The sequence below is a fragment of the Thamnophis sirtalis genome, unplaced genomic scaffold (assembly GCF_051295495.1).
Source record: "Thamnophis sirtalis isolate CommonGarterSnake01/CBP01778 unplaced genomic scaffold, rThaSir2_p1.2 scaffold_5, whole genome shotgun sequence".
NCBI lineage: Eukaryota > Metazoa > Chordata > Lepidosauria > Squamata > Natricidae > Thamnophis > Thamnophis sirtalis.
Genome location: NW_028261385.1, coordinates 127,830,140 through 127,959,610, shown reverse-complemented (window position 1 = coordinate 127,959,610; position 129,471 = coordinate 127,830,140). Strand labels below are relative to the sequence as shown.

Genomic DNA, 129,471 nt, shown 5'->3' with positions numbered 1-129,471 from the left:
GAGAGACAGAGACATAGAGGGAGGGAGGGAGGGAGGGAGGGAGAGAGAGAGAGAGAGAGAGAGAGAGAGAGAGAGAGAGAGAGAGAGAGAGAGAGAGAGAGAGAGAGAGCTCCTCAAGCAGAATGCCCTTTCTTGTATTATTGGCACAGAAAATAAGATTTTTTTTCTATTTCCCACAATACATAGTCAACATCTCACAGTCTATCTACTTAAAGTTCAGTTTAGGGTCAGGAAATATAGCCCAGGACTGTCCATTGATTAATTCAGTACAGGTTTGCTGTACTCTTTCAGCATTAAACTTGTACATTTTGAATGTACAATGCAGAATGTTTGGGGAGGATTTCATTCTTGGTACCTATGGATTTCCTGTATTGTGGCATGACATGTATGATTGTATAATACCACTGTCACTGAAAGAATTGATTGCAAAAGTACATTATCTTAATGAAAAGCAAATTCAGGAGCAATTCACCTTCAACCTATCGATATTTTAAAGGTATAGGAAGTTTCCTTGAAACCAGCCCATTGAAGCCACCACTTAACTTGAAGAGTAGAGACTAGAAATAAGCAATTTCTCTCATTTCAACTCTTGAGATCAAATGATTTACAAAGAGATATATATGTCTGTGCGTGTATGGAAGTGGCATAATATAAAAAGTACCATGGCTAAATGATGAAATAATCAATAAATCAGTTACTTCAGTTATGACTTACATCACCTAGAGAAGTCCAACCATTTCCATACCAATAAAATTGTAATGAGGAAAGGCTTAATACCACTTCAACAATGGCTGAGTGGTACTGCAAAGTCACTATAAGCTGCTAGTGAGGCAATGGCCAATACAGGTAGTCCTCGATTTATGACCAGAATGATCCTGAAATTCCTGTTGTTAAGTGAGACATGTCAGAAGGTCACAAAAAGTGGATCACATGACCTTGGGGCTAGCAACGGTTGTAAATATGAGTCAGCTGCCAAGCATCTGAATTTTGATCTCATGATCCTGGGAATGCTGCAAAGGTCGTAACTGTGAAAAGTGGTCATAAATCACTTTTTCAGGGCCATTGTAACTTTGAACGGTCACTAAACGAACTGTTGTAAGTAGAGGACGATCTGCATTTCACAACTCACCAACATGCCTAATGTAACACATGTTGCAGATGATATGAGAAAACTGACTTTATCGTCACGGATTGCTGAAAAATCCACGATGAATGCTTTCCCAACAAAAAATAAAATAAAATACAGAATCTTTATTCCTGAATATCTGCTAACAAGACTGATGTTTGATTTGGATCAGGGAAATCCAAGTTGAAATCCCTGATCAGTCCCAAAGCTTAATTGGTATCCTCTGCCAGCTTAACCTACTTTCCAAAGTTGCTGTGAGGATAAAAATGGAGGAGAGGCCGCATAACTACTCTCTGAGGACAAAAGGTGGGATGAGAACAAGAGCAACCACAATAATAATAACAACTTTCTGTCATCAGAGAAGTGGGCGCTCTTGTCTGAGGCAGGAGGCAGAGACAGAGACAGAGAATTGCTCTCTATAATCAGCAATAAATTGGTACTTTGTGCTTATGAAATTCCAGCATGACTTTGTAAGCCATTTGATTATGTGAAACTGTGTAAGAAAAGCAGATGTACGCCATGCGGTAAATATTAGTGTTGATATTAATGGTGCAATTGAATTAATGGTACAATTGAATTTTTTTTAAAAAGGGAATAAAGTAAAAAAGCCTAGGAAGTTATCTTGTATGTTAAACTATGCTAAGAAATTCCACCAGATTGCTCAAAAGTCCTCTTCCACGACTCTTCGTTGAACACTTAATTCAAACGTTGACAAACAACATCTATCAACCATCCACTGTTGCAAACGTTAGGCAGATATTTTTCCCCAGTCCCAGTTCTGCATAATAATTCTTTTGCTATTGACTTGCATGAATTCCACAGTTCTTGACATCTTGAAAATTCCCAATGAGCCAAGCAGAACACATGCAGCCTCAATCTGCAACTGTTTGTTAAAATGTCAGCAGTGATGAAAGATGGCATTGGATGATAATTCAAGGGCCTTATTGTATGAGGGGGAAAGGGAAATAAGGCTTAATGCAAGGGATCATATGTAGGACTGAAATCTAAAAAGCCATTATCAACTTGCCAGGACAAGATAATGACATCTGGAGGTCATGTTCCTAAGACGAGATAAAGACGTGTTCTTCTTCCTAAGAAGAAAAGGATGAACCTGTGGGAAGAAATATCCATCTGGTTCAGTTTGAAGCTGGGAGAAAGACACTGGAAACATGGAGGCTGATTGGAAAGATGGTTTATTGATGAACAGAACCACCAGGGTTTGTGGTTCTGGGCACCTGACAAAATGGAGTTGAGAGTGGGGAGGTTTTGTACCTTATCTTGGGCTTTGCACTTGAGCTTCCTATTCCTGTGCAAGAACATGTATTCTATTGGCTGTTGTCAGATTCCCATGGGGTCGTGTAGGGGTTATGTAGGGGTCATTTCTGGGTTTATAGGCAAAGTACAAATCCTAGGTGTTTGTCTGAGCTAAGTTTGGTTGAAGTTTGGATTGCTCTGAGGGTGATGCAATGAAGGGGCTTGTTTTCTGAAAGGTGTTGGGTAACTCCTATTGTGGCTTACTTTCGTCCTGTTTTGCCTCTTGGATAAGGGTATTTGCTTATGAATAGAGCTATCTAGCTATTTGTCTACTTTCAATAAGCTCTTTATCTCTTAAGTGCTGACATCTGCTGTGGCTATTAAGGAAAGTGGGGGTTGCTTTCTGCCTCTAAAAACATGTTTCTCCATTTCTATCTTTGGGAAATAAAATAATCTGCCTTTTAAAAATATTCCTCAAAATATTTCATTCTTCTAGGAGGAGGTTGGGTGCTAACTTTCTACAAACTTTTGGAAGTTTGTTAGTTAACATGTCTAATGGCAAAGGCAAGAGACCAAGATCCAGTACCCAGATCATCCCAGATAAAAACTCAGAAGTTTGGGGAAACAATAAACAATCCTAGCATTATCTCCTGTAGAATTATGAATCCCCTGATTTAGCTGCTCATTGCCAAATCTTTGTAATACTATTTAAAAATAAAAAAAGTTTTAGACATTTAAAATCTATTTTAAAAATATATGTTATAGTTTGGACAGAGAAATGAGTACATATATACTATATAAACACTGTATCGCTTTCATTATCAAAATAAAATAGTGCTTTCTGTCAAATAATTTTGTTTGGGGAAGATTCTGTTTTGTTCCTGGAATCCTTACAGTGCCATGATTTATGAGCTTAAAATGTGAAACTGCACATTACTGTCTTCTACTACATTGCCAGCATATTACAAGTTTTAACTAATTACAAAGCAAGAAATGGCAGATGAAGGGAAAATATTTTTAGATGCTTTACCATGGAAAGACCAGGATAATAATCTAAGTGTATGTGCAATGAATCAAATTTGGATTCTTAAATTACTAAATTACATATTTGGCTTTAGAAGAACATAATTATTTTCACTGGTGCTCTGCGGAGAAAAAATGGATAGAGAGACATTAGTAGCCCTTTTACTTGAACCTGCCCACTACAGAAACTCCATAGAGAGCACAAGGCCATGTACAGCTTTAGAAAAGCCATGGGTATGATTCAGTAGTGACATTCAATTTTTTTTACTATCAGTTCTGTGGGCGTGGCTTGGTGAGCATGGATACTGCAAAATCTCCATTCCCACCCCATTCCATGGGAAGGATACTGCAAAATCTCCTTTCCTACCCCACTCTGGGGCCAGCCAGAGGTAGCATTTGCCGAGTAATTCTCCGAACTACTCAAAATTTCCGCTACCGATTCTCCAGAACCTGTCAGAACCTGCTGGAATTCACCCCTGGTATGATTCCATATCCCAATTTTAATTTTTAAAAATGATAGAAAATTATTAAGCATATTGGAAGCGATCCTACTGATGTTTACTTTTAATTTTAATCAAGTCAAGTTTAATTCTAGCCTATCTCTTCCAGATGTCTTTATTTTGTGGTGGCCCCATTTCCTTCCTGGATTGTGGTTCTTCACAGGCAATCTGAAGGCCATGTACAGCTCTGGACTTACTAGACTTAATATGGAGAAGCTATTTCTCAATTTCACTTGTAGATGCAAGAGAGAAATGGACCACTTGCTTCTTACAGGTCTCTGCTGGAAATGGGGCACTGGAGCTAACAAACCTTTGATGAGATCTACCTCCCCTGTCCAGCATAGGAATTAAAATCTAACATATGGAAAATTGGGAAAATCTAGTTGAAACATATAAGATAATTGGAAGAAGACAGGAGAGATTGCCAAGCAAATGACCCTGACTAGTTTACAAAAGAATTTAATTAATACTCATAATTTGTATTGTGGCTAGCTGTCCTAGGGCTAGATGCTACTGAGTTTGTAGGCTATAAGAAGAAACACGATATAGAAGAATGGTTTAAATTACTGGTAAGATGTTTTCTCTCATTCTCTCTTCCTCCCTCCCTCCCTCACACATACACAGACACACTCACACTGTCTGTGATCATAATATATAATTTCTAAAAATAAATACATATGACAATAATAATAGTAATAATTCAGTTGACTGAGTTTCATGTTTAATGAATAAATAACAACAACAATGACAATAATAATAATAATAATAATAATAATAATAATAATAATAATAATCCCCTCCAAGGAGCTTTACCTTGTTGTGGTGGAGGGGCTTGCCCGCTCTAATGATCCTAAGGATATGCTGAACAGGTACAACCATATCTGACTGGTTTTAGGTGAAGGGCCAGACAAAATTTGCTCCACAACCCATTCAAATATGGTGAATACAAAAAAAAAAAAAAGAAAGAAATTTATGCCGTCTGAACTGTTGCCCAGATTAACAAGGGTTCCGTTGGATGCTATGGCTCCTGGGCATTCTGCACAAAATGAGCTACAGGGCTCAGCTCCCTCTGCTAGGCAACCAGGGCATGGAGCTGACAAGCTACTGGAAGAAAAAGTGAAAAAGCGAAAAATCTGGACTAGGGAAGAAAACATCTCCATTATGAAAGCTTATTATCAGTCTGAGCCAGCAAAATGTGGATTTCAAAAAAAATGTATCAGATTTGGAAGGTTAACCACACGGACTGTGATATCAGTGAACAAAGGCTAATGGACCAATGACGTGTAATTCTGAGCCACAAATTTTTCACTACAGCAGAATTAATAGGAATCGAAGAGAAATGGTCTGAGTATACCAACAGAGTAACATCAAGAATGATCTGCAAACTCAAAAGCAAACTGAGGAAGAATGAAGGAAGAGGATGCTGAAATGGATGAAGATAAAGAACAAGGAAGCACTGAAGAACAAACACCAACAGATATTGCTCAATTAGCTGAGAAAATAAAGCATCAAATAGAAGATGCTGAAAGAACACGTTTGCCAAAGCTGAACCAAGTGAACCGGAAAGAATTGAGAAAGGTACTAAAAAAGGTCAATGAGGCTGTGCAAACCATTCAAACCACTATATTAGCTGAAACAAACCAGCTGATGTATGCAGCAGCCTTCATAACTACCAAAGAATTGGGTTTGAAAATACAAAAGAACCAAAGAGGCAAGAAGAGGAAGCCTAAATGGAAAATTTGAATGGAACTGAAGATCAAAAAATTTCGTGGAGACTTGAGCAACTTGAAGAACCTAAGGCAAGGTCAGCTAAAGAACAAGCATGTCAAAAGCAGCCTGGAAGCAAGATACGATTTGGAGAATAAAGAGATTGCGATAGTAATTGAAGAGCTGAAGCAGAGGGTTGTTGCCATTGCTGAAAAGATTAAAAGATATGAAAACCGAGTAACTCAATACAAGGAAAACTCACAGTTCAGAGCAAATCAGCACCAGTTTTATAAGAGCTTAGAAAGTGGAGATGGAGTAACAACAAATCAAAAGCCTGATAAAGAGAAAGCTCTGAAATTCTGGAAGAATTTGTGGGAAAACAACAAGAAGCACAACAGAAATGCAAAATGGATCAAACAGATTGAGGATTCTATTAAGTGCATAAAATGGAAGATGTGAAAATAACAAAAGAAATGGTGCAAAGACAGTCAAGAAAAGTGAAGAACTGGAGTGCACCTGGACCAGATGAGTTACATGGCTTCTGGTTAAAGGCGCTTACAAGTGTGCACAAAAGATTGGCAGCCCAAATGAACCAGATCTTTAAAACACCTGAAAATGATGAATGGATAATAACTGGGAGGACATTTTTGATCCAAAAAGATAAAGAAAAAGGAAAGGATCCTGGAAACCATAGGCCAATCACCTGTTTGCCAACAACATACAAGCTCCTTACTGGTATCATTGCAAACCATATTTATGGATATTTGGAAAGAAATAACTTGCTTCCTGTAGAACAGAAAGGATGCTGCAAAAATTCAAGAGGAACAAAGGACCAACTGCTGATTGACAGACTAATCCTAAAGAATTCAAAGAAAAGACGAACCAACCTGTTCATGGCTTGGATAGACTATAAGAAAGCATTTGATTCAGTTCCCCATAGCTGGATCAAGAAATGCCTGAAAATCTTTGGCATCAGCAGCAACATACAAAAATTCATGGAAACTTCAATAAACCTCTGGAAAACGAAGCTTATAGCTAATGAAGAAATACTGGGTGAAGTTGAAATTAAACGAGGCATTTTCCAAGGCGATTCCCTTTCACCCCTACTTTTTATACTCTCAATGCTACCACTGACAATCATTTTAAAGAAGATGGAACTATGAACTTGCAAAGAAAGGACTGAAAATTTCGCACTTGGTGTACATGGATGATTTGAAGCTGTTTGGTAAAACAAAAGCTGGACTGAATTTATTAATTGAAAGCATAAAAGAATTTAGCCAAGACATTGGTATGCAGTTTGGAATTGGCAAATGTGCAAAAATGGCAACCAAAGCAGGCAAGGTCATAGAAGATGATGGAATAGAACTTGAGAATGAAGAAATGATAAAGGCAGTAAAACCAGAAGAAGGCTACAAGTACTTGGGGATTTTAGAGGACTCTGACTTAATGCATAATAAAGTCAAGGAATTAATAATAATCATATACAGTACTTGGAACAGTTTATATTCTGCAACGAAATCTTTAACACCATCCAACAACATCTCTCTATGCCAGGTCCTTCGGAAGGACATGATAGGTGGCCAAATCCTGGCCAAATCCTGTGAAAACATCTGGCTGACTGTATGATGAACCACAATAATATATTAAATCAATAATGAAGAGATAAAAACCCTGAAGAAAAAAAAGTCCATATAGCAACATTTTAGTTATATTTTAAATTTGGAGCCAGACATTCTACCCTAAAGATGTATTAACACAACATTAAGCTAAGGGATAATGTAGAATGCCTTAATGGGAAAATAAAGAACTCCAGCGCAATTGCTCATTGGTGGAATTGTGAGAAACTCGATGCTTGCAAGTTTGAAGCCATGGGGAAGGAATGTATAATGGTCTTTTCTCTTGGAAAATCCAACATACTCTGATGATCAAATACATTCTTTAGTTCTAACCCTGATGAACATAAACAAAAACCATCTACCCTCAAATCTGCATGAAGAGATAAACGTTATCCTTCTTTCTTGTGGTAAAATGTCATTGGTGTCATTTCTATGCCAATGGAGCTTTCCTATTCTCGGTCTGGCATTGGGTTTCATGCAAAAAAACCAAACCCCTATCATATTTGTTCTTTTTAAACTTAATTTTTTCCCAATTTTCAGGATTACATGGTTATTAATCTTAATTTTAACATCGTTATACAGTCGTACATACCCTGAAAGAAGTCCCATTGGATACAGCGTATGTATTAATTAAATCTGAACTTCAACAAGATCAAAATTAGACTACATAGCTCTTCTGTTTTGATTTCAAGGTTTTTTTTTCTTTACAGAATTGTTTACACTGCCTCTACATATGCAGGGAAGCTGGTGCTTATCTAATTTTAAAGAAACTGACAAAAATGATATCATCTAGCAAGCAGTTCTTAAAAGGATTTGAATGAATATGACAACAAATAATTGCCACACAGTGTGCTATTCAAAAATAATATGATTATATAATGTTTGGATGACTTGGATTATCTGAAAATAAAATAATTCTCCAAGTTGTGCAATTTTTAACATAAACACAGTGATGTAAAGAATCCAGGGGCCATTGTAAACAACAAAGCTGGAGGCCTTAATATTTTATGATCCAAATAATATTATAACTCCTAAATTCAAATTAGCAGAATTTTCTTTCTTTCTTGCAAAATGCTTTATAATTATTATGGCAATAACCCAGGTGAGTCCCCCTAGCAATTAATATGCTTGGGGCAAGGGAAATTTCTGACTATCTTTCTTCTTTCCTCATGATTCATTTCCCTTTTAGAAATAACCTACGAAACAGCATGGAGAAATGTTATTTTGAGTGACTAATGTTTATTAAAATAAAATCCGATTTGACATTATTACGCCATTCTCTAGGATTATGGCCTGTTTTACTAATCCACAATATAAAACTTCTGTGTGATTGACCAATAATATTGCAAAGGAATGTTGGAAGCACAGCAGAGATTTCCTGTGAATAGAGGTCTAGACTCGATCTTTTAAAACCTAAGTATTTTAAAGTAACAATAGCCAGCCAGAACAGATTGGATTTCTACTTTTAATATGGTGGGCCATATTAATCTCTGGCTAAATTTCTGTAAGTCTAATACCTCTTTTAGAGATGCATCCGGGCAAGTCACATTATTTTCAAGATGTTTCCATTGCTGTTGCAGAGGACTCAATTTGAACATTTGCAAATTGTTCATCGGAATGAGTAATCATCTGGGTTGTCCTATTGTATGGACTAATGTTGCAGAACTGAGCAATGAGTGTAAAATGTATGGGGCCAGGCTTCTCCCATTCAGTTTTCAGAGATACGGATTATATGTGATGTAGTTCAATATTAAGCATCTAGACGATGGCAGTAATCATGTGTATCTGAAGCTCAAATACACAGAGATTATAAGCACTGTACTGGAATGTAAATACCAGATTTTCTTTTTCTTTTATATGTTCTTCTTGGGGATCATCTCTGGCCTGATGAGACCTGGCCCCCAAATACTGTGCTCCAACCAACACCCACTTCCTGTTTCCTTTCTGATCAAATCTGTTTCCTGTTTCCTCTCAAGCTCCCCCAGAATTGCTATCTCTCACCGATCTTTGTTGCTTGGCAACAAAGCTAAATACACCCCCCCTTAGTTTCTTCTCCCCCGCACAGCTGCTAGGCATCCTCAGCCATATTTTGATGTAACAAATAGGAGACCAGATGGGATGATACATTTAATAACATTTATAAAAGAAAAAAAAAAGCATGTGCATGGGGCAAGCACTTGGGCGGAATAGAACCCTTACCCATGAAGAACGAGGAGCACAGGTTTGCAACATCCATGCTGCCAAAGGAACACTGTAAGGCACAGTTGTCCAACCTTGGCAACTCTAAGACTTGTGGGCTTCAACTCCCAGCGTGGTTGGCTGGAGAATTCTGGGAGTTGAAGTCACATGTCTTGAAATTGCCAAGATTGGATAGCCCTACAAAAGCCAAAGTGTAGAGGCATATGTTGGTGTGGGAGATGGGAAAATGGAAATAAATGGAATTCCCCAAGGACCTTAATAATTGCATATATCCTCAGCAATAATAAATATTGGCTTGGTTGCCTTGATTTTATTTATTAAATTTATATGCCGCCCATCTCACCATTGAACAACTCTATTCTACACCTTTCTGGGTTTGATTATGCTTGCCCTGATCTATCAGGAGTATCCTGAACAAAAGCATTTCCAGGCTCAGTACAGATTTCCCTTATTTTATGCTCTCTGAAAACCCTGCATAAAACAAACTCATATAAACGGAGTCATTGAACCAATGGAAAAACGGGGTTGAGAAATAGATTGTTACATTTTGTAACCCAAATGCATTGACAAATATGCTCATAAATTTGCAGAGTCTTATTCTTTGCTATTACATTATTCAAATGCATTTTCTTCCTTGCCTCATATTCTATGTACCTATGTTCTGTACAGGAGAAGCATTTCTCCCATCTTTTCTATTAATGCATGCGGTTATCATAACAGACAAAGAGTAGAATGCATTTCATCATAATAGTACAAATTTGATTAACATTCGTTGTTGTGTTGCTTGCAGTAGATTTGCCTGGTTGGTTAAAAGCTCATTCTAAGGTTGGGGGTTCTTCACCAACTTTGAAGCAATGTAACAATCTAAGTTTGTTTCTAATGTTAGAGGGGCTTTTCCTTTGCATTTTGGGAATGCTGATTGGACAAGATTTTGATGGTCACTTTGATCCTGCAATAACAGTATTAACTATTGAAGATATTGAAGGGGGATACAGAACCCACAACTAGAACAATTGTACAACATGATAGCAAATATATAGATATATTTGTTATTAAACTGCTGGTGACCTTCTTTCACTGCACTATAGCGAGTTTTTTTAACTTACTGCACCTGTGTATGGTTTGCCAATTGCACAGTGGCAGATAGGACAGCACTCCAGAGGGTCAACATCATTGCCCAGAAGATCATTGGTTGCCCTCTCTTCTCTTTTGAAGAGCTTTATAGCTCCTGTTGCTGCCTTAAGAAAGTTCAAAACATTCTTAAAGATCCATCTGGGCACACTTTTTTTTGAACTATTACCATCTGGCAGATGATACAGGGTAATAAAAACAAGGACAAATAAGTTGAAAAACAGCTTCTATCCCAGGGAAGTAACCAGAGGTGGGTTCCTACCAGTTCGCACCTATTCGGTAGAACCGGTTCATCAAATCTACCGAACCGGTTAGAAGAGGTTCTACCAGTGGACCCGGAAAGCAGGCCACACCTATAGAAGAGGTTCCAAAAATTTTTGAAACCCACCACTGGTCCTTGGATATGATTATTCTACACTATCATGCTCATATTTATAAAACTCAGTGCCTCTGTGAAAGGTAAGGATGACTACTGCGTTTGTGGTGCAATCAGAACATTGCGTGTGTTGAAGTTGTTTTAACGCAAACTAAAGATGCCTTTTAAAAAACAAGTTTACATCATATTCTTATGCATGCCAGTGCTGTGTGTGAGGTAATTTAAGGTGGTTCTGACAAGTGTCGTCGGCATCTTCATATCCGGTCACATGGGCGGCAAGCCACTCCCATCCGGTCACATGGGTGGTAAGCCACTCCCACAAAGGAAGCCACACCCACAGAGTAGATTCAAACAATTTTTGAAACCCACCACTGGAAGTAACTATATTGAATTCTAGTTGGTATAGTGCAATATTAATGTAATATCGGGTTTTCAATTTCAATTATATAGCATGTGAAGGATGTGTGGTTTTTTTATACTTGTAATGTACACTGAAGATGGCATTTAATTTCATTGTACAATGTGCAATGACAACAAAGTAAACTAAACTAAATGTATAGGTAAAGGCAGAATGAGGTTTTGGTGGGAAAATATTCAAATAATTTTAGTGGGAAGTAATTTTGGCAGGTTTTCGTGTGCAAATTCACTGTGCTGACAACAATTGCATAATAGCATTTTTCCACATAAAGTGAATTTTTGAATGAAAATTATAAATTACATGAAGTGAGGAGAACCTATTTTTGATAGTCTTATCATTATTTTACTTCTGTTCTGTTTATACTCATTTTATTTCCTTCCTTTTTCTAATTGTAAGCAGCCTTGAGTAGTTTAGGGTAGAGTGGCAAGATATGTGGTAAATAAATTTAGCAAATAAAATAATAATAAATAAGTTGTTCTTAAGCACAATTCCCCACTAATAATAAAGATAACTGGGCTATGTTGTGGTTGCTTAGTGTTTATATTCCTGTCTCATTGAATGGGAGCTTTGCTATTGTATTCATTATTACAGCTTGCCTTTAAAAAAATGTGCAATTAAGCCACAATTAGTGAAATGTTAATACCACTTTATAATGCCTTGGTAAAGCCACACTTGGAATACTGCATTCAGTTTTGGTCACCACAATGTAAAAAAGATGTTGAGACTCTAGAAAGAGTGCAGAGAAGAGCAACAAAGATGATTAGGGGACTGGAGGCTAAAACATATGAAGAACAGTTACAGGAACTGGGTATATCTAGTTTAATGAAAAGAAGGACTAGGGGAGACATGATAGCAGTGTTCCAATATCTCAGGGGTTGCCAAAAAGAAGAGGGAGTCAAACTACTCTCCAAAGCACCTGAGGGTAGAACAAGAAGCAATAGGTGGAAACTAATCAAGGAGAGAACCAACTTAGAACTGAGGAGAAATTTCCTGACAGTTAGAACAATTAATCAGTGGAACAGCTTGCCTCCAGAAGTTGTGAATGCCCCAACACTGGAAGTCTTTAAGAAGATGTTGGATAGCCATTTGTTTGGAATGGTATAGGGTTTCCTGCCTAGGCAGGGGTTTGGACCAAGGTCCCTTCCAACTCTGCTATTCTATTCTATTCTATTCTATTCTATTCTATTCTATTCTATTCTATTCTAGAGTGGTTGCCTCAATTCCAGCCCAGCATTTCCCCCCTCTCAATGCAAGTCCCATAAAGGAAAAAGCAGAGTTATACTGTTGATTTAGATTAGGGATGCTAGGGAGTTCTTGGAATTGAAGTCCACAAGTCTTAAAGTTACCAAAGTTGGACTCCCTTGATTGAGACCCATTAGTCTGAAGATTTGGGAATACAGGTTAGGCTATATGTGAATAGGTGAACTTTTAATAGGACCAGAACTCCATCCCATCCCTGTCCCTTTAACACCGAGCAATAGCCACATCAACTGTGGAATGTTGCATACACAACTCACACCTACCTCTGTGATCATCATTGTTTATTTCTCTTTTTTTACTTAGCAGATATCCTCTTCACCTCATTTCAGAACATTTACTGGTATTTTTGTGAGGACAGAGCTTTCTAAATATTCAGTGCAGAGCCAATAATCAAGTTTTAGTGGGGAAATAAGGACATGGAAACGCTAAAGAGGGACAAATAATACAATTTCTCCTTTCCTGCAGAACTCCCAAGACCACAATGCTTGATAAACTATTTTACTTTACTAAATATTTGATAATTGCTTTTCGCTCAGTTCTGCAACTCAGAATGGTCCTTTGTGAAAAATATGCCATTTCATGTCATCGGATTATTTGTTTACTTAGGGGTGAGACAGAACTGCTTCATTATGATGGTTCTATAGTAGAGGAAGATTTTGATTCGTGTGTTTGAAGTCCCCTTGTTTTAAATCATATTCTAGAAGCATTTTAGTTTTTAACAGCAAAGAAGACTTCCTTTTAAGAAATAGGTTTCTGTTAACAGTTTAGCTTGCACTTTCAAATTGAGTAAAATGAGTATAATTAGAGAGGATTAGATTTGTTCCATTGGTATGCTATTTTTTTAAAAAAAGGAATATATGTTTATGGAAAAGATTAGTTCTGAGAAAATCACATCTGGCCGAACTACATTGTAAAGTACAGATTAACTACTGTATTTACTGAAGCAGTTCGATTCCATTGCTGGATGCAGAAAAAGAGATCTTAAATTTTTGCACTATAACATGTTTAGAGTCTCTTCTCCACTCTATCAGAAAAGGTGATCTGTTGAAACATAGGAAACAATACAGAAGAAAAGCATACATAAAAATAGAAGCCCACGTCAACAGGCCATATATGGAGTTACTGGGGACTTCAGAGGGATACCCTTTCATTCTTTCTTTCAGCTTTTCTTTTTTGCACCACCCCTTTGGTGAAAACAAATCACTACCGCATTATTTCTCCTTCAATCAAACCTTCACAAAAAAATGCTCCACACGGATAAGCAAAATCTATTCATATTACAGAATGCAGTCCAGGCCACTTCAAACTAATGTTCTTTACACAATTTGAAACGAATTTATCCTATTTATTAACAAGTGGAGCAAAATGCAAAGGATTGCGGTACAGTGCAGCAACAGCAGCTTCTGATGAGTCAAGCTCCCACAGACGCCAGCCTGCCTCCGCCTCCCCCCCTCCGTCCTCTTTTCCTTTCCTCCCATCCCCCCCCTGCCTCTCAATAGATGTCTATTAAAAGCTGCTGACGTTGGGAGCGACGGCCATCTTTGATGAGGGCACAGCTCCCATTCCATTGAAGAAGGAGATTTGGGGAGGTCAGGAGCGGCTGTTCTTACTTCCCAACTGCAGCAGCACACCCCAGTCTCATAACCCTCCACAGAGGCAACCGAGCAGAACTCATCTGGAGCGAAGGTAAGGGAAAGCAGAGGATGAAAGCCCCCTGCTTGCCTTCGGAAGCTCTTCTAAGGCTAAAGCCGTGGAAGGAAGGGAGAACTATGGCAGGCTGGGAGAAACGGTGATATTTTTCCAACCATATTGTTGTTTCCGATAGAGCAAACGAGAGGGAAGGAGAAGAAAAGAAACATTCATTTCTGTGTCTGATTTGCTGTTATTTTGAAAAGAATCTGGTGGTGCATTCTTTACACGTAAGCGTTCTTCTGCAGTATTTGCCTGGTTTTGTGCCTGTCTGTGTGTAAAAGAGTGAGTGCGTGCGAGGGAGAAAGAAAGATAGGGTTCAACTAAGTGGTTGTGTTTTGCTGGCTGATATCACTTTTCTTCCTCCCGCGTTTTGGTGCAGAATCGGTGTGACTAGGTGTAAAAAGAGGTGGGGAGGGAAAATTGTATGTAGTGGAGGGTTTTCCTGTACGCTGGGCAACATTCTTCGATTACAGATTCCATTTCAGTACCCTGGACAGCGAATACCACTGCTGCGGACTCTGTCGCAACGGCCGCAGAAATCTATCCAAGGCAGAGTGCGCACCTAAAAGCCTCACTGCAGCAACGGGACTTTCATTTCAGCACCTCGGACAGCTAAGGGCCATTCTCATGGGATCCCCCTGCAGGCAAAAGTTGTGATGATGAAGGGAAATCCGACGCCTTGGAGATACTCGCCTTAAAGCAGGGAGACCGGTGACAATGCAAATACTGCAAAATGGTGGGGAGGGGGTGGTGGCAAGGAGGAACGCCGGAGGCAGAAAAGTGGGCAGAAGTTTTATATATGAAGAGGCTGCACTAAAGGGAGCGAGGGAATGGAGACTGGTGCATTAAAATCGCTCGCGATTGCAGCTCATTATTTAGTTTCCCTTCGTCCCTTTTGCCAATACTGATCTTCTCTGTTTCCACGCCATAGCCACCCTGCCTCACAACATCCGTATTCGTCGCCACGTAGGAAAGATGAAACCTTTCCTGACTTCTCCACTGCAGAGACCTGCTGTGAAGCAGTGGCACGCTTCCCTAGGCTGGGAACCCGTGTTTGTTTTGGAAAGTGGTGTTGCAACTAAACAGTTTGTTGTGGTTAGATTTGATTAAGAGGGAGGTTTCAAAGAAGGGAGATTGAGTCCAAATCTTTTAAATCTATTTTTAAGAGGTAAAAGCGACCGTTAAGAACAGACAAACAAAAATCTTCCATCCTTCCTCTCTTCATGATCCCCAAAGATCACACTGCGAAAGTTCTACTGAGTTTGGCGATCTCTCGTGAGCCCCAGCGATGTGCAATTTTTTTTCCTCCAGACGTGTTTCATTCATCTTTCCGTTTTTGCCGCCTACAACGACGTGTCAAACGGCCATTCCTAAATAGCACTGCGATAGGCGAGAACTCTCTTGAATGCGAGGAATGCTAGCCAGGTAGTTTGATCAGTATCGGGAGCGCTTCAGGTACCTTTTTCGTTTAGCGCGTTGATTGGAAAGGTGGCCAACCTTTGGTGCCAGGAAGCACAAAATAATTCGCTCTGTGAGCCTACCATTGTAAAACCCTTTCGCTGAAACGCCTATGGTTCAACCCGTGCTCCTCTAGATGAAGTGGGGTCCTTCAAAAGTCTCGCCGCCCTCTTTTAAGCTGGGGTTATTTTGGAAAGTGTGGAAGGAGCAGGTCATCCATGTGAAAGTGAACTTCTGGAGAGGCTCATGTAAGAAAAAGAAGAGGGGGGGGGGAGAAGCAAAGGGAACATTGATATAGGTTTTCTCCATGCTTCGAAAGCGCTCATCGGGAGCCAGTGCGTCAAGGAAAAAGCTCTGCGCGTTGGAGCTTCAATAATTATTCTGCTGTTTCCTCTCCCCTCCCTTCCCCTCCCCTCCCGGTTGTCTTCAGCTTTGCCAAAGGGGGAGGGGAAAAGAGGAGGAGGAAACCGAGACTGTTGACAAGGGAAGGCAGGAGATACAACGTGTGTTGTTTCCAAGAGATGGCTCTCGGATGGGGGGGCCCAAGGAGTTCTTTAGCGCCTCTTCGCAAACAACCCGGAAAGAGCGAAGCTGGGGGTGGGGTGGGGTGGGGGAGGGAAGTTGGCGGGGGAGGAGGAGAGAATTCAGGTGGCGTCCATTCATGAGTAAGGCGGGAGAAGCGCGTCAGCTCAACTGACGGATCAGAGCTAGGGTTGATTGTGATCAGCCCTGCAGATCAGGCGGTAAAGCTCCCCTGGCGAAAGGCTTTCTGTTTTTTCGCAGTCATGTTTCCCCGTCTCGCTGCGTCCATCTGCTGTCTTTAAGAGTTGCAGTCGGAAAAGCCACGTTAAGCGTCGAAGCCGATCGGGACTGTTTTAGATGGGATGGATTCATCCTTTCCCGTCCTACGGGCCTCTTCCGTCGCCCCTGTATCCGTTCCAGCTGGACGCCTTTAATCAGGAAACGCAGAATCCCTTTGGGAATTAACCGAAGCTAACATGGATCACTTGCTTCCTGCTGCTTCCGCCTCTTGGTTAATCATCAGGGGGGCGTTATGATTCAGGTTTGCGGCGGCTGCCTAGCCCAGCATAGGCCACGCATGTAGCAAAATCCGAGACGGGCATGGCCTCGCTCCACGTGACTAGCTAAATAGGCCGAGGCAGCTTTCTTATTTTAAATCTTTCCCTGGAAGTGGTGTCACGTTGGAGGAGGGTGACAGGCCGCCTGGTAAAAGCAGCAGGGGTGGGGGCAAGGTAGGGGCCTAGAGCTGTCCGATACCCTTGGAAATGTTCATGACTTGACCGAAGTCAGGGTCTGCATCCTGCGTGCTGCATAAAGCACCGTTCTTCGACTGCCTCGTGACAGAGGATGGAAATCAAAATTGTCTAGAGGAACAAGGAACAATCAAGGAATTGGACTTCATAGCAGCGGAAAAAGCGAGGGCGGGGGGGGGGGGAGAGGGAGAAAGAGCGTGCTGGACAATGCAGTGCTTACAGAGGACCTTGGTCTACAGCAACCTTTATCCCCCAGCACCAAATGTCAAGCCACGATCCCATTTCTTTGGGAAATAATGTAGGTATCTCTGAACAGATGCAAAATGCCCTTCTTGCAACGAGTTTTTTTTTTTTAAATCACAGGGGACAGAGTTTAGGCAAAGTCCCATGCAGGATCGAGTCCAAGGAATTAGTAATCGAACCCTTAGCAAGATGGAATGTAGAATGGTCAATAAGAGGAGAAGAGGCACCAGGGAAGGCGATATTTGCGGCCGTACAGAAGCAAACAGACACGCGGACATGTGGAGTTGGGGATGATTTCTCCAAAAGAGTCTGAAGGAATTTTCCATTCAAAGCCACCAAGGCAGTATTCCAAAGAGCTGGTTCGTTTGATTACCGAAAACTGCTGCAGGCATTAAGAAGTGATTGGCTGTTTCTTTGGCACAGTGTAGATTAAACCAGTAAATTATTTCAAGAGTGCAGGTGGAAGAATCTCAGGGTTCCCTTCCAGACATTGGAGATAAAATAAAGCAGGAGAAAACCACCATCCTGCAATCAGCATATGATGGAACTCCACCCTGGCTGAAGACAATGAAGAATCTCTTACTGTTAGTAAGAACACTGTATGGATGTTTCTATGAGGCCATCAGGGCTGGATTCTGTGTGAAGGAGACTTTACCTTTTACAGGACAATATAGCTTAATTCAGGTTTTCTCCCCACTAGTGACATTGTTTCTCTTCCAGAAGCCAGGAGAGTCCACAAAGAACTGTGTTTGAGTAGGAATGAGATTCTCTCTTTGTTTATCCCTTCAAATGAATGTTACTAAAGATGTAAACCAAGAACTTCAGTAAAATAAACAGGCAGCTAAAAATTGAATGTTGTATCTTGTGTATGCATGCAGAGCCTCTTATCCTCCCACCAGCAACAACTCTGATGTAAACAAAAGTCTACCCAAAGCTGGACTTGTAAGCCTTCCTAGTTCTCTCTTGGTCTGTACCCTATTGCTTTTAATTAAAAGCCATCTGAATATAGTATACTCATGGCTGTTAACGTAGCCAGAATGCCCCATTCAGTACTTGTGTGCGCCTGTGAGACCGTTTCCTTTATTTGTATGGATTGGGTGTGAGTGCCATTCCTTATGTAACCAAAACAGGCAGCTTCTCCAACCAGATAGTAGGGATGAGCAGAAGGGGTGGGGAGCACGGAGCTTTGCAGGTATCTTCTAGGGAGAAAGTCTATTTAGCTGCTGTAATTTTTAAGGAAAAACACAGGGGGCTGGTTAGAAATGCGTTTTTGCTATGAGTGAAAACAGCGAACAGAATTGCATTCATTATGCAGTCTTTTGTAGAAGGTCCCCTTTAAAGAGCCGCACTGTAAAAACAAAATATCCAAGTTTAACATTTACAATTTTATGTCCCTGTTCCTTTAATGTTTTACTTTGGACTCACTAAACTATTGTTTTTACAAAATGTTACTTACAAAGAAAGGTGATAGTAATGGGAAAGTATCTGTTAACACGTTTGCTGGGAAGTCAGGAATTGAAAATATTACAAGGCAAAGAATTTTGGGAGTGATTTAAAAGTCAAGGAATAACTTTTCAGACTTCTACTCTATTTCAATTCTATCCTTCTTTGAATTATACCTTGCTGTGTGATGCTGTTATTTTCCCAATCCATTTCCAGTCCAAAATAAGCATGCCCAACTCTTAACTAAAGTGTATTGTGAAGCTTTGCTTCTGAACTGGAGTGTAGTGTCACTCTGCCTAAGTGAGGTGGAGTGGCATCATGAGGGGAAGAGATTGATAAAATGTCTGAATTAGCTTAGTGTAGAAATTGTCATCAAAAGGACATGGGTGCCTTATGCTGCAGGATTGGATGTGCAGGGTTTTTATTCAGGATGGACAAGGTAGGGTAAACTGGATTGGAGCTTTAAAAACAGTTAGTCTTGCCCTAAGTAAACACTAATGTTTTGTCCTAGTATCCATTGCTTGTAAATAGGCCCCATTCATTTTTTGGTAGACTTAGGTTTCAATAATTTTCTGCAATGGGATAGTAAAATTGTTAATCGAATAACAGAGTTGGAGGGGACCTTATTATATACTTGGTCAAGAAGGAAAGCTTGAGTTGTTACGCAATAGCTTAAATTTATAGGAAAAACCAGCGTTGGTAGCTTTATGTGATTGATCTGTTGCTGGAATGTGTTACCTCGGTTTGCTGGTGCCCCTGCTGGCTATATCGACATTATCCAGGCATCAAAAATTTCCATATTCTTTTTGGAACTGAGATACTTTATCACCATCTTTAATTAAAGTAATTGGAGAACAGGGTATTTGCATATCTCACTATTTGCATAACTCACTTTTCTTCCTTCACTAGAGTAGCACAGTCCAATCATTGACATATCAGACAGGGCTGGCTGATTATGAAGCTTGGCTGGTTGATACATCTTACTGATATCATTGAATTTGGGCCACTAAAGACTTGGCATATCTCGGATACAGAATCTAGAAATGTCATTACCGATGTACATTGTTCAGCTAGAACATTTCTTTTTTCTTTTTGTCCTACTGTAAGGGATGTGTTTTCATCTTAAATCTGTCAAATTGTTTGAGCAAATTAAAATGCAGGCATTTAAATTCTCTGAAAGGGGTGAGCAGTATTTATATATAACCTCTGCTGATCTGCTGTTATATCGGTATCTCTATATCTCTATATCTATCTATCTATCTATCATCTATCTATCTATCTATCTATCTATCTATCTATCTATCTATCTATCTATCTATCTATCTATCTGCATTTTTGAATACAGGGTATATCAGTTACACAAAGACCAGAATAAAAAAAAATCATGGTAAATATTAACGCATGGACTCATAACAGTAACTATAATATGATAACACTTGTATTAATTATAATAGTATACAAATAGTTTAAACTGGGTTTTCTTACATCTTGGCCTATTTACATTTTATAGATTATCATAATTATAGTTGAAAACCATCTCTACTTTAATACAGATATTCATGGTCTTTTTTCTAATTCCTACCCATTGTCTCTAGCCATTCATAAAAACGGTTCCATATCAGATAATATTCTGAGTCTTCTTTATCCTTAATTTTAAAAGTTAATCTATCCATTTCAGCACATTCTAAAATTTTCCGAATTACTTCCACGTCTGGCAGAGTGCACCTGAAAAGATAGTCTGCAAATATGCTTCTGTGAAAAATCCTTGCTGTGCAAAATGTTTAGGTTTCCTTCAGTTGGATGTGAAGATGAGATTAGTACAATTTTACTTACTCTTTGCTGATTGGAAAGCCAGTTTGGTTAAACACTTGGTTTGGTGTAATGGTTAAGGCATCAGGCTAGAGATTAGGAGATCATGAGTTCTAGTCCTGCTATGGCATAACTGGGTGATCTTGGCCAAGTCACTCCCTTTTGCCAAGAAAACTGCAGAGGCTTGTCCAAACAGTCACCAGGAGTCAACACTGACTAGAAGGCACCAAAATGAATAAGAGCCGAATGGCACAAAATATTCTCTTTCATCATAAGCACGTAATATAAGTGGAGAGGGTATATACCGTGCCATCAGATCTCAGCGGCTTCAGTCTGTTGCAGAGTTAGAATCATAGGGCAATTTCCCTAATATGTTAAAAGTTCTTCCTTGATCAAATATACTATTGCTGTGCTATATCGCCGGGATATTGGTTGTGTCAGAACTTTATTATGTTCCTTCTTCGGTAATGATAGATACGGTGTTTCATCTTATGCAGTAGCAGAAGCTGAATATTAATCAAGGGAAGAGGACAGACTAGGAGCAATTTATCATGAGGGTTTCTATATGGCTGCAAGTGATGAATGCGCTTCTGGCATGGTTAATATTAAAATCACGTGTCTGCAACCATTGCGCACAGTTTGCTCTTCAGCTGGAACTCTAGCAACTCATGTATATTTTTTTATGTTTTAAAGAGACCACATTAAAATCCAATTGAATCCAAAATCCAACTTCAAACAATTGCCACCATGGCAATTCATGGGCAATGGATTTAATTTTCCTGGGCAAATTGACCTAAGCTAGTATTTGTTTCGCTTCAATATATGTTTATCTTTACATTCTCCCAAACTGATAAATACAGATCTGTTCAACTCTTAATTTTAACCAACTCTCGACTTATCTTCCCATGCTTTGTAGAGTTTAAAAGACAAGTTGACTTTTCCCAAAGTCAGGCCCTGTAGGTCCAATCGCAATATATTTTATTAAGTTAATCACATTCAAGGTTTTTTTCCAGAGGTGCCACATGCTAAATAATTTTTTTTCCAGAGAAAATGTTATTGTACTTGTTCAAAGGCCAGGCGTGAAACCAGAAATGAAGAAGACTTTAAAAGAAAATGACAACCTGTTCAAACTATAGGACATTGTCTATAGGGTACATTCTGTATAACCGATTCAGTATTGTTACCAGTGCATAGAACAGTGGGTTTTTTCCCTCTCCAGTGTGTTTAATTTAGATGGTGTTAAACAAGTATGAAGATGTTGTCGCTCCTTGAGTAGCAAAATAAAGGAAGGATGCAAAGCTGCAAATATATAACATGTTTGCACGTCAGTGTTTCTGCTTTTTTTCTGGGACTCTATGCCTTTTCCAGTTTTTGGAAGTTACCATGCATGGCCATACAGAGTCCTGCTACACATTTTCTTCCCATTAGGTTGAAACCTCCTCTTCTTGTGTTATATCCATAATCTGATGTTGGCGATCCTATTTTTGTCAACAGCCGCATGAAAAAGTGCTGCTGAGTTTTATACAAACCAGTCCCTTAGGTTTTGAAGCCATGATGTTCTTCTTCTACCTGGACATCATTTGCCTTCAATCTTTCCCTGGAGGATTAAGTGAAGGATGCAGTATTTTTCTGGGTGTCGCATCACATGTTCAAAATATTCAAAATATTTTGCTTTTTAATGGCTTGAAACGGGGGGGGGGGGGTCAGTGAGAAAGAAAAATCCATGACTTAATGTTTCTACATTGCGATCAAATGTGATTACAAAATTCTGGCACTTCTGAATTAGAAAAACCTCTACTTTTTATAAAAGGGTTGACATATTTAGGAATGATATAGCATTCCCATGAAAGTCAGCTGGGTGACATTCTCTCTCAGCCTAACCTATCTCACACGGTGGTTGTTGTGGGTAAAATAGGAGGAGGAAGGTGCATAGGATATGTTCGCTGCTTTGAGTTATTTGTAAAAATAATAAAAGCAGGATACAAACAAAATATATAGTTATATAGGAAATGAAGCAGTTAATAATCCTGGGTTTTGCAGCCAAAAAGGGTTTTTAAAAAAAGATTTTAAAGGTAGGGTTTAGCCAAATCAGGATTATATATGGTAATAAAGTTTTCATTTTATTATTTTGCTTGCTCATATTGAAATGGAGCTGAGCCACAAGTAAAAACACTTAGCTTCAAGGCTGCAAGGACAAATTTCATTATATGTCAGTAATGTTCATGGCGCTGTGCTTTAAGCCAGTGCACTGTGTCAAGTTGCAAGTGCTCAAATACAGGGAGTTCTTGGCTTGCAACCATAACTGAACCCAACATTTTCTGTTGCTAAGCAAAACAATTGTTAAGTGATTTTTGCCCCATTTCATGAACCTTTCTTGCCCCAATCGTTAAGTGAATCACTGCAGTTCTTAAGATAGTAACACAGTTGTTAAGTGAATCTGGCTTCCACATTGACTTCACTTTTCAGAAGGTGATCACATGATCACTGTAATTGTTATAAATATGAGTCAGTGGCCAAGTGTCTGGATTTTGATCAACTGCAATTGTTGTAAGTATGAACAACAGTTGTAAGTCACTTTTTTCAGTGCTGTTGTAACTTCAAACAGTCTCTATATGAACAGTTGTAAGTTGAGGACTACGTATATTTTGGTAACTCTTCCCACCCCTCCCCATTTATAGTAGGTTATTTGGAACCCAGAAATAATTTTGAAGCACGAAATGACAATCTGGGCAGGGAGGAGCCCTGAAATGTCAATTATTTGTCCCTTTATCTACTCTAAAATAATCCATGGGGGATGTTGGATTACCTGCAAGAAAAATGGCTTGGTACTACGAATTTAGGTTTTAAGAAATTCTTATGCCTTCGACTTGCAAAACTACAGTTAATCAGTTGAAAATATGGTGAGGTTGCTTCCCAAGAGTAGATTTTGAGTGTCATGAAAGGACAAAGAAGGCTATCAAGGTTATTTGGGAATGTATGTTAGAATCCAGCGTCTTTTACTGATTATCAATATATTCTACCAAATACTATATAGGTATTAGAGCTCCACCCTCTGGTTTTCTATTATGCCAAGAATGTACTGCAAGGCAATCTGATTGTATTATCTATCTGTAAATGAATGTTAGGGAAAACGTTTTCTGCTATGAAAAGACAATTAGTTGATTTACACTGCAATGACTAAAATAGTGTTTTGGGGGTCAATTCATTGTGCAGTTGTTAATCTTAAAACCCTGTTACGTTACTGATATGCAAAGGAATGTCTCTTTCTATCCTATTGAAATATTTTTTGTTGCTTCTGCTCTAAATAACTGAGGTCGGACATTGTCGGATTGCTTTTAAGCAATAACTCTTTAGTTACAGAACATTCTCCCCATAAAGACTCACTTGGGACCTTCATTCATCTTTTGGCATCAGGCAAGCACCTCTGTTCGTTTAGGATTTTAAAGGTGTCTAAAAAGTTTTGCTGTGACATTGAGTTTTTCTTTGGTGTTTTAAAAAAGAGCTTGATGTGGCCCCTGAATTAAAAGCAAAGTGGCTACTACTAGTGGCACAGTGGTTAGAGTGCAGTACTGCAGGCTACTTCTGCTGACTGCAGGCTGCCAGCAGTTCGGCAATTCAAATCTCATCAGGCTCAAGGTTGACTCAGCCTTCCATCCTTCTGAGGTCGGTAAAATGGGGACCCAGATTGTTGGGACAATACGCTGACTCTGTAAACCGCTTAGAGAAGCTGGAAAGCACTGTGAAGTGGTATATACATAACTTTAAGAGCAATTGCTATGGCTGTTGCTTCTCTTTCTAAATTTGAGAGAACTGGAAAATTTTGTGTCTTGTCTAATTAATGTAAGGTACTTTTCACAGTATCTCTCTTGATTTACCCTTCATGTTGTTTTAATGGACTGCAGATGGATCCAGGTGAGGATGTGCTTGCTGCATCTGTCGGCATCTCCATGAAGAAACTATGTGTTTTCCTGGGTTCCTGACTGCAGTGCAGTTTAAGGAAAATATGCATTTCAGTTAAGGAGGTTCCAGCAGGTACCACCTTCAATCAAGACCATTTCTTATTGTAAACCATGGCTTTTATGAATTCCATCATATCCTGATGGCAGGCCCATCTCCACATTCCCTGGCTGGCCCAAAGAATTGAGTGCTCAGGGAAATTATTGTTGCTGTCACTGAATCCATTACAGTTATAAATTCACTCTGGACTAGTGGGGTAATCCAGTTCTGGTAAAACAACTCTAAAACTAAGGTTGGATTCAAAGACTCTAGCAACCCCCAGGGGGAGAGCCTTCTCTGTGGGAGCGCCTTCCCTCTGGAATGAGCTGCCCCCGGAGCTTTGCATAATCCCCGACCTCCGGTCGTTCCGACGCACTCTAAAAAATTGGCTTTTCCAGCAAGCCGGACTGGCCTGAATAGAATAAAGAGCCGAGATGGCGCAGTGGTTAGAGTGCAGTACTGCAGGCCACTTCAGCTGACTGTTAGCTGCAGTTCGGCGGTTCAAATCTCACCGGCTCAAGGTTGACTCAGCCTTCCATCCTTCCGAGGTGGGTGAAATGAGGACCCAGACTGTGGGGGCAATATGCTGACTGTAAACCGCTTAGAGAGGGCTGAAAGCCCTATATAAGTCTAACTGCTATATAAGTCTAACTGCAATTGCTATTGCTATAAAATATAGGATTAATTTGGTTGTTAATTTTAATTTAATTTTTAAATTTTTATTGTAAATATCAATTGGGTTTTTTTTGGATACTTTATTTAATGTCTCTTTTAATTTTTGTATAATTTGTTTTCTTTTATGTTGTACGCCGCCCTGAGCTCTTGGGAGAAGGGTGGCATATAAATCCAATAAACCTACAACCTGCAAGTCCTCTCCAAATTTAACGAATTTTAATGTTTAACATGATAAAAGGGGGAAATTCTCTCTCCTCCTCCCCCTCCCTCCCTCTCTCTTTGTCAAAGGTAGTTGAAGTAATTTGCCCAAATTTTTATTAATCTATCTATATATGAAAGGCTGTGTGTGTGTATGTTCCAGCGTAACTCTGGAATGCCGCAAGCAATTCCAACCAAACTTGGTATACAGATGACTTACTCTCTGGAGAAAAATACTGTGGAGTAAGACACCCCTAACACCCCTCGGGCTGTGCGTTCTGTTAAGATGCAGCCCGTTGCACCATACTGGCTTCTACTGTACAGCGCAGTGGAGCTGTCATGGTAACGGCTTCACAGTACTCCACAAGGGGGCTCCTCCTGGTAAGGGGGAAAATCCAACATTAGAAATTACATTTGGTCTAGACATTTCCCCCCTATAAATAAATATCCAGGCAACGCCAGGTTATCAACTAGTTTTAAATGTAAATGCAATCAGATCACAAGTGCTCATTGTAAATATGGCCGGTATAATACTCATAGTCTAAGTCTTCCAGTCTGCTTCTTAAAAAATCTGGGGAAGTTGGCAGAGCAGCTCGGGAGGCTCTAGAAGCTGCAATAGGAAGAGAAGATTAAAAGAGTCTTTTAGATTAATGAAAATAATCTTGCATAATATTAGATGTTGCCTAAAAAGTCTCACTGTAGGAGATGTTGTTAGAAAATGCTTTATTATCATTTTATCTTGTTAGTTTGGGTTATGATTGCGTAAAGAATTGACTGCATCTGATTCTGCCTTTCTAATTATCAATTTTCTTTCAGTGAGTCATACTGGGTAGCTTGCTTTTCTCTGACTGATCAAACCTTCCATAATATTTGACTCCATTGGGGCTCTTTGTGTTAAGAGGAAAAGTTCGAGATTGTGCCCTACTCTGTTTCACTGGCTTTGGGCCCCATGCCAATTAAGAAGCCTTCTGCAGCATAAACCCTGCCCAACCCAACTCAGTTTTGCCAGGCCACATTGTTTTTGATTAAAATCATATCTCTTCAACAGCAGGAGTTGTTTCCAGTCAATACCTCCATCATTCTAGTTTCCCCCCCAGCTCCTGAGCCAATTAAAGACTGCCTCTAAAGCCAACAATTTTGTAATACCTCCTTTTCTCCCCAATGGGCATGCTTGCTATGAGAAATTAAATGAAACTGTATTCCCACTTTCTCCTATCAAAGAGCTAGCACAAAGGTCTCTGCAAAAGGTAGATGAAAAGCCAATAAGAAGCTATGGCTGAATGCAAGCTATGGTAGATCTTCTCTCTTTGGGAAAAAAATGCTGGGGAAGAATCCACTTCTCCAGGCCTTTCATGGGTGTTAGTATTTATGGCATAGACAGCAATTTCTGGGTCAGTTCCATATTTGTACTATGCAGTTTACTTTTCGGTAGAAGGTTGGCCAGAAGGTTGGCTGATGGATAGCTCTGAGTTGTGGCCAAGTACTTTGTGGATTAAATCATTAGCATTCCCTGAAAGTTGGAAGATTGCTGGACAAAGTCCAAATAGGGGTTGATATTTGTGGCATTACCAGCTAGGAAGAAGTTGAAGCTGTCGATCCTGAAGAATGAGCAGAATCCTTCGTTAAGATGAACTCTGTCACTTGCAGGTTGGACTTCTGCCCTTCCTCATTTCTATCTGCGGCTTGAGTCTGGGACTGGACCTTTGTGAAGGTTTTGCTGTCGAAGGGGAAATATCAATGTCCCTGAAGAGGATTGGTGTACAATCCTTAACAAGCTGCCTTCAGACCAGTGGTGGGATTCAAATTTTTTTTACTACTGGTTCTGTGGGCGTGGCTTGGTAGGCATGGTGTGACTTTGTGGGCGTGGCTTTGTGGGTATGGCAGGGGAAAGGATATCGCAAAATCCCCATTCCCTCCCCACCCTACTAACTTGCTTTCCAGCTCCATTCTCCTGTTCAGGGCAACAAAAGAAGATTAGCTGGGAGGCAATGGGGGTGGAGCCAGTTTATTTGTCGGTTCTCCGAACTACTCAAAATTTCCACTACTGGTTTTCCAGAACCTGTTAAAACTGGCCACTGCTTCAGACCCATCTTTTTAAAATAATTATCAATTATCAAATAGTTTCTAACCTTGGTTTTCAGAGAATGTTGTTGAGAAAGTAGTGGAATGGTAGCTGTAAAGAATTCTAGGAAAATCACATTATCTGGCCCCTTTTCATCGAGGGATCAGGTTCAGGCATGAGACAGAAACAACAATGGCATCTCATTGATGATCCACAGTATCAAATGGATAGAGGAAGCATGACTCTGTTAGCTCTGTTGAACTTGTCAGTAACCATCGGTACCATTGAGAATAGCATCCTTCTGGACATCTGCTAGGAGTATGAGTTACAGGCATAAATTTAAGATAGTTTCATGGTTTCCCCAAGCAGAGTTTTTAGTTGTTTTGTGTGGAGAAGGAAAGATTGAACCCTGGGGCACTCCAGTATAGGTTGTCACAATGTTAAATCCACATAGCTGTCTAGTCAAAGAAGCAAGAATTTTGGGAATTTCAGAAAGGCATCTTTAATGCTCAGTCGGGATAAAATATAATATTGAAAACCATAAGAGTGAATTCTCGGTCACATTTTGTGAGTTAATTAAGGTCACATGTCTTTCAAATGCTTTCTTTTCACAGCTCTTACTTCTGGGCTGTACTGCTTCTCCATACCTAATCTGCATTCCTCTGCACATTCCCACAGGCTCTCATACACTCTCATGCTCAGCTTTCTTCTACATTTTCTTTAACAACTATGCAAAACCACCAACATGTTATTTGATAGTTGGGCCCATTATCCTCAATACGCTGATAATGGCCAGCTCTGCATCTCTACCACAGACCAACTGGAAAATCTAGTAGAAGTTAAACAAAGTATCTGGAAGCTGTAAGGGTCTAGATAGGTCCGTACTTAACTGTTGTGGCCCAGCAGGTGCCGTTGGAGCTGCCACCAGACTCCAACAGTGAAGGGCCCTCTGAGTCGGCTCTGGAGGATGTGGAGGACCCTGGACAGGGTTCTGACTCTGAGCAGGGCGCAGAGAGGCTGGTTGGCCACCAGGAGGCACCTGAGGTTTGGACCAGTGGGGAGGAGACAAGAGAGAGTGAGCCGGAGGCCAGTAGTGAGTTGTTCCTGGATGCACGCCATCGAAGAGCTACTAGGTGCCAGGAACAATTACGCAATTACAGGAGGTGATTGTATTCAGCTAGTGGTCATTAGGCTCCTCTCCAGACTATAAAAAGCTACTGGTGCACACACCCCTCTTTGCAGAAGTCAACGCAGGATTGAATGTCGGAGGACAGTACTGTGAGCTTGGCAGGCTGGATTGCTGCCAAGCCTTATCTGTGTTTATTGCTGCCTGAGTTTGAGTTGCTGCCAAGATCCTTATCTGTTTGTTATACTTGGCTTTCAGCCACCGAGGTCTTGGTGTCTTGCTATTAAAGTACATTCCAGTTAAGCTTGTCTCGGCATTCGTTACTGGACGGAGGAGGGGGTCAGAACACTTAGCCATAGCAAGAGGGAGTAGCTATTGATTCAGAGACTGAGCATGGGATAATACCAATCTTAGCTTTTGGATGGTATGTACTCTCCAATAAAGAACGTATATAATTTGGGGATTTTCCTGGACTCGTGGCTCCTATTAGCCAATCTGCTCTAATAGTTAAAGCATCAGTCAGGAAACCAGGAGATTGTGAGTTCTAGTTCCACTTTAGCTGTGAAAACCAGCTGGGTATTTTGGGCCAGTCATTATCTCTCAGCCCAATTCACCTGACAGGGTTGTTTTTGTGGGGAAAATAGAAGAAAGAACATGTTTGCCACCTTGCGTTGTTTATTAAAAAAAATATTAAAGGCGGGATATAAAAAAAATAAACAAATAATAAATACTAGAAAAGCAGTTGTGAAAATGTCAGGAGGGTATTTGCCTAGATTTGTGGTCATTTCTGGAACCAAATTTGCTGGCAATAGCCATTCAAATCCTGCCCATGTTTGGTGAGATGTATGTAATGCACTCTACAAGGGAGCTTCCCTGAAGATCATCTAGAAATGGCACCTAGTTCAAAATGTAGAAACAAGAACTATAGAGTACAGACATAAAGCACCAGTATTATGAAAACTGCAGTTGGTTTCCAAGTGCAATTCAAACTGCCTGTTGTTACTTACATAAAGTTAGGATTGCTAACGTCAAATATAATCCGCCCATTGAATACATGATGGCAGAGAGTACTTGCTAAGGATCCCAAATGGGCTCCCAGGAGAGCATTTTGTGCAAAAACTCTTCTCCTACTGTGTTATTTTCTTTTGACTGCTGAAATGGCCTTATTTTGGGGGAGGTCCTATTATTTTTGAGGTGCAGGAAGCTGTGAACACGATCACCTTATGGCTGCTGCTGCGTTGCAATATTTTTGGGGACGACTTATTTGAGGGGGAAGGCTTATTTTAGTGCATGTGCTCAAAAGCCTGTTTGGGCTTATTATCCAGGGAGGTCTTATTTTGGGGAAAACAGGGTATATCTCCCACCAGATATAATGTTGGCACACTCCATCATCCTAATATTTAGAAACCTACTGAAAATCTGATGATTCCAAACAGCATTTGGGGTGATAGAGTGAGGAGTTGGCCCATTGATGAGTGTTATAATACTTTGTATGTGGATTATTCTTAGGATATTGGGCTCTTAACATTGGCCTGGCTGAAACTCAAAATACTTTTTTGTTCCTTCTACATCTAGCATTTGATGATGTGCTTTTAATGCAAAAAAAGTGCCTTTTTATCTATCATTTTATTAATTTGGTTCTTTCTACATAGCCTACAAGTTCAACAGCAGCGTCCAGTATTTTTCCTCCCTATGAAGTTTGACCTACCAAGACAATGAGATAGTTATGTAACTTACTGCTTTCTCATACTCTGTTTTTCCCCTCTGGTATTATCTTTTTTTTTTCATTTTTAATATTCTGTAAAGCAAGAAGAAACAAGAATACAAGATAATAGTCCAGAACAATACATCTCAACATTCAGTCAATTTCCCCATAACGCTAAATTTATTAAAAGAAGAGTTATTCTTAGCATCGCTTATGTAATCTTTCCAGATCTGATAAAAAAAAAAGATCATCTCTCCGAGAAATCAGTATTTGAATTTTACCATTTTCCCCCATTAAAAGCAATTGGCCTTACCTTCCTATACTAACCTTAAAATCTGATTATCAGTAAACAAGCCGTTATTATGTTAGTTTTTAGCACAGGTGCACCTGCTCTGATGCCTGTAAAAAAAACACCCTGTGCTATGAGCAACCATTGTATGGCTGCTTAGTTGGAGCCTTATCAGAGAAGGAGGCTTGTGAACACAGCCATAAATATTGCCATCCAAGTGGGCGTGGCATTTGAAATCCAAAGCGCTCTGTCAGAATATCACAGTAGCATACCAGCCTTCTGGCCTGACTCGGCATAAAACATCAGAACAAATGTGACAAGGGGTTTTATGAGATAGGATTAGTGTGCTTGTTGGGATGCTGAAACAATTCCATCTTGGCAAATATTCAAAAGTTATTTTTTTAAAAAAAAATCAAATAACAAAAATAAGACAATTTACCTTATACCAGTTTTGCTACATACTCTGTTTAGCTGTAGTAAGCCATTGCATTTGCCCAACAAATATTCAGTTCAGTTTTATGAGATTAAACACTGTCCCATGTCAGTTACAAGTAACATTGTATTTTCTCTGTACTTTTCCTATGATTGTGAAAAAAACACCACACCTTCAAATGAGGATTTCTAAGGTAACAAGAGAGGAAAGGATTGTGTTTGCCCATGCCTTGTTTATCTGTGCATGCTTTATATGTCCACAGATGTTGTAGATAAGCATTCAAGCAGGAAGAACGTAATAGGATTCTATATAAAATTATTGACATCTTTAAAAACTATGGGAAAGTGTACGGCACAAGACAACTTTGGCTTCTAATATTAATAACAACAACTCCAAGCAATTCTTGGTGGTTTTTACTTCCATGGTTAATGGAGATTAAAGGACTTATAGTTCAACAACATGTGGAGAGGCACAGATTTCCCAGTCCTTTGTTGGGTATTTTTTCTACCTTGGTCAAAAATATTTTAATTCCCTTTCTGAGAATGAGGCATCCACACCACTAACTTGAAATGATGAAAAATGAGCAAAAGCAGTGGGGCATTAGGAAATTGCTTTACGTCAGTTATGGTCTCCTTGATGAAGGCCAATATTTTCACTGCAATGTTTGGATGCTCTCCAGATGGAAAGATCTTATCATCTGATAAGTGGTTAGAGCACGAAGATATAAATTTTGCAACAAATACAACCTTTACTATTATTGAATCCTCTGTGAAATGCCTGGCAGACCTTTCTCAGTTAATGGGCTAGATGGGAACAGACTCAACTAACCACAAACGTCTACTGCAGGAGATTTGCAAAGCACTGTAAAGATAAAATGGTTCACACCTACTCCAAGTAGATGCCGTAATTAGCAAAAATGCTATTGTCTTTATGAAGCAGCATCTGGTATGTGTTTAGGGGATAAATTGCTTCTGTTTGTGGACTTCTACGGGTTCGGTTTTTTTGACTTCTCTGGAATATCTACATGGAATCACTGATTATCTATTTCTACCCCTCGCTAAATCAGGAAAAGCTGGATATGTGTCTGACTGTTGACAGGAAACAGTGATGGGCTACATAATCTGGAACAGGGGTATCAAACTTGATTTCGTTGAGGGCCGTTTAAGGGTTATGATTGACCTTAGAGGGCCAAGGAGAGCATGGCCAGGGTGGGTGTGACCAGCATGAAATCACTCATATCGGGGGGGGGGGGATGCCTATGGTGGCCTGAGTGCTCTGCCAGCAAAAATGGGCTTCCAAACTCAGCTTTCAGCTGGGATGGTCTCCTGCAACCTTCTGCCAGCGAAAATGGAGCTCGGGGTGGGGGTGGAGGAACATGCAGCCCTCATGAGCTCCGTTTTCAGCTGGATGGCCTCCTGAAGCCCTCTACCAGGGGAAACAGAGCTTGTGAGGGCTGTGTGCAGCCCTCCTGAGCTCCGCCTTCACTGGCAGAGGCAGGGTGGGCTGATCCTTCATTGTTTCGATTTTTTGATTTTATTGTATTTCTATGCCGCCCTATTCCCAGAGGGACTCAGGGCGGCTCACAAACCAAGTCAGGGGGTGGGGGGATACAGACAGGAGAAAAAAAGACACGGACAAAACAATACCACAATTTAAAAACAATCAACAGCCACACCATTCGAGTGGGGACAAGAAGTCATCAGCCCCAGGCCTGTCGGAACAGCCAGGTTTTAAGGGCTTTGCGGAAAGCCTGGAGGGTGGTGAGCATTTCCAGGGCAGCCCTGCAGGCCAGATCTAAGCACCCTGTGGGCCAAATCCGGCCCCCAGGCCTTGAATTTGGCACCCCTGATCTAGAAAGAAGGAAGGAAAACAAATCAGGAGGCCTTCTCTGTAGTTGGATAGTCAGCATAGCTTTTAATCATTCCGTTATTTATTTATTTATATTTTAAGAACTGCACTTCCTATTTTGGTACGTTAGAAGCTGCAAGTTCTACAAGAAGCCCATACGATCTCTTAGTTGTTGTCAATGATCAAACTACTTTGAGAAACACGTCCCTTACATCTGATTAGAATAAATTAAGAAATAAATGTTCAAGATACATTGGGTCCAAGTTTGGAAATACATTTTCAATGTCATATAGTGAGGTCATTCCATCCAGGCACACAGGATATATCTGAAGATTGTAAATGCCTACTTCATAACCATTTTTATATTCAAACTAGTGTATAGGACATTGATACCTGGATACCTAAGGACCCTTAGAAAATCCTACAATATACTGGGGGAAGGGATGGGTTCATAACTAAGCATCTAATATTACAGGTAAAATCAGAAACTTGATTTTAACCTCCCATAGCAAATATCATTTTTCTGTGTGTTGCCAAGCTGACATATTAGGTTTTGGAGAAATGCAAGAAAGAGCAAAGTTTGCTCAGCAGTTAACTTTGTTTTTCTAATCAAACCCAAACACCAGCAGGATCAGCAGTGTGAAATGATGTAAAATAAAGATTAAGAAAATAAAGGTTGAATTGAGGATAATTCACATGAGGGAATCAATACCAAGCATTACTTCTAGGGTGACTCCTTCCTCCCTCTGCTGCAGCTCCGCCACTGGTTGTCTCCACAATTGATAGGGCTATGACAGGTAGAGGAAAAAGTATGCCGCGCTAGGAGGAGACTCTATGGTGGGGGAACTGAACTTCCGGTCAGCTCCAGAATTGAACAGGGGGCTTCCGGTTAGGACCTTTGTGGCTCCCGGTGTTTTCTTTTCTGTGGGAAACGGGTCCAAATGGCTCTTTGTGTGTTTAAGTTTGCCAACCCCTGTTCTAGGGCAACTGAGAGACATTGATTCTTGTAGAAGCTCTGTAACAGTCAATAAATATTAAGACCCTGAAGCCAGTTATACCCTAAAACTGAACCACATCTTGTGTACATCCTGGTAAAGTGGGGCACAGAACGTTCATGGTTTAAGGACATTTGTGAAAGCTTTAAAAGGGATTTTGTGAAGAAATCTATTTTAAGGGTTTAACTGTATGTTTTGGTTATTAAGGAGCTCAGCTTGAAATAAAGAATGCAGACATGTTTTTCTACTTTAATCATTTTTAATACATAAAACAGGATCTCATAGAATATTTATCTGTGAAAAAATTGCCTTGGGAGAAGAATGCTGCTTTAAAGGCAGAATAGGGAAGAATGTAAATTGCCTTAACAGTGGCCTGATGATAAGATGAAGGCCACATCATGAGAACTTGTCCTCTGAAAATATTTCACAGGATAATCATCATGCTGCTGTTAGTGGGAAATGAGGATAAGTATGTATGTGTGAATGGCCTGGCCTTTCCTAACAGGATGCACATTAAGAGATTCAACACATCAAGATTGGGAGAGCTGGGTTCACATGACGTGGCTGGAAAAATAATCCTGAGGAAGAACAAGATGATGAGGCAATCAGACCGTCATGAATAGGGAGTCCCAGCTGTAGCAACAGAATCCCCTACTCCTGGCTCTTGTGAGTCAGCTCTTGAACTGGAGGCTCATCCCAGCCCATGGGAAGGCTGCCAGCTCTGTGTATAGAGTTTTAGAAAGAATGTTGAAAAAAATAATACTGTTGATTTCTCCTTTGGCATTTTATCCTGCAACAAAGGAGAGCCATCATGTTATAATATAAGACAAGAGAGAAGTTAGAACCTCAGTTGCAGATAAAACAACTTCATTAACTTCATTGAAGAAGTACAAACATTGCTGACAATAGTGGAACTTGTGTCAACTATACATTTAATGCTAAAAATCCAGAAATATTGCCTGAGCTATGCTTTGATGCAACCTATGGGGGGAGGGGTGTAGTATAATATGCCTTTCTGAATACAGTACTCATTACATACATTGAGGTGGGTGAGTATGTGAATAGAATCTGCTGTTTCATTTGATAATATAAGATTGAAAAATATTTTGAAGCTGTTATGTAATATTTAATGTTAGCCTTGAGGGGTCCTTAGTGCTCACAGAGCTTGCTTGTTTTCCTGCAGATGTTTCATTATCCAAAGTAGGTAAAATCACTGGTGATGTTACCTAGTTTGGGTAATGAAATGTCTACAAGAAAACAAGCAAGTTCAGAGAGCACCAAGAACCCCTCATGTCAACCCTGAGCAGGGGTGGGTTCCTGCCAGTTCTAACCTCTTCTATAGAAGAAGTTCCACAAATCTACAGTGCCGTTTACAACCGGTTCCAGCTCCCCCCTCCCGCCCGTCTGTACATCATCAAGAGGAATTCTGGGAGTTGAAGTCCACAAGTCTTAAAGCTGTCAAGTTTGAACACCCCTGGGGTTTTTTTCTAAAGGTTAGGGGTGCAAGGGTCTTGTAACTTGATAGCTTTAAGATTTGCGTGCTTCAAATGCCAGAGTTTCTGAGCCAATATTTTGGTTGCTAAGCAAGAGCATTGTTAAGTGAGTTTCACCATATTTTACAAGTTGGCCTCTCCCACCCAATCACATGGCTGGCAAGCCACTCCCACCCAGTCACGTGGTCGGCAAAGCCACTCCCACAAAGCAGGCCACACCTACAGAAGAGGTTCTAAATTTTTTTGAAACCCACCACTGACCCTGAGCTACAAATTTTCTCCTTTATTAATGTTAGCCTATTTTCTTCGACATGGATGTTATATGAACTTGCCATCTGCTGCATGATCTTTGCTTAAAAATTATAAATACTGCAGCCCCTTAGCACTACTTAAGAAAAGAAAAGGACACTGAAACTTTCCTCAGAAAACCAGAAACCTTTTACCACTTTGAAAGTTACGCAAGAATATGGTAGTTCTTCTGTTGTCACAAAACTTGCATAGACTCCATGGATGGCAGCCATTTTGTACAGCTTTGCCTTAACAGAAGAGTAGGAAATAGCTGTACTGTATGTGTCCCAGACTGTGTTTCCATCATGGTTTGATGGAACTGCAGTCCCCTTATTCTAGGGACTCTGAGGTCTTAATTTATGGAAAGTTGACCTGGTTTGTTTCAGCCTTTTCCCCCCAACAAAAATAGAAATTTGACTAAATCTGTGCAGTGTACATGCTATTCTTTGTCACCCATGGTACCAATCTGACTTATTAAGTACAAAGCAGACTGCGGCCAGGATTAGGACATCTGGTGTCCTCCAGATATTGCCATACTAGAACTAGCCCCATACTTCCTTATTGGTTACGACAAATGGTTGTTAGGAACTATAGTTCAACAACATCAGGTGGTGGGTCAGGGGTTTGTCTCTAGGGCCAATTTAGACCCTGACATATCTGAGTATTTGGAACAGCTCTGACTTACTTTTAGACAGAGCAATAGTCCTGAATAAAATCTGGGTTTAGCAATTTCATGCAAATTCTGAGTTAGGAACATTCTATTTATTTATGTAGTTACACATTAATAGATCATCATAATTCATATCTTGCTTTTTCTCCAGGAGGACAAAGAGCATTCATGGGGATTTTCCCCACTGAACTCCTGAAGTAGGTTAGACTGAGGATGGGGAGGTAGCTTAAATTAACTGAGTGAATTTCTATGGCTGAAAGTAGAAAGTAGAGTAGAGAATTTCTATGGTTGAAAGTCTGGGCTGCCCAAGTCTAGTTTAACAGTGGAGAGAGAAAGATGTTTTGGAACTTGACAATTCAATGGAGGTTTATTGAAAACTGCTCATTTATGTTTCATTTGTATTGGAAAGGTAAACTTCACTGCACTTATTTTTCCACCTTTCAACATGACTGTGAAATAATCACATACTCTGGATCACATTGCTATTCCTATTAGAAGATGAAACCATCAAGTTGAATTCCATACAGCGAGAGAACTATAGTTCAAATTTCCTCGACATGAGAATATTTTCCATTGGATTTGATGGCCTTTACATTTCTAAGTGGAGTTGTACCACTTTTCAACTAAAGCAGGAAAAAGTAATTTAGTAGTCTCTCTGCGTTTTGGATTACAAAGCCATGCATGGCAATGCTTGTTATGGCTGTTGGTGAGATGGGTGATGTAGAAATTTAACAAACAAACAAAATGATCTCAAAAGATATGCTTTATTAAAGAAAACGTGCTTAAATATCATTGATTATGAGATAAAAAGTATTTTCATAAGCCAAGGCTCAAATATAAACCATAAGTTGGTTTTGATTTCATATGACGTATAAAGCCAGCTAGTTTGGTGTGTAGACCACGGTTTTAGCAAGTTATTCCAACTATTTGTGATGGTGGATACATTTGGAATTTTGAGGACCTTCTCGAATGTAGGCATTTGTTGCAAAATGGTAGAGGAAGGGGTTGCTTGTTCACAAAAGGCTAGTCACACAGAACCCTAGAAGGGAATGGATTGCATGAAAAGAAGAAAACAGTGGAAAGGAAAATGTTGATGGATTAATGTTAGTCACCATTAATGCTATTACTTTCAGCCCTATTTCTGCCTACTTAACATCTGATCTCTTGGTCACATGTCTGTCAGGAATATTAGAGAGCTAAGAGAGCCGAGGTGGCACAGTGGTTAGGGTGCAGTACTGCAGGCCACTTCAGCTGACTATTATCTGCAGTTCAGCGGTTCAAATCTCACCGGCTCAAGGTTGACTCAGCCTTCCATCCTTCCAAGGTGGGTGAAATGAGGATCCAGACAGTGGGGGCAATGTGCTGACTCTGTAAACCGCTTAGAGAGGACTGAAAGTATATAAGTCTAACTGTTATTGCTATTGCTACTGCTATTAGCTCACCTTTTGAAAAATGGATGGGGTAGCAATCAATCAAAGGGGGTAATTGTTCTCTGTCTTTTACTCAATTTGCAGTCTGGTGTTCTCATTCTATCTGTGGTTACTTTGGGAAAAGAATTAGTCCATGGGCAACAGGCTACTTATTACTTTCCAGAAGTTCATAAGCAGAGCATGGAGATGCTATGGGCATCTCTTTTATGAGGTTTTATGTAAGCAGAGGCTACCATGGAATGTGGACTTTCGTTATTAACCCATTACACGTATTAATATGATAATATAATTGATTATTAATCAATTCCACGTATTAATCAATGGAGCTGCTTGCCTTCATTAATCAGTGGAATGGCTTGACTTCAGAAGTTGTGGATGCTCCATCACTGGAGGGTTTTAAGAAGAGTCATGTGTCTGAAATGGTATACGGTCTCCCTAGAGGGGGTTGGGCTAGAAGACCTCCAAGGTCCCTTCCAACTGTGTTATTCTGACTGTAATTTCAGTGGAGGCAGAAGAGGACATGGAAAGAGCTCAGCTGTGCTGCATGCAAAGGTTTGGAGTTGTTAGGAATAGCATTCCTGCTCTTTGGATGATCCTTGAATTTCTGTCTGACTGCTTCCCGAACAGGTCAATCAATTGGCAAGACAGAGGGGGGTCATGTATTATTATGGGGCCCTTCCAAAAGCACACCAGAAGGGCATAGCCCTCCTCTCAAATGCACATCTGTTGCCAGTAATGAGAAAACAAAGGGAGAATGCCTGCTCTTAGATTTGCCCTATGAGCAGAGCTAAAGAGCCCTAAGAAAGGATGATTGGCTGATACGTAATGTATGCCACTCCTGTTGGAGGACAGGCTGCCTCAGGGCAAAACAGAGCGGTGGGGGGCACGGGGACGGGGACTGGAGAGTATTGTTTGCTCAGAAACTCAGAGCAATCAGATTAGGTCTCACCTGCTGCCCACAAGAGGCAGAAGGTGCCTCTTTCCCACCTGGAGAAACCTGTTCTGCACTGTTCTTTGCATAGTCATCAGTAGCAGTGTTTGGCTTCCTGCTGTGTATACTGAAGTCGATGTCAAATGCAGCATTTGTCTTAGTCAGAGCGCTCCGGAAACGCAACCTACTTTTAGAAAGCGTTCTCCCTATAGCATTGTAATAGCTATTAGGATTTGTCAAATCTTCATCCTCTTCACAGCAGCTTGGTGACGCAGCTGGAATTATAAGCTCAGCCTTCTCAGCAGAGGACTGTGGTCAGCCTGACTCCAAAAGTTGTGTGACTCAGGCTGTCCTTTTGCTTTCCTTCCCAGGTAGCCTGCTGGTCCTGAGTCACGGCCCTTGGGTCTTGGGTGGTTGCTTCTATTTCTATTAATACCACTAAAGCCCTTCAAATGGAGCTCTAATGCCTCGTGACAAGAGTCTAATGCAACTCTGTTTTCTCTACTTTGGATGTTGATCTCTGTAAATAGGAACATCTCAACCTCCAAAGCATGTTGGGGCATGGTGGGTTGGTTGTTTGTATTTAAATTAGTTTATTTGCTCACAAATGGGACTGGCTCCAGGTTTTGCACATGCACACACACACACACACACACACACACACACATGTGCACGCATGTACACACACACACACACACACACACACACACACACACACGTCTGCTAATCGGTAGCCTTCAGTAGATTTGCAGGGATTTCTGAGTACTACCAAGTAGCTGAAGCAAGTAGCTGTTTTAATTGCTGACATTACCTTGATACTTCAAGATATCATGGGAAATTAAAATGGCACTGCTCAGAACATCAATGACACCCGGGTCTCTTCCTCAGGGTTTCTTCCCACCCACATCTGTTCCTCCTTGCAGTTGGAAGATGGTGTGTTTGTTTCCTGAGAGGCAAGTTTGTCTCTCACACCACTTCCCTAGACACAGAACAGGCTACGGTTTTGTCTCAAGCTAGATCTATGGCTTTCCCATTTCTCCTTCAATTTCTCTCCCAGCCTGGAGATCAGCTGCCTAAGCTGGGAAAAGTGTCATGTAGAGGGGATCCCAGATCTCCTGACACCCTCAGGTGATGAAGGGGTGCAAACCATCTTTCTAATCAAGCATGTTAAACCCATATTCAAAAGTAACCCAAATGGCAGCTAACAGGTATTGCGAGTATGGGAAGCAAGGGACGGTGGTAGAAGCTCTTTTCTCTCTTTTTCTGCTGTTTCAGGAAGCAGTGTCTCCCCTCGCCATAAACACACACACACACACACACATACACACACACATAGATGAGGAGGGGCATCTCCAAAGCTGGGAACAGGCGTAGACATTTGATAGGTCCAGGCATGAAATCCTCTTATCTTCGCTACCAGTTTGGAACCAAGAGCGCCCACACATATGCTTGCTTCGCTCATGCATGGCGCTTCTGCACATGCGCAGACCATCCGTGATGATGTCTGGGCAGGTGGTCGGAGCCTCCCGCTGCCACCACTACCCATTCGCATGAACCAGGGCGAACCCGCAGAATACTACCTCTCGATAGGTCCCAAAGAGAATCCAATTCAATGAACAGGATTCTCTTACTGCCCACAATAGAAAAGCCATGAAGGATGGGAGGGAGGGCAACCAATATCCCACCCCTTAGAGCAGTGGTTCTCAACCTTTGGGTCGGGACCGCTTTGGGGGTCAAATGACCCTTTCACAGGGGTCACCCAAGACCATCGGAAAACACATATTTTCAATGGTCTTAGGAACCGAGACACCAATTTTATGGTTGGAGGTCACCACAACATGAGGAACTGTATTATAAAGGGTCGCGGCATTGGGAAGTTTGAGAACCTTAGAGGCTCCTGACAACATCTGTGGCTTGGCAATGGTCAAAGTGTATCCTATTGTTAACCAAGGGCAAAAGTGATTCTTTAAAAGTAGGACTGCTAACAAGGATTTTACCTCAGGTTTCGGCTGGAAGCAAAATGAAGGCAACGTCATGGCAGGGAAATGTACCTGTGAGGAAAGTCCCATCCTCCCCCCAGTAGGCTCTGGAGGAGAATCAAAGGGAAATCAACAGCTGTGCACTGGGACCCTAGCTTGTGATGACATGTTCTGCTGTTAATCTTACCATAATAAAACAGTATTCCCCAGTTTTCCCTCAGGTCTGATTCCTAGTAAAGGGACCTGTGTGATGAGAGAGAGGTGCATACAGGCATGTTGCATCAATCAAGTGAGCCTATGTGTCCACTTGGAGAGAGAGTGGGGCCCATGAGTAACAGGTTGCAAACTCTGCCCCTTGTGTGCTTGCATTGTGATTTTACGTGCAAGTTCAAAAGTTGCTTTATGACATCACAATGCACATGTCATCATTTTGAGGAAAAATTTGGCTTGCTACAGATGCCCCTGAAAAAGAGTCATTATTTCCAATCTAGAGGCAACTAACTCAATTCAGTATTAGGCTTTGGATGGTCAACCTGTTGCAATATTGAATGCTAATGCATATTGCTGTTGTGGCTTGTCGGCCACCGGCCCCTCCAGCAGCCAAATCAGAGGAGGAGGGGGAGGAGCAACCTCAGAGCTCCGATGGGGAGGAGGGAATAGAGCTGGCAGAGAGAGAGAGAGAGAGAGAGAGAGAGAGAGAGGCGGAGCCTGGGCCATCCATCAGCCCTCAGATGGAGAGTCAGCAGCCCCCAGGTCTGGAGGTGGTGGATAAAGAAGAGGGGGAACAGCTGGGTCCAGTGTCTGACGCGTGGCTGTGCAGAAGGCAGAGAAGGGGGAGCAGTGGAAAGCCATGGGCCGATCCTGGGGAAGGAAGAGCCACCACTGCTAGTGAAGCCCCACTAGGTCTGGAGATAAAAGGCAGGGGGCAGAGATGAAAAGATGTGGCAGACAACTATTCATTTTCTGGCCAGACAGACTTGTTAGCTGGTGTTGAGAGAGAAACTTTGCTGCGGCTGCTGGCGGTCCTAATAAAGGAATCTTTGAGTTAACTTTAGAGGGTTTGTTGTGTTTGGAGAGCTGGGTCAGAACAATAGCCTTTCCTTGAGGTCTCAGATGTAAGTCAGAAATGAAACTCAGAGCTAGGATGTTCCAGCACTGTCAAGGAGCTCAGCTTGCCAACATAACTCCCTACAGAATAATCAGTGACCAGGTTGTTCCTGGAAGTTGAAAACACAAGACAATCAGCTCAATATACCAGTACTGTACTTCAGAAGACAGAATCGGCACATGTAGAAATATGCCATCAGAATGATAATGTGGGTTGGCGATGAGATAATTGATTCTCATGTATTATGTTAATTAAAAGGGGATTACTATACATTTTTCAGTCTGACAATAGGATAATGATCAAATTCTGCTGATAAAATCATGCAAATGTCTTTAAAATGAACCCTTTAAAATTTTGTGCTATTAAAAATTGCAGCAATTTTGCAGCATTTCGGTTAAATATAGATACCATTAAAACCTGTCTAATTTTAGTCACTAGTGTCAGCTCTTAGCCTTAGGCAGAACAATAAAAGATGAATCAAAGGAGGGTTTTATTCTGAAATGTGCCTTTTCTTTCTTTTACCCATCTATTCCTAGAAAGCCTGGGCTTTGGCACCTTAGTTATCTGGAAAAAAAAATTGGATTTGTGTTGCTCTTCACAAGATTTCACATATTTTCCTGATTCTAACAACAACCCTGTCATATAGGTCAACCTGCAGTTTTCATATCCATCATTATTATAAAAGAAACAAACCCAGAAATGTTGTAGACATCTTTTTCAATACAGTACTGAGAAAATTCCTAAATTTTGAGTTAAAAAGGACAGAAATTGTGGAAATCAGCCTTGATTTGATCAATCTTTTAGGAAAAGTAAGACCCAATAAACAAGGGTTTTTTGGTCTTTGAATGACTCCATAATCCCTTGCATCAGCATGGAGTCAGGGCAACTGAATGTTTACTGGCCGGATGCCCTTCCTGTCACTAATGCAGAGTTCGCAGCAGATATTTACTCATTTTGCCCAGAGAGAGAAATATCTGCCACTACCTAGGATCGAACTCACAGCCTCCTGATTGTAAGGAGGCTTGTAAGCCCACTTCTAGGCCACTGCACCACTTACCCAACAAACAGGTTTCAGCTCACCAAAATAAAAATAATAAAGATAGGTAAAATCCATTGGAGGATCTGCAATTAGAAGTAGTAAAAATAAATATGACTTCAGCTTAACTGTCTTTAGAATGATTAATAAGAATGGGATATCTTCCGGCTTCGTATCTACTGCCAAATTCATTGTGTTGCCCTAATTGCTTTAAAGGGTATATTTTTTGGCTCTATCTATTACCAGTCAATCCCAAGGAAAAATGTGTTTAATTGAAGGAGGTGCCGAGAGCAGCAGTCTCTGGACCTACGCATTCTCCAAATCATTTTTTTCTCATTCTAATCCAAACAGCTGCATGGCCTGAATATCCACCAATTGTGGTAGCTGCAACCCTGTTTTTTTTGTAAGACACAAGAGAAATCACAGTTATAGCAGGAATTATAGTGGAAAGAAGCAAAAAAATGTCTCATGCTGAATCAGACACAGAGCTGGTCCATGACACTTTGCCACCTCAGGCAAGGAACATTTCATGCCAAGAGAGAGAGAGAGAGAGAGAGAGAGAGAGAGAGAGAGAGAGAGAGAGAACCTGACTAGCTACGCAGCTGACATTTTCCGCGAAGTAGGCAAAGGAATAATGTTCAGCATCACTAAAGCAGGAAGCTAACTAGGGCACGCATGGTACATTTTGTACCCTGCTGCTTGTGATGGCACCTCAGGTTGATCGGAATCAGAAGGTCAAAGTGCCCACCCTGATATTATTTGCAGAAATTAGCAGTAAAGCTCCAAAAGATCACCACAGAGAATTTATCGGGGGATTTCTTCACGCAAGGTACATGACCTCCAAATGAAGAAAAGAAAGCATTTTTTGGGAATTCTGTAATGAATTGTCTGGTTCCGGGAATCACTGGGGGGAAGAAACAGTTCTGAGAAACAAATGACCCATTTTTAACCAAGGAAAGTTTGTGTTCTGCAATTTACAACATCTGAAGCAACGGAGGGTACAGCTTGGCAGATACTCTTATTGTTTTATGTAGCAAAAATTGTTACCTGGCTTATAATGGTAGAAGTCACCATCAGCATCCATCTTGTGCCAATTGCTCTAGTCACAACCCCAGGGTGTAGCAATAGGTAGTAGCACTGAAAGAAATAAAGAAAGTGAATGTGGCTTTGTCAGTTAGCTTAAGGATAACACCGCAGAGGGGAGTCAGTGAAATGGTTATATAACAGTTACGGGAATGCGTTCTCTATTTCAACCAAATCTGGAATACAAATCTAGAATACAGATGGTTAATAATTTTGAAAGCTAAAAAAAAACCCCATAAAATATAGAAAGTTAAAAAAAACTATTCGATATGTGTATAAAAACAAAAATTTAAAAAAAAATCCTATGAAGATGGATAAAAATTAAAATATGGCCAATTATGATGGTAATACAGAGAACTCAACTAACTAATCAGATGCTCATTAAGGCTGGTTTGAGGCACAGGTCATCATCTGAGATATTTTGATCACTGCTCTGCAAAACCTGGCAAGGAGGCTCTCTCACTGCTTGTTTTTCTGCCATTTCGGTTTTTCACTTGTTTTTCCTTTTTTTTTAATTTGCACAGATGGTTTTCAATGGTTTTTATGCACTCTTGATTAGTTTTATGTATACTGCCCAGAGTCACTAAGTGAGATGGGCGTCTGTACAAATGTGAGTAAGGAAATAAAATAAATTAAGATATCAAGAAATCAATAAACCCTCCTGCATGGGAAGCAGAAGGCTTCAATTGGTAAATGGAATGGATTTTGCTGTATCTTTCCACACATTTGCTGATCATGTGATTGAAATGAATTACTCCCTTCCTCCACAGCATGATCCATATCCATGCTGGGTGCAGAAGGGAGGGGGAAATAAGGTTATGTGTCTACATTAATAAAGGATCAATTTTTCCCTGCCAGTTTGTGATTTAATGGTTGGCTACACAAAGCAGGGTTTGTACGGAGTACAGCATGAGCTGGAAATGGAAGTTTCAACATCCTCTGCTTTATGGCTTGACCTGAGAATGTGTAATGCCAAATGGTATTATATCCTGTAGTGCATCCTTTGAGGAACTTCTTCATAATAAGATTCCTGAATAGAGTGCACCATAACCAAGAATTAAAACCCATGGAAGCAAATAAAGCACTATTCTCAGGAAATGAGCAAGTAAACATCGCACTTGGCTCCGGTCTATTGAAAAATCTTGGAGCTAATATAATTTTCTTTTTAGACCCCAGATGTCAAGTGCTAGAAATTGGCAAGGCTAAATATTTGATAGGATGAATCTACAATGTTGCAGGAACCTTCCATTGACCTCCAATGAATGGTTTGGGGAGAATGCTTTGATGATTTTGCCATTGAAATTGATGAATGGACCTGCTCCAGGGATAGTGATGTAGCTTAATTGAATCATTTGAATGCTTTAATGAATTGCTCCTAGGAATCTGGAAATGTTCTTTATTGTTTCTATTGGATGGTTATGTTTACAACCAGGTGAGCCTTTGTCTACTTTTTCAAGACTGGCATAGTAGCCAACACAATAGGCAAGATTTAGGATCCAAGAATCATTCCAGTCAAATTTCTGTCTTGTTGTTCTTTCCCCCAAGGCTGATTAACAAAAGCATGTAAGTGTAATTTATTTGGGGCTTAACTTTAAATAACCTTATAGAGAAATAACTCATTTTTTTGCCTTCAGTTTGGACCATACTGACAGTGTCTCCATTTTGTGAGTGCTATTATTTCAGAATTCGTAGAATAGAATCTCCAATTTCAAGAAAGCCAAAAACAAAGAACTAGAACAGGTTTTGAAAATTCTTGGGAAGAGCTGACTGATGAAATGTACTTGCCTTTCATGTACTCTTCCTGTATCAGTGCAATTAAAGATTCTTCAGGCTATTTTTTAAATTTTTTTGGGCTAGTTGTTTTTCTGATGTCTTCTTACCTTCGCAATTATTTTGTTTGTTCAAAAACTACTTTTTCAAGCACAGTTTCATAGGACAATTACTTTCATGATCTTATATTGGACTTTTTGTGATCAACTCAAAGACCATCAGAGATAGATAATACATACATACGATAGATAGATAGATAGATAGATAGATAGATAGATAGATAGATAGATAGATAGATGTAGACGATAGACGATAGACGATAGACGATAGACGATAGACGATAGACGATAGACGATAGATAAATATAGATGATAGACGATAGATAGATATAGATGATAGATGATAGACAATAGACAATAGACAATAGCTATAAATAGATAGATAGAGATAGATTGATAGATGAGGAGAGAGAGAGAGAGAGAGAGAGAGAGAGAGAGAGAGAGAGAGAATTTCAGACAAAAAGCTTAGATTTCTTTTCTTCAACAAAAAATAATATATTCCTCTCTTTATAGCCCCTGGTTGCCTGAATCATACCTTCCTAAATTGTTCATGCAAGGGATTGCAAGATTGTAGAAGCATCTTGAGAAGACTGACTTTACATCCGAGATATGCACTGGTTATGCAAAAGGTTTAGCATGACATTTTTGCACTCCCAAAGGCTTCTGAAAGAGGCAGGGAGTGAAAACTAATCTTTTGCTTTTCACAAGTCAAACAAATTATACAGGCACTGAGGAGGAGTAAGCTGTTTGTTCCTTCTCTTCCTCCCTCCCTCTTTGCTAACACATTTGCCTCGGTACTAGTCACCAACAATCATTATTCTGTTTAGTCATGATGCATACTTTACAGTTCCATTGGTTTTATGATAAAATCATGCTATTTTTTTTAATGGAATATTTTGGCAGAGGGTAAATAGAAAATAATAGAATAACAGAGTTGAAAGGGATAGTACTTAGAACTTAAAAGTATTCTAATTCAACCCCTTGCTCATACAGGAAACTCTATACCACTTCAGACAAATGATTGTTCAATCTCTTTTTTAAAAAACCTCCACAACTTCTGGAGGCAAGTCATTCCACTGATTAATTGTTCTACATACAGCAGAGAGTGAATCTATGCTTGTATTTTCTGTGTTCGAATTTTAAATACTGAAGACCTCCAGGATTCTTTCCACCCCTGTGATTCTATACAGGGGTGGGCTGCTGGGGGTTTTCACGGGTTCGGGTGAGCCTCTAGCTAGGATTCTGCCCAGTTTGGCGAACCCCCAAATGCCACCCCTGGCTGGCCACACCCATCCTACCCTTCCCACTCTGCTCCTCTCAGGAGTTTCCATGTGGCCTGTTCATCATGCCAGGTAAGGGTAGGACCCGCATGGAGGTTTGGGGAGGATGGGAAACAGGCCAACCGGAAGTTCCGGAAGTCCGGAAATGGGCCTGTTTCCAGCCTCTGGAGGGCCTCCTGAGCCTGGAGAAAGCTGTTTTTGCCCTCCTAGAGGCGTGCAGAAAGCCTCCGGAGCCTGGGGAGGGTGCTCCCTCCCCCATGAGACAGGAGGCTGACTAGGCCACGTCCACCATGGCCATGCCCACCCAGCGAATCTATTGCTGCAATTTTTGAAGCCCACCCCTGATTTTATGTATCCAGACAGGTCCACATGTGTCAAGGTGTGATATCAGAAGTGTCTGAAAAGCAGCTGATTTATCTGTCTTTCCCTGCTGACTCTCTCTGACTGACGACTGAAAACAATATTACCTTCTGCTTAAATCATTATGAAATTATTATAAAGTTTCTAGCCATTTTGTAGGGAAAAAAATAGAATAAACTTCTTTCCCTACTGTTTCTTTATGGTAGTTTCTCAACACTCAAACCAGGTTAACAATAAACTATGCACTATAACTCTCGTCTATCGCTTTTGGAGTGCAGGTCAAAACAATAACCTTTTTCAGATTTTTGCTGCTAAGCAGTTTATTATCCTGGAAACGATGCTGTTTTATTGTGAACCACTTGTGAATATTTGAGCTTCAGTATAAACTACATAGCAAACCTTTAATAACCCATTTTCTCCCAGCAGTAACACTTTCCAATTTGGAGTACACAGCGACTGAAGTGTATTTGCTTTGGAGTTCATATTATTTTTTACATGAAATGGAATTAGGAGAACCATTCCCAGCTCAAATGATTCAGATAATGAAACAATCCTCTCTATTCTTTTAAAATCTATGTATTCAGAATTGTCCTCCTGGGCAAATATCAGTTTGTTTGTTTTTCATGTGAGGGAGTGAGACCGTCACGAACTAGTTACATAAATGAATCAGAGACTTCAATAGAATTGATTGCTAATCCCTGCTTGCTCCCTCCCACCCCATGTTTGTGGGGCGGCAATTATTGTACGTCAACAATCCTTGCAGTTGCCTCTTGTTCATTTTTAATTAGCACAGATACATGCTTCACATGGAGAGTCCTGTCTCCCACAGAAATGACTTGTCAGCGAGGGAAACCAAACATTAGTGAGAGCTGAAAATAATGCTTGGGGTGAAATTCCATTTACTGTGGAGGCCCAAAGTTTTAAGAGGACTTTATTCCACAAGGTTTGACTGCCTGACATTGTGTATGTGTGTATGTGTGTGTGTGTGTGCGTGCGTGTGCGTGTGTATTGTGTAAATTTTACATATTTGGACTACACCATGTCTCTCTACTTCCCTTCTTCCTAATTACGGTATAAATTGTTAGTGGGAGAATGAAATTGAATGGATTACTGTATAATTCTGTTTCTTTACTTTCCAATCCTGATCTTATATAGGCAGGGCTTCAGTATGTCTTTGGTGGGCCCTTGGCACTTTTGCTCTGGGGGACCCTCCCTCCATAAAAATAACAGTATTAGAATTATAGGGAGCATGATAGCTCAGTGGTTAAAGAGGCTAAGCTTGTCAGCTGGAAAGCTGACAGCCCGGGTCTGAGATCCGAATGCTACATGATGGGATGAGCTCCTGTTATATGTCCCACCTCCTGCCCACCTCCTATTTGAAAGCATGCAAATGTGAGTAAATAAATAGGTACCACTTTGTGGGAAGACAACAGAGTTCCATGCGCCTCAGTATATAGTCATGCTGGCCACATATCCACAAATCATCTTTGGACAATGCTGGCTCCCTCAGCTAAGAAACAGAGAGAAGCACCGCCCCCTAGAGGCAGATACAAGGGGAAACCTTTATCTTTATTATATTTCATATGATTTTCAATGCTTTTTTCATATTTGTACAGAGAAACAGGGAATACTAAATCATAAAAGTTTCTTATAATACGTTTATAAAGTCAGTTTTGCTGATTAATTAGGAGATCTGTTGTGTATCACCATAGTTCCTAAATTTTAGAATTGACACTAAATTTTACTATTCACATTAAATTAAGTAATTGCACTAACTGTAGGGTATGGATAGGTTTGATGTTCAAAATCTGTCTGTTTCTTGTCTCTTTTTTTATGAAAGAGCATGAAAAGAAGTACATATTTATCCAAAGGCATGGTAATAACTTTTACTTCATTTTTATTATTTCTGATTCTTTTTAAAAATTCAAACATGTTTATACCTAATGATAAGTTAGTCCTATCCAGAGGTGGGTTCCTACCTGTTCGCACTTATTCGGTAGAACCGGTTCGTCAAATCTACCAAACCGGTTAGAAGAGGTTCCACCAGTGGACCCGGAAAGCAGGCCACACCTATAGAAGAGGTTCCAAAAAATTTCGAAACCCACCACTGGCAAGGATCTTGTAACTTGACAGCTTTAAGACTTGCATGCTTCAATGCCAGAGTTTCTGAATAGCTACTTGGACTGACCTAAGTACTAATTCATAATTTCATATCCGGTCACATGGGCGGCAAGCCACTCCCATCTGGTCACATGGGTGGCAAGCCATTCCCACAAAGGAGGCCACACCCACACAGTAGGTTCCAACAAATTTTGAAACCCCCACTGGTCCTAACTAAAGAGCACATCCAGACAGCCAGTGACCTTTCCTCTAGCCCAGGCAACCTTAAACACTCAAAGAGCCATTTGGACCCATTTCCAACAGAAAATAAAACACTGGGAGCCACAAAACTGTTCCCATGTCTGACTATTTCCTGAGCACCCACAAAACTAGCATATGTATTTGAATTAAAGGTTCTGTTTTCCTCTGAAACTTTTCTTTTCTTGGATTTATCCATGGTTGGCCTACTGGGGGTTGAAAAACTCAATAAGTCATGTGCTGTTGGGTGTCGCACATTGGCAGTTGTGACACATATTTTGAGCAACAAGGAGCAACAACAGAAGGATGAAAGAGTCACATGCAGCTCCAGAGCCACGGTTTGCTCTACTCCAGTGATGGCTAACCTTTTCTGGACTATGCCCCCCCCTTGGTCCCCATGCACACACGGGCCCCTGGCACACGCCACACACCCTGCAAATGCTCAGCACAGACCCGACGACCAACTGGCCGGCGGGAGGCTTATGCACATGTGCAGCAGAACTGAATTAGGGTGACATCTTGCAAACCCACAGAGCCGGCATTGCATGCCACCTGTGAAACACGTGCCATAGGTTCGCCATCATAGTGATAGACTTTCTCTAGGAGGAACCTGGCCAACGTTCGCCCTTCAGGTTTTCTAATGGTGCATCCATTGTTACTGTGACCAACTCCATCCATCTTGCTGCTAGGTGTCCTTTTTCCTTCCATTTCCCCCAGTATTAGAGACTTCCCAACAGATCTAGTTTTTTACATAATGTGTCCAAAGTTGAACCTGATCATTTGAGCCTGGGACAATAACCTGTTTTGATTTATTTGATGATCCATGGCAAGAGTCTTCTCCAACTTTAAATTTCAAAAGCATCACTACTCTTCCTGTCTTGCTTCTTTAAAGTCTAGCTTTCACTTTCATAGAATGTCACAGGGAAAATCATTTCCTGCACAATTACCTGCAGTTTTTCTTAGGAGAACTAAAGAATATTTATTATTATTTTATTATTATCAAAAAATAAAGAAGCAGAAAAACTCTAGTGGTTAGCCTCCTCTCATTTACATTTTAAGACCAATGCAGCAGAAGCTTTCAACCTTTGCGGTTATTAAAGAGAGTCAGTCTACTTATAATCAGAGAGGTCACAGATAAGCATGCTTCCCCTCTTGTGTGAGAAAAGTATTTTTCATGCAGGTCCTTCATACATTTGGGGGCCCTCATGTTCTTGTCTTCTGGTTTTTTTGCTCTATCTTGTCAACTTCAAAGTATTCTACTTTTGGACACATTCTGTGAAGACCCAGCTCTCTGCAGAAGGATCTAATGTTGGGAAAGGTGGAAAGGAAGAGGAGAAGAAGAGGACAACCAGCAGCAGATGGATGTGATGGATGCACAGTTGGATGACCAGGTTGGAGACAGATCGTCATGGAGAAAATCAATCTAAGGGGTCTCTGGAAATTGAAAACAACCTGATAGCACATAATCAAGGAGTCAACTTGCCTGCAGAAGATTTATGGAAGATTCAAAAGCTTACAGGCTATTTTGTGATGTTGATTACCTAACAATTATCCTATGGTGGAAGAGAGATTTTTCCCTCCAATGTGTGTGCATGCATCATAAAAAACATCCATTGTGTGGGAAATGTCAAGGTTGAAGTTAAAAGCATTTAGTTGCATAATGAATCCACAGTATCCAGGATTAAAACTTTTCCCTTGACAATAATTAGAAAGACACAGGGAATTTTTTTTTGTTCTTACCATTGTTTTTAAGAAACAGAAAAAGGAGAGATGGAGAGTTTACATAAAGCATAATGTGTAGTTTGGAGTGATGGCTGATTTCTTCTCGTAGTAAATCAGATTTTGAATACTGTTGAGAAATGTAAAGTTTTATTTTCTTTACAACCAGTTTTGATTTGGAAGCAGATTTCCAACCTGTTGCTTTTCTTACAGAATAAAACTTTCCCTATGTAATCCCATTGTGAGATTAATCTCCACTCAGAATTTGGAGTCTGTGGAATTGGAATAGTTGAGGGCCTGTGATTTTTCAGTTCCTTGCCAGAATTTCAACACTTATTTCAGTTCTGGAGAAATGTGTGGGATTTGGGACAAAACTAGTGCAGATACTTTTGCCTCGTATCCATTCTTTCCCTGGCCTTCTTGCTTTATGAAAGTTGATCAGAGTTTTTTATGAGACAGAAATGAATCAGTTCTGCTTCGTGATTGCACCAAACATACATTTGGGTTCCTATTCAGGAGAATGATTAATGGCCCAGGAATAGCACAATATCACCTTGGGAACAATTGATGAGAGCTTTCTCACTTACAAACATTGCCTGCCTCAGTTAAATAGCTTTATGAGGAAAGCCATAAGAGTATTTTTGAAAACACGGGTATTGACGCACGAGTAATCAAAACCATTTGTTTGGTGAGGTCACTAATCTGATGGTGTTTTTCCAAGTACTTGTTATGTAGGTATCTAGCTTGCAATATGTACAACTTCAGTTCAGTATTTATTCCTCCCTAATACCGTATTATGTATGTTCATCAAGGAATTGTTCCTCATAATTTATTGTAAGGTATTCCTTTTATTAAGAGAGCCAGTTTGGTATGCAGGTAGTCCTCCACTTACAAAAGTTTATTTAGTGACCGTTGAAAGTTATAAGGGTACTGAAAAAGTGATTTATGACCATTTTTCACACTTTTGTAGCATCCCCATGATCATGTGATCAATATTCAGCTGCTTGCCAACTGGTTCATACTTGTGACTGCTGCTGTTTCCCAAGGTCATGTGATCCTCTTTTGCAACCTTTTGACAAGCAAAGTCAATGGGGAAGCTTAACTTAACAACTGTGTTACAAACTTGTCAACTGCAGTGATTCACTTAACAACTGTGGCAAACAAAAGTCATAAAATGGGGTAAAACTCACTTAACAAATGTCTCAGAAAGCAACAGAAATTTTGGGCTCAATTGTGCTCGTAAGCTGAGGACTACCTCTAGTGGTTAAGACACCAGGCTAGAAACTGGGAAGCCATGAGTTCTGGTCCCATCTTTGGCACAAAGTCAACTGGATGATCTTGAGCCGGTCATTCTCTCTCAGCCCTAGGAAAGAGGCAATGGCAAACCACTTCCAAAGAAAACCTTGCCAAGGAAACTGCAGGGATTTATCCAGACAGCACCTAGGAGTCAACATTGACTGAAAAGCACAAGATGATGATGATGATGATGATGATAATAATAATAATGCACTTTTTTTAAATTTTTGCACTCTAGGCTTGCAGACGGCATAAAATTAACTGATTGATCTCGAAGTGAGAGCCACACACTTACAGCCACAATGGCAGAAGATGCTGATATGCGCAATGAGCTCGAAGAAATGCAGCAGCGGGCTGATCAGATGACTGATGAGGTAAGAAAAGGGCAGAAAAATATGTGCAGTACAAGGAATTGAGCACCTCCGAAGGACAGGAAGTTGGGGGTACTGCTTTGTTTATTTATAACTCATGTGTTGCCTTTGAACTGGACTAGGGATTAGAATTTGAAACTTCCCAAAGGTGCTTTTTCAAGAGGCAACTGGACATTCTGGGTTTTTTTAAAAAGACGTTTTGCTTCTTATCCAAGAAGCTGAAGAAGCTTCTTGGATGAGAAGTGAAACATCTTCAAAGAAAGTTCAGTTGCCTCTTGAAAAAGCTCCTTCAGGGCAACCATGACCTGGATGACTGAGAACCTCCATAGACAACTTGAAGCTTCCTTATTAAAGCTAATCTCTGCCCAAAGGGCAATGAAGGGAATTTCCCCCAGTTGCACCTGATGAAATGATGAACAGGCTTGGATCACCTGGTTTTTCTGCCATGTTGCTCTCATACTGCTGCCATTCTTACTTTAGGCAGCCTTAAATCATCCTTGGCTTTTTAGCTTTAAAGTAGCATTTCCCCCTTCAAGCTATCAAAAATGTGCAACAGTTTTATTCTTGCTGCAATTTCATAGGCTTCACCAACCAACTTAAGTTGGTGTTGCAGTCAGGGTGGGATTAAGGCGTGGGATCCAGAGGTGGGCTGTTGCCGGTTAGGACCGGTTCAGGTGAACCGGTAGTTCCAACCAATGATTGGGCCTGCCAACCCATCCCGGGGCTATCCCATCCTATATAATCACCGTGTTTTTGATGACGCGTGCATGCACACGCTCACATTTTTGGTTCAGGGCTAACCGGTTGTTACATTTATGTGATGCCCACCTCTGGTGGGATCAGACTAGCAACTATTGACCATCTTAGGCTGCAATGAACATTTTTCTTCTCCCTGCAGTCCATGGGCAGGGTCCTATGGGGCCATTCAGGCTTGTGCAGTGGGGAAAAAGTTCCAGCCTCTTCCCTATTTCCTATTTCTCTAAGCTGATCCCTCCTTTTGAAAGAAACATAAGCCCAACCAACAGATATCAGGTCTACCTATAATCAATTGGCTGGGTTAATTTAAACATGATTTTAATTCTTTTTCCAAAGAGTGCTAACCTTTTTTTTGAAAGCAGCCCAAGAAACAACTGATCGGGCTTTGATGATTGGGGGGGTGGGGGGGTGGAATGTGAAATGATATCTTCTTCATTTTAGTGTGGAAATCCTAACTATCCATAAGGGTAGTTAAGGGGATTCAGTGCCTGTCTGAACTGGCCCTTAGGCTGGGATAGGAGGCAGGTGAAGCTGAAGGCGCCAATCGTTGGCTTTCTTTAGCCAACCCTTTCAGATTTGGCATCTGATCAACTCCTTGAGATGTGAAACCTGATGTGTAGAGCTAATTTCCCTCTTTATTCCTGTGATCTATTTTGGGATAGAGCCATGCTGGCACAATGGTTAGAATGCAGTATTACAGGCTAATCCTGCGTCTGCCAGCAGTTTGATTCTCACTGGCTCAAACTTGACACAGTCTTCCATCCTTCTGAGGTTGGTAAAATGAGGACCCAGATTGTTGGGGGCAACATGCTGACTCTGTAAACTGCTTACAGAGGGCTGTAAAGCACCAAAGCGTTATATAAGTCCAAGTGCTATTGTTATTGTTATTGAGAGCTTGGGCAAAGCCTGGGACAGCTTTTGACAGATGGCTAAGCCAACGAATTTAACAATTCTTTTGTATCTTCTTTTCTATTCATCCAACTCTATCCCAATTAAGGAAGGTGATGGGTGGAAGTTCTTCTGCCAGCTGGGGATATTTGGAGAAAAAAGAAGGAAGCAAAACTGGGGGAATCTTCCATTCGCTTTCCTTAATTTGCCCTGCATACAAATAATAAGCAAAACACTAGTACATTTGGAGTGATGAATAGTACTTTGATCTACAAGAAATTTCTCATTGTAGCAAAGTAATTCTAGCAGGAATACTGTCCAAGAGAAAAGCATATCCATGTTCCACAACTGGATCACAAAGCTTTCACTGAAGATGAAAGAATGTCTTTTATTATTCATATATAGCCTTTTGTGCAGTGACAAATTGAATAAAAGTTCTATTATTTTTATAGGAGGTATCAGACATTTATATGCAGGAAACTAATATTTATCAACTTCCTCTAGGAATCTAACAGGATAAATTAAATTACATTAAATTAAAGACTAAAGAGACCTTTGATCTGATACAGCAAGGTTCTCCTTATGCTTCGGTTAGCTATAGATTTATCTGTACATATTTACAATATTATTTGGTACCTGGAACATTATTTCAAGTGAGAAAATTGAACAGCTTTCTACTAGAAATCAGATTGGCTTCTGCTGCATTATTGGTTTTCTGTATATTTTAAAGACAGAATTGGGCAGAGAGCATCTGGAGAATGAAATGACACCATCGTTATTACTGTATAACTTTATTTTACCCTGTTAAATTTCTTATGAATTTTATGCTGTTCTTCTACTCAAATCAAATCAAATCAAGCTTATTACAATCAAAGACCAGAGACCAGAACAAATAAAAACACTCAAGGAATATCCAGTTAAAAATTCTAGAATAAAATAATAAATAACAGATAAAATCTATATTCAAATCACAATTTGGCATCCAATCTGTCAGATACACATGGCCTGACTATCCTATAATATCAATCCTTAAACTGCGAGGTCCATCGTCATTAAATACTAAAATGCAAAAGAGGAGTCGTGCAAAAGGGTTTCCTATATTAGTTGTTTAAAATAGCTATGGTGAATTAATCATGTGTTTCCGATCAATCCCCAGTGCTGCTAGCCACCAGATTGTTCTTCTACTGTATTTTTTACTATTGATTGCCATATGTTTTTTGTTAGCTACTGAGAATCTGTGGATAGAAGCAGGTTTAAACAAAATAAACTCCTTCTAACCATCACTAAGATGAAATATAGATTCTTAAATAAATAAACGAGGCTGTAATGCAGCGTTTCTCCAAAATTGAAGAAATGCGATTTAAGTTTCTTTCTACTTTTCATACTTAACATTTGTCCAAGAATAATTTTTGACATTCAGCCACATGTGAAGCGATCATAGTTTATGCAGTCTTAGATCAACAATTCTTAGATCAATCTATATTATGTGGCTGCTCTGAGAATCCTAAATCTTAAACTCCTTGCAGGGAAGATACTATAATTTAAACATAATAAATTGAATCTTCTCTATAAACAGGAGATAAACAATACTATTGATTTTATCTTCTTTTCATTTTTTAATGTATTTAAGAAATGTATGGACTGCCCTCTTCTATAGTGATTCTGAAGGGCTTCTAATAAAAACGATCATAAAAGCAAAATAAAAGGATGTCAAAAAGAGGAATTTCTAAAATTAAAACATGAGTACTAAATACATTTTTAGACTCCTCCTAAATGATAACATGGATGGTCTTTGTTCCAAAACATGGATCCTGTCTCCGAAAAAGCAGAATTTATTGTCAGTGGCAAATGTTTTTGAGCCCAGATAGGAACAGTTGTTTTGGCAACTTGAGAAAACTGAGACTTAAATTGTGGCGAAAAGCCCGGGAACTTTAGTACTAGCTTTTCACCAGTTAGTGCCAATATTGTGTATCTAAATAACTTTGTACTTTGACAAAACGGAATGCCTTGGAGTTCAATTTGTGATGGATGCATTACTTGGTACCTGACATTCAGATTGAAAATGATCTGCGCAGGATGGAGTATTTGACCAACATGATTGGTCTTATCAATATATAATTTGAAACATTTTGTTAATCTCAACACTGTTTTGTTTCTTTTCTGCATTAGTCCCTCGAAAGCACCCGTCGTATGCTGCAGCTTGTTGAAGAGGTAAGACTGTTATGATTTATCTTGATTCTTCCTCCTGGCTAGCCGGAATTGAGGCTTCTCAGTACATGACAAAGCATATCCATCTTAGACTTACATAATGACTTTTCAGTCATTATGAGCCGGGCTGATGCAGTGGTTAGAGTGCAGTACTGCAGGCTACTTCTGCTGATCACTGGCTGCCAACAATTGGGCAGACTGAATCTCACCAGGCTCAAGGTTGACTCAGTCTTCCATCCTTCCAAGGTGGGTAGAATGAGAACCCAGATTGTTGGGGGCAATAGGCTGACTCTGTAAAATCACTTAAGAGAGGGCTGTAAAGCACTGTGAAGCAGTATATAAGTCTAAGTGCTATTGCTATTTTCCAAACACAATGAAAATGGTTGTTTTAAAGTGTTTTCTTTAGGTGAATATTTACACACACTGCTAACATAAAGCCAGAGGTTTTTATATGTATGTGCCTTCCTGTGAAACCATGACTGGTTTTCATAAGGAGCATCCCATGTAAATCCTTTGTCTGCTTTTGAGGGCGCAATACATGCATATAACATTTTCAATACTCTTCCACATCCTGTGAAATCAGAGGGAAAATTAGAGAACAGGGACCGCTCAAAAGGACCAGTATTTGCTTGGCCAATGAGAGTGGCTTTCACCAGTCTCATTTAACTCTGTTAGAAATATTTTGAGATTAGAACAAATAAATCCCCCAGAATTTGAAGAAGGAGCTGCAAAAGATATTGGATTGGACCTGGTCCCATTTAAAGTAGAATGATTAATGTCAATAGGATTTAAGTTAGCTACTTTAAGCCTCACTCATTTCAATGATTTATTTGATACATGATTGAAAACAACATGTATGTATGCACATCCATCCCACTGTTCCCTTTAATGGCCATCAGTCTTACGCAAAAAGCCCAAAATGAATAAAAAAATATTGGAAGGAAGAAAAATGAAGGTAGGAGATGGACGGGGGGAGAGAAAATGGAAACATAATTAAACCTTGTTTTTCACTACAAATCATACAGGTAGTCCTTGACTTATGACCACAACTGAGTCCCAAATTTCTGTTGTTAAGTGAATTTTGCCCCATTTTATGACCTTTCTTGCCACGGCTGTTAAGTGAAGCACTGCAGTTGAGAAGTTGGTAACATGGTTGTTAAGTGAATCTGCCTTGCCTATTGATTTTACTTGTCAAAAGATTGCAAAAGGGGATCACATGACCTTGGGTTAGAGTTGAATCAGTTGCTAAGCATCTGAATTTTGATCACATGATCCTGGGGATGCTACAAAGGTTGCGAGTATGAAAAATGGTCATAAGTCGCTTTTCTTCAGTGTCATTGTAACTTTGAAGGGTCACTAAATGAACTGTTGTAAATCGAGGACTACCTGTACTTTGCATACCCTAGTGAGGAGACGCTCGGAATAAAAATGATCTTGTGCAAATCACCTAAAACATGCTCAAGCATAATGTCCTTACTATATATAAGGTTTGCTGCATGTGACATGGGTGTGGCTAAGGCTAATGGGGAAGTCTGCCAGCAGTTTGGCAGATCGAATCTCACCAGGCTCAAGGTTGACTCAGCCTTCCCTCCTTCTGAGTTTGGTAAAATGAGGACCCAGATTATTGGGGGCAATATGCTGGCTCGGTAAACTGCTTAGAGAGGGCTGTAAAGCACTGTGAAGCAGTATATAAGTCTTAAGTGCTATTGCTATTTGGAAGTGCTGTGCTACATTGACAAGCCTATCTTAGCACCGTGACCCATCAAAAGCGCGGACGGCAAAAGCGCGATCGACAAAATTGCGCCTTTGACGTCATCACAGCGCGACGAAAAAGATCGAAAAATTCAAATAAAAATTAATAAAAATTAAATTAAAGCAAGCCGATTCACATAAAGGTAAGGGTTAGGGTTAGGGTTAGGGTTAGGGTTAGGGTTAGGGTTAGGGTTAGGTTAAGGGTTAGGGTTAGCTTTAGAGCGTTAGCGTTAGCGTTAGGGTTAGGATAAGGGTTAGCGTTAGGTTTTTCGTTACTTTAACGGTTAGGTTTAGGGTTAGGTTTAGGCTTAGGTTAAGAGTTAGGTTTAGGGTTAGGTTTAGGGTTAGGTTTGGGGGGCTTAGGGTAAGGTTTTCGCTTTATTTTTACATTTTTCGATCTTTTTCGTCGCGCTGTGATGACGTCACAGCGCACAACACAGATTACATGCATAATTTCTACATGCTAGCTCTCCACATGAGACAGTTTGGTCTAGTGGTTAAAGAAAGTGGGAGACTGTAGTTCTAGTCCCATCTTGGCCATGAAAGCTAGCTGGGTGACCTTGAGACAGTCAGTCACTCTCGGCGTCCTGCACATCACAGGGGTTGTTGTTGGGAAAATAAGAAGAGGAAGGTGTTTTTAGGTGTGTTCTCCACCTTGGTCCCCACCAAGACATGGATAGAAAATAATTCTATCTAAACATTTTTTTATCCTGTTTCTAAGGATAGAAAATAAATACATACACAAACAAAATCACGATGAAATGTCAATACTTTCAGAGTGGTGGCAAAGCTACACAAAACTCCAGCATTATCATTGGGATCTGGCATTCAAGCAGTTAACTTAATTAACTGACTTAGAAAACTATAAACTATAGTAATAGAGCAGAGGAAATAAACAGCATCTATTTATTTGGAGCTCAGATTGCCTAGAGACCAAACTGTGGCAACTGAGTTGTCAGATGATCAGTCATTTCAAAGCAGTTTGTTAGTAGATTAGGGTTAAATCCTTTTTATCAGCGCATGAAATGAAAAGATTCTGTGAAACAGGTTGTCCTGCAGGAGTGTTGAGCAGCAGTGGGTTTGTTTCCTGATTTAATAATAACACCATTTATTTGCAGTAATGAACTATGCAAACACACACAGAGAGAAAGGAACTGGAATACTGTAAAATGTTTTATATACATTACCCTTTTGTAACCCATACATTCACTCTGGAAGGTTCATCAGCATTATTAGCCTTGTATTGCCGATGGAGATGAGAATGCGGGGGAAAATGCTTAGCTCTTCGTTTGACCATGTAATGTTCTGGTCTTAAACTTTAGAGAAACAAAAGCAGCCACTTATTAAATATATAATTTAATTGTGTATTTTCTGGGTGAGCCGGTCCCCAATCGAATGGGAGAATTTTGTCTTCTGAAAGACAAAATTACCTTTTCTATACTTTTGGATCAACTAGAAAATTTGGAATTTGTATTTTCTCTCAGTCCCTGTGAAACGTTCAAGAACTAAGATTCAGATTCTACAGTCAGATTTCACTATGTTGACTTCTATGTTGACTTTAGAGCCGAGGTGGCGCAGTGGTTAAATGCAGCACTGCAGGCTACTTCAGCTGACTGCAGTTCTGCAGTTCGGCTGTTCAAATCTCACCGACTCAGGGTTGACTCAGCCTTCCATCCTTCCGAGGTGGGTAAAATGAGGACCCGGATTGTTGGGGGCAATATGCTGACTCTGTAAACCGCTTAGAGAGGGGCTGAAAGCCCTATGAAGCGGTATATAAGTCTAACTGCTATTGCTATTGCTATTGCTAAGTTTCTTCAGCCTTAACCTCTGTACATGACACTATGTACATTAGTGTGACTACACATTCAATTACACATGGACTCCTGACTGAAATAGGTTGATTCAGAAAAAAAATTAAGAAACATCACAATTAGAGAAAGATTTATCTGAAGTGAGGCACATCTGAAGCTTTCTTGGTAATCTGGAGATTCAGAGACATAAATGAGGTTCCCATATTTTTTTTTTAAAAAAAATCACAATACAGAGTAGAAAAATTCCATTTTTTGTGACTAGTCTGTAATCACAATAAACAGTTTTCACAGTGGTATATTGAAGAAAGACTTGAAGGACTGATATATTGCAAGACTGATCCAGTGTTCTGTTTGGTTCTGAGAACTTAAAAAAGTTTTGGTTGATTCAGAAGAGTGCAACATTGGATACTTCCTTTTAGTTGCTGCTTAAATAGAAAATGTGACAAATGGTACTTGCTTTTTATTCATTTTAAATTTGTAGTCCCTGCAGCTACTCTCCTGCAATTGTTCTAAGAAAGTACTACAATGAAATATGTCACTTTCATACAAATTTCCTGAAAAATAAGCATAGGAAAGGGGGGGGGGAATTACAAACATTTTATTTGTTTGTTTATTTATTTATTCATTCAATATCTATAGTTACCTGTTCTGACCCCCCTCGTCCCACACCAACACACACTCCGAGCCAAAAATAAATTATGGCATTTAATTAACAGACAGACAGGTCCTTGGCAGCAAACCGGCACAGAGAAGCTTGGGCAGCAATCCAGCATAGATAAGGCTTGGCAGCAATCCAGCCTGCCAAGCTCACAATAATGTTCTCCGACATTAGTTCCTGTGTTGACTTCTGCAAGAGGGGCGTGTGCACAAGTAGTCCTTTTATAGTCTGGAGAGGAGCCTAATGACCACCAGCTGAGTGCAATTACCTCCTGTAACTGCGCAACTGTTCCTGACGTCTATTAGCTCTTCAGTGCCGGGCATCCAGGAACAACTCACTGCTGACCTCAGGCTCACACTCCCTTGTCTCCTCCCCACTGGTCCAAGCTTCAGGTGCCTCCTGGTGGCCAACCAGCCTCTCTGTGCCCTGCTCAGAGTCGGAACCCTGGACAGGGTCCTCCAGAGCCAACTCATAGGGCCCCTCGCTGTCAGAGTCTGGTGGCAACTCCAACAGCTCCTGCTGGGCCACAACAGTTACCCATCTCAGTCAATGACTCTGGGCAGCTTACAATCAAAAATATATTACAATAAAAAGCACTGAAGACATTTTTAAATCAATTGTGGACCAGCAGTGGGGGGGGGGAGGATTGTTCTATGCGAATGGCAGGCTTGCCACTTATGCAAATGGAGCGCACTTACTCGCCTGCTTTTTGTATAAGTGGGAATGCATCTGGGTGTATGCACTCGCCTACCACTTCTGTGGCTCGGTTCAGAATGGCTCAAGGCCTGGTAGTCAGCCATGGCCCGGGGGTTGGGGAACCCTGCCTTAACACATTCAGCATCCCAGGCTTGAAAAAGTAGCCAAATCCCATTCATAATTTTAAGACTCTTTAACCTACCTACTTCATCTATCAACTATCCTTATGAAAGGTTTTCAAATGTTTTGTTTATTCATTATTATTATTATCTTATGGAGAGAAAAATAGAAACTAGTTTAGATGGGATTTTCACCCTTATGTATGGGTGTGTTTCCTGTCCTTTCATTCCTGATTCAACCATCTCCACTTATCATAGTCAAAATCCTAGCCTAATTCCATATTGGATAGTTTTCATGTTTTAGCTAAATATTTACACATATTACCTAAATAATATACAAAAAAGATTTTACTTATATATACTCTATTAAATGCACTCATATGGACACCAGTACCATGTGCATGTTGGCGATCTAGCTCCATTGTCAATTATTGAAAGAAAACAAACTAGAGCAAATAATAAGAATAATTTTGGAACAATAGGTTCCTAACTTGCAGAACCAAAATTGAGCCATCATTTTCTAATGACTCCTTCTTCCTTCTGAAATTATCTGGTGTTGCCATGAGTCCCAAGGTGAGTCATTCTAATCTGATGTCCTCCAAATAGCAACACTTATGTTGTTACTAACCAGTCAGGTCATTATTTAAACTACAGAATTACCCTCCAATAGTTCCACTATAGGGACTACAATTCTCAGAAGACCAGTAAGTATCCCCATAGAGCAAGACAGGGAACACTCTCCTAGTAGTACCAATGTGATATCTATTGCATTGTTTCTTTAATGCTATTGACTATAAACTTTACTCTTTCTTATTGCCTTTCTTTCACTGTTAACTTTGATTTGAACTTAACTATTAGTTCCTTCACTAATTTCTTTCTTTCTTTATCTATCTCTGTCTCTCTCCGTTCCATCTTGTTATCCTCACTGGAATATAGAGCAAGGATGCTGGTATCAGGACCTTGGTTATGTTGGATGAGCAAGGAGGTAAGTTCAGGTTGTTTACCCAAAAAAAACCTTTTAGGAACAGTAAACTTTAGACCAATTAATGGTCTTATACTAACACATGTATATACTTAGACAGGTGTTTGTTTATAGGTCTTGATCTGCAGCCATCTAAACTAGGAAGATGTTGCTAGCACATGCCTTTTTTACTTAAAATGAACATAAATCTTCTAATCAGAGCTACAGTATTTAACATTTTAACATTCCTTAAGGTTTCTTTGAAGCACATATTACTTTAGGGATCAGGTTCTCTGCATTCTGGAAGAGGAAGGAATTTTGATAGTGAAAGCTGAGCAAGCTAGATAATGGGATATTCAACACAAATGCATATAGGAAAGAGTCAGATCTCCCTATAAAACTTTCCAAAATTAATATTGGTGGTTCTTTTAAATGCAAGCTTGTAAGTCATTCAAAATATGGTAATGTTCCATATGCTTTAAAACAATTTTCGGTATACTTTAAACAATTGGGACAGGCTATACTTCCATTAGACCATGAATAACTCACAGATAATCTGATTCATCAAATGATGTGAATCTCAAAATTATGGAATTGGATTATTTAAATGCTCAGTTGACAGATCCCTTCCATTTCTTTTGGATCTTCTCCTGACTCTTTAAGTTTCCTAGATTGCTTGTTTATTTTGATGTTGAAGAAAATTTACAAGGCTCAGTTGTCCATTTCGGAATAATGAGAACATTAGAATGGCTTTACTAAATCAAGCCAAGGCCCAAAAGGCATTTTGTTTATAAGAGCAGAGAGGCAGATGCCTCTGCAATGCTTAGGTGGAGATGCACCCTCCATACCTTTTGTTCCTCTATGACTGGCATTTGGAGATAGCATAGTGCCTCCAGTATGTCTTCAAGATGAATTGCTTCTCATTGTTCTGTTGTCCATGAATTTATTCATTTCCCTTTAAAATCCTTCTGATTTAATGGCTATCAGTATATCTTGTGATAATAATTTCCACAGTTCAGTTATGAGCTGTGTTCTTTTTATCATCTGTTCCAAATCTCCTTCCAATCCATGTTCTTAAGGAGAAAGAAAACCTTCTGCACATCACACCTAATTTTATAAACTTTGATTATATTGTCCCCTTGGTGGTCTGTTCTCCAAACCAAATAATTAGCTTAGATTAAGAGTTTATTTCTGCCTTTAAAAAAATAATCATCAGTTCAATGTAAGAATGTTCAAGGTCCTGCCCACATGAAAAAAATAATAATACAGAACATTGTTGAACACAGGCTACTATTCACCAAAGAGAAACTATAAGTGGGTTTGAAATCTTCATGGATTTGAGGGAGGAATATGAGGGAAGGAACTGATACATTTTCAAGAGATATTGAGGTACCGTGTGGTAATAAATGATGTCTAAAGAGGCGGGCCTTTGCTCATTCAGCCCTGCCTTCCATTTTGATATTCTATCTTGACAGTCCTGTGGATACCCTCAATATAACAACTGTGTAACTTCTAGGCAAGTTTCTGCTTTTGAGTTTTGTGAGTTACCATTTGGCATTAGTAACGACGGGCCTTGTATTTCTTGATTCAGAAGAAGAAGCATAGATATCAAGAGGGGATTATTTGACCCATAGCCTAAAGTTTAACAGAAACTAAATGCTACTACTAATATCACATGAAAATTATCTGGTACAACATACAAAACTCAAGCACATGCTGATTTAAGGTATGCTAGGGGCCACAAGGCTGCCTTTTAAAGACACAAACTGTAGCTATAATCAGTTGGTGAATCCATGAATCACAGCTCCACAAATGCATCTCAGGTGTCTTAATTGTCTTGAATCCACAAATATATACTCCAAAATCAATGAAATTGAAAAATTTAAAATATCAGTATTTCCTTTGGTGAACAACCTGTGGCCCTTACATGGCATTTTTTGTCCAGCAGTGCTGCTGAAATTCAGTGATATATTGAATTATGTGGGGGCTATTTTAACATTTAAGCCAGGGGTCTCCAACCTTGGCAACTTTAAGACTTGTGGACTTGAACTCCCGGAATGGGAGTTGAAGTCCACAAGTCTTAAAGTTGCCACGGTTGTAGACTCCTGATAAGTCACAGCATGTTACCCATAAAATGTGTTCATTTTCCAGGTATGTGTGAACAACAGGGCCTTCTATGTAGAAATTAATTGTCCATTGCATCAGACATTTGCTCCTTATAGCCTTTCGTTTCCTAGCAATTGTCCCTGAACTGGTACTGAAATATAAACTGCAGCTGCTACTCGAAAGCCAACTGAACATCATCCTAGCTGACATCATCCTTTTACATCTGCATTAACTTTCTGCAATCATGTTTACTAAATATACACTTGCCAATTAAATAAAAAGCCATATCAAGTAGACAGAGTTAGGGCTACAGATTTTTTTTTTCTTTTTTTGAAGGAATTTTGCTTTTAAAATTCCACCACCTAGCAGTCATCTCAAGTACCCTTGTAACACACGCTGCTCTTTCAGGATGGATTATGATGGATGGATAGTAGTTCCTCCTTCATCTTCAACTTCCTCTACCAAATCCTTATCTCTTACCTGCCATAGAGAAATTGGAGGAATTAAGAAGAAAAAACCTCTGATACTACAACACTTTTTTTCCTCTAAACCTATTCTGTGATTTCAAAAGGCTGACCTTTGATTTAATGACTACAACTTATATTGTATTTTTCCCTCTTCTTTATATTTAGCCATACAAATACAAACATTTTCGTTTCTGTGCAGAAATGACAAATAGAACCTGCTTTGTGTTGCTAATATTTCTTCTTCTTTTCCTTGTGTTAAATAGAATTAGGTTTTTTTTTTCCCCTTTTAAAAGTGTTTCTTCATTATTTTGTTTCCTTAGGGCAGTGGTTCCCAAACTTGGCAACTTTAAGACTTGTGGACTTCAACTCCCAATTCTGGGAGTTGAAGTTGGGAGTTGAAGTCCACAAGTCTTAAAGTTGCCAAGTTTGGGAACCACTGCCTTAGGGTGAAGGGTGGGAAACAAGGTGACATGCCATTGAAATGAATATGTTTATGATAGTGGAAAATAACTGAGGTTCAGAAGGAGGCACCAAGGGGACAATTCTATGTGTACTTTGCCAGAAATAATTACTGCCAAACATGATGAGAATTTTTTTCTACCTAAATATTGACTGACTTGAGCTGTATGATTGTTTGTGCCATCTCAAATGTTTACTTTGTGCTATTCGGCATATCTTAATAAGAATAATGATTCTTAGCCACTTTTCAAAGGCAATCTGTAACTAATTCAAGTCTAAGTCAGCACAGGCTCGGTGGCATTTATAAAAGTCACATATTATTTGCATATAAATCCAAATAGTGGGCTTGATATTTATGTTATACTGTTCTAATGCAAATCAGGTGTAACTCCATTAAAGTGAAAGGAATTACATTGGCCTAATAATGTCCTGGAACCCATGGGGAGATCAGGTAAGCAAGAAATAATGCCCACCAATGGGGGGGAAAAAGATGGTCTTCTATTATATATTTTTTTCTAACTATCCATCTATTTATCTATATATTGCATCTGCTCTGAGTCTCCCTAATTCTATGGCAGTCTATCCATCTGCTTTTCTGGACATGGAACAAGGTCCTGCACTTTATGTAATTCTTTCTACTCCACTGGGGTCACTCCTAGCATATAATAATGTCACTGACAGAAGAATAAGACCCATGGTCTTCTCTTCTTTAGAGATGGACCTCGGCCCAAAATTCAGATCTGAAGAACCTCAGTCATTGAAAAAAGTTTGTATCTGGACATGGATTTTAACTCAGCTACTCATATCCATTCTAAAACCATTATTAACTGTATACACTTCCACCAAGCAAACCAATTACATTTTCAACCATCATCAAACTCAAAGACATTTGTAAGTGAAAGTATTGTAGATATTGTCCATGGAAGGCAATCATTTAAAACTGTTATCAATGTACACAAATGCATTGCAAGGTAATAATCCAATTTCTTTCTTTTTCTTGGATGTCACTGGTGTCATAGTAACTGGATGTATTGTATTATGTTTCTGGATTCTGAGGTATTTGACAGCACCTCCATTTTTTTATATATATATTTTTGTTCTAATTAGCACACATCAAGCACTTCTCCATTTCTTTTCTTTTTTCCTATATGGATGTATGTGTGCTTCATCATTTTAGTAAAAGGGACTATTTTTTTTTAGCTTCTAGGGTTGCTTCCATTTTTGCTTCAATGCATCAGCTGCAATTAATGCATTGAGATGCCATCGTAATAATTCTGTTTCTCCATACATCTTTTTTTTTTCATTTTCTGTTGACGACAAACAGCTACGACTAAAACAAAAAACAAAAAAACAATTCATTCCATACTGTCATCCCTTTGTCCTGACCAGAACAACTCGATCGTGTTGAAGAAGGCATGAACCATATCAACCAAGACATGAAGGAGGCCGAGAAAAATTTAAAAGATTTAGGGAAATGCTGTGGCCTTTTCATATGTCCTTGTAACAAGTAGGTACTTGGTGCCAGTGCTGCTCTGTAGTGTCCAGTTTCTTTGTCATGAGTGAATGTCTGAAGTTTTTTTTTCTTTGTCTTTTTTTTTTCTTTGTCCCTTTCCATCTGCTTCATACTATGGGGATAAAATGCTTGTGTTTAATCAGAACAACTGGAACGCATCGAAGAGGGAATGGACCAAATCAATAAGGACATGAAAGAAGCAGAAAAGAATTTGACGGACCTAGGAAAATTCTGTGGCCTTTGTGCCTGTCCATGTAACAAGTAGGTGCTGCCTGCCTGCCTGCCTGCCTGATTTTTAGAGCACTCAAGGCTGACCTCAACAGAGCCTTGTGACGCTCATCCTTGCTTAAGGCACCTGGGCAGGATGAGCATGTGGCATGCAGAGAGAACACTTCTAGTTCCAATGCATTCATCGTATAGTGTAGACCAGAGGTTCCCAAGCTTTCTGACTAACAAACCACTTTGGCCCTCTCTCTAAAAATCTCTCTTTGGCTACCTACGACTCCTGCTATCAGCTTTCAAATTTCCACCTTCCAGGGAATCAATGCAGTGGGCAGCCATCTGTCTCACCGTTTGTTCCCAAGACATGTCTAACTGCTATTTCCTGGAAACGTGAATGCTGACCCAGTGACACCTGGCTTCACATCAGTCCCAGTACAGAAGAGACAGTGGCAGTTCACATGTCCCTTCCCCTGGGCCACTGCTGTCACATGTTGGATAAGAGGAGAAGTTTGGTTGTGTGAACTAGTTGCTGCCGCCTCAGAGTTCGACAGTGGCTTGTGTATTTACAGATTGGGAACCACTGGTGTAGACAATAGTAGGATTATAGTAGATGCATTAAAATCAGGCATACCATAGTAAAATTTTTTTACTCTAGGCACTTTTCAATGATGACGATTTCAACATTTTATAGTGTGTTCTATGCAGCATTAAACAATTTAAATTTCTAAAATTATGAGGACCCCATGTAATCTTTTCTTCCTCTGAACAGCCTTTAAAGCAGTACTTCTTGACCACGATTCATGGCTCAGAAATACATAAAACGATGATTTGGATCTGGAGATACATCTTGTTTTCCTTGTTGGATCCCAAGCTATGGGAAAGTAAAATATTGTCAGGGGGAAAAAAAAAACCTGGATCCATTTTGCTCATAAGCTGCTCTCCACTGTGTAGCCTGACACCAAGAAAAAATGTTGAAATATATTAGACCTGCTTCCGTATTACTGCCATGAAATGAAAGTGCAGCATAACAAAATGGATGCATCAGCTTTAAAGGGAGGACATAGAGGAGAAAGAATGCGTGCTTAGAGAAATAAGAGATTTCGCGTGGGATGAATTATTGCACGGATGAATGATTAAAACATTTATAAATATTAAAACAGGCCTAGAACGGTGAATATCTGTTTGCATGTGAGCATGTACCGTTGCATGTGGCCTTGTAACATACTGTAGCTTTGGGTTTATAATCTAGCCTTTTTTATTTGCTCAGACATCAGGAATACGCAATAATTCTAATAATTAGACTGTTCCATCCAGTATTCAGATTGTTTTATGATACATGAAGAGGCTGGGAAGGTTTTTTAAAATTAAAAATATTTGGGGGCTGCTATATTTCTTACATTGACCCAGAAAGATGGAATCTGCCCCTCCCAAATAATCCTGTTTAAAGCAGTGGTCGGTTCGACCATTTCGGCTAAACCAGTAGTGGTTTGGGGGGCCTGGGTCACTGGAACCGGCAGCGACCCAGGCCTGCCACATCCCCGAACTGGTTCTCTGGGCGGCACTGTAGGCGCCACCATCTTGTTTATTATTTCTGCACGTGCGTGGAACAATTTTTATTGGGCTGCATATGCGCACACAGCACGCATCAAGCACCCACACGAGCGAACCGGAAGTAGTGCCTTCCGGAATCCACCCCTGGATTAAAGCCTTATAAACCAGTCAGGTGTCTTAAAGCAGTGTTTCTCAATATTCCCGAGAATTCTGGGAGTTGAAGTTTACTCCTCTTAAAGTTCCCACGGTTCAGGAACGCTGTCTTAAATAATAAAGAGAGAAGTCTCTTTGTGCAGCTTTTCTACACTTACCCCCTTTCAGACCCGATGATTCAGTGCTGCCAGTTTGATTTAGACTTTCTGCACTGAGGATTGGCTTCCCTTTACACTCAATTCCATCCCACGTAAAAAGACTGCAGTGGAACTTTGGGTCTCAATTGTGTCACTGAAAGGCAAAGATGTGAATGAGAGTAGCAAGAGTTCTCAGGAAATTCTAAGAAAGACAAACAGTAATGCTGAACATCATAAATAGTAAGTCTGTTTTTTTCTTCCATTCAAACACATCTGACTCTCGAGATCTGCCTAGAGAGGTCCCTGGCCAGTTTTCTTGGCAATTTGTTTTTCCCAGAAATGATTTGCCATTGCCGCCTTCTTAGGGCTGAGAAAAAGGGCCAGGCTTAAAATAACCCAGCTGGCTTTGAGCTCGAGGTGGAACTAGAACTCCCAGTCCTCCACTTTCTAGCCTGATGCCTTAACCATCATACTGGCTCTGATTAACAGGGGTGGGTTTTAAAAATTATAGCAAGGGGTTCTCTGCCCGGTTGCTGGGTGGGTGTGGCCATGGTGGGCATGGTCTAGTCGGCCTCCTGCACCATGGTGGGAGGCGTTTTTGCCCTCCCCAGACTCCAGAGGCTTTTCTTGAGCCTCCGGGAGGGCGAAAATGGCCTTCCCAGGCTCTAGAGGCCAAAAACGGACCATTTGCGGCCTTCCCAAACTTCCGGCAAGCCTGTTTTTCACCCTCCCCAAGCCTCCATGTGCGCCCTGCACTTACCTGCATCCAAAACGGGCTGCGTGGGGACTCCTGGGAGGGGAGGGGTGGGCGGGACCAGCCAATGAGTGGGATTTGGGGGTTCTTCGAACTGCACCGAATCTCAGAGGTTCTCCTGAACCCTTACAAACCCCCAGCAGCCCAACCCCTGCTTAAGTCTACATACTTTGTCAAGATAATTTCAGAGCAACCTGTACCTATGAGCCGAGGTGGCGCAGTGGTTAGAGTGCAGTACTGCAGGCCACTTCAGCTGACTGCTAGTTCTGCAGCTCGGCGGTTCAAATCTCACCGGCTCAGGGTTGACTCAGCCTTCCATCCTTCCGAGGTGGGTTAAATGAGGACCCGGATTGTTGTTGGGGGCAATATGCCGACTCTGTAAACTGCTTAGAGAGGGCTGAAAGCCCTGTGAAGCGGTATATAAGTCTAACTGCTAACTGCTATTGCTATCGAGAAACAGAAACCCTGAATGGAAGAGCAGACCAAAGTGGTTAGTCAAATGGTGATGTAAAGAGAAAAAATGTAGTCAATCAGCAGCTCAAGCAAAGGTGGGCAAATGTGTGGCCTTATAGCAATGCCTGAATGCCACCTCCTTATCACCTCTGGTTAAGATGACACACTGTTCACGTCCAATTTGGGGGAAAAAACTGTTCCAAATATTACTGTGCATGGGGCATACCTAATTTTCCAAATAGCATTCCACTCTTACTGCTGTGTTTAATCCAATTTATCAGCCTCGCCTTACACATTAACACCAAAAACTATTGTAAGCACTATCGTAGCGTGTAGTTTTTATTATTTTTGCATGCATGTTCCTTGGAGCACATCTTGTTAGGTTGACCAGCAAGGGGACATTCATAGGATTGGAGCTCTGCACTGTAATTCTACTCATGTACTTGTTCAAAAGAAAGTCAATTGACTTCTGACCAAAAACAATGATTACAAAGCAACATCCAGGCTGCGGAACATGTTAGTAAATAGCCCCGCTTGAAATGAGAAGCCAAAGGAATGTTTGAACAGTTGTGTTCACTGTCCTTAGAAAGCTTTTAAATAGTGCCAGTTTGGGCATAAAGTGGACGTTTATTAACATGGCTGGACATTTTCTGTTTTGGAGGAGAGCTTGTTTTCATGTACAAACTTAAGGAACATCCTTTGCTGAAACTGATGCTGTTTAGGCTCTAACAATCCACCAGGTTTGACAGAAATTTCAATTTGTAATTGCCAACACTTCTACCATTAAAATATACAAGGATGCTGCATACATTAAAACTGTATTACTTGTTATCGCTGGTATGCCTGGATTTTAATTACCCTGTGGAGACTCAGTCAAAGATGGTTCCTCTGAAAAAAATTGCCTATTTAACTCACTAAAATACTTTATATGACCTCATGTTTTAAATTCTCACTGTAACAGAAGATCCATTTTTGCCTGCATCCCACTTTGCTGTGTAGGCTGTGTAACTGCTAGTGTGTTAAGAGAATGTTGGACCACGGGGGCAGCTGGGTTTTCTCGAGAACGCTTCTTATTCATGCCTGAACCCGGTGCATGAAATATATCTCTCTATATACCTACTTAGAGGAATTTCCCTTTCTGAAGCTCAACTGTTACACATGCTTGCATTCTTTCTTTACTTCCCTGCATTCATCCCAATATAGCCTGATTTTACTTTCTGTCTCTGTGAATAAAGGTTTGTACATCAACTCTAGATCTATAGTTACTCTCTCCAAGTACCGATATATTATTAAAATGTCTTGCCAAATTGCCCCATCATGGAAAAAAAGCCTCTGTGAATCTCCATTCTTCTAGTATCCCATAGGAAAAATTGTTGGATGTAAAAGTTCTTTGTGCCCCCTGATCAAGAAAGGAGCCTTCCTTAAAAGGAGGCTGAGTCTGTTTTTGTTTCATCTTGGTCTTTTTTTAAAATCTAAGACAATGTCTCACTGTGATGTGATGTACACACTTCCCTTTGCAGTTCTGTTTTCTTGTCTGTCTAGAAGTGCAGTCCCTGCGTTTGGTGTCCTGATACACATGTGTCATGAAAAAAAACCAGCTGAACGTTTCCTAGTTGTGTGTGTTTATTCTTGTATAAATCAAGCAAGTCCACCCTCCAAAAGCCAACAACTTGGCCATGATGACAATTGACACTATTGGAAATGAAATGTGCAAGCAACAAATAAAAAGAAAGGAAATGCTTTTGTTCCACTTTATGATATATCGGTATACCAGAATGCCCCCTTTATTAAAAAAAACCAACCCATTTGCTTGACTCAGCTCTTAGCTTGAAACAAATACGGAGAAGATGTTTTTACTGTCGGCTCTCCCCGCTCTTGCTGCCTTGTTACTCACCGCCTGTTTTTGCATAGGCTTAAATCAAGTGATGCTTACAAAAAAGCCTGGGGCAACAATCAAGATGGAGTTGTAGCCAGCCAGCCTGCCCGTGTTGTGGATGAACGAGAACAGATGGCCATCAGTGGTGGATTTATCCGCAGGTGAGGATTTTGAAGATTTTATTCTTCTTTTTTTCCCTCCTTTTAAAAATGCAGTCTTCCCTTGCTTCTTTCCTGTTACTGGCATACTGGAGACGTGTCTCCAGATGGTCCTATTGAGAGTGTTAGTGCTGTTTATTCCCAGTTTGTACAGCCAAAATTCATTAGTCGAGCTGCACTAGAAATTTCCATCAACATTCTCTTGAGTATTTAGGAGGGATTCCAAACATTAGCATCATTTGGGAGACTCCCCACCATCACCCCTTACCCAAATTGGTAGACATTTGAAAGCTAGAAACTTTTTAGCGGTGTATCCCTAAAGCCAAGAGATTTAGTAGGGATGGGAATGACAAGGCAATCAAAGATCCTCCATCTTTTTTCATAGATAATAATGCTAACAAATGACCAAAAAAAGGAAGAGATACTCAGTTCCTATTCTGGCATAGTCACCTTCAACTAGAGAGGGGTATTCGACCAGGCAATTGCCAACAGCAGGATGAAGGGAAAGGACCAGAGGTGGTATTCAGCCAGTGCTGACCTGTTCTAGTGAACCGGTAGCAGAAATTTGGGTAGTTCAGAGAACCCGCAAATACCACCTATGGCTGGCTCCACCCCCATCTATTCACTGCCTCCTGAGTGCCAGCTGATCGGAGTCCCAGCTGATTGGCTGGGTCTTCTTCTGTTGCCCTGCCCAGGAGAACAGAGCTGGAAAGCAGGTTAGTGGGGTGGGGAGGGAATAGGGATTTTGCAGTATCCTTCCCCTGGAGTGGGGAGGGAATGGGGATTTTGCAGTATTCTTCCCCTGCCATGCCCACCAACCGATGTCCACCAAGCCTCACCACATCCACCGAACCTGTAGTAAAAATTTTTGAATCCCATCACTGGAAAGGACTGAAGTTTGTTACCTGTGAAAACATAGGTCCGGCATGGCTCCATTTGCAGTTAATCACGACACTATCATATGCCAACCATTCCAGCCTTCTCCCTGGAATTGTTAGATTATGCATCCAGGCCAGTGGTGGGATTCAGTCAGTTCTCACCTATTCGGGAGAACCGGTGGTTAACTTTCTAAGCAGTTTTGAGAACCGGTTGTTGGAAGAAATCTCCTTTTGTTTTTTCCCCACTTTACAGGGCTAATTCTGTAAGGAAGGCAGGAAGGAAACATTCTGGTGTTGTTTCTAGCCTAATCTTTATTGCCCTGCTTACAGAAACTGCCTCTCCGGTTAACCCTTATTACATTGTAACAGCTAAGGTGAAGAGTGAGTGACATTGAGTTGGCCACACCCACCCAGTCACATGACCACCGACCACCGCCTACCCAGTTGGTCATTAGGGCAGAGAACCGGTTGTTAAATTATTTGAATCCCACCACTGATCCAGGCATAAGTAACTCATCCTTACCCCATGGAAGAAACATTCTTAAGCCATTTCTAAGTGCACAAATGGTATTTTCCCTCCTAAGCCAACACTATCCTAGATTATCAAATTGTGTGAAATCGTCCTTTGTCACCCATTAGCTTAAAGGCAAGGGCAGATCACCTCTGGTGGGCATGATCAATAGTATGTTTTGTAGTCATGGGCAACCCCTCTTTCCGTCTCTTCACCACTAGCCAGCTGTTTCTCTTCAATATTGGCCTTCTCCATGTGTACTTAATTTTTTGAGGGGTTTCCCCCCATAATTGATTCTATGTTGCCTAGAACTGCCTTTGACCAGATGGATGACATATAAGTTTAATAAATGAAATAAATGATCACAAATTCCTCCCATACCTTTTATTTTTCCATGTTTCTATTTCAAATTATTTCAATTTGGCACTTGTCCAGGATATAAAAAGTGGATCAAACAAGCCAACCTTGAAATCCCGACCCTAGGTAAAATGTGAAAGTCAGCTTTCCCAGCTATTAGGTCTTTGCTCTGTTTGTTGGTGTCAAACTGAAGAGGGGGGGGCAACAAAACAGGGGTGGGCTCTATGGGTTCGCCTGGGTTTAGAAGAACCTGTAGCTAACGTTATGGCTGGTTTGGAGAACCTCCAAATCTCACCCCTGGCTGGCCATGCCCACCCCTCCCACCCCTCCCCTCCCTGGAGTCTCCACATGGCCCATTTTAGATGTGAGTTAAGAGCAGGGCCCACGTGGAGGCTCAGGGAGGGAGGAAACGGGCATCCCGGAAGGCCTCTGGAGCCTAGAGGAGGCAGTTTTCGCCCTCCCAGAGGCTCAAGGAAACCCTCTGGAGCTTGGGGAAGGCAAAAATGCCCCCCAGTAGTGCAGGAGGACAGCTAGGCCATGCCCACCATGTCCATACCCACCCAGCAACCGGGCAGAGAATCTGTTACTGAAATTTTTGAAGCCCACCCATGCAACAAAACCAGAAAACTAATTGTTTTATGTATAATGTGTGCAAACCAGCGCACACATCTTTTGCACTGACTCAGACAAATGTAACTGATGAAACAAACAAAATGTTAAAAAGTTATCATATTTATGTAGTTACTTACCAAGCGCATCTAAATTATATCAAAATAACCAAAACATCCCCAAGGCGTGTCACAATTTTTGAGCACACCTAATGTTTGGAAATTGAAAGTTGAAAAATTGGACACGCCCTACATACTGTAGATTAGGGAACATTGATGGGAAGAGTAGGTGTTATCCTGTCATTGTTTGGTGCCAGCTCAAGGGTGATGGATGGCACTTTGCCTCAATAGTGGGAACACTATTAGTAAATTTATTTATTTATTTAATTATAAAATTTATTATCTACCCATCTTATCACCAGCGTGGTAGTAGTTGCTAAGGAACAGTTGTTCATATATATCTCTAGGGCTCGATAAATTGCATTCTAGGAAAGTGGATGGAAAAATATTGATGTTCATGTTGAGCCTCTTCCTATTAACGCTGGGAAATTCTGGAGAACTTGGGAACTGCTGGAAGAAAACAGATAATGCCCCAATCTCCAAAAAGGGGAAAAGGTTTGGAGTTTCTCCAGATCCCTCAGTCTAGCAAATACTTTGGGGAGACTGCATAGCAGATGATAAAGAGATAGATTTGTAAACATCTTGAAAACAAAATAATAAATACTAGAATGATTTTTCACTTTTTCTTACATACTCTTTGGAATCAGGTATCTTCTTTAATACATTACTGGAGCGTTGTATCAAAGCATTTCACAAAGTCCACTGTGACATTCTCAGTAGCAAGCTAATTAACTATGAGCTGGATGGTATGACAAATAACTACATCAAATGAAAATCAAATGAGCCGCCAACAGGCACATTCAAAGGTCCTATCATCTTCATTATTTTTATTAATGACTTGAGTGAGAAAGAGGTTATCAAATTTACAGATGACACAATACTGAATGAGATAGCAATTTTCCTAGAAGCTGGAAGTGCAAAACCTTGTTCATATGACAGGAAAATAGGTGGAAATAACAGAAGGAAGTTTAACAAGGGCAAATGCTAACGTTCTTAATCAAGTGGAAATCATTCTATTGGGAGGGAAATTGGGAAACATCTAAATAGGAAGCGGGAGTGCAGTAGTTAGAAAAAAGGGTAAATGCAGTTTTAAACTTCTGAACATCAACCGAAGTATCATTTCCAAATAATGGAAAGTAAAATTTCCTTTTCTACTGTGGCAATCAGATCCCATTCCAACTACTGCATCCAGTTTTGGATTTCAGCTAAACTGAAAAGGGCTGAGAAAAGACAAATAGATAATATAAAAATAGAGAAATAGGGCTAATCTAGTGGTTAAGGCATCAGACCTACAAACCAGGAAACTGAGTTATAGTCCAGACTATAACTGTGTTATAGTCCAGCCATGAAAGGTGACTAGATGACTCTGGGCCTGTCACCCTTTTTCAGTCCAACTCACCTTACAGGGTTGTTGTTAGAGGGACAATAGGAGGAAAGAGTATTATGTATGTTTGCTGCTTTGAGTTTATTTGTAAAAATAATAAAGGATAGATAAATGATAGATGAGAGACAGAAGGAGGGAGAGATGGAGAGAGAGAAAGAGAAAGATGGGGATAAATAAATGATGATTGGAGATTAGAATCTAAATTCTTTGAAGACTATACAGAAGGGACAAGGAAAAGATGAATAAAATAGTATCCTCCCGTTTTGGAAAAAAATGTTGCATAGTAAAAAAAAATCAAGAACTATTCTGTATTCTTTCAGGGGTACAGAATATAAAATAATGGATTTACATTTCAAGAAAGCAACTTCTGGTGAGCTATTAGAGAAAACGTCCTCACAGTAAAAGTAGGTTGGCAGTAGAACCATTTCCCCAGCGGAATATCTTCCCCTCAGTGGATGTGTTCAAGCAAAGGCTAGGCAGCCATCTGTTCAGAAGCTTTAATTAGGATTCTGGCACTGAGTACAACATATGGCTTGATGGTGGTTTTATCCAGGTCCAACATCTTTTCCTTCAGAAAAAGAAAAATCCTTTGAGGCACCAGGAAACTCTCTGCATGTAATGTCACCTCATTTGCTAATAACATAAAATTATTTTTTTAAAAAACCCTGTAGAATGAACCAATATGTAGGTTGCTCTGATAATGTTCACAAAATATGTGCAGAAAGGAGTGACAATGTGCTGGAGTATTCCCACTTATTGTGTCCTGACATCCTGCTGGTTCTTCTGTGACTTCTATAATTAGCCTAAAAGGTAGGCCTATGCATTTAAAGCAGATCCACTTGTGGAAGTTGTGGAAGATTATATCCTTTATCCCAGAGGTGAAATTCAGCAGGTTCTGACAGGTTCTGGAGAACCGGTAGCAGGTATTTTGAGTAGTTCAGAGAATCAGCAAATACCACCTCTGACTGGCTCCAGAGTGGGGCAAGGATGGAGATTTTGCAGTATCTTTCCCCTGGAGTGGGGTGGGAATAGAGATTTTGCAGTATTCTTCCCCTGGAGTGGGGTGGGAATGGAAATTTTGCAGTATCCTTCCCCTGCCATGCCCACCAACCACACCCACAGAACCGATAGTAAAAAAAAAATGAATTTCACCACTGCTTTATCCTTTTATTTTGCTCAATGTTTGTCTTTATACAAGCCCAGAAAATCTTAGATGTGGCCGATCAAATAGCATCCCTTTGCATCAATAAAGAAGCTTCACTTTTGGATAAACATCCAAGCCTTGGATATGGTTCAGTCCAGTTTTAATTTTCATTCTTCCGCAGGGTAACAAATGATGCCCGAGAAGGTGAGATGGATGAAAACCTGGAACAGGTTGGCGGCATCATTGGAAACCTCCGTCACATGGCTCTAGATATGGGCAATGAGATTGATACACAGAACCGCCAAATGGACAGGATCATGGAGAAGGTAAGAGATGAGCTGTCACTGGCATCAATATTCATAGTTGGTCCAAATGCTTTCTGGTTCAAAACCATTCATAAATATATTTTTCTAATAACTTCCAAGGATAAAGGAGAATATTTGTAGCTCAGGGTTGACATGAGTGCTCCCTTGGTGTTCTCTGAGCTTGCTTGCTTGCTTCCAGGCGTTTCATTACCCATATTAGGTAACATCATCAGGAGTAGCACTTATGTTGTTACCTAGTTTGGGTAATGAAATATCTGCAAGAAAGCAAACAAGCTCAGAGCCTACCAAGGGATCCCTCAATATCCAATGAGGCCAAGATTAAAACCATTTTTTCTGACATCAATCATCTGAAATATTTTTTATTTTATTTCAATCATCATTGAAATATCTATGCATAAAGGAGATAGATAAGCATAACAGGAATGGTGTTGGTGTGTGAATCTGAGACATTATTCTACAAAGCAGGGCAGGACAAGAAACAATGGTTGGAAACTAACCAAAGATAGAAGCAACCTGGGATTAAGGAGAAACTTCCTAACAGTGAAGACAATTAACCAATTTTCAGATGTTGTGGGTGCTCCATCACTGGAGGTTTTTAAGAAGAGTCTAGACAGTCACTTATTTAAAATGGTATAGATTTTCCTGCTTGAGCAGCGGGCTGGACTAGAAGACCTCTAAAGTCACTTCAGGTCAGGAGAGAAGGGAAAGGAGAGGAGGAAGGAAGGAAGGAGAGAAGAAAGAGAAGAAAGGGGGTAGGAAGGAGGGAGGGAAGGAGGGAGGGAAGCAAGGAGGGAAGGAAGGAGGGAAGGAAGGAGAGAAGGAGAGAAGAAAGGAGGGAAGAAAGGAGGGAAGGAAGGAGAGAAGAAAGGAGGGAAGGAAGGAGGGAATGTAGGAGAGAAGGAAGGGGGAAGGAAAAAGGAAAGGAAGGGGGAAAGGAAGGAGAGAAGGAGAAAAGGAAGGAAGGAAGGAAGGAAGGAAGGGGGAAGGAGAGAAGGAGGGAAGGGGGAGGGAAGGAAGGGGAGTAGGAGAGAAGAAACGAGGGAAGGAAAGAGGGAGGGAGGGAAGAACAAGTAGGACCGTTGTAAGATAAGATGGATCTATGGGACGTTAAAAAAGCAATCTTCAAGTATATTGTCAACAGTAGGGGGGAAATTGTTATAAATACATATTATTAATAACAGTTATGAGATCATATAATTGTGAATGTATATATGAAATTGATAAAATAAAATAAAAAAGTCACTTCCAGTTCATTCTACTCTACTCTACTCTACTCTACTCTACTCTACTCTACTCTACCCTACCCTACCCTACCCTACCCTACCCTACCCTACTCTACTCTTACTTAGTATTAATATAGCCTGCATTAGACTGTCACACATTTCTGGGACTGGATCCCCAGATACCCATTACTCTAGTACAACTTTCTTGACAACATTGCCATCTTCACCTTTTTCCTCCTTGTTTCTTTTCTCCAATTCAGGCTGTTTCCAACAAAACCAGGATTGATGAAGCCAATCAACGTGCAACAAAGATGCTGGGCAGCAGTTAAAGGCAACCAGGGGCCAATCCTTCTACACACACTGTCTCCGAGGGGAGCAATCTCATGCTTTTTCTCATGGTATTTACCAACTAGGTTTGCATACGTGCACATATCAGCCCCTCTTCTTCCTTCCCTCTGTAAATGTTGTCCTGTGTAAGTTGTCAGCTTTCCAAAAATAATACTTGTAAATTTATTTTTATTTCCCAGACCTCTTCCTTTCCAAAGGTTGTATGTATATAGTACTGATTTAACGGCTATAACTCATGACTATGTTCTATTTATTTGTTGGGTTTTTCCTTTCTCCCTCCCTCCCTCCCTCCCTCCATTCCAGTCCTCCCCTTGCATTTTCTGTCCATTTTTGGTTGGTGGGTTTGTTTCTTTTTTCTTTTTTTTTAAATTATGACGTTTCTGCTAAATGAAAAACAAAATGTAGGAATGCTCAACGTGCTGTTAAACCTTGAACTATACAGTATTGTTCTTGTAAAACTGTTAACATTTCACAGAGCTGCCCCCCCAGAAGTCTCTTCTTTGAACATCATGGTTGTTTAAACACTTAAGAACCTCATGTTCCCTCAATTTCTCCATTGCTGTCATCCGTTGTTCTAAGTTCATAATAAGACAATGTGGAATTACATAACTTATAACAAGCATTGCACTAAGCAAACAGTGACGTGATTTATGCATTTATTGCATGAAAAAAATAGATTTTTAGACTCTTTAACTTAAGTGAGACTTTTCCATGGCAGTAATAACATCAGTGACAACAAAAGAAAACAAAAAAATTAGCATGCTTGGTATTGGGACTCTGTCAGGACTATGTTATACCAGCAAGTCTGCAGTAGCACCGTCTTATTTTTCCATATAAAGATGTTGGTTCCTCTTTTTTCCCCCCCATTCTTTTCGTTTACCGCATTTTAAGACCAAATAATTGGATCTGGCACTTATCATTTCATCATTGCCAGCAAATAAAACATTTGGCTGAAACACAACAACAAACAACAACAAAAAAGCATCAGCAAATAAGATATAAGTGTAATATACAGAGTTTGTCTGCTGCTTTCAAAAATTGTCTTTTTTCAGGGGGAGGGATGGCTATCATATGAAATGTTGCAGAGAAATGTAATTTTTATAAGGCTGTATCTTTCTAGCTCTCTCTCTCTTCTCTCTTCTCTCTTTCTCACACACGCTTTGGCGTGCACGCACACACACACAAACACACACAAACACAGACTCCTTTTCTTCTTTTCTTTTCTCCCCTCCCCCATGTGGTTTGTTATTAATACAGTTCTCTGTTGCTTATCTAGAGCTATGCATACCAAAATCACGGCGATGTTTAGTAGCTGTTATTGATTTTAAAATAAAACAAAATAAAAATAACTTACGTGAATGACTTCTAGATAAAACTGTGAGATTAAATATAGTTGCCGCATGTAATATGAAATTCCTTCTGTCTCCTGTCAGTTTGTGATGTGATTGACATTTTGTAGCTAGTTTAAAAATATTAAAAACTATAGCCCTCTGATTTGCTAAGCCCTTTTTTCATCCATCAGTCTGTGTCACTCCTACCTGGTTATTTTCTGCTCGCTGGAAATTGTGTGCCATGCCGAGGAGTGTGAAGTGATTCCTTTGAACAATTCTCACAAAATATAAGTTTGGGTTTCCCTGCACAGTATAAACAGTTTTAAAAGCAAAACTCCCACTCAGGAAAACAAATTCTTTGACTAGAGAGATATTATTTAGTTTTATTGGTGTACGGTCACTCAGAATAAGGTGGAAGTTGGGTCAGAAGGAGTCAAATGAAATGCATTCCAGTCCTTGCAAGGTTAGAATAAAAATTAAGATATGACACTCAGAGAACATTTCATTTACTCCTCAACAGTAGGTAGAAGGAGGAGATTCTGATGTAGCAACACAGAGGAACAGTATTATTATCATACGCAGAGAGGCAGGAAAGGCTTCGCTTTTGACTGAAGCACAGAGGAATAGAGAGAGAAATTTTAATTCTTTGCATCAGAGGTGGGATTCACTTACCTTCCCTACCGATTCGCAAATGTGAGCGTGCTCGCTTCACTCTCACTTCATCTGCACATGCGCACCACCTTCTGCGCATGTGCAGTGCTCATGCATTATGTCAGGGCAGGTGGGCGGAGCCTCCTGAAGCCACCGCTATCCTTTTCGCCCAAACCGGAGAGAACCAGCTGAATACTACCTCTGCTTTCCATGCTTTCTCTAGTCTAAACTACTTACACCAAGATACTTTTTCCTTCCATGAGATGGGGAGGAAAAACAAGGGATAGTTTTATACACGCATGTGTGTTTCTAGTAGGCAGAAGCAGCTGGGAAAATGAGTTCACTTTGTTCATTTCCGGCCTTTTAGCAGATAAACAATGAGTAAAGAGCTTCAACCAATTGGATGGTACCCTTCAGCCTTCATTTAGAAAAAACAAAGAATGGAAACATTTAATCTGTGGATATATATCAGTCTGGAAACTCGGTCTTATTTATTGTTTTTCTTTATCTCATGCGCTGGATATGAACTTGGGCACAAACTCTTGGACACATGATCGTTTTCCCATGCCCCCCCCCCATTTGGTTGCTAAGGGGCAACTGGAGATGCCAGCTATTCTATTTGACTCCATGCTTTCCCTGTAATTTATAGCAAAGAAAGGGCCTTACTTCTTGAACTAATAGGGGGCCCAAATGAACAACGCTTTCCACGTGTAATGTTGAGATGAGGAGTGGGGTTTAATAATCCTGCATCAAAATGCAACAGAAGGAAGAATCCAGTGTTTCATTCTTCTCCCTTTCCTCTCCTTCATATACACCCTTTTGTTACACACACATATATATCCCTTTTTCGCTGGGGAAGATTTTAAGAGCTGAGGTGGCGCAGTGGTTAGAGTGCAGTACTGCAGGCCACTTCAGCTGACTGCTAACTGTAGTTCGGCAGTTCAAATCTCACCGGCTCAAAGGTTGACTCAGCCTTCCATCCTTCCGAGGTGGGTAAAATGAGGACCCAGACTGTGGGGGCGATATGCTGACTCTGTAAACCGCTTAGAGAGGGCTGAAAGCCCTATGAAGCGGTATATAAGTCTAACTGCTATTGCTATTGCTATTGCTACTTTAATTCAGAAACCTCCTGCTTTAAACAGTTGAGACAGGATTGGAAAATCTGTTAGAAATTCTGTTTATATAAAACACCGAAAGAGCAACGAAAGAGTACAGTCACCATGTGCTTTACTGCTCAACCATATAACTGTAACAGGAAACTCTACTTAGAACAAAAGAGCATATTTTAGTTAAAATATGAATAAGACAAAAATAGATAACTCAGTGCCTTTAGAAGATGCTCGGCTTGACTCCAGACAGCTTAAATTACATTGAGTGATAGAAAGTGGCTATGGGAATTATAGTTCAAAATTTGCCTAGGGCACAAGTTGCCTGCCTCTTCCTGCTGTAGGATACAAGCATATGTGACAAAGGCTTCAATGAAGAACCATCTGTTAAACAGCAATTGCCAAAAACCAAGGAAGAAGGTCCAGTGTAGGAAATCATGGATACAGTTCAACTTTTGCCATCTTTAGTCCACTAGCCTCCCTGGTGTATTGCTATTAGTAGGAAAAATTAGTTGATGAAAAGAAATCCCTTTGGGCCATTGCTTGGAATAGCCAGGTACAACATATGACTGAATAGTTAAAAGCAACAAATAACCCTCCTCCATTAAACATAATAAAACGTACTGCCCTAATAACAATTCAAATAATCAGAAGCAATCAAGATGGAACTTACACAACCTCCTGACCAATGCTTTGGACAAAGCCAAGTTTTCAAAGTCCTTTCAGAAGTCACACAGGGTCAGAATCATCCTAGATCTGGAGGGGAATACAAGTAAAAGTGTCCCTGGGGTTTTTACCCCATTAGTCATGACTGACGTTAGAGGGCAGTGCTCATCTCCGTTTCTTAAGCCAAATAACCAGCATTGTCTGGAGATGTTTTCATGGTCATGTGCCAGCATGACATCAGGCCGCAGCACAAAATGTACAGCGAAACATGGGAAGCTGTTACCTTCCTGCATACTTATATGCAGTACCTTTTCATCTGCCTGCATTTGTATTTTTTCAAACTGCTAGGTTGGCAGGAGCTGGGACAAGTGACAAGAGCTCACTCCATCTCATGGCACTCAGGTCTCAAACTGCCATGCTGTAGACCTTTAGCAGTCTAAGTCCCAGTTTCATAACCATTGAGTCACCTACATACAGTAGATCCAGCAACAGTGACATTCAACTGATGAAACCTGGAGCATGCCAGATCTTATTGTATAGGCAACAGAAATTACAACATAAGCACCGTGAATTGTACTAGAAGCCCACCAGTAACCAATACAGCCTGCAAAGAATCAGTATTATATAGGTGTACCAAGGTATACTCACAGTAGCTTCCAAATGATATTCAAGAGTAGTCCCATATACAATACACTGCAGTTATCCAGATGAGAGCTGACCAAGATGTGAATGACTGTAAGTAGGGACTTCCAGGTCCGGAAAAAGTGCAATTACTACATAATACGGATTTATGAAAGCACTCTTTGATCCAGAATCAGTGGAACTGGGTGGGAATGGAGTCTCCCGCAGCACACAGAGAACTACCATTCAGGTTAGACCAACAGTCTTTCTCCTGTGCACTGCTTAGAGACTCCATGCATGGGATATACCCAAGTATAAACAGTTAAGGGCAGGTGACAGTATGGTCCAGATTCTTTCTCTTCATAGGAAACTGTTAGTCTAGGACAGTGATGGCGAACCTATGACACGCGTGTCAGTGCTGACACGCGTAGCCATTTGGGGTGACACGCACAGGATTTCATGTGATTCATCCTCGGCTCCTGCACGGCCGCCGAGGATGAAAGAATCTGTGCTGGAGGAACGGGGGGGAGGCGGGACATGTGATCTCCCCCGCCCACACTCACTTACTGTATCGCCGCCGCCCCTTTCTGAGCGCAGGGGCTGCTGGTAAGGCGTGTGTGCCGTGCGCACACACATCATCAGCGTGGCGAGGGAGGACCCGTAGGAGAGGAGCGCGGGAACAGTGCGCGCCTCTCTCCAGTCAGGCCGGCACAGAGAGTCTACTCCTGGGACTGTCGGTTACGAACGCACCACAGCAGGGAACAGCGGAGTGCCAACGGGAACTGTGAGCGCCATTAGCAGCAACTATAAATTGCGCAAAATTATGTTTTTGTCGAAGTGACACACAACGCGAGTTATGCTCGATTTTTTGCCGATTTTTGACACACCACGCCAAAAAGGTTGCCCATCACTGGTCTAGGACAATGACCCCTCAACCTTTTGAGCACAAGAGACCGGTTCTGTGGAGAAAAGTATTTCTGTGGACCAGAGGGGGTATGCCAGTCTATGGACCGGAGGTTGGGGACCACTGGTCTAGGACAGTGATGGCCAATTTATGGCACATGGCCTGACATGCTATGACATTTTAGGTGACCCACCAGTGTTTATCAATTCTTCTTGAAATCATTATCCTTTCTTGCACAATTTTTAGAGACTCCAGGGGCTGAATGAGAATGGGATGTGCTCTCATATGGGCTCCAGACCCTCTGGAAATCATGGGAGAGGGCCGTGCTCTCATGTGGCCTCCAGACCCCCTGAAAATTGCATGAGAATGGATGTGCTTTCATGTGGTTTTTGGAGGCAGCAAAGTGCGTGGAAGAGCATTCTCCAAAGCCACTTTACAAATGAAGATCTCATGCAACTTCGAGCAGCCTGTCAACAGAAAACGAATACAGCCTGAAAGTAAGTGGTACATGGCTAATCCTCAGGACTGCTGCATGGTGGGAGCAATCGTGCCAAGCAATCGTACAAAGCACACCTATGTAAGACTGCTACTTTACAAGGAAGTGCAAAGTGACGTTTTGAGTGGCATCAGAGGTGCTAGGACTAGGGCTGAACTCAAGGCCCAAGTCTCTACCTCAGGCCCAACCTTGACTGTCATGCCCCCATCAAAGCCTGAATCTGCGGAGGAGGACGAGCTGGCAGCTAGAGTTGATGGAGATCGAGGGGGAGGCTTCATTGGCTTCAGAGGAATGTGGGAAGGAACAGGATGAGGCAGCCCAGGACCCCTCAGGATTGGGACAGCTTGTTACCAGGGAGGAATGGAGGCAGGATGACCGAGAAAGGGAAGTTTTTGAGCCCAAAAACTTCGCCATCACTGGTCTAGGATGACACTCCCAAATTACGCAGCAAGTCTCTTTGGGTCAATACAATCCTCATCTAGTCTGTAGTCTTTATGTTCCCATAATAGACAAATGCCTGAAGAGACAGCAGTCTTATTACATGCCTCTGCAAAAGTAACAAAGTAGACCATTCCCATCACCATAGATTTATCTTGTGATTGGCTGGATTTTCTACACCTTTGAAAATGTTTTGCTATAAAGGGAGATGTTGGAAATCCAGCCAACCAGAAGGCAAATACATGGTGATGGAAATTATGTACTTTTCACTTCTTGTGAAGGCATTTGAAATGACTGCTGTCTCTTCAAGCTTCCCAAGAGGAAATATTTGGAGCAGTTTTGTCTAGCATTTTGAAGAACAGGAGAACAAGTTTGAATTCTGACTAGGAAGATCTGGGAAAGAAAGGTAATTCTTAAACGTTCATACAAGCCAGAATACTTCTTAACCAGCCAGAATTCTTCTTAACCAAAACAGATGTCCGAGGGACAATTGGGACGGAGAGTAGCAAAATATGGTGAAATGCACCTGATCTCCAGTAGAGTTTTCTCTGGAGATATTAGGACACTGTTATTGGCTGCTCTTGCGTTGATTTCTGATGTAAAGCTGTCCAGATATTTTCACTTATTTGGACTGAATAACATGCCCTGGCTTAAGGGAGGCAACAATTTTATCACAACATCAAAACCTGCCAAAATCATATTAAAAAGCATCTGGTGTCCCTCCCCCCAACAATAGAAGATGCACTTAAATGTCTGCTGAGAACCTGAGGAAGAAGAAACTTCTAAAGTTGATAATAACAATTGAGTACAACTCTGAGCCAACAAGCATGACATAATATGCACAAACATCTGAAAGAAGTCTACTTGACACTGAAATATTAAACTGGAAATATTGTGCATTTTGTCGGGCAATTGGCATCGTTTCTGGCATTACAATTTGACAACTGATTTCACTGTCTCTTAAATCAGCCTTCGCTAAACTGGAGCTCTCCAGTTCAGTAAAACCACAACTTAATCCTTGACTGTGGTAACTGATAGTGACGGGAAGCGCAATTCATTGAAATGGTACCGTAGATGTGTGGCTGTTCCAGAAGATATACAATAGCTGAAAAAACTTTGTCATGAGCTCCTGTCCTGTCCCCAAACTCCAGAGAGTTTAGCTATGGAAAAGTTAAGTTAAGGTTTCAAATATCTTACAGTAGGTCCTGGAAGGTAAATTTATACGGCAAAATCAAATCATTATATTCTTTTTGTCCTAGAGCAGGGGTCTCCAAACTTGGCAACTTTAAGACTTGTGGACTTCAACCCCCAGAGTTCCTCAGCCAGCTTTGCTTAAAATTGCCAAGGTTGGAGACCCCTGTCCTAGAGCACATAAAAAAGGGACAGAAAAGCAAAGCAATAGAAATTACTAGATTTATGCTTAGGTCAATTGCCTTTGTTGTTGCTAATGTTTTTTTTTTAAAGGGACTATTGGTAAATTATTGAACATCTCTGACTGTCAGATGAAAAACTCAGAAGAAAGGAAGGATCCTTTCCTTGGGTTGTTCATCTGTCAATCTAAGAAACAGGGTGCCAGAAGGAGAAGATAAAATTAAACTAGTAGGCTAGTGGTTAATGCACCAGGCTACAAACCAGGAGACTGTAAGTTCTAGCCCTGCCTTAGCTATGAAAACTGACTGGGTGACTTTGGGCCAGTCCCACTCTCACAGCCCAACCCTCAGAATTGTTGTTGTGAAGAAAATTAGGAGGAGGAAGGTGTGTTGGGTATGTTCACTGCCTTGAGTTATTTATAAAAAAAATACTAAAGGCAAGATAATAATAATAATAAAAAATTGCCTCCCCAAATAGTGTTTCAATCTGCCTCAAACATGAGATATACTCTATGCTGAGCTATGCTTTGACCTCCATAGTAAGACAATTGACAAAAATCCATGGCTTGGGATCATGAAATAAAAGTTAGCTGTGGCTGAGTTTAGTTGGCTTTGCCTGCTGAATGAAAAATGTTCTTTCCTGAGTTTGCCGTTTCCATGTCTTTCTGCTTTTCTCAAAAGCCTGTCCATTTTCTTTTTCTTAACTTGCCCCCTTCCCTGGCTTGATTGGGCACAAGAGAAAAGACACAAGGTCTTTAACCACCATCTCTTAGGCTTAGACCTCTGGCATCTAACTTCACCTAACAGAAGAAGCATCCAGAATTTTGCCAAGGTGATCTATACGTTCCATTACAGGTTGTCCCTCAGAGGTGCTTAATGAATGCTATTCCTTCCTTGATTTGCTCTCCCTGCCTTCTGCCAGAACACTTCTGTTTCTGAGGTGTTGCTTATTTACAAGGTGAAAAGGAAAGATGAGAGAGAAGTTGGATCCTGCTCTTGGTCCTGAGCAAGGATTTACTGCTGGTAGCTGAGGTTGGCAAAACAAATCACTCTTGGTGAGTTGCCTCACTTCTGAAGGCATCTTTTGAACTCCAATAAAGCTGATCTTTTAGGTCACAGTTTCTGGTCTTTGGAGATCTCCACCTGTTGCTGCAATGCACGGACACACCATCCTCCTGATCAGTGGTGGGTTTCAAAAAATTTTAGAACGTCTTCTGTAGGTGTGGCCTGCTTTGTGGGAGTGGCTTGCTGGCCATGTGACTGGGTAGGAGTGGCCAACTTGTAAAATGTGGTGAAACTTACTTAACAACGCTCTTGCTTAGCAACCAAAATGTTGGCTCAGAAACTCTGGCATTTGAAGCACACAAGTCTTAAAGTTGTCAAGTTACAATACCCTCGCACCCCTAACCCTTTAGAAAAAAGAACCCCCAGGGGTGTTCAAACTTGACAGCTTTAAGACTTGTGGACTTCAACTCCCAGAATTCCTCCTCTCGGTCTTCATCTTGATAATGTGCGGATGGGCAGGGGGAGGGAGCTAGAACCGGTTCTAAATGACACGGTAGATTTGTGGAACCTCTTCTATAGAAGAGATTAGAACTGGCAGGAACCCACCACTGCTCCTGATCTTCTAAGATCCTGGACCAAACAAGAATATTTGCTCTCTCTTTTTACCACACATAGCTCCCACCTCCCCCGGTTCAAACAAATAGTCCATTTTTAATCAGACAAATACAACAAGATGTTCAGCTTTCTCCCTGTTGATGCATATATGTTGCCATGGAGATCTGAAGGCTTTCATCTCAAAATATATACAGTAAGTGCAATTTCCTTCTTAAAAATATCCTGTTTGTTGTTGTCTGTAAGAGAGAAGAAAATAGCCCAGGAAAGTGGCACCAGATCATCGTGATTTCAATGCAGAAACAACAAAGAACTTTGGCTAGGTTTCTCCACAGCACTATCATCATCACCGCCAACTCTCCGCTATTCCATCTGTCCATTTTCAAGTTTATGCAACTCATCCTTTCACCATAGCTCAATGCTGGGAAGGAGAACATAGAGAGAGCCCCAAGTAAAGTACAACTCAGTGCTGGGGGAAAGGAGGAAAGGAATCCCTACAGATTTTACTCCCGCTAGTCCTTGCCGACAACAGATTGAGGTGCTTATCTCCAGTTTGAGGTCATGAGCCAGCACTGTCCGAAGACATTTACATGGTCATGTGGTCAGCATGAGGTCGCGGAGCACTGTTCCTTCCTCACCAAGGTGTTACCTTTTTATCAACTTGCATTTGCATGCTTTCAAACTGCTAGGTTTGGGAAATGATACTTTAATTGGCCAGTTTTGCCACTTTAAAGGAGTTAGGCAAAGACAGGTGCTCACATTGTTGTGTGATGCTCAGGTCTCAAATCTGGGGTGGCTTTCCAGCTGACAAGCCCAGTGTCATAAGCTGAGTCATCATGCTACCTTGGGAGTGGAGAAGCACCTTTATCACTAATTTACCTTAAAAGTGGCGAAACTGGCTGATTAAAGTATCATTTCCCAAATTATTTTAATATTTAGGATTTGCCACCCCATTTCTCTTTCCATTGATTTCAATGTGCAGAAAGAGGAAAACTGCACTGACATGATCACAATCTCTTAGTCCAGAGCAAGACGGTGTATGGCTAAGGGGTTGAGGTAGGAGTGGAGAGACCCGTGTTCTAGTCCCCACTCAGGCACAAGAACTCACTGGGCAACTTTAAGAGCAATTACTCACTCTCATCCCAACTTACTTTATAAGGTGGTTGTTGTGGAGGACAATAAGAGAAATTAATGCTATGCTAACAGCCTGGAGCTCCTCAATGAAAGATGGGAGAATATTTATGTGTGTATGTGTGCGTGTTTATGTATGTATATATGTGTGTATATATGTGTGTGTGTGTGTGCATGCATGTATGTGTATATGTGTATATGTATGTGTGTATGTATGTGTGTATATGTGTGTGTGTGTATGTGTATATGTGTATATGTATGTGTATACACATATACACATACATGCACATATACACATACACACACATACATACATACACACACACATACACAGATACACACATATATACATACACGTGACAATACCTCCCACCTACCAGACATCTGGAAACCAGCCCTAATCAACAAATGAGCCCCACCCACCACCCAGGCCATTACAACACGAAACAACAATGGACACCAATCAGCACCAATCTATCAATCATGATACAACCACACAACCAATCATTTCACTTACTGAAACAAAGCCAGCACTCCACACACCCTCACCAAGATTTATAGAAAGACGGCAGCTCCAACCATGCTTTAAGCCCAAAACCCAGCCTGAAGATGGCGAGTGAGACCTCGCCGAAACGCAAAGACAATCCCAATCTTACACGGGAAAAGACCCGAATACAAGATCAGCATATATATCACATATATGTGAACCAAACATGGTACATAGATTACTTACCCTCTGTGGAGGTAAGACACCCCTAACACCCCTTGGGAGTGTGTGTTCCATTAAGATACAGCCTGTTGTGCGTTAAAATGGCTTCAACTGTACACCACTGTGGAGTTGCCATGGTAATGGCTTTACAGTACACCACAAGGAGGTTCCCTCTGGTAAGGGGGAAAATCCAAAATTAGAAATTGCTGCGACATTCATGGAAAGAGGGTTGGGATAAAGAAATACCCGAGCAGTGCCGGGTTATCAGCTAGTATCTAATAAATGAAGATCAGCACTTCTGTCCTCTCTATCCTCCCCTGGAAATCACTATGTGAAAAAGAGAAGCAGTTTTATTAATGATGCACCCATTCTTACAACAGATTCTTCTCTGCTGCTGGCAACAGGGCATTATCACGAGTGCTTTGACCATTGCCCCTGCTTTCATTCTGCATGATTAGGAACTCAGTGTGGGATCGCTTAGTCATATCACTTCTCAACTCAGCACCGGAGGTCTGGAGGTAGAGAAAAGAATAAGCCAATAATCAAGGTCGTTGCAGCATGTACAGGCTGCTAGAACTCTCCGGAGACCGAGCCAGTCATTTTTGTTCAGGGCATCGGTGCTGTAGGAGGGTTTTGTAAGAAAGGAAGAGGAGTATGTAGTAATCAGCAGATGGGAGAGACTGTAACTGGCTTATCAAAGAAACAGATTCTTAGTGCATCCTGCCGACGAAAAAGAATTTCCAAAGCTTCAAAGAGGTTCCACTTTAATGAATTCACTAATAAGGGAGGCTGGAGAGCTTCCGTTCAAGCTCTTGGGATTCTGTACAGTATTCTCACCCCTAATTCATAGCATTAAATCTCATTTTAAAAAGTCCAAGGGACTCTTGTTTCCTTGGCCGTGCTCTGCACCTACAGAGAATACAGATAGTCCCTGACCTACAACAGTTCATTTAGAGACCATTCAAAGTTACAATGGCACTGGAAAAAGTGACATGACCATTTCTCACACTTACATCCGTTACAGCATCCCCAGGGTCATGTGATCAAAATTCAGGTGCTTGGCAACTGATTCATATTTGTGACGGTTGCAGTGTCCTGATGATCATGAGATCATCATTTGAGACCTTCGGCCAAGCAAAGTCAATGGGGAATCCAGATTCACTTAACAACTGGGTTACTCGTTTAACAACTGCAGCGATCCACTTAAGAACTATGTCAAGAAAGGTCATAAAATGGGGCAAAACTCACTTCGCAACAGAAATTTTGGGCTCAATTGTGGTTGTAAGTCTAGGACTACTTGTAGTTTCCCCAAATTGGGCAAATCCCAGAAATGCTAAGCTTCAATGCTTGCCATCTCTAACCAGCATGGTATTTGGAATAATAGATAATAATACAATACTTCTGCACCAGGGGTGGGTTGCGAATCGGTTGGAACGAACCGGTTGGAACGGGGCCAGCGACATCCTCGTGCACGCGCGCAGTTCACGCATGCGTCTTAGCGCCTGCGCGATGCTCCAGCTGCTCGCAGAGACTCGTGCAGGCGCTGTATGTGCCATCCAGCTGCTCGCGGAGAATTGCGCAGGCACTGTATGTGCCATGCGCCTGCGTGGAAGCGCAGAAGTCTTCAAAGACTGGTAAGGAGCGCGGGCGGGCGGGTGGGCCCTTCGCCGTTCCCGGAAGTTACTTACTTCCGGGTTCGCCGACCAACCGGTTTGCGGGGACCGCCGCGAACCGGTTGAAACCCACCCCTGTTCTGCACAGCAGAAATGTGGGGGAACCTAGGACATAGTTTTAGGGCAGAGAGCAATTGTTGTTTTACTGCATTTTAATTTTTAAATAGAGTTATGCAAAAGTTGCAAAACCACAAAGGCCTTCCCCTTGGGAAAGAAGCATATATACATACATATACATGAGGAGGAAAGAGAAAAGGTCAAGTTCTGAAAGTTGTGTTGCATAAAAACTAGATAATCTGAGAATGAGCTCTACTCAGCAACATTAATGGAATAGCATTTCTCTAATATAAGCTAACTCTAATTCTGAAAAATGAGGAGAAACACAATATAATGGAAGACAGTTTGGGGGATGTTGGCTTCTGATCTCACCATTTCATGAAATACTTCAGCTCCACCTTAACGTGCACCTTAATGTGCCTAGTGCATTCAAGAGGAATATTTCCATTATTACCTTAAGTAATCTAGACAGGTTTCACTGTCAGGCTAGCATTCAGACTGAAGTAAGAGGATATTTTTAAAATCCTTAATTGCAACTGAATTTTACAAAGCCTGTCAGAATTATTTTGGGAAGGGGAAACAACAGGCCACTTAATATTTTTTTTAAAGCGGAAGGTTTTCTAGCTTTTTATTTTATTAGCCAGCTGCTTCTAGCTCCTGGGCTGAGGCCAGGGATGTTTAGATTCTCTTCAAGGAAGCCACTCATTAACCTAGATTCCACTAGAGAAAGGATAAAAAGGTACAACTTGGAGAGAAAAAAGTATGAGAGCCACTTCCACTGTGCCAAATGTCCATTCTTCAGTTCCACAAAGGCACTAAGAAAACCAACCCATCATCCACCATCCAACAGCTCATCCATATGAAAGCCATCAAATCTGAGAGACCAAGAGGACTAGGTAGAATGCGGCATGACATCTGTTGAGAAAGTCTACCGCATTCCAATTTCTGAACCAGAGGCTGATTTCAAACTGCACTGACATTCCCACGTGGGGGAACTCAAGGATTCATTTCAACCCTCAGATCTTCTCTGATGCCCTTCACTAGGAAGTCTTCTTATAATGTATGTTATGTTATGGGTTTTTTTATCCTTCTTTGATTTATTGTTTATATGCTACGTGAATCACACTGGCTGAGTTGGGTAGTCTTTCTGTACCAACTGCACATCTGGACCCAAGTTAAGCATATTATAATACTGCAAAGTTATTGAGGTTAATGTTGCATGGACCACAGGCTTGAGTTATTGTTTTTGGAGGTTTTGTTTCAGGATTCTAAGTAACACCTCCAACGAAAGAAGATTGTGAGGCTTGAGTTTCTTCAAATTTCCATTTTATTAGAGATGTCATATTGGCACATTTAGGAAAACCCAATTCTAAAAGCTTCCAGGTTTCCCCCACCCAAGTGAAAGTTCAAGTCCCTGCCCAGCACCCACATGTCCATCACATGGTCCAATCAGACACCATCCCAACTGGAGATGCCTCCCAGTCACACCACTCCAGATGCAGGGCAAGATGTCCTTGACTCTCTGAGAAAGGAATGTTATTATGACTATGTATCTCCCATACTCAATATAATTCCCCCCTCCCATTTTCCCACAGCAGAAAATGTGGCAGGCCTGAAGGCCCAGTGTAAAAGATGGCTTCCAGACCTGACATTTTGCTTCTTTCAAGTCAATCTCCTTGGCAAAATGGTTGGAGGTTGTCGGCTTCTTGCCTTCTTCCTATGACTGAGAGAGAGAGAAAGCAAGTATCCCAAGATCACCCAACTAACTTGAAGTGGGACAAGGACTCGTGGTGCCTTAATCACTACATCAAACAGGCCCTGTATGGACCAGCATAGAAGATTACTAAGAGATTAAGAAGCCAATTTGATAGGACTGTGCCGATAAGAAAACATTTAAATTTAAAAATTGAGAATTGAAAAAAAAATCTGTACATAAATTAAAGTAGCCCTGTTTACAGAATAGTTACATCATAATAAGACACAATTATTGGCAAAAATGTCATATTGGCCAGGCTGATGAGGAACAAGGTTTCAGAAGTGTTAGAAGACTCTTAAGCAGCAAGCCTGTAAATTCAACAGTTTTCAAAGTCTTCTTTTGTGCATGGAGAAGTTCAGGGCCAAGACTGGATAACTGGCTCCTTTTCTGATTAGACTTTTCTTTTACATTTATTTGAAAAGTAAGAAACCCACGTACTGTAAAAGATGGTGCCACCCTTCACATCACCCTTATTTTTAAGAACGCTTCTGGGCCTGAAACAGGTTCGATAACCTTCTTTATATAGAAAATTGGAGGATGGCTACAGCCCAGCACTTGGGTTGGAACTCTCCCCAGAAAATGAGTGAAAGCAAACAGATGGTTGGTTAGCTAAAAAGAATATATGCCCTGCAGGACCATCTATCAAATCGAGAGGATTCATCACAATGATGAAATATACGCTGCGATGTCGTTCTGCAGGCTCCATCCCAGGGATACCTGCATGTGACATTGCAACACCTGCACAAGAAAAGGGCAACATTTGCAAGGTGGCATTACAATACAAATTTTGTATTTCTCTCCCTTGCAGGAGCCCACTTTTATGAATGAAGCAGCTCTTCCAGCCTGCATCGGTTATTGTCCCACTAGTCCAGAGGTGGGTTCCTACCAGTTCGCACCAGTTCGGTAGAACCGGTTCGTCAAATATACCAAACCGGTTAGAAGAGGTTCCACCAGTGGACCCGGAAAGCAGGCCACACCTACAGAAGAGGTTCCAAAAAATTTTGAAACCCACCACTCACACATACATACATACAGAGAGAGAGAGAGAGAGAGAGAGAGAGAGAGAGAGAGAGAGAGAGAGACTCATACAGAGAGAGAAAGAGAAAGAAAGGAAGAAAGAAAGAAAAAGTGAGAGAGAGATGAAAGAAAAAAAGGAAAAAGGGACAGAGAGACAAAAGGAAGGAAAGAGAGAAAGAGAGAGAGAGAGAGAGAGAGAGAGACATGGCCGGCAAGCCACTCCCACCAGTTCACATGGCCAGCAAGCCACTCCCACAAAGGAGGCCACACCCACAGAGTAGGTTTGAAAATTTTTTGAAACCCACCACTGCACTAGTCCAACAGATTAGGAACCCTTCCTTGCATTCTTCAGTGAATGTGCTGCTCCAAGGTTTTTTCCCCCTAGCACTTTACAAATCCAAATCCTTATGGATGTACGAAATCTTATGCATTTTAACCATTGTAAACTAAAAACTTTCATCCCGAGCTCTTTTATTCTGGTTATTTAAAGCATTGCTTCTTCCCTAAAAATAGATCAGCTTATGTTTTTAGGCAGGCAAAGAAAAGCCCTTCTCATGTGATTATGATAAGCCAAAATGCATTTCTTTTCCCGGGACAAAAATAACCCTCTTGCCCAAGGCTCAGAATCTTTTCTCTTTGAGCTCGTTTTCAGAAAACCTATTCCACTGACTTCTAGAAATGTTGTTCGAGGCCCAGTAATTAGGGTTTTGTTTTGTTTTGTCTAGGCATTTCTCTTCCAAAGACAAAGCCAAGCTCCCTGAAAAGACTAAAAATTTAGGAAGGTTAAAAAAAGATTTAAATTAATGCTGGGGTGCTCTTTAGACTTGCTGTGGCCAGCAACATTTTGCTGTTAAGAGTCAATTCTCTGACAAATCTATCAAATTCCTTTAAAAGGTTGTAGTAGAAAGTACCGCAGTTGCTGACCATGGGTTTTTCTGCTATATATGACTTTCAAGTACAGAATCTATTTAACAGTTTTCTGCACAAGAGCAGAATGTTCTAAATTCTAATATGTGGAGGCAATGGATTGGAGATTTAATATCTCTGATATTTAAAATAACTGTTGGGTTCCAACTGCTATGTTGGAATTAATCTTGCAAGATCAAAGTCCAGGACACTGCTTAACTGAACATTTCTGGACTACTAAAGTGCCATTTGGTTATGAAACCAAAAGTGCAATTCCAATGCACAAGAAGGATCCCAACATTTGAAGAAATACAAATCTCTGCAAGAAAAAAATGTGGGTGATTGGGGGAGGACGAATTTCTGGCTGACTGTTGGAAAAGAAAAATGTACCGGAAAGCTTAGAATTTAGGATGGGGGTGTTTCTCCTCCTCTTGGCATCAGACATTTGTTATGTATCTCATTTGCATCTATTATTTCTGATCTTATTGCTTGCATGTGCTTGATAACTCTGAAATTATAATGGCAGAGCTGGGGTTGTAGGGAAATAAATTGTCTGAGAAAACTTGATTTCCACAATTGTCTCTGCATTTTTAAAAGCTTCCTTTCCCCAAATGGGTTATCTTCGAAGGTATGGTCTTGTTTGATTTTTTTTTTTTTTATAATACATTTTCAGACCATTTACTTTAAGCTATAATTTTTATTTAATTTCTTCCTGGAGAAAGGAAAGAAAAAAAAAAGTTGGTTGCTTGCCACAAAAATTGTAGGGTCAGGGAACCAGAGAGACAGAAGTGCTAGGAAGATCACCATTTAATTATAGGTTTTGGTTTGATATCTTACAGTTGCAGCTTTTGTACAAATGGAAAGAAACAAGAAGCAAAAAAAAAAAAAAGATTCTCCGTATGACTAATTCAAACTTAGTTGATGGGGGAAACGATTGGAAACAACTTTTCCCAAGTGGGCTGAAAATTAAGCAACTGGATGGAAGATGTGAGCCTCAGGAGTTGGCTGACCTCGGTGGGGAGATGGGAACATACAAAGTAAAATCTGAACAACTTTAGTGTCGTTTTGGATTAGCAAACCAAACAAGAGTATCTTAAAGCTACGTTTCGTTTTTGAAGTAGCATATTTGTTTGTTTAAAAGGTAGACAAAAACCAGAACTATGTGCATTCATCAAGTGTGTGCCTTACATATAACAAAAATAAAAAATAAAGACAACTCCCAGCTCTAACCCATTTCATACTAAACTACTGATTTTGTTTTATTAAGCAAGACTGTACTTGGCATGAATTTATTGCTTCCAGATGCACATCTTTTGAACTGACGAAGTGAATATTTATTAGAGTATTCTAATATGCTGCTTTGCAAATAGTATCCCCCAAATACAGACATCAGTAAACTAGTCAAGAATTCAACTAAAATAAACCCTAACCCTTAAGAGAAGACTCAGCTACATAAATTATACTCCAAGGGATAGCAGAAATTCAGAATAACATGAGCTAAGTTATCTAGTTAAGATTTGATTATGTTTAGTAGGATTTTCTGATTTCCTGATTTTGATGTAGTTTCAAAAGGTATTTTGATTACAGATGTAGTTGACATGTGGAAGCTAAGCTATCAATTGAGACACACCATTGACATATTCTTGGAAATGACAACACTGAATCAGATTTTAAGCACTTAGAAAAGTGGAACTCGATTTACATCCGATATATCCTCCTATGTAGAGCATATCAAAATTAGTGAGTCCTTTATTTTTATTTTAAGCAAAATGATTTTTTAAATTCTTCTTTTAGACAGATTATGAAAAGAAAAAGCATGTTAAACACAGAAAACCATAATCAAAGATCCATCTAAGGTAAAGTCTTTATTAAAATGACTTTTTGATTTCAACAATTCAGGAAGAAAAGTACGAAACAAAGTTGGTGTAAAAAACACAGGCAAGAATTTGCAGCTCACTTTTCAGGATCACCTGAAAATTGCGTAGCTAATAATAGTGAAGAAGAGAGTAACAAAATGAGATGTGTGTGTGTTTATTTAAAAAAAAACATAATTATATAAACTGTGTTAGGAAAAAATATGGCTGTTCATATTCAAAGCAGAGATGCATGCAGAGTTTGGTAAAAAAAATATTCAGGGTGGTAGCCATAATAGGAGACACACATAAAAATTATGGCAATTTGATTGCACTATGATAGCCACTATTGTGACTTTTTTTAATCATATCCCAGGATACTCCCAGATCAAAGACGGAAACAACTCCTCTATATTGTACAGGGCGGGGCATAACCTTTTCCTAGGGGGTCACAGCAACACTTGTAATAACAACACAAATAATTCATACACCATTCGAAAGCCCATCAAAAACTGAGTTTATTGACACGATTTAATAGTCAGTATGACCACCATTAGCCCTTCGAACAGCATTCAAACGAGGTGCCTCTCGAAAGGCAATGCATTTTATTCTGTCAATGATCCTTTGTTCTTCCCAATCGAATTTTCCAGCCATTCTTAAAGCAAATTTAACATTTAATAGCTCATTCAATTCAGTTTTTTATGGGCTTTAAAATGAGGTGTCGCAGAAGTTGTAAACTGCTGTCGATCTTGCTGTGACCCCCTAGGAAAAGGTTATGCCCCGCCCTGTAAGCAGGCAGGACCAATCCATTCTTACTACCAATTGCATCTGAAACACTTTTGATGTATTAAATGGAAGGAGAACAGACAGAATTGATGTTTCAGTTATAGTGGATATACACTACAGGAGGAAATTAAAATTATAAGGTTACCTCTTTAGGAACTAAACTTTTACAATCTAAAACAGCTAACTCAAAAAAGCCAATAGGCAAGAATCTTACATTTTTAACCTTTTTCTGTTTTGGAAGATAAAAGCAGATAACAAAATCTATTTCCTATATTAACATTTCTGCAATGACATTAATAAAGATAACAGAAAGAAATGAGAAACACTTTTCTCAATGTAATATATCTAATTTAGCTGATGCTAGGAAAAAAATATTATTTTTGTACATACCCTTGAAAAATATTTTGAATCTGTAGCAATCTATTACAACTAAACCAGTTTTCAATCAAACAATTCTTAAATTAAAAATGAAATATTCTTAATTTAGACCTTACATTTATGTTTGGACTGTTCTGTGTTTTGAAAAATAGATTATTTAGAATCCAATTATGTTGCACTTCAGTCCTTGCATTATTAACCAATTATATATATATATGTGATGTTTTCCATGGTGAGCTAAAATCAGTAACACCATTTATTACAGAGGCTAAATTAATTTCTGGTGGTATTATCTGTATATTAAATTTTTGTTTAGTCACAATCTTTCATTTTTCACATTCTAAACAAACAGTGGTCATGTATCTTAGCAAAAGATGTTACATATTTGTATAAGCGTTTTCAGTAGCATATGCCTTTTTTAAAAATATCAAACATGCAAAGAAACAAAAATAAGACAAAAATATCTATGTTACACCAAGAAAAGCCAAATTTGCAACTGATATTTCTGGTCCATAAGTATGGCACCCTGAGGATACTTGCATATGTGTAAATGCTTCTCTGGGGTCTGTAACGCAGCAGGAATAGTTTTTTCCTTCCAGTAATAGATTGGTGGGAAATACCAAACATGACTTTGATAATTCCAATGTTTGTACAGGTTTTTCTGAAGATGCAAGGGATGTGGTTGGAAAGAGGCCTAGAATTGCCAGTGCAAATACATTATTAAATGTGCACACGCAACTAATTACGATCTTCAATTATATATGATATGTCTAAAATGAGATGGGCTGTCTCAACTGCAACTTGCAAACCATTCCGCTTTGCGGCAAAACAATCCAGGACAAGATGGTCAGCAGATGTTACAGAGGACTCGTGAACACAATTTTGGGGAAGGAAAGAAACAGAACGACAGTTTAACATCTTCCAGTTGAGGCCTTCCTGTTTGTTGCAAAGGCCGCACCCACACTTTTGAACAAAATCTGACCAATCCGAGTTGCTAGGAATCTTAGGTGGAATGGACCATGAATGACCCCAATGGGTATCAGTGAGAACGTCACCACTGTCATGCTCCAGAGAGCGAGCAATGGACTCCAGTGAGTGGCAAAAACAGTCAGTTACTAAGTGGAATTCCTCCGAAGAACAACCTAGATCTTCCAAGGTGCCCTCTGTTACACTACAACTCTAGAACAGAGAGGAAGAAAATGAAAGTTGTTGTTACTCATTGACCTACTATGTTTTAGTAGCTCATTTATTAGTATAATACTAGATATCAGTATATAAGAGCCATGGTGGCACAGGGATGCAGTACTGCAGGCTAACATACAGCTCACTCCAGGAGTTCGATTCTGAGCGGCTCAAGGTTGACTTAGCCTTCCATCCTTTTGAGGTGGGTAAAATAAGGACCCAGATTGTTGGAGGCAATAGGCTGACTCTGTAAAACGCTTAGAGAGGGCTGTAAAGCACTGTGAACCCGTATCTAAGTCTAAGTTCTATTGCTATTGTTGTTATAGCTCAATTTAAGATAATCTGGAAAGAGACTCATTGTGGTTTATGACTCCAAGGTAAGTGTCAAATACTTTGATGGTAGTTCTCAACTTATGAGTGTAATGGAGCCTGCCCTTCGAGGTTGTAAGTCAATGTGAGTTGTAAAATGAGTCACCCACATGACCAACCCAATTTTACAACCTTTTTTGCTGTGGTTGTTGCTTGATTTTAATCATATATTGTGTTTTTATGTTATTGTATGTCTTCCCCTCCCATACAAGTTGTTAGCCGCCCTGAGTCCCCTCAGGGAAAAGGGCGGCCTATAAATAAACTCAACTACAAACTACTACAACTAAATCAATTGTTTGCTATGGGCCTGTTTTGTTGAAAGACAGAAGTAAATTCTCATTTTTTACACAAAAAAAAAACACATCAAAAACATGGTTACATGACCATGGGATTTACAAATGGACATAAATGTGGACCAGCTGCCAAGTGCCTAAAATGTGATGAAGTGACAAAGGGGAGGGAAGCAACCATTGGAACTTCAAAAGCCGGACATAGGTACCCCCCGGGAAGTTCTGTTGTAATTTCATATGGTCACTGGGTGACCAATCATAATTAAGAACTACCTCCTTAAGTCCTCTTGCATTAGAAAGGTTCATTGCCTGAAAATGAAGAGGTCCTTGTACAATATTACAGTCCTAAAAAGCAAAGGTGCCTATATAATATTTTCTATTCTGTCTCAATTTAATATTATTGCTGGAAAAGAATTGTGAGGCTTTCAAGTGCTCTGTCAAAGAACATAATGGGGTTGAATTTATTTTCCAACAGAGGACCTTTACATGTTTATCTTTTGCCTAACAGTAGATGCCAACACCTAGCCAGAAAAAATAATATTAAGCAGGACCTGATTTGGTTAATATGAATGGGAGAGCTCCAGAATATCCCAAGCCCATATCTCAAGCTATACTGGGAACAACAGCAACAACAAAAATCCAAACAACTTAAAAGCCAGGAAAAGGCAACGGCAAATCATTTCTGCATTATTGCTCAGAAAATTACATGAGCATGAAGTCACTAGTAATTAAGCTTGGTTCAACAATGTCCTTACCTTACCTTATCTTTTCCTTGCTTTATCCATAGCCTTAATATTGATTTTATAATATACAAACATATAGAGACATACATGCATTAAATGTTATATAATATACAGCATGTGGTCTCAGTAAGGTATTTCATCTGTACTCATATGTATGTGCTCTACATGGGGCTGCCCTTGAAGAGTATTCGGCGACTTCAGCTAGTCCAGAATGCGGCCGCGCGAGCGATCGTGGGTGCACCTCGTTTCACCCACATAACACCTATCCTCCGCGAGCTGCACTGGCTACCTGTCGATCTCTGGGTACGCTTCAAGGTGCTACTTGTCACCTACAAAGCCCTTCATGGTAGTGGATCTGGGTACTTGAGAGACCGCCTACTGCCAATTACCTCCACTCGACCAATTAGATCCCATAGATTAGGCCTCCTCCGAGTTCCATCTGCTGGTCAATGTCGACTGGCAACCACGCGGAGGAGAGCCTTCTCGGTGGCAGCTCCGACCCTATGGAACGATCTCCCCGTGGAGATTCGTACCCTCACCACCCTCCAGACCTTCTGCATAGCCCTTAAAACCTGGCTGTCCCATCAGGCCTGGGGTTAAAGACCGCAACCCACCCGAATTGTATGAATGTTGTGCTTTTAATGATGTACTGTCTTATGTGTTTAATCTGTTTGTCCTCCCTCCCTTCCGAATTGTGAGCCGCCCTGAGTCCCCCCAGGGAAAAGGGCGGCATATAAATAAACTACTCAAACTCATATGTGTACTTATGCATGTATACTTATTACCAGTATGTACTATCAGCCTTAAATAATTTAAATACCCCCCATGAAACTCTCAAACCTTGTGCTTTATGTAGGAGGACACATGAGTTTCGGTACAGCCTCCGCCCAGCAAAATCCATGGATCTTTGACTGTTAACTGCAAAGCACGTTCTGCAGTTTGACAAGCAAGCTGCAGAGGGGGAGAAAAGCACCAAATACTTGTATTATAGAAGCTGATATTTTCCCCTCCAAACAGAATCGGAAAAAAATATATCTCCAATTAATTTATCTTTTCTGCAAAGGAATTCTGGTTTGGTTTAGTAGGTATACTACTTATCCCATTTTATTTTCTCAGTGACACTACAGATTCGTGGCACGACATAACCGCGGTAGACTAAAGCGCGCCGCCAACACCGCGGCGCTAAAACCACGATGTCAAAAGCGCACCCACAACAGCGCGCCCACAACAGCGCGCCCACAGAAGCGCGATTTAACTTAAGGTGAGGTTTAGGGTTAGGTTTAGGGTTAGGTTTAGGGTAGGTTTAGCGTTAGGTTTAGGGTTAGGTTTAGGGTTATTTTTAGGGTTATGTTACAGCGCGCTTCTGTCGGCGCGCTGTTGTCGGCGCGCTGTTGTCGCGCGGTTTTGACGGTGCGGTTTTGTCACCGCACTTTAGTCACACGTGCTTTAGTCTACCGCGGTTTTGTGGTGGAACCCTACAGATTAACATAGATTGTTCCAGGTATTTCATTCCGCTTTTACACAGTTTGAAAGTCAACAAATGTAACATTTAAAATACTTAGCAAACCATGCAGGTAATCCTTGTGTAGTGATCACAATTGGGATAGACAATTTAAGTCAAATTAAGTGATGTAGTAGTTGCTAAGTAAAACCATGACTATGTGTACAATTTTAATTCAGCTTTCCTTTGCTTTTTAAACCATGAAGGTCTGTATGCAAATACAAGGATTGCTATAAAATTACTATTTCACCACCATCATAAACGGTCGCTAAATGAGGAAGAAACCAAACAAGGATTACAGATCCCAGGTTATGTCCCATCCATGCTTAATAGGTGTTAATATCAGGAACATAGCAACCATTGTCATGGCATAAATTGTGATTCAATAGCTTGCAGCCAAATAATTAGTCAGATAAAGCTGTGCATAGTAAGAGATATGCCCTTCTACCATTAGAAATGCTTGCTTTTGATTAAGCCTGCAAAAGGTTTTGTTTCTTTTCCCTTCCTTTTGGCAATTATCTATCTTTCAGGCACTGGAGAGATTTTCTTGACTCTAAGGATTACTCCACTCTTTTTCTCACCAGAATTGACAATATCTTCTGTCATTACTCTGCTCAGACAATTGCACTCAGCATGTGATATGGAAACCCCATTAACTTCCAGCAACTAAACCAATAATCTCTTGATTTAAACAAACACAAGAGTTAATCCCAATGGAATTTAGCCTATTTGCAGACACTTTGCAAAGTCCCATTTATCTAATCATTTCTCATTTTTCTTTTATCACCTCATCTTGGATAAAAAGAGGTGTTATTTTTTTTTTCTTGAGAAGATTTCTGTGCCAACATGTTCATCATGCTAATTTCCTTAAAATAGTCGTTAAAAGCAGCAGCTGTAAATCAAGAAACACAATTTAATGCCTCTCAGTCTGATTTCATCAGACTCTCTGACAGAATGCTAGAATATTTGCCCCATAAGAACAATTACACTCACTGTCCAAAACACTGTCAAATATCTACTTGTTCAATGTTGTCCAAATATTACATTATTATAGTTTTATTCTACCTTTTTTCCTAAAGAAGCCCCTAAGGTCACATTCATGATCTTCTCCATTTATTTATATTTTCACAATACAGGTAATCCTCGGACTTATGACCACAATTGAGCCCAGATTTTCTGTTGTTAAGGGAGTTTTGCCCCATTTTATGACCTTTCTTGCCTCAGTTGTTAAAAGAATCACTGCAGTTGATAAGTTAGTAACCTAATTGGTAAGTGAATCTGGCTTCCCCATTGACTTGTCAGAGGGTTGCAAAAGCAATGGTCATAAATATGAATCAGCTGCCAAGCATCTGAATTTTGATCACAAGATCATGAGGATGCTGCGAAGGTCATAACTGTGACGACCTTTGCAAATGGTAAAAAGTCACTTTTTCCAGTGCTGTTGTAACTTTGAATGGTCCCTAAATGAACTGTTGTAAGTCAAGGACTACCTGTATATGGAAAGGCTGAAAGAGGCGTATACTTGTACCTGCAGCCTCACTTCGCTTGACAAGAAAGAGAGGAAACTCATGACAATTGGCATGGCTGGCCTGGGTTGCTGCTGGTTCCAGACAGCCAAACCACAAATGGTTTGGCTGAACCGGTCCGAATCGGTAGGAACTCATCACTGGTGATGCTGCGAGTTTGACACCCATGGTCTAAGGTCATTATTGGTTTCATGTGTAGAGAATTAACCACTAGATTAGCCTTCTAATAACCTTCATCTACTATTTTCTGCAAGATATATAAAGAGATTACCTTTAGTTCATCCCATGCTGTTTCATTCCTATTGCAGAGTAGCAAACTGCAGACAACTGGCTGATCAGGAATTAGATGCAGGAACCATTTTGAATCAAAACATTGAGTCTGTAAGTCCTTCAGTTGGCCGTAACAAGCAGGAGACAGGAATTGTAAAGAAGGTATTGGCTGAGAACCTAATCAATTAAAGAAAATAAAGGCATGTATAATCCCATGAACAAAGAAGCCTGTTTTAAATGACTGCTGGAAAAGTTATTTGGGATAAAAACAGATATTTTCTAAGCTTCTATGTTCTTAAAATGTTCTGTGGCAAGAAATAGAGGAAGGGAATTTGAACACACCTTACAATTAATAGGTTGCAAAAATTAAATGAAAATGAAAATTAAATTTTATATTATGAAAGCATAATCTCAGAAACAAAGCACGTACATTAATTTGTGAGATTTATTGCTCTAAGATGCCTTGGTGATAGTCAAAGACTTAACTATTCTAATAAAAAAGATCAATTTACAATGGATTATCAACATTATCCATCATAAACACACACACACACACACACACACACACACACAGTGAGAGAGTCATATGGGCCCAGCAGTTTTTCTAATCTATTTGATTTCTAATCTTTCTTTGAAAGGGATGAAATGGAAATCATTTTAACAGGTCACCTTCCTTTCAGATACCGTAAATATGATAGATGATTGGACACACATTATTCAATATTGTGGAAGGCAACCTTACTATTGCTGTTCTGTTGTAGGCTCCTCTGCTCAGCCCCACGATGGCCCTGGAAACTGGCTGTTGCAGCTTAAGGTAAGTTCTGGTTTCAGCTTTAGATCTGGCCCGCAAGGTGGCCTTGGAAACAGTGAAGGACCGACCCATGGTGCCTCCCCCAACGAAAACAGAGCTGTCTTCCAGAGCTCCATTTTCGTTGGCAAAGGGTTGCAGGAGGCTGTCGCAGCTGAAAACAGCACTTGGGAACCCATTTTCACTGGGAGAGTGCTTGGGCCGCCACAGGGGCCGGCATGACTGATGTCAAGCTAGCCACGCCTACCCTGGCCACACCCAGTCGCCCAAGGTCAAACACAACCCTGATGGAGCCCTCAATGAAATCGAGTTTGACACCCCTTCTTTATAGCATTCTAGACAATTGTTCTGGAGCCATATACTAATGGTACAACATGCCATAAAAATTCTTTTAATTGCTGATTTAATTTAAACTTCAGTCATTTTAGCCATATATTTTCTCACTGCATATTGTATCCAAAGTTCTTAGTCCACTTTATCGTACTCTTATCTATTCTTGTTTCAAATTTCAAGAAAAGTTTATACATCTTAGCAATTACATGTTCATTATTTCTACATATTTCAACTGCAAATTGTTTTCTGCTGCTCAATTCTAAATGTTTATCTACCTTAAAGCTTTCTCTTGTGTATCTGAAGACAATTGAAATCTAAATCCTTTTGCATCACTTGTTCTCTTGATTTCATTTTATGTTCTCCATGTTCCTGTTCCAAAAACTCTTGATGTTAATTATTTTCTTTACCTACTGTTTCATTCGTTTAGTATGTTTCTTGTGCTGAGACCCATAAAGGCATTTTCAGGTGTAGTCTGGATTTATATCAGTTCCAAATTCTCAACATGGCACAGTAATATAATGATTTTTAAGATCTACATTAACCTTATCATACCATACTAAAATTGAAAGTTTAAGAAAATGTGGAACAACAGAAAAATTAATCTCACTGTAAGGAATGAAGCAAGAAAGAGAATGTTGCCAGTAACATTCAATGTAGCAAAACACTTCTTTCAATAATTTTAAAAACAACTACACAAACGGACGTCAATGGATGGATAAAATAGGTTGAAATCAGGTTGATTATATATTCTGCAAGACAAATGGAAAAGCTTTATTTCAGCTAAAACTACAGAAGACAAATCAAATAATCAAAGCAACAAGATTATGACTTCAGCTATATTCTGTAGAATTATGGGTCCAACAAAGAATAGATTTAATGGATTAGATTCATAGAATGCCTGAAGAACTCTGTAGTTTGAAGATGAAACAAACAGAAAAACATTCGGAAATGCCAGGAAAAGAATACAAATTACTGCTACTGATGCATTCAGAGTTATATAAGAACATTACGTATATGAAAATGTGGGCCTAAAAGATGAAAGAAAAGTTCTATGGGAGAAAAACAGTACTGGTAGTTAAGAAGAGACAGTATCAATATAAAGAGGAATTGACAAATAGTCAAAATTGATGAAAGACACAAAAATTTGTTCATTATTCTGGTTGGACATTTTGAAAAATTAAATTAAATTCTCCTCAGCAAATCTACTTCTTAGCAAAAAATACTTCCGATAGAAAAGGCATAGAAGTTGATGAAATACCATCATAACTGTTCAAAATCTTACAAATAGCAATAGCATTTAGGCTTATATATTGTCCCATATTCTCTGGATGGTTTACAATGTTCAAACTTTATTTGCATTTTGTCCCCAACAATCTTAGGTCTTATTACTAAGGAATGGAAAAGATAGAATTGTAATCTAATGTAAAAAATGGAGCAATATTAAAGAATGCTCAAACTCTCAAACAATTGTACTTTTCTAACATACTAGCAAGATTAATATTTTAAGATTTTGCTATCCAGTCTTAAATAATACATGAGAATTTCTGGCTCTACTAGCTGGATTCAGTGCTAACATCTGATGACTAATGGAAAAGGCAAGAGAATTTCGAACAGATTTTTCTTTACTGACTTTTTACTTGTAAAAGCCCTTAAAAACCTAGGCTGGGTTATCATATCTTCCTACGGAATAAATTGTAGGAAGCAACAATTATAATGGAACATGGAGCAATTAATCGGATAAGAAGTAACCCAAGGTTACAGACTGTCACCTTTTATTTAACTTACATGAAAAATATATCATGAGAGACACCGAACTAGAAAAAATAAAAATTAAAGCTCCTGGGAGAAACATCAACAACCTGTGATGATACCATTCTCATGGTCAGAAATGAAAAATATGAATCTTTTGTAAGTGAAAAAATAAGGTGGAAAAAACAATTTGCTACTGTATATCAAAATCAAACAAAGGAAAATCAAGTGAGGAAGCAATGACAACCCCGTGCAAACAGTAGATAGAGATGTTCAAAGAAGCCTATCTTTCTAGATTCAAATGCAGGGGTGAAATTCAGCAGGTTCTGGAGAACCAGTAGCGGAAATTTTTAGTAGTTCGGAGAACCGGCAAATACCACTTCTGACTGGCCCCAGAGTGGGGAGGGAATGGAGATTTTGCAGTATCCATCCCCAAGCCACACTCACAGAACCGGTAGTTAAAAAAAATGAATTTCACCACTGTTCGAATGGTGAATAGTCATGAAAAAAATGACATCTCTTACTTGAGAAGAAAACTATGATAGGTCCAGACAAAACATCTAATTTTTTTTTGGACATGGACAAAACACCATGGTTTTCCCAAATGCAAATATGACTATGAGAGTTGAATCCTCTAAGAGGCTGAAACACAAGTGATTTTCATTAACATTTCATTAGTACATTATATGGAGCCAATTTTGTTTCTACCTTAGCTGCATCCAAAATTGTAGTTAAAGTATGTCCAAAAGGCTCAGTCTAAGTTGCAGTAGAGCATAGTAATTAGATAGTGCTTCAAATGATTTATTTCTTAATACTGCTGAATGCAATTACATTTTGTGGCAATGCGTGATTGTGATTCAAATTCTAGGATCTACCAAGACCGACTTTAATGCGGTTTATGTTAAAAACAAGTGATGTCCTTTAAATCCTGGATATTTTTTCACAGATGCTTCAATTGAATTATTCAATGATGTTGCATATCAAATATTTTAGGAATGTATCGATAGTATTGCCTAGGATAAGGGAAGGAATTTATTTTAGTTTGGTGTGCTTGTGAACCCGATCACTCGAGTTGTGGAATGTAGTCCATGATCTCTTCCTTTAACACAAAGTGTGGCACTTTCTAGAAAGCTTCACATGGATTCGTGTAAACAAAAGTGAATAATAAGATACCGTATCTTGCTTTAATAGGGTTTATCATTGTGGAATGGAAATCAGGTTAGGTTCAACTCATTTTGAAGCAATTGTTTACAGGAGCTGTAATTTAAAAAACCTGAGGTAAGCAATGGTTATTGAAATAGTTGGTGTCTACCCATTATGTGGTATCTGGTGGAAAAAGCATACTTATGGTCCTGTCCAAAAGAGTGTGCCATCTGGTGGGATCCAGGAACAAAGCCTTTTCTGCCATGGGACTTGTCTTCTAGAATCTCATCTCCCCCAAGTGGTCTTCCCTTGAAAACTTGGCTTTTGTCAGTGAGTTGGGATGGAGAGTATGGGTGAGCTTGTTTCTTGGTCTTCCCTGTGTTAACTTAAGTATTCCTACCTAGTTGCTAAGTTACTTTATGTTAACTCTGTTGTTTTAAAGTTGATTGTTCTTTAATGTTTTTAATTGTTAGCCTCCCAGAGTTATGCACATGAGATGGGAAAGCAAATACATTAACTAAGCAAATAAATGTATGGTATGAGATTAGAGATAGGTCAAACACCTGACTATTGCACAATTAACAGTCTAGCACTTGCAATTTGGATAGGTGGGCAACTGACAAAGGAAAGATTTCTGCTGATGGTTTGCCACATCCCATTTTCTTGTGGATCATATCCTGAAGTGATCATGTCTGAAACCTTATTCATTACCTGTCATTTTCTTCAGGGGCTCCATCATTCTTATTCCAACTCTCTCGACAGCAACAATATTGTTCTCCTTTAAATACTGCTTCAAGGTTGGGTGGATGACCTTCTGGCATATCACAAGGCCGACACCATCAGTTATTACTTCCCTGCCTACACTGAGTAACTGCTCCAACACTTCGGCTTCTAGAGAAATTCCATGATGGATAACTATGGCTCCTTCTCCGGCATGAGACAAATCTCCTGACATAGACATGCCAAACAGAGCCACTTTGATCTGACCTGAAGGAGTTCTTTTGAAAGGCGGAATCAGATGCATTTCTGGCATTTCAATTAAAAGTCCAGGATAGACAGTAGAATCCATAACTCTCTTATTTTTTACAGGTATGTAATGACATTTTCCTAGCACGGCACTAGAATCCACAGTTTGGGGGACTGTAAACAGAAAGGCTCTTAACACCAATATGCTGATATGATCAGCCTCCTTCCTGCTAAGCATGCAAGCACGTTTGCTCGATATAATACTGCGCACCAGGCTAAGGAGAAGCTTAGAACTGCTGAAATCCACCGGTATTCGGCAACCACAAGTTTCAGATGAAAGGTAGTCAAGGCACAGGCTCAAAATATGTTTGCTAATTTTAATGAAAGGGTATGGAGCCATATTCAAGCTTTCGTATTTTTCAAGCAAGCTGCAGCAAAAAATTGCAGTAAATAAGCCACTGTCCCCGAAGAGCGCCAGGTGATTCTGCAGAGAGGCTACCAGAAGCTTTAAGACGGGAAGAGTGACACAAAGACTACTCAGCAGAACCGAAGATTGTGATGAAATACGAACGTATCCTCCCATGCCGTTGTGTAATTGTTTGAGCCTACCTGTGGGGCCATAGGAGGACCTCATTATCTTACTAAACGTGGAGACAGCCTGGCTAATCACCTCCTTAGTTAAAGGTCCAGTGGTGCAGAGGGAAGGTTTTTTAACATCAGCCCGAGACATCTTTCCCGAGAAAATTCCAGTCAAGCTTTAGAAGAGTTCCATTTCTACAAACCAGTTTTTAATTATCATTATACATAGGCATGCGAGACCTTGGGTTTTCTTTGCAGGCAATGATACAACAAAGGGATTTAACAGCACTTATTTGATGTTAAACAATGTGATCAATGTGATGATTGCCGAAGTTGCTTCGTTCAACCACACCGTTTGAGTTCATTTCCATGACCTGTTTTTGAAGAAAGCTTTGCTGTTTTGGGTAGATGGTAAATGCCAACATGGGCACCAATGAATAAAAATCCAGGCATGGGCAGTCAATTCCTACTATTCCAGCTGCCTTCCATCTTTCCATCAGACCTATAATAAATAAGAGAGATTATGCCTATAAGAAGGAGGGGAAGAAAAGAGATCTCTTAATACTATAAACACAGAAAAATACATTTATTAAGGCAACTTATTTCAGTGAAAACTATTGGCAAACAATCTCTGAAAATGAGGTATAATTATAGAATGAATATTTTGCATGTTGGAAAACATTCTGATAATTTGCCAACTCAGATTACTCACCATAATCCTTTATATAAGCATAATGGAGAAAAATAGCATTAACAGTGGGCAGTTATGGAGTTTTGCCAATAAAGCACTCAATCTTTGATTTACAGAGTTTATTTCTTCTCTTTAGAGGTATACAAATAAAAGTGATATTTTACACATTTTTAAAGCTCATATCTTAGCAATCCTTTGAACTGTTTAGTGATATTTAAAATATTTTCATATATATGACATTGATTAATTTAAACTTTATTGGAAAAGGTTTTGTGTCAATTGCAAGAATGTTCAGATTTTATTGTATTAAAGAACAGAATGTATACACACTGTATATACATAATAAAAAGGGCATAGCCACATCCTAGATGTGTGATCTTGGGTATCCAACTGAATGATACTATATCCAGGAATGTGGAATGTCCTTTTTGAGAGAAAACTATTGGTTTGACAAGCTAAATAGAAATCACAAAAGCCAAGATTTTTACCATGACTGTTTTGAGGGTGGTGGTGGGGGGAGTTGACCAATTTTTGTGTCAGATCTTTCATACACTGTTTTCTAATAACTGCCCCAGGAATACTTGGCAAGAGAGTCTAAATTTTGGTGGTTTCGAAAGAAGGCCTCAACTTTTGCAATCAGAATGAAAGAAATAGTCCAACCTGAATGGGCCAATCCGGCACAGCCATCTTGCTGGGGACAATTCACCATGGTCAATTTGCAGCAGGATAAGTCATGGAGGGACAATTCCATGCAGGAAAACACAATGTTATCCGCTACTGGTTTTTTGACATTATTTCCATTGACAAAAATAGAAATAATGTAGACAAAACAGTGGCAGATAACATTTACTGTGTTGAGTTATCCCACGTGGATTGTCCCAGGGAGAGTTGGCCATAGTGAGTTGTCCCATGATGAGTTGGCCTTTGCAAGATGGGTGCAACGTTGTCCTAGACCCTAGCACAACTATCTAACTCTATCAGTTACAGCATAAAGCTTGAGCACCAATTTATATCTGGAAGTCATTAAACATAGGCAACTAAAGGATACCCCAAACCAACTGGGGCATCCACATAAAACAGCATGTTGCCATTCTGGCACTAACATGGAATTGAACTTTAATTTTGGGAATACAGCAAAAGAATATTGATTTTGGAAAGTTAATGGGGTAGATGGACTTGAAAGAATATTTCCTAAAGGATGTTTAAAAGTTTATAAAAGAATACATGAAGATTTTGAAATTAACCACAAGAAACCACCTCCTGTGGGAATGTTTTACTGATTGGAAAAGAAACAGATGCTAAGAAGGGACTTTGAAGGTTAAGTAGAGCAAACTAGAGAGAACTAAGGATTACAATTAAAAGAGAAGAGACCTATTAAGACAATGGAGCAATATGTTTTGCTATAAAAGAAATTAAGTTTGTTTTGGAGCACAGTACTTAACAATTATTTACAAGATTGTTTGATATTGTAACAGTGGGATATAGAAAAACAACATTTTATTGAATAAAATAGGCTGAGGTTGATTTGAATGTGGATTAGTTTTTTTTAAAAATGCCAGATTACAAAAGTGATATGGAAAAAGATGCTTAGGGTCTGAAAATGAATTTATAATGCCAGAAAATGTGGATGCCACAATGAATTTACAAATGAAACCAGCAGATATCTTAATAATTAAAGAGGAGATACAAACAGTAAATCAGAAGAGTGACTTGGAAAGTCTTCTTATCTTGGATTTATAAAAGGGATGTGTTAAACTAATGTAATTGTTCCTGAAAGAAAGAAAATGATAAGAAATTAGCCAGTGGGATATTATTTGACAGGTTTAAAGATCAAGAAAAGTAAACAGAAGAAATTCAAAGTGGATTTATTTGATCAGAGGTTATGATGAAATAACATATATGATCAGAGGTTATATATGTTATGGTTTCTGATAGCTATTAATGGAATTTCTTTTTGACCAAGATTGAACAACTAGACTTTAAAGATCAGTTCATAAATGAGAGATTTATTTTATTTTACAATATAAAAAGTGTCAAGTTGGAATACAAAATGGATTGATTACATAGAAATATAATATTATATATGATATTAAGTTGAAATATATTATTATAACAAATATAATAAGTTACTACTTTTGGTAGACTTTTGCTGATTAGGACCAAATGATGAATTTTTATAATTTGATTATTGATTAGGACTGAGGCATGGAAAGAAGAGATCTTTGTTTTACCGAAATGTTACAGAAGGTGTTAATAAAATTGTACTTTTCCGGAAGGAGAGTCACTTTTTATATACCCTTTTCTTTATTTTTTTTCTTTTACCTATGAACTTTCCTTTTCTTAATTTGCACCAGTCTTATCTTAAAAGATAAAAGCTTTTTTAAAAAAATATCACAGACATAGGCAGGTTAAGAATACATGATTTTGAATAAGGGCACAGATACAAATTTTGCTTTAATGAGTTCAGAGTGTGTGCTGTTATTAATTATGCTCAAAAGCTGCATTTGTAATAGCTCTGCCAAGGTAGCAGATGAACCACAGCTGTTCAGCATCACATGAATATTGCTTAATATTTTGGTTCTGCTACATGTACAAAAATTGTAAACTGATGAAAAATGAAACGGCTGGTGAATTTAACCAGCTAGGGGAGTATACTAGATAGACACACACACACATATATCATCTATATGTGTGTTTATGTGTATTAGAGGGGGGGAGGGAGGGAGAAAGAAAGAGAGGGGGGCAAGAATATGCCTATCAAATCCAGTTTATGGTTGTAAGTATTATAAAGAGATCATGGAAAAGAAAAATTTCAAACTTTTAAGGCTAAAATATTGCTGTGGGCTATCAAACTATACAATTTTCACAGAGAAAAAGAGAGACAATCAATATTGAGGTTATTTGTTCCTATAGGATTCTTGCCTAATCCTGTAATGGATCCTGGCCAGAGCACCAAATTATAATATACTATCTTGCATATTTGTCCATTTTGAGTATTTAAAATCCCTATGCTTTTTTCCAAAATCTTTTCCCCAGAACTCTATATTGTATTATGGGTTCCCCCCCCCCCCGAGAACAGGATAAAATTCTGACAAAATGAATTGCTTGAGGACAATCAATGAGTTGCTACAGAAGCAACATCTCCAGATCAGAAACTCCCTGGTTCTGCTAAATTTTACTAATCCTCATTTTCCAAGAGAAAATTCTATGCCATGCCAGCAAAGCAGGTCCTTAGCTGTCTGTTCATTTCCTGGTCTTAGGATTTTCTCACAGAAGTTGTGATGTTGACATTTATGCCTATGTTAGGAAAGCTTCCTTATGGTTTGACACTAAAGGCCATCTATTGTGGACCATTAGTATGCCACCTACAGGGAGATTCCAGACCACAGTTCTGCAAGAAGAGGCATCAATTCTGGAACAGATTGTAGGAAATTAAAGAGATTAGTTGTTCATTAACATTTCCTTTGGTTGGCTTAATGGTTGTATAGGTAATCCTCGACTTACAATAATTTGTTTAGTAACCACTCAAAGTTACTACAGTGCTGAAAAAAGTGACGTGACCATTTTCCACATTGATGATGGTTGCAGCATCCCCATGGTCATGTGATCAAAATTCAGGTGCTTAGCAACTGACTCATATTTATGACATTTGCAGTATCCTGGGGTCATGTGATCACATTTTGCAACCTTCTGACAAGCAAAGTCAATGGGGAAGCCAGATTCACATAACAAATGCATTACTAACTTAACAACTACAGTGATTCACTTAACAACTGTGGCAAGAAAAGTGGTAAAATGGGGCAAACCCCACTTAACAAATGCCTCATTTAGCAACAGAAATGTTGGGCTCAATTGTGGTCATAAGTCAAGGAGTACCGTATTTTTCAAACTATAAGACGCACCAGAGTATAAGACGCACCATGATTTTAAAGAGGCATTTTTTAAAAAAAAAGTTTTAAAAAATGGATGTGCAGAGGGTTTGGGAGGCTTGCAAAGTGGTCCTGAGGACTGGGGAGAGCAAAAATGGGCCATCTGTCCTCTTTTTTTTTTTGCCCCCTCCCCAGCCCCCAGGAGCACTCTAGAAGCCTCCCAAACCCTCTACAAGCCTCATTTTTTGCAAAACAACAACAACAACAACAAAAAGAGCATGCAGAGCTTTCGGAGGCTTGAAGAGTGCTCCTGGGGACCTGGGGGAGAACAAGCAAAAACCTGGTCATTTTTTGCAAACAAAGAAGCATGCAGAGCTTTGGGAGGCCCTTAAGAGGAGTGCTCCCAGGGGCTGGGGGACAGAAAAGGAGCAAAAAACAGCCTTTTCCCCCCGCAAAAACGACCCCTTTTTTGCAAAAAAAAGAGGGGGCATGCAGAGGCTTTGGGAGGCTTCTAGAGTGCTCCTGGGGGCTGGGGAGGGGGCAAAAAAAACAGGACAGATAGCCCATTTTTTACTCATTTTTGCCCTCCCCAGCCCTCAGGACTACTTTGCAAGCCTCCCAAACCCTCTGCATGTCCATTTTTGCAAAGAGGGCAGGGTTTCAGTAGGCCAAAAATGCTGTATTCGTTGTATAAGGTGCACCAAGATTTTCACCCTTGTTTTTGCAGGAAAAAGGTACGTGTTATACTCTCAAAAATACGGTACCTGTATTTTTGTGGCCTTTTAATGGTTCTGTACTTACCTCTTAATCATTCTGTAGCAGTTTACAATTACTTCCCTTCATTTTCTTTGTCCTGCTGCAGCACATATCTCACAATGTGAGAGTCATCATAATAATAGTCGTCTTTTTTTGGTTGAAAAAGGGGATTGGATTTCATTTTATACCATCCCCAATGTATAAGCACCATGCCAGTTCCTGTAACAATGAAAAACCGGTAGTTCTTCCAAAAGTCTCTAAGACCCATGTGCTGATCACTACCTATGCAAAGAAATTGGGATATTTGAGCATGTTCTACTAAACAAGTTAATCAAATCATATCACTCAGACCACCAACAACAACATCAACCTACTATATAACAAGTTCATATTTGATTGACTGTTGATACTAATGGTATTTTTCTCTCTCAGAAATAAGTGCCATAAATATTGGGAAGATTTGTTTTTAAAGATGTTCATGCAATACATGTATGACCTATGCTGTAACGGTGTATATAAAAGGCCAAATCAGATCTCTCATGAGAAATAATGAGAATTATACTTGACATTTGACTAGAAATTTCCACCACTCCTCAAATCCTATCTTCTTTCTTTTGCAAACCAGAATAATACTATAAAACTGCCTACTGCAACCTTGCTTTTGTTAGTTGTGAAGTTGTGTCCAACCCATCGTGACCCCATGGACGACGTTCCTCTAGGCCTACCAATGTGCTGGGCTGCAATGCTCACAATACTCTTGAGAACATAATATAGAACACTGGCTTATCAGGAAGAGATCCTTCTCTCTGGGAATTTTTAGATGAAGTTTTTTTGAGGGGAAATTGATTGGGTTGATTTGATTATTACAGACTTTTCCATCTGGAATTTGTTTATTTAATATAGTATTTTTTATTAAATAAGGATGGGAAAGCTTACAACTATTTGTAGATCCATTAAATAAGTGAAGGGAAAAATCTATCAGGTTTTTAAAATTATTATTTTCTCTTCAACATCCAGACAGGGTGGATTCTTTATGTTTAATGTTAGATTTATTTGATCTTTGGGTTATTCTTTTTCTTTTGTTGTGTTTATTTTTGTTTTGTTTTTTGTTTTGTATTTTTGCTCTTGTTGATAAAACAAAATATATGTATATATTGGATAATCTGGTCAAAGTGGACATTCAGGAACATGAATGTAGTTCATATAGTTTAAAATGTTAAGACTCACCATTTTCCCTATCTAAATGAACACAAGGATTTCACTAGTATCCTATATCCCCCCCCCCATCCTCCACTTCTATAAAGTGTTCCATGAACATAAACATGCGGCGAACTAGGGGTGGGTTGCAATCTTGATTTGAAGGGCAAAATGTGATTTATGATGGGCAGATGTCCACAAAGCACCTATTGGAAACATCTTAAAGCAGCTGTTTCCCGCTGTCCCCCGGGTTTTCCCGACAGTCCTCAAGAGCAGTACTAAATGGGAGAAAGACATATCTCGGGTAAAAGTTTCCAGCAGGTGTTACATATGTACACTTTGCACATTGAATCAGAATGGCTGCCCTGCCTGGCTACAAAGAATTACCCTAATATGTTTTCAAAAATAAGCTTAAAATGGACATTTCAGAATTAAATCGGTGTTGACTTGCACCTGTTGGATCTAAAATTGGCATGACATTTGACAGATCTGGACTGTTACCTTTGCTAATCAAGTCAGAAAATACTCTTTGTTGAAGTCATAGAAAACTAAAAAAAAAAAAATCAACAAGGAAAAAAGGAGGGGAAATACATAACAAAGTTGGAAGGGACCTTGGAGTCTTCTAGTCGAACCCCCTGCTCAAACAGATAACCCTAAACTATTTCAGACTAATGGTAGTCCATCTCTTCTTAAAAAACCTCCAGTCTTGGAGCACCCATAATATCTGGTGGCAAGTTGTTCCACTGACTAACTTTCTCACTGTCAGGAAATTTCTCCTTATTTCTAGGTTACTTCAACAGATCACCACGTTACTCTGTTTTCCCACCTTATTTAAAATGTAAATGTTAATTTTTTGAAAAAAATAAATTGTATTAAGCTGTAATTCTATCTGACAATAATTCTAATTAAATTTAATCAGACCAATTTTTAAGTTAATCTATATCGGACTGCACTTCAAAGATTTTTTTTTAAAGCCCTCTTGATTTAAAATAAAATCTGCTTTTTATATAAAACATGCATATACTAATGAGTCATCTATTACGATTAAGACACTCTTTGCTGAAGAAATTAGAAAAGAGCCTAATTTCCAAAACTCGATTATTATAAAAATTAGCATGCATATTTAAAGTGCAATCTATATATAGTTAAAACATTTTACATCCAGCTGACTTCAAAGAGAAAATAATGCATAATTATATGTATATAATTTGTTATAGCAAAATAATTAGTGTATGTCTTCCTGCTCAGGAATTACATATCAATATGGAAACAGATTTAATTCAATTATTTAAATCAGCATATTTTTACTGGGGAGGAAAGAATGGTTTATTTGCATATAAATAGAAGATGAAGCTAGTTTTCTTAGTTGTGGATTTTGGCTAACCAAGTTTTGCAACACAAGACAAACTTCACAGATTCTCCCCCTCATCCCACACCTCCCCGCCCCCCATGATCAACTCCAGAGGCTTGAGCTACCACTCAGTTCTTCTACCAGAATATTCTTTGAGTAAAAGGAAGAAGCACATCCATCTAGAGGACATCAAGTCTACATCTAATGCATTGAATTTTGGATAATAAATAATATTTTATTCTATTATGTGAGATGGGCTGTGCAAGAAAGCAGGTGGATGTTCAAAATAATGTAGCATGCACAGAGGGAAAAAAGATGTTTTACTATTCATTCTGACCCAACAAATACCAACTGCCTGTAAAAGTCAGCTTCTGCATGTGAATTTATTTACTGTATTATGTAAAGTGATTCCATTTTTCAGGTGGAAAGACATTCTATTTCCTTAAAACAAGTCATTAAAAAAAAACCCAACTCCTCGGGATATAAATGGCTTCCTCTAAAAAATAGCAAATGCCACTCTGAAGAAATATCAAAAAGTTTCAAGTTGTGTGCATGTATACTGAAATCTATGCCCAAAACAGCCCCCGGGTTATTTAAATATCTATTACTAGCAACTGCAAATGACAAGTGACAATTATGAATGTAAGAAGTCAGGCAAGACAATATTCTCACTTGCTTTGACCTTTGGATATTAGATCTGTAATTATTTTGTCATGTTAAATATTCCAATTATACCAATAAAGAAATAAAGTATCATGTAGCTAATTTCGGTATTTGGCCACCTCCATAATTTCAGTATTTGGCCACCTCCATAATTTCTCTTCATCTTTAGCTGGCAAGTAGATGACACATTAGGCATTTTGCATGGGAATAAAGGATAGTCTTCAGCAGACTGCTTGCCTTATCTGAAGGGATGTTCCATTTAGTTCAGAAACTCAGATCGTGCAAAATTTCAAATCAAATAGCCAGCTTCCACATACATAATAATCCTGTTGCAGTTACAAGTACACAAGTACAATGTGAGGTAGAGCTCATCCCTCTTACTATCTCCAAAAGTGGAGGATACACTTAACACCCCAGTGTTAATATTAGGCCCAGGATTGAATGAAATATTAACTGTTATCTGGGTTGTATCATTTCAGATTGCAAGTGGGACTGTTCAACCAGGCTATCTGAAAAACTGTTGCATCTATACAACTGTCCCTATAGTTGGCCCTGAAGATGAGCTATGTAAGAGAGAATGGGTTTTTGGCAAGTGATATTATTGGGTCATTGAAAAAATGTTATAAAGATTTTGCTCAAGCTTCATTTGGTATGGGAAACACACTGTGATTTCATCCAAGGTTTTATCTGTGATTCAACAGTGTACTGTTTTTATAGTTCACAGTAAAATCTCTTCTGAATCAAGTTTTACGCTTGGTGACTACAAGACCCCGTGTTTTCTCAGTTGCCATTGTCTTCTCATTTTTTTTTACTTCATACTCCTAAACACTCCTAAACACAAACAGATTAATATGATGAATTTCACTGGTGCACCAGAGTAATATACATGTTGCATAGAATATGACGTACATATGGAAACGTATGACTAACCCCACCCCCTAACTACTTGGATTATTCTTTTATTCTTGTATGGACTGCACCAGTAGAGGCTAAACCAATTCAGTTGTATACATCGTGTACAATGACACTAAAGGCGTTGAACTTTGAACTGATCTACAGTTCTAGTTAGTATATCTCGATGGTCTCCATTCAAATATTAAGCAGATCTAATCCTATTCATCTTTTTGAGCTCAGGCTTGGTTAGTTAGGCAGGTAGTGTCATTTAGATGGAATTTTACACCGTAAAACATGCTGTAATCTGCTCTGCAATAGGTTGTGGATCCTAAAAAAATGCTCTAGTTAATTAGCACCCCCGTTTGCCTTTTGCTACAAGTGGCAGATGCTTCTACTCCGCCCCCCCCCCCCGTCTTACATAAAAAAAATTGTCACCCGTCCTTTCCCATAAGTGCATTTCGACCCAATACCTCTCTCTTACGTTGCAGCACGGAAAAGCAAAACACTCTAGTTGCCCCACAATCCTTGCGCCGTTCAATCTTCCACTCGTCAGGCTTTCCGGAAATGGAGACGAAAGAAAGGCAGAAACTACAAATTCCAAGATACACCGCGAGATTTAAAAAAACCTCGATAAATCGATGTTCCGATGCATGCTGGTAATTGTAGTTCAGGCGAAATGGAAATGCAAAAATCAAAACGCGGAGTAGCTTCTCGGCTACAATACAATTGACCGGAAAAATCATAGGAGGGAAATTATTCAATTTGAATTGAAGCGTGAATTTGAGGGATCGGTTTCAAACATTCCTTAATTTTGTTAATCACATGTCTTTTATTAGGATTTCCCCGTAGCATGGAATAGATTAGTGGTTTATTAAAAGACGGGAACATGTTCTTAGCTATATTAAATACCCCGGGTTAAGCGGAGTAGCATCCCAAGGGCGAATAAAAAGAAACAGATGTGTCATACCGGTGAGATTTGACCCAAGAGTTACCTATTCACATTAAAATATTTTTGAAATTTTGAGCTTTATTTCATCAGATCCAGTAGTTACTGCTTGGGAAAGCCCATGCTTTTTGAAATTAATACATTTCAACTGACTGTACAAGTGGATGTTTTAAAGGTTAAAAAATAAAATAATACTCCTTATGTAATGAAAAGGGTTTCATATTTAATTAATGTTAAACATTAATGTTTAATGTTTCTATAGTCTGTGCATTTTGTGAGACTCCTTGACTAGATTTGCACACCGGACTGAGCTAAGATTTATTTAACCCAGTTTTATCTTTAAAAAATTAGATCTTAAAAGACTGGATTCACACTCATAGTAAACCATCAAGATTATACATTCTAACACAAGGTCAAATAGGACATAAAGTCCAATTCAAACAATGTGAGTTACAGGGTACTATAATAAGATGACTTTGAGAAACATGAACAACCAAATTAAGCTAAAAAGTATTTGCTGTGTTGTGGCTCATTATGTTGCATAAACTCAGAGCAGTTAGCAGATGATTCAGTATGGTGAATATACCACTGATTAATTCAATGTATCATGATGCAGTTAACTAAATCAGTTTCTTGTAGAAACACAAGGATATATATATAATACAGGTAGTGCTTGACTTACAACCACAATTGACCCAAAATTGCTAAGTGAAACATTAGTTAAATGAGTTTTGCCTCATTTTATGACTTTTGCCAAACTTGTTAAGTGAATCATGACCATTGTAAAGTTAGTAACATTTGGTTGGTTTGGTTTGGTTTATTGGATTTATATGCATGGTTGTTAAGTGCAGCTAGCTTCCCTATTGATTTTGCTTGTCAGCTGGCAACAGCTGGCCACATGGCCCTGCAACAGTCATCAATGCCAAGCATCTGAATTTTAATCATGTGACCATGTGGCTGCTGCTATAGTCATAAATGTGAGAAACGGTCATGTCACTTTTTTCAGTGCCACTGTAACTTTGGTCATTAAGTTAATTGTTGTAAATCGAGGACTACCTTTAGATCTGGCAATAACCTCCTTGCTAGGGTACATTTGCATTTGAGTAAACATCATTAAAAACCCAATGAAAAATTATGAGTTACATAACATGTTAAAACTAAACCATTAATCCCAGTTCTCAAGTCAAAACCAATAAAACTCCATTATGTATTAATTGGCTTGTATGAATCAGGCCTTCATATTGAGCTATAATTGGTCTGGCTTGTTTTAACCAAGCATTTTGTAGAAACGCAGTTACTCAGCTTAATACAGGAACAGGCTATCTTTCTACAAGTATTTTGGGGGTGTTAGCACACAATAAACCCCTCATTTTTTTTCTTCCTTGAAACAATATATTTCAGCATATTTAGCTTAATGATTAAATAAAACATTATTCCGAGCCTTGCCTAATTACATTACTTTAGCCATTTAGGTTTCAGAGTACAAACGCCTGTATGTATGCCATACTTGGTCTGAAATAATTGATTTTAACAGACTTTCAAGTAAAATACAGAACTGTTTGAGAAAAGTTAAAAGTTCTTCCCGAATAATTGACTTGCGGCTTTACGACTTCATGGACACCTCCATGTCTTTCTTTTGGCAAGAATTCAGAAGCGGTTCTCTACATTTCCCAGGATATTTATTTATTTCTTTTCCCAGGATAGTCGCCCGTCCTGGGGTCTCCTGCGGATCTCCCATCCGAACGGATCGATCCCTGGTAGATCTGAAAAACGCATCCATGCTCACTTTCCCCTCTGACGTCACAAGCAAGAAGCTATAGTGTTTTTCAACCTTGGCAACTTGAAGATGTCCGGACTTCAACTCCCAGAATTCCCCAGCCAGCATTCGCTGGCTGGGGAATTCTGGGAGTTGAAGTCCGGACATCTTCAAGTTGCCAAGGTTGAAAAACACTGCAGAGAATACCGTATAAAAGCTATTGGTTGTTGCCCGTCACGTGATACGCGTGAGCCAGTCCACGCTTCGGGATGTCTCATTTTCAAATTTTTTTTAAAAAAGGTCGCGTTTCAAGCTGCGGTGCACGCCTTTGAAAAAGGTAAGACGCAGCTACAAACACGGTGCGTTGTTTTAAAGCGTGGGTTCGGAGAAGTGGGAATTACCCACCGATTTTGTACTGCGCCGCTGTTAGGAAGCATCACAAGAGGCAGAGGCGTTGTTGTTGTTGTTGTTGCTGCAACCGGTGATTTGGGGAAATTTAGTAAACGTGGTGGAAGCAATAGTGCTCATAGGCGAGCATGGAGAAAACACGACTTTAGCTGCGTGAATCTGATCTCATTTGCTGTCCGGAAAGTAAAACAAAGGAGTTACCAAGTACAAAAGCATGAGCTTCAAGTTGTGACTGTTATCTAGGCTAAGAATGATAATGTAAACGCAGTTTTCATATAGAATTGTACTATCTTATGTGTGTGCGGGTATGCACTTAATGACGGTTTTTGAGGATATCCATTTGTATGGTCCAATCCTGAAAAATATAACTTATGATCATAAAATGATCATTCTAAGCCACCTAATTCCCCATATTCACAAATCATATACTTTGTTTCATGTATACTTTGGCAATTTTAAGTTTTCCTTATAGATCTAAATTTAGTTTAGATGCATGCATGAAATGGAGAATGTATTTTGTTCTATGCAGGGATCCAAGTTTCAGCCATAACAAATTTCAGACTGATCGAGTGAGTTGAATGGGGCAAAACTGACATACCTTATTCGTCTACAGCAGTGGTAGTCAACCTGGTCCCTAGCGCCCACTAGTGGGCATTCCAGCTTTCATGGTGGGCGGTAGGAGTTTGCTTGTAACTGCTTTATAAATTTTATAAAGTAAAGTTACTTCCCTACTTTATAAATCACCATTACTGTGGAACCGGTGGGCGGTTAGAAAATTTTACTACTAACAGAGATACAAAAGTGGGCGGTAAGTGGCTTGTGCATCAGTGCAACTATACTTGCCTTATCCAGCTATACTTAGCCATGACTGCACTTGAATTCAAGCATGACATATGTCCACATCCCCCATCCCTACCCTTAATTTCCCTTTCCCCTTAGTTTGCTTAACTACTACTATGTTCTGCCAATTGCTTTTCCACTCTCCTCCTGTCTCCCGCCCTAGAACTCCTGTCTCTCCCCCCCCCCATGCATGTGTCCTGGTTTACTTGGCGCACGTAAACTTGACTAAATCATGTTTTATTTAAATCATTTCCAATGCCTGTAGTATCAAGCCTGTGTCAACCCATAAAATCCATTTTCTCTTTATAGCAGCTTTATTAATCTTTTGGTAGGGTTTTTATGATTTTTGAGTCATGGAAATTATAATGGATTTTCTTTAAAGCAGATACTTAAAGTTTATTTGAAATACTTTGTAAAAACTGAACATAAAATGGTGTTCAGGGTGGTATCTTTGAGATACTTGTATTCTATTCTACTGTATAATATGCAGATAAGTGCTAAGTTAATTGCTTCCTAATAATGCACTAACAACGGTCAATGAATAAAATACTTAAGGTCTTGGAGTTGATTTGTACAAGGAGGGGAGAGAAGACATAAATGAAAGGGACAGAAAATAAATGAGAGTATAACACATTCCTGAAATATTAGGGACCTGATTGGTTTTTGGTCATGAAACTTGTCCTCCGATATCTAAAACCCACATCATGGCAGGAAGCTGTGAAACAGCTTTTAAAAAAAATATTTTAATGAAATTCTTATGTGTGAGGGTTAAGACCCATTAAAATGCACAAAATGTCACACCAAACAATGTTAAGATCTGGTTACCTGAATAAAAGCATCATTATAAAAACTGGTTCTGCTTTGAAGTTACTGAAGGACCAGTGTTAATAAATATTTTCATGTCTTTATATCCTATGGACTTTGTATCCTATGGGCTTTGTGAACACTTTGTATCCTATGGACTGTCTCTTTTCCTTGGAGAATAGCTTTGTATGGGCTTTTCAAAATAGTACTGGAATTCTTCTGGTTGAATATGTGTGTATGTATATACACAAACACACATATGGTTGCTATTACATTAAGGTAGGGTAATGCAGTTAACATACTTTTTACCATTGCACTTGTATTTATTGATTTAATAAGCCAGTAAATTTCTAAACTCTGGAGGTTTACAGCTAAACTTTATCAGTAACTGCACTAAATACTAAATAAGCCATACTACTGCCTCTTTCTCTCTCGTTGCATTATTGGTTTTACTTGCTTAGGTGGATTCAGTCTCAAAATACAAGATTCTGTCCATAATGTTTACTATCACCAGGGTCTTTATTTTAGGGGTATAATATTTTAGCTATACTGGGTATATCAAAGAGAGAGGGTACATTTTTTCATAAACATCACAGCAAATAACACCAAAAAGTAATTTCTGGAGGAAATTTCTTTATGTAATATATTTCTGTGTTGTTGAGAATATATATTTCATGAACACAATGGTTGTTGAGGTAGACTTGGATTGAACAATATGGCAGAACAATTGGCAGGGCAATGGTTGGATAAATCATATTAAGGAAGAAATTGAGAGTTGTGTAAATATTCTAGAGGGGGAAATTGTTATCTTGTGGCTTAATAGAAGCATATATCCACAACATTTTCATCATGTGTGGTTATGTATTAACAGAAAAAGAATATGTGTCATGCCCAGCTCAAGAACAATATAGAACAGCGCTGCCAAAATTCAGTTCTTTATTTGTTCACACCATATAGATGGAATCTTGCCTGACTAAACATTTATTGTAAACAGATATACCTTCTAGGGAGTGGCTGTCCTAAATCTCTTTCCCTCTTCTCTGATCTAGCTCCAGGCTGTATTGTCTCTTGGCTCACTCTTCTCCTTGGAATATTCTCTTGCCACTTCATCATCCCAATTCCTCCTTCAGAGTGGCTTTCTTATTGATAAAATTGATAAATCAGGAAACACCCATTTGTTAAACATTTCCAAGAAAGAGTAGTAAATATTAAATGCCTAGGATGCAGCTTTCTCAGGTATAATGCTGCAAGTATATTCAGGATAGTAAGAGCCGACAAGAAATGATGAAGTCAGTAGAATACAGTTGCCACATTCATTTAGTAACCCTTCTTGTGAAAAATTTTGCTACTCCAGGAAAAAAAGTTGTAAACGCTGCCAAGGACTTTTGCGCTAACTACTTTACATCAACTACTCCTAAGAAGGGGAAAGGGGGCTTTATTACCTCTTCCACATGAAACACATTTATGGAGCCTTGGGGTGCCTTATTAAGAACTCTAATATCAGTTTATAGGAAAATGTATTTATTGATTTAAAACATTTATATCCTTTCACATCTTATATAAAACTGAGAAGCTCCCAATCAACAATTAAAACAATATCAATAATAAAACAGCATATTAACATATTAAATCTATTTAAATCATAAACTTTAAAAACCTGCACCAAAGTTAAACTTCCAACATATAGTCTCTCATTAAATCCTCTCACTCCACCTCACCTTATTCCAGGGATTGGAGGAAAAAACATGTCTTCAATGCTTTTTGGAAGGTTTGAAGGGTAGAAGAGGCAATGTTGTAGGGGAGGGACAAGGTGCATGCCCACCCTAACTATACAATACAATACAATAGCAGAGTTGGAAGGTACCTTTGAGGTCTTCTAGTCCAAACCCCTGCCTAGGCAGGAAACCCTATACTGTTTCAGACAAATGGCTATCCAACATCTTCTTAAAGACTTCCAGTGTTGGGGAATTCACAACTTCTGGAGGCAAGCTGTTCCACTGATTAATTGTTCTAACTGTCTGGAAATTTCTCCTCAGTTTTAAATTTCTTCTCTCCTTGATTAGTTTCCACCCATTGCTTCTTGTTCTATCCTCAGGTGCCTTGGAGAATAGTTTGACTCCCTCTTCTTTGTGGCAAACCCTGAGATATTGGAACACTGCTATCATGTCTCCCCTAGCCCTTCTTTTCAACAACTGACCTTGTTGGATTGAAAGCAGATCATGAAGATATAAATGAAAATCTGCTAACTAGAACTAAAGGGAGACAAGAAACCTTGGCTTATTTTCCTCGAGTCTATTTTGGGGGGCATGATTAAAGAGCAGTGAAATAATTATTTTATTTCTGATGCTGTTGAAGCTTGGATGGAACAGAGTGTCACCTTGAAAAAAGAATCAGGCAATGGCTGAGTTACATTGCAGGTGCTAAAAATGGAATGAAGTCAGGCTCATTTTCCTACTGCTATTCTTAGGGTTTAATACCAGGTTTAATCCTTAGCTGGTGACAAGGAGTTGATTATGACCTGAACATTCAGTAATCATCCAGTAATCATGTGAACTATTATGAACACAAGAGCAAAGAGTAATTCAGCCAAGAAATCTGTAGTCGAAAATTGCAGGTTTTTCCCCAAAGACATAGAAATGAATTAATGAAAAGATTTGGATTTTGTAACAGTAGTAAAACATTTAACAGCATTTTCTTCCTTTGCCACTTAAAAGTGTGCTTTTTCCTTTAGGGTGATTTTGTTCAGAATTGAGAAGCCATTTGTGAATTGAAAAAAATAAAATAAAAACACTTTATTGCCAGAGTGAATTAGATGAAAAAATGCATATGGATTAATTCACCTGTTGTGTTCATTATTTCCTGAAATTGCCTGCTTCTTGGTTTTTAAAAATGTTGTTTTTAAGTTCATTTACAAATGCATATTTTACTAAACCTGTGTGGATTGTTTGCTGCAAAAAGCTAGCCAGATAAAATAGGATAATTAATTTTAAATCAAACCCACCTAGTTTTATTCCTCAAATGCCTGAATTTGCTTCTGTAGCTATTCCCAAGGTATTTCATATAAAATTATCTGTCTGGGTTTACATGCAGGCATCTATAAATGAATATACATGTACATAAAATTTCAGGGCAGGGTGGAGGCTAAGATCATTGACTATGAAGACTCCTCCTTGTGGTATGGATGCTGGCTAGATGACTTTCAACCATCACCTTCTCAGTCCAACTTATGTCATAGGGTTGATGTAGGGAAAAATAGGAGAGGATACTAGGTATAATGCACTGAACTCCTCAAAAATGGCAGGCTATAAATCAAATAAATTACACCTGCAATATTAAGTATCTCATGTAGCTACTGGTTCAGCTTATGAATATGTATCTCCTTAATTATTGAAATACTGTAATGTTGAACTGAACATTAAAAAAATGGCAAAAATAACTATTTATCTACAGTATTTCAGTGACCAGAAAATCTCAATATCTTGGGGCATTTCAGGCAAGGATGTTCCAGACTGGTTTTCCCAACATAACTTGAAGAGTGTCAAGAGAAGGTTTTTGCAAATAACTTTGCTTTGGTGTCTTCCATTAAGCTATCGATGAAAGGGGATATGTGTAAATGTTTATAGGCAAGCAAGAAGAAGCTGGCTAAGTTTGCATTTTGTAGAAGAGGATCTTTAGAAGAAATCTCACTGTGGGTTTTGTGTATGAGAGAACAAATCTGAAATTTGAAAGGATTTTCTGCCTTATCCCAATAGCACCTTATTTATTTCAGCTTCAGTACCACATCTCTCAAGTATGAGAAAATTTCTTCTCACCTGGCTGTAAGAACTAATGGGTGACAAGTAGATTTTGCACTCCAAATTCATGCAGAATATTATTTAAGGCAATCTGAAAATGCAGAAGAAACCGGGAAAGAATAAAAGTAATGTGCACTCAAAAACAGAAGAGGAAGAGACTCCACTGGAATTGGAGAATGATTATTACTTATACAGAAGAAATTCCAATTGTTAAAATCTTTGCAGGAATATTTCTGCCAAACACTAGGTGATGCTGTTGTGCCATGAAGGCAACTAAAATGGGAATATTTTCTTATAATTAGATACCAAACTACAGCAATGCTGAAAAAGAGAAGCTAAATAGAGATACAATGATTAAATCTCAGATTAATAAACCGAGGAATGCAAAAATGTCATGTTCCTTTAGGCAGCTTCCTTATTACCCTTTTCCCATGAAATAGACCAGGAAGGATCTTTCAGAGGTACTAGAATCTGTTAGATCTCTGTTAATCTCTGTTTTCTGTTAAAAAGAAAGTATGGGGGAAAGAGGTAATTTACAAAGAAGTAATAAGTGGTTTCTATAATATCTGAAGTGTGAAGTTCTTCTTTACGATATACGATCTCTATTTTCTTCTTCTTAAATTGTACAGTATTTTCTGGCAGCTGAGCTATCTTTTTAATTTTCTATCTATAAAAGTCTTTGATATGTTCATAGGTCCTGGAATCCTTCAAACCTGAGATTCTGGTTTCAGTTATGGAAAGAACCACATTTAGAAATGAATTTGCTATTCATGGGGTAGCATTTAATATGCAAACATATCTGGAGGGCACCAGATGCATACTGATGAGCCATATTATCTCAAATGCATCTGAGCAATTCAACCTGAAAACCTGACAATGATCTATTCAGCGCA

The 129,471-nt window shown here is 39.7% G+C and overlaps 3 protein-coding genes across 7 annotated transcripts; 1 reads left to right on the top strand and 2 right to left on the bottom strand.

The window, feature by feature from the left end:
- Positions 1 to 14,140: 14,140 nt before the first annotated feature.
- Positions 14,141 to 81,178, top strand: SNAP25 (synaptosome associated protein 25). 2 transcript variants are annotated; one of them, XM_087716860.1, is made up of 9 exons: positions 14,169 to 14,296; positions 14,436 to 14,529; positions 52,955 to 53,090; positions 56,901 to 56,942; positions 62,912 to 62,960; positions 67,625 to 67,742; positions 72,663 to 72,788; positions 77,969 to 78,113; positions 79,597 to 81,178. In XM_087716860.1, the coding sequence occupies exons 3-9, from the start codon at positions 53,019 to 53,021 to the stop codon at positions 79,663 to 79,665; spliced, it is 621 nt and encodes a 206-aa protein (XP_087572986.1). In that variant the 5' UTR covers positions 14,169 to 14,296; positions 14,436 to 14,529; positions 52,955 to 53,018; the 3' UTR covers positions 79,666 to 81,178. The 2 variants fall into 2 exon arrangements, with proteins under 2 accessions (XP_013914368.1, XP_087572986.1); XM_014058893.2 differs by lacking the exon at positions 14,436 to 14,529 and having other exon boundaries at positions 14,141 to 14,296.
- Positions 81,179 to 98,778: 17,600 nt separating this feature from the next.
- MKKS (MKKS centrosomal shuttling protein) lies at positions 98,779 to 110,760 on the bottom strand. Of its 2 annotated transcripts, XM_014058892.2 has the most exons (4): positions 109,776 to 110,760; positions 105,033 to 105,208; positions 102,575 to 102,685; positions 98,779 to 100,329 (listed from the first exon to the last, which is right to left on the bottom strand). In XM_014058892.2, the coding sequence occupies exons 1-4, from the start codon at positions 110,758 to 110,760 to the stop codon at positions 99,889 to 99,891; spliced, it is 1,713 nt and encodes a 570-aa protein (XP_013914367.2). In that variant the 3' UTR covers positions 98,779 to 99,888. The 2 variants fall into 2 exon arrangements, with proteins under 2 accessions (XP_013914367.2, XP_087572982.1); XM_087716856.1 differs by lacking the exon at positions 102,575 to 102,685.
- A 36-nt stretch (positions 110,761 to 110,796) lies between these two features.
- LOC148045638 (uncharacterized) lies at positions 110,797 to 120,623 on the bottom strand. 3 transcript variants are annotated; one of them, XM_087716858.1, is made up of 3 exons: positions 120,512 to 120,623; positions 115,971 to 116,207; positions 110,797 to 111,111 (listed from the first exon to the last, which is right to left on the bottom strand). In XM_087716858.1, the coding sequence occupies exon 2, from the start codon at positions 116,191 to 116,193 to the stop codon at positions 115,999 to 116,001; it is 195 nt and encodes a 64-aa protein (XP_087572984.1). In that variant the 5' UTR covers positions 116,194 to 116,207; positions 120,512 to 120,623; the 3' UTR covers positions 110,797 to 111,111; positions 115,971 to 115,998. The 3 variants fall into 3 exon arrangements, with proteins under 3 accessions (XP_087572984.1, XP_087572983.1, XP_087572985.1); XM_087716857.1 differs by having other exon boundaries at positions 120,501 to 120,616; XM_087716859.1 differs by having other exon boundaries at positions 115,971 to 116,203; positions 120,512 to 120,614.
- Positions 120,624 to 129,471: the final 8,848 nt, after the last annotated feature.

What these genes read in the sequence shown, in the direction of transcription:
- SNAP25 (XM_014058893.2), top strand. Translation starts at nt 53,019, where the DNA reads ATGGCAGAAGATGCTGATATGCGCAATGAGCTCGAAGAAATGCAGCAG. An exon ending in CTGATCAGATGACTGATGAG is followed by an intron (nt 53,091 to 56,900) that starts GTAAGAAAAGGG and finishes TTTCTGCATTAG; the next exon opens with TCCCTCGAAAGCACCCGTCG. An exon ending in TATGTTGGATGAGCAAGGAG is followed by an intron (nt 62,961 to 67,624) that starts GTAAGTTCAGGT and finishes GTGTTTAATCAG; the next exon opens with AACAACTGGAACGCATCGAA.
- MKKS (XM_014058892.2), bottom strand. Translation starts at nt 110,760, where the DNA reads ATGTCTCGGGCTGATGTTAAAAAACCTTCCCTCTGCACCACTGGACCT. An exon ending in GCCCCTGAAGAAAATGACAG is followed by an intron (nt 105,209 to 109,775) that starts GTAATGAATAAG and finishes TTAATTGATTAG; the next exon opens with GTTCTCAGCCAATACCTTCT. An exon ending in CCTCCTACATAAAGCACAAG is followed by an intron (nt 100,330 to 102,574) that starts GTTTGAGAGTTT and finishes TCTCTGTTCTAG; the next exon opens with AGTTGTAGTGTAACAGAGGG.
- LOC148045638 (XM_087716858.1), bottom strand. Translation starts at nt 116,193, where the DNA reads ATGGGTCTTAGAGACTTTTGGAAGAACTACCGGTTTTTCATTGTTACA.